This window comes from Gastrolobium bilobum, unplaced genomic scaffold, assembly GCF_033153095.1.
Source record: "Gastrolobium bilobum isolate Gb01-03AN ecotype WA unplaced genomic scaffold, APGP_CSIRO_Gbil_v1 utg15924, whole genome shotgun sequence".
In the NCBI taxonomy this organism is placed as follows: Eukaryota; Viridiplantae; Streptophyta; class Magnoliopsida; order Fabales; family Fabaceae; genus Gastrolobium; species Gastrolobium bilobum.
Window position 1 is genome coordinate 1 of NW_026898545.1, and position 115,981 is coordinate 115,981.

A 115,981-nucleotide genomic window follows, 5' to 3' on the forward strand; every position below is an offset into this window, starting at 1 on the left:
GTTATGTTTTGTTGCCTTAAACTAAGTTTGGTATTGCCTGCCCAAGTAGCAAACTGGATGAACTCGGTTTTTGGACTTGAAGCATCAGCTACCACATTGGCCTTGCCAGGATGATACCTTCCTGAAGTCGTAGTGCTGTATGAACTCAATCTAATCTCGTCTGTCCTTAATGTTGGATTAGCACCTATGGTCGAACAGGTACTTCAAACTCTTGTGGTCACCAAACCACAAACCTCAAGCCAAAAAGATAATGCCTCCAAATCTTGAAAGCAAACACAATAGCAGCCAACTCCAAGTCATGAGTGGGTAGTTCTCCCACGAGGTTTCAACTACCTCGAAGCATAGGCAATCACTTTGCCCAACTGTATCAACACACAACCTAGCCCCTTCCCGGAGGCGTCGGTGTAAAGCTCAATCTCAAGCGCAGGATCAGGAAGGACCAACACAGGAGCAGTAGTCAGTCTCTCCTTCAACTCCTTAAAACAGACCTCATACTCGTGAGTCCACACAAATGGAGTCTCCTTCCGAGTAAGGCGAGTCAATGGCAAAACCATGGTGGAGAATCCCTTGATGAACCTCCGATAGGAACCTGCCAAACCCAGAAAGCTCCTCACTTCCGTAACTGTCTTGGGTCTCTCCCAATCCAGTACGGCCTCAAACTTGTTCGGATCCACTGCAACTCCCTCAGCAGAAATGACATGCCCAAGAAACTTCACAGACTTGAGCCAAAACTCACACATTTGGAAGGCTTCGCATACAACTTCTTCTCCTTAGCACTTACAGAACAGTTCTCAAATGCCCCACATGCTCCTCCTCCGTCTTGGAGTAAATCAAAATATCGTCAATGAAGACGATCACAAACTGATCCAGGTACGGCTGGAAATCCGGTTCATGTAATCCATGAGAACACGTGGTGCATTGGTGAGACCGAACGGAATCACCAAGTACTCAAAATGACCATATCTCGACCCCTGAGCGAAATGCGGTCTTCGGGACATCCTCCGGCGGTCTTCACAAAGATAACCGGTGCTCCCCAAGGACACACACTCGGTCTAATGAAATCTTTCGCTGAAAGATCCTCAATATGCTTCTTCAGCTCTGCCAACTCCGGTGGCGACATCCGGTATGGAGCTAAAGAGATCGGCCCCACACAGGCAACAAATCTATGGAGAACTCTATCTCCCTCTGTGGCGGAAACTCAGGAATCTCCTCTGGAAACACCTCAAGGAACTCCCTCACCACAGGAATGTCGGTGATGTCCTCCTGTATACCACTCACCAAACCTCCCAACATGACATAACCAAATGCCCCTGCTCTCAAGGTTCTCCTAGCCTGCAGCAACGAAATGTACGGCGAGGAACTGGCTGTGGAATCACACGGAGACAACACTACATGCTTGGCACAACAATCAATCATCACACAATTTCAGGACAGCCAATCCATGCCAGGAATAACCTCCAAGTTGGCCATCGGCAACCCTATCAGATCTACCGAGAACTCACGGCCATCCCACTGAAACGCCACATCGCGATGAACAGTGGTAGCATCACATATTTCTCCGGTGGCGGTAGTCACCCGCATCAGTGGAGAAAGCACATCACTGGACAACTCAAGCCCCACAGCAATCGGGGTAGCAACAAAAGAATGCGTAGCCCCAGAGTCAAACAACACATCAACAGTTGATGAACCAATCGTAACAGTACCTCTAACAAGGTTCGGAGCTCGATCCGACTGCTGACGATCCAAAGTATACACTCTCCCAGAAGATGGTGGCACTGCCGGTGCCGAAGTAGGTGGAAGGGGAACCATCTGAAGTGGCACTGCCTGCACTGCAGTAGCCCTCGTCGTCGCCGACGGACAATCTCTGGAGAAGTGGCCCTCCTTGCCACACTGAAAGCAAATCAACTGGCCGGTAGAACACGGCCCAAAATGAGTCTTCCCGCATCCCGAACACCTGGGAGCAGGAGGTCTCGCTGCACTCCCCTGAGCAGAAGTCCTCTTGAACTGACTCGGCGCCTGCTGAGCTGCCAACGGTTTACCCTTGCCCTTGTTCCCAAACTTCCTGTCTCGCCAAGAAGTGGAACTACCAGCTGCAACCTTCGTCGCCTCAGACACCTTGGCCCTCTTGGCCTTACTCGAGCTGTAGTAATCTTCAATATCACGACACTGCTGAACCAGTGTTCCAAAATCTCTAGAAGCAGAACCAGCTAGGTAACCAGCAATATCCTCACTAAGCCCCCTGCGGAACTTAGCAGCCAGAAATGTAGGAGTAGGCCTCGCCATCCTGAAGTGTGCAAACTTCACCAACTGGTTGAACTTGGCCAGGTACTCGTCCACAGACAACGAGCCCTGAATCAATCTGTCAAACTCTCCATGCTGCCTCTCCTGAGCGTCATATGGAAAGTACTAACCCAAGAAGAAATCCTCGAACATAGGCCAAGTCATCACATGACCCTGCATCTCGTAGACATGAGAAAGGTTTGTCCACCACTCATGGGCATCGCCCTCCAGCATGTAAGTAGCGAACATCAACTTCTGCGGATCTGTGCACTGCATTATCCGAAAAATCTTGTCCAACGCCTGAAGCCAACGTGCAGCAGCAACAGGATCAAAGGATCCATCAAAGGCAGGTGGCTTATGCTTACGGAAAGCATTTAGCCGGCGATCGATCTCATCACGATCCTAAAACAAAAAAGGGACGGTCTGCATGGCCCCCGTAAGATGACTGCCATCTCCCATCTGACTCTGAGAGTCATCCTGCAGACTGGGTGGAGGTGGTGGTGGAGGTGGTGGCGGTGGAGCATGACCAACATCAGGGCCATTCCTCATCTCCTCCAACATGACTCTAAACATCGTTATGCTCGCCAGACGGTTGGCCTCCAACACGTCCTCCGTGGCCTTCCTGTTCGCCTCTCTGACGGCGTCCAGCATAGCGTGGTTTGCCTTTCTCATGGCCTCCTGGTCGGCTAGTCGGGCAGCCTGCATCTCAGCTAATGCAGCCAGGACAGGATCGGGCCGATCCTCCGAAGTCTCGCGGTTTCTCCCGGGTCTTACCATGATTCTGCACAAGTTACACAAATTATGAGTTGATCAGGCCCACGCAATGTGGTCACATATGCATTATCATAATAATACTCGACGGAGCAAACACACAAAACGGACACAACCACACATCCTAATCATTGCAATACATACAGGCTTTTCCCTTGAACCGTTGCTCTGATACCATAAAATGTAACACCCCGTGTATACCCGGAATATTAACATTACATCGTATTAAGCGGTGCTTAATTAAAAATGCAGAATATTCTTTTTCTTTTCAATTATGACGTCATTATCAATTACCAACTTGATTACTTAATCATTTTCATAAAATAACGCCTGTATGTAAATTGCAATAAGACATCTACTGAAATACCTCAATATATAGATAAAGTGTGTATCTAAATCACGGCATTACATCAAGTAATCCGGACAATATCCTGATACATTATTACAACTCCAAAAGACTCAAGACATAATAATACTATGTGTCATGTACAATCCCCATGCTCACCAAATAGACATAGTAAACAACAATCTCAACGTAAAACTCCAAAATCATAACTGAAGCTATAAGCATATAAACAACATGCAAATCCAGCACCCAATCATGGCAGCATAAAATAACAGCACTCTAACTCAGCTCCGGCCTCCTGCCGCCTGAGGTCTCAACATTACCTGATCCTGAAATAAGCATTCCCCAAACGTGGGGTGAGATCTCTAAATTAGAAATTTCAGTAAGACAAGGGGTCCTCAAGGATCTTCCACCCCAAGCTCACTTACATGTGCAATATAAGTTCAAAAGCATTTATATCATTATCAGTTCCAAAACTATGTAGTGCAACAGATATCTATGGCATGTATGTAATCACTATCTACTGGCCAGAGAAATGTAGGAATACGTCTATTCCGTACATGTAGTACAAGGAACACCGCTTGTACCTCACCCACAGCCTCACCCTCTTGCATGTTCTACATACTCAGGTTTACCGTATAAGTGGAATACCTCCATGCATATCAACAAGGCACTAACATACAATAGCTCAACAGCATTTCCAAAACATCAAAAGCATGTAACACAGCATGCATATACCATATCCCCATGGGACATGGTGGAACCACAACATGGCTAAACCGAGGACACGAAAGCTTACCTCTAAGCTAGCTATCCAATGCCACAAGCTCAAAGTCCAATCACAGCAGATCACAATCTGATATGGACCAAACATAAATCAATAACATGTACCACATGCATACAAATTAAAGACAACACCTTTTCAATACGCTTTCAAGTCTTAAAGCTTCTAACAAAGCCACAAGCCCTAAATCCCATGGTTCTGGCTTAATCAATTAAATACAGAAGTTCAACTTCATCAAACTAGGGTCCACAAACCCCCAATAGCCTACTGTACACACAGCACAACTGCTGTTCTGCGAAATTCCATAATATCCGGATATCTCACTGTCCATATCCGGATATGCAATATCTGGATAAACAGATTCACATATCCGGATATCCAATATCCGGATATCCCAAAACCACGTATCCGGATATCAGTTCGACAAATATCCGGATATCTCACGACAAAATGCAGTTTCTGCATTTTCGTGAAGATATCCCTTAAAGGTTCCCTTTTTACCGATTTTAAACACCTAATCATGCATTTCTAGATGTGTTAAGCCTCACCCAACAACAAGTTATCATCTTATAACCTTAACATGCATCGAACTACCATTTTTAAGCCTTAAAACTCAAGATCAAAGGTTGGTATACATACCAAAGGCCAAAACAGAGGTTCAACTGCTCAAGAAGCTCCCAAAACAGCTTCAACAGCTACTGGAAATATGGTGTACGAAAATGCTACACCAAGACTTGACCTTTCTACCCAAATGTTGCTTCTTTAAGCAACAAAATGCCCAAATCAAGCTTCCACAAACAAGCCAACCAAGTCAGCCCCAAAACTCTCACCAACAGCAGCTGGAGTACCTCTGAAGAACACCCTCACCCACCCACAATGATGTCTCTCACTCACACCAAGTGTTTAGGATGATGAAACAACCAAGAAAATGGGTTCAAGGTTGAGTTTTGGTCAATAACAAGAGAAGAAAGCAATGGAACAGTTCTCCCTCCCAAGCTGATCAGCTCACTCACGAAGGAAATAAAAGAGTCTAGGGTTTTGTGCCCATAATGGGAGTATTTATAGCCCAAACACACTTAAACACACAGTATTAACTTTAATTGCTACGCTTAGCATTTTAAACCCAAACTTTGGATTCTGAAACTACATAATTTTCTAAGAATTATCATATTTTTCTTATATTTTTCTCAGCACTTTTCCGGTACGCGCTTTTCAAAGCCAGTATCGATTTCTGGCACCAGTTCTCATTATTTGGACTTGAAACTCGTTCTACAAGTCCTACATGTTATTCTAGTAATTATCATGCACTTACTTTAATTTTCCGGGATACTTTTTCGGTACACATTTATACCGACTAGCAGAATCGGTATCTGCACTTTTCTTCCGAAAAGCGACTTTCAGCATTCTTAATCACTTATTATGATTATTAAGCATCATAAATAATTATTAAGGTCAATTACAGAATCATTTCTTATTTTTGCATGATTAATTAATTAAATACCTTAATTAACGGTGCAGGTTCTTACAACATCCAAGAGTATTTCATAATCATCAATCAACTACTCAATTCATACCACAACACAAGTATGAGCTTACCAATTCTAAGGAGCTAATCGAGCTCCATCGCTTGCTCCAATGGTTGGTCACTTAAGGTTGGTCCAAATGCCTCACTCCTAGGCATCATGTGGACACAATCAATATCCAACCAAACCAACCATTTATCACAATTGCAAGAAAACCCACAATCAAGTATATAATCCTACAATTTTTCCAAGTATAGTCATATAACTATCTAAGCTCATTTTCATTGATTAAATGTCATTCCTAGCATTTTTTTACTACATACATTAAGCATTAATCCTCCTAGGACATAGCCATTTGACTCACATTATCATTAAAACCCTAAAATTTCCAACTCAACAAAACCATGAAAGAGAGGAGGGTTTCTTACCACAATCACCACCACAATGGTCCAATGGAGATGTTCCAAACCACAACAATGGAAGACCTCACCTCAACTGTAAGAACCCGCATCGTTAATTAAGGAATTTTAATTAATAAATTATGAGAAAATACGAAATGATTCCATAATTGATCCTAATAATTATTATGAGGCTCTAATAATTATAATAAGTGAGCAAGAATGCTAAAAGGTGCTTTTCGGAAGAAAAGTGCAGATACCGGTTCTGCTAGTCGGTATAAATGCGTACCGAAAAAGTATCCCAGAAAATTAAAGTAAGTGCATGATAATTACTATAATGATTTATAGGACTTGTAAAACGAGTTTCAAGTCCAAATAAATGAGAACTGGTGCCAGAATCTGATACTGGCTATGAAAAGCGCGTACCGAAAAGGTACTCATAAAATTATAAGAAAAATATGATATTTCTTGTAAAATTGAGTAGGTTAAGAATCTAAAGTTTGGGATTAAAATGCTAAGCGTAGCAATTAAAGTTAATACTGTGTGTTTAAATGTTAAATCACTATAAATAGGCACACTTGGGCACAAAACCCTAAATAACTACTGCATGTACGTGGCTTGGTAGAGGTTGGCTGGCCGGAATAGTGTCCAAAGGCCTTCTTCTCCATTTCTTGGCCATGTAATCACCTTTTGCTTGGTTTCTTCACCTCCAAACACTTAAGCCTTGTGTGAGTGGCCTTGTGAGTGTGTAGAGAGCTTTTGTTCTGAGTTGAGAGGCTGTTGGAAGTCAGCTTTGTGGGCTGAGTTGGAGAGTTGAGTTGTGGGAACCTTGGAGTTGGCTTGTTAAGCTTCAAGGTGTGTTCTTTGTGGAGAAAGGACCAACCTTCAACTTATATTTTCGTTCTTGAAGGAGTCAGAACCTTGGAGTTGCCTTGTGAGCTCCAAGAGCACCTTTTGTTGGCTGGTTGAGCTTTGGGGTGAGTTACCTTACCTTGGTCTTGAGTTTTGATGAGTAAAAGAGGTGTCTTTGCATGTTTAATGAGTTAAACAAGTAACCAACTGTCATATGAACCTAAGTGGACCTAAAAATGCATGTTTAAGCTTCTGGAAATGTTAAAAATGGAACCTTGGAAGGATATCTTCACAAAATGCAGTTTCTGCATTCTGTCGTGAAATATCCGGATATCTGCCCGTGGAATATCCGGATATGGGATATCCGGATATGGGGATCTGGATATCCGGATATTGATATCCGGATATGCCCCGTGGAATATCCGAATATTCTGGGATTTCGTAGAACAGTAGCTGTGCTGTGTGTACAGTAGGCTATTGGGGGTTTGTGGACCCTAGATTAATGAAGTTGAACTTCTGTAATTAATGAACTAAGTCAGAATCAAGTGATTAAGGGCTTATGGCTTGGTATGGAGCCTTAAGACGTAAAACATAAAGGAAAGGCGTGGTCTTTAAGTTATATGCTTGTGGTGCATTATTATTGATATATTGTTGGTCCATAACAGATTGTGAATATGTTGTGTTTGGACTTTGAGCTGTGAACTCTTGGCTTTGGGTGTTAGCTTGCAAGGTAAGCTTTCATGTCCTCGGTTTAGCCATGTTGTGGTTCCACCATGTCCCATGGGGGTGTGGTTATATGCATGCTGTTAGGGGTGATAATAAGGCCAGGGGCCTTAGGCCCGACCCATTTCAGTTCGGCTCGGCTCGGCTTTTTTTATTATTAAGCCCAGACTTATACTCATGCAAAAACCTTTTTATTTAAAAGACCTCAGGCTTCCATAGCCAAGCCCGGCCTGGAATCCTTAGAGGCTGGCCCGTATACAATAAATTTATTTCTTTTTTATATTTTTATATTAATCATTTCAACATCTTTTTCTCAGTTTTTTGTCTCTGCTCTATCTCTTCTCCCCGATCTAAGTCATCGTCCCACCAACAGGTAAATGAAGTCATATTCATCATCTATTTTTATAAGCCATGCGGATTCCACGACTTATAATGATGCTTTTGGCGGCGACCGTGGAAGAAAATTTAATGTAAAATGTGGAAGAAAATTTATTGGTGGGGTTCAAATCTAGTGTAAAAAATCTAGAATATTAAGGAATGTGGAAGAAAATTTAATGTAAAAAATCTAGAATGTGGAAGAAAATTAAGGAAAAGCAACGTAAAATAAAGTAAAGGTGCTGTTGTTATTTTGGTTTTTTAATATTAATGTTTTTTATTATAAAAGAAACAACTATTATTTTCTTACAAAAAAATACATATCAGTGCATGATTAATGGGCTAAATACTGCTACAAATTGGAAGGTAAGGTTTTTATTTTTAATAAATAAACAGGCCACAGGCTTGAGACAGACTTTTATTTTTTGTAAACGAACCAGGCCACAGGCTAATATTATATTCGTAACAGCTAACAGGCTAAGGCCAGTCTGACACGTTTAAGATCAAAGCTCGGCTCGGCTCGGCCCGTTAACACCCCTACATGTTGTGTTACATGCTTTTGAATATTTGAAATGTTGTTGAGCTTTATGTGTAATGACTTTTAATATGCATGTGTTGTTTCATCTTGATGGTAAGCCTGAGTATGTGGCGTCATACGATATGGTGATCTGGGGTGAATGCAAGTGGCGTCTTGCACTAATAGTGGGTAATAGACGTATACTTATTCCTGCATTTCTCTGGCCAGTATAATAGAATTGACACACATGACATGATTATCTGCTGCATTGCACTGTTTTAGAAAAGATATTGATGAACTGCTTTTAAACTTATATTGCACATGTAAGTGAGCTTGGGGTGGAAGATCCTTGAGGACCCCTTGTCTTACTGAGATTTCTTGTTTAGAGATCTCACCCCACGTTTGGGGAATGCTTATTTCAGGTTCATGTAGTATGGTGACTAATGCCTCTTGCGGCAAGAGGCCAGAGCTTAGCTGATTATGATATTTATTTTGTATTGCTGCCATGACTGGATTTGGATGTTGTTTATGTTTTTCGCTATTTATGATTATGTTGTTGTTGAGACTGATGTTGGGCTTGTTGCCTTATTTGAGTGAGCATGGGGATTGTCCATGACACTTTATGTTAGTACTTTTAGATTGGAGTTATATAATCTGCTAGTTGGTCTGGCCTACTTGTGGTAGTCCCGCAATTTCTAGAGACACACTTATTTTATCTATGTTATGAGGTATTTCAGTTAGCTGTTTTATTGCAATTACATACAGGCGATGTTTTATTAATTGATTAATAAACAAGTTGGTAATGATAATGACATCATAATTGGAAAGAAAAAGATATTCCGCATTTTTAATTAAGCGCTGCTTAATACGATAGTATGGTAACATTACCGGATATATACGGGGTGTTACATTTATGGTATCAGAGCAATGGTTCGAGGGAAAAGCCTGTATGTATTGCAATAGCTAGGATGTTTGGTTGTGTCTGTCTTGTGTCTTTACTCCGTCGAATTTTATTATGATAATGCATATGTAATCGCATTGCGTGGGCCTGATCAACTCATAATTTGTGTAACTTGTGCAGAGTCATAGTAAGGTCCAGGAGAACACGAGAGACTTCTGAGGATCAATCCGATCCTATCCTGACTGCATTGGCTGAGATGCAGGCGGCTAGGTTAGCCGATCAGGAGGCCACTAGATTGGCCAACGCGGCAATGATGGATGTTGTTGGCGAGGCGAACCGGATAGCCGCAGAAGAGGTTCGTGAAGCGAACCGGAGGGCCACGGAGGATGTCCTCGAGGCGAACAGGATGGCGAACATGACGATGATGAGAGTCATGTTGGAGGAGATGAGGGCTGGTCCTGCTGCAGGCCAGTTACCACCGCCACCACCGCCGCCGCCTCCACCTAGTGTTCAGGATGAGAGCCTGAGTCACATTGGCAGTGCTGCTCATGTCGCTGAGACGAGGGAGACTCTTGTAGAGCCTGCTGAGGATCGTGATGTGATAGACCGCCGGCTGAATGCTTTCAGGAAGCATAAGCCACTTGTGTTTGAAGGGTCTGTGGATCCTATTGCTGCGGCGAGATGGCTGGAGTCGCTGGACAAGATATTTTGGGTCATGCAGTGTACAGACCCACAGAAGCTGATATTCTCGACTTACATGCTGGAGGGCAATGCCCATGAGTGGTGGACGAACACCTCTCGTGCTTATGAGATGCAGGGTCGTGTTTTGACATGGCCATTCTTCGAGGAGTGTTTCTTGGGCAGATACTTCCTTATGATGCGCAGGAGAGGAAGCAGGGGGAGTTTGATAGATTGGCTCAGGGCTCGATGACTGTTGACGAGTACCTGGCCAAGTTCAATGAGCTGGTGAAGTTTGTGCACTTCCGGATGGTTCCTCCTACTCCGATGTTTCTGGCTGCTAAGTTCCGCAGAGGACTTAGTGAGGTGATTGCTGAGCATATTGCTGGAGCTGCTTTGAGGGATTTTGGTACACTGGTTCAGCAGTGTAAGGACATTGAGGATGTCTGCATAGCGAGTAAGGCCAAGAGGGCCAAGGTCGACGAGACCAAGGGGACTGTTAGTTCCACTCCTGTTTCTACTTCTTGGAAGGACAGGAAGTTTGCTGGGAAGGGCAAAGGTAAACAGTTGGCGACTAGGCAGGCGCCTGGTCAGTTCAAGAGGACTGCTTCACAGCAGGAGAGTTTTGCTAGGCCTCCTTCCACTCCGAGATGTGCGGGGTGCGGAAAGGAGCATGCTGGTCGTTGTGCTTCAGGTCAGCTGATCTGTTTTTAGTGTGGCAAGGAGGGCCACTTCTCTAGAGACTGTCCGTCGTCGATGGCGAGAGCTGCAGCTGTTCAGGCAGTTCCTTTGCAGATGGTTTCGATGGCTTCTACTTCGGCACCTGCGGTGCCACCTTCTGTTGCGCGTGTTTACACCTTGGATAGGCAGCAGTCGGACCGCGCTCGGAACCTTGATAGAGGTACTGTGTCTATTGGTGGTATTGCTGTTGATGCATTGTTTGACTCCGGGGCTACGCATTCGTTTGTTGCTACCCCGATTGCTTTGGGGCTTGAGTTGCCCATGTCTGTGCTTTCTCCACCGTTGCGGGTGACTACCGCCACCAGAGAAATATTTTATTCTACCACTGTACATCGCGATGTAGCGTTTCAGTGGGGCGGCCGTGAGTTCTTGGTGGATCTGATAGGATTGTCGATGGCCAACTTGGAGATTATTCTGGGCATGGATTGGTTGTCTAGAAACTGTGCACTAATTGATTGTTGTGCAAAACGCGTGGTGATGTCTCCGTGTGATTCCACAGCTAGTTCCTCGCCATATATTTCATTGCTGCAGGCTAGGAAGGCCTTGAGAGCAGGGGCATTTGGTTATGTCATGTTGGGAGGTTTGGTGAGTGGGACACAGGAGGATATCACTGGCATTCCTGTGGTGGGGGAGTTCCTCGAGGTGCTTTCTGAGGAGATTCCTGAGTTTCCGCCACAGCGGGAGATAGAGTTCTCCATTGATTTGTTGCCTGGTGTGGGGCCGATTTCATTAGCTCCATATCGGATGTCGCCATCGGAGTTGGCTGAGCTGAAGAAGCATATTGAGGATCTTTCAGCTAAAGATTTCATCCGGCCGAGTGTGTCTCCTTAGGGAACACCGATCATCTTTGTGAAGAAGAAGGACGGGATAATGAGATTGTGCACCGACTACCGGCAGTTGAACAAGGTGACGATCAAGAACAAGTATCCCCTTCCTCGGATTGATGATCTGTTGGATCAGCTCAGGGGCGCTTGTGTGTATTACAAGATTGATCTCCGATCCGTATACCATCAGATTCGGGTGAAGCCGGAGGATGTCCCTAAGACCGCGTTTCGTTCGAGATACAGTCACTTTGAGTATTTGGTGATCCCGTTCGGACTCACCAATGCGCCGGCAGTGTTCATGGATTACATGAACAGGATTTTCCAGCCGTATCTGGATCAGTTTGTGATCGTCTTCATTGATGACATTCTGATTTACTCCAAGACTGAGGAGGAGCATGCGGAGCATCTGAGGATTGTTCTGCAAGTGCTGAAGGAGAAAAAGCTTTATGCTAAGCCTTCTAAGTGTGAGTTTTGGCTCAAATCAGTCAAGTTTCTGGGGCATGTGATTTCAGCAGATGGAGTTGCAGTGGATCCCAACAAGATTGAGGCCGTGTTGGATTGGGAGAGACCCAAGACAGTTACGGAGGTGAGGAGCTTCTTAGGTTTGGCAGGTTACTATCGGAGGTTCATCAAGGGTTTCTCCACAATGGTTCTCCCTTTGACTCGCCTTACCCGAAAGGAGACTCCATTTGTGTGGACTCACGAGTGTGAGGCGTGCTTTCAGGAGTTGAAGGAGAGATTGACTTCTTCACCTGTGTTGATCCTTCCTGATCCTGAGGAGCAGTTTGAGCTTTACTGTGATGCTTCTGGAAAGGGCCTGGGCTGTGTGTTGGTGCAGTCTGGTAGGGCTGTTGCTTTTGCTTCGAGGCAGTTGAAGCCTCATAAGGAGAATTACCCGACTCATGATTTGGAGTTAGCTGCGATTGTGTTTGCTTTCAAGATTTGGAGGCATTACCTGTTTGGTATGCAGTTTGCGGTGTTCAGTGATCACAAGAGCTTGAAGTATCTGTTTGATCAGAAAGAGCTGAACATGAGGCAGAGGAGATGGATGGAGTTTCTGAAGGACTACGACTTTGAGTTGAAGTACCATCCTGGCAAGGCCAATGTGGTAGCTGATGCTTTGAGTCAGAAATCCGTGAGTCTATCCAGTTTGACGATGGGTGACTTCGACCTCATAGAGAAGTTTTGAGATCTGAAGGTGACCACTTTGTTTGGGGGTTCACTTCTCGAGATAGAGACTGTGAGAGTCAGGAATGAGCTTATGGAGAAGATCCACGAGGCGCAAGTGCAGAGAGAGTGTCTCGACTACGTGAAGAACCAAGACGGTGTGTCTTGGAATGAGGATGGACTTCTATTGTTTCAGAAGCGTGTTGTGATTCCTCGAGGTCCCTTGACCAAAGAGGTTATGGCGGAGGCCCATAAGGGACAGTTTACTGTTCATCCTGGTGCTACGAAGATGTACCAAGACCTGAAGAAAAATTTCTGGTGGCCAGGAATGAAGAAGAACATAGTTGTGTATGTGTCCAAGTGTTTGATCTGCCAAAAGGCGAAGATTGAAAACCAGAAGCCGTCTGGTAAGCTTCAACCTCTTGAGATTCTGGAGTGGAAATGGGAGCGCATTTCCATGGACTTCGTTGTGGGTTTGCCGAAGACTCAGGTTGGCTGTGACCCGATATGGGTCACTGTGGACAGACTGACGAAGTCTGCCCATTTTCTTCCAGTGAAGGTGAGCTTCACTACAGAGTAGTTGGCCAAACTGTATGTTCGCGAGATCGTGAGGCTTCACTGGGTGCCCGAGAGTATCATCAGTGATAGAGATCCGAAGTTCACATCTCGGTTCTGGGAGGCGCTGCAGGGAGCTTTTGGTACGCAGTTGAGACTGAGTACAACCTATCATCCTCAGACTGATGGACAGACTGAGCGGACTATCCAGACCTTGGAGGACATGTTGCGGGCTTGCACGTTGGAGCAGGGCTCGGCATGGGATAGGTACCTTTCATTGGTGGAGTTTTCGTATAACAACAGTTTCCATGCTAGCCTGGGCATGGCACCATATGAGGCGCTCTACGATAGGAGGTGTCGTACACCTACCTACTGGTCTGAGGTTGGGGATCGTGAGTTGTTTGGCTTGGACTTTGTCCAAGATACCACCCTGCAGATCCAGATGATCAGGGAAAAGCTGAAGCAGGCGCAGAATCGCCAGAAGAGTTACTACGATATCAAGCATCGTCCACTGGAGTTCAGTGAGGGTGAGCACGTGTTTGTGAGACTTTCACCTGTCACCGGTGTTGGACGGGCACTCGGAGCGAGGAAGCTGAGCCTGCGGTTTATTAGGCCATACCAGATTCTTGGTAGAGTAGGACCTGTTGCCTACCGGCTTGCCTTGCCTCTGAACCTGGCTAACATCCACGACGTGTTTCACGTGTCTCAGCTTCGGAAGTACATAGCAGATCCTTCGCACGTGATGCAACCGGATGATGTGGAGGTTCAGGAGAACCTAAAGACTCCCGTCGGACCACTAAAGATTCTCGATCGTGGCGAGAAGCAGCTGAGGAGCAAGATCATTCCGATGGTCAAAGTGCAGTGGACCGGAAGAACTCCTGAGGAGTGTACTTGGGAGCATGAGGATGAGCTTCTCCGGCAGTACCCCGAGTTTCGATCAGGTATGTTTCTGATGTTGAGGTCAAAATCCTAAAAAGGTGGGGTTAATGTAAGAACCCGCACCTAGAGCTGGCAAAATGGGCCGCGCCCGCCGGCCCGGCCCGCCCCGCCCGCCAAACGGGGCTGGGCGGGCTGAGTTTTCTAAACTCGCTGCCCGCCAAGCCCGCCCCGCCAAGCCTGCCAGCCCGCCCGAGCTGATTTTTTTTTTTTTTTTAATTTTTAGTGTAAAATGTGACGGGCTTGGCGGGGCGGGCCAGCCCGCTTTTTGGCGGGGCGGGGCGGGGCGGGGCGGGGCGGGGCGGGCAGCCCGCTTTGCCACCTCTACCTGCACCGTTAATTAAGGTATTTAATTAATAAATTACATGAATATAGGAAATGATTCCATAATTGGCCCTAATAATTATTATGAGGCTCTGATAATTATAATAAGTGAGTAAGAATGCTGAAAGGCGCTCTTCGGAAGAAAAGTGCAGATACCGGTTCTGCTAGTCGGTATAAATGCGTACCGAAAAAGTATCCCGGAAAATTAAAGTAAGTGTATGATAATTACTAAAATAATATGTAGGACTTGTAAAATGAGTTTCAAGTCCAAATAATGAGAACTGGTGCCAGAAACTGGTACTGGCTGTGAAAAGCGCGTACCGGAAAGGTGCTCCGAAAATTATAAGAAAAATATGATAATTCATGTAAAATTGAGTAGGTTAAGAATCCAAAATTTGGGATTAAAATGCTAAGCGTAGAAATTAAAGTTAATACTGTGTGTTTAAATGTTAAATCACTATAAATAGGCACACTTGGGCACAAAACCCTAAATAACTACTGCATGTACGTGGCTTGGGAGAGGGTGGCTGACCAGAATAGTGTCCAAAGGCCTTCTTCTCCATTTCTTGGCCAAATAATCACCTTTTTCTTGGTTTCTTCACCTCCAAACACTTGAGCCTTGTGTGAGTGGCCTTGTGTGAGTGGCCTTGTGAGTGTGTAGAGAGCTTTTGTTCTAAGTTGAGAGGCTGTTGGAAGTCAGCTTTGAGGGCTGAGTTGGAGAGTTGAGTGGTGGGAACCTTGGAGTTGGCTTGTTAAGCTTCAAGGTGTGTTCTTTGTGGAGAAAGGACCAACCTTCAACTTACATTTTTGTTCTTGAAAGAGTCAGAACCTTGGAGTTGCCTTGTGAGCTCCAAGAGAACCTTTTGTTGGCTGGTTGAGCTTTGGGGTGAGTTACCTTACCTTGGTCTTGAGTTTTGATGAGTAAAAGAGGTGTCTTTGCATGTTTAATGAGTTAAACAAGTAACCAACTGTCTTATGAACCTAAGTGGACCTAAAGATGCGTGTTTAAGCTTCTGGAAATGTTAAAAATAGAACCTTGGAATGATATCTTCACGAAATGCAGTTTCTGCATTCTGTCATGAAATATCCGGATATTGGATATCTGGATATGATATCCGGATATCCCATCTGGATATCCGGATACTGATATCCGGATATGCACCTGAGGAATATTCGGATATTCAGGGATTTCGTAGAACAGTAGCGTTGCTGTGTGTACAGTAGGCTATTGGGGGTTTGTGGACCCTAGATTGATGAACTTGAACTTCTGTAATTCATGAACTAAGTCAGAATCAAGTGATTAAGGGCTTATGGCTTGGTATGGAGCCTTAAGACGTAAAACGTAAAGGAAAGACGTCGTCTTTAAGTTATATGCTTGTGGTGCATTATTATTGATATATTGTTGGTCCATAACAGATTGTGAATCTGCTGTGTTTGGACTTTGAGCTGTGGACTCTTCGCTTTGGGTGTTATCTTGCAAGGTAAGCTTTCGTGTCCTCGGTTTAGCCATGTTGTGGTTCCACTATGTCCTATGGGGTGTGGTTATATGCATGCTGTGTTACATGCTTTGAATATTTGAAATGCTGTTGAGCTTTATGTGTAATGGCTTTTAATATGCATGTGTTGTTTCATCTTGACGGTAAGCCTGAGTATGTGGCGTCATACGATATGGTGATCCGGGGTGAATGCAAGTGGCGTCTTGCACTAATTGTGGGTAATAGACGTATACTTATTCCTGCATTTCTCTGGCCAGTAGAATAGAATTGACACACATGACATGATTATCTGCTGCATTGCACTATTTTAGAAATGATATTGATGAACTTCTTTTAAACTTATATTGCACATGTAAGTGAGCTTGGGGCGGAAGATCCTTGAGGACCCCTTGTCTTACTGAGATTTCTTGTTTAGAGATCTCACCCCACGTTTGGGGAATGCTTATTTCAGGTTCAGGTAGTATGGTGACTGATGCCTTTGGCGGCAGGAGGTCAGAGCTTAGCTGATTATGATATTTACGCTGTATTGCTGCCATGACTGGATTTGGATGTTGTTTATGTTTTCCGCTATTTATGATTATGTTGTTGTTGAGACTGATGTTGGGTTTGTTTCCTTATTTGAGTGAGCATGGGGATTGTCCATGACACTTTGTGTTAGTACTTTTAGATTGGAGTTGTATAATCTGCTAGTTGGTCCGTTCTACTTGTGGTAGTCCCGCGATTTCTAGAGACACTTATTTTATCTATGTTATGAGGTATTTCAGTTAGCTGTTTTATTGCAATTACATACAGGCGATGTTTTATTAATTGATTAATAAACAAGTTGGTAATGATAATGACATCATAATTGGAAAGAAAAAGATATTCCGCATTTTTAAATAAGCGCTGCTTAATACGATAGTATGGTAACATTACCGGATATATACGGAGTGTTACACAAAGCATCAGCTACCACATTAGCCTTGCCAGGATGATACCTCAGCTCGAAGTCGTATTCCTTTATGAACTCCATCCATCTCCTCTACCTCATGTTCCACTCCTTCTGGTCGAACAGGTACTTCAAACTCTTGTGGTCACTGAACACCACAAACTTCAAACCAAAAAGATAATGCCTCCAAATCTTGAAAGCAAACACAATAGCAGCCAACTCCAAGTCATGAGTAGGGTAGTTCTCCTCATGAGGTTTCAACTGCCTTGAAGCATAGGCAATCACTCCTCCCAACTGCATCAGCACACAACCTAGCCCCTTCCCGGATGCGTCGGTGTAAAGCTCAATCTCAAGCGCAGGATCAGAAAGGACCAACACAGGTGCAGTAGTCAGTCTCTCCTTCAACTCCTGAAAACAGACCTCACACTCGTGAATCCACACAAATGGAGTCTCCTTCCGGGTAAGGCGAGACAATGGCAAAACCATGGTGGAGAATCCCTTGATGAACCTCCGGTAGTAACCTGCCAAACCCAGAAAGCTCCTCACTTCTGTAACTGTCTTGGGTCTATCCCAATCCAGTACGGCCTCGATCTTGTTCGGATCCACTACAACTCCTTCAGCAGAAATAACATGCCCAAGGAACTTCACAGACTTGAGCCAAAACTCACACTTTGAAGGCTTCGCATACAACTTCTTCTCGTTCAGCACTTGCAGAACAATCCTCAGATGCTCCACATGCTCCTTCTCCGTCTTGGAGTAAATCAAAATATTGTCAATGAAGATGATCACAAACTGATCCAGGTACGGCTAGAAAATCTTGTTCATGTAATCCATGAACACAGCAGGTGCATTGGTGAGTCCAAACGGAATCACCAAATACTCAAAATGACCGTATCTCGAACGAAATGCGGTCTTCGTGACATCCTCCGGCTTCACCTGAATCTGATGGTATCCGGACCGGAGATCAATCTTGGAATACACGCAAGCACCCTGAGCTGATCCAACAGATCATCAATCCAAGGAAGGGGATACCTGTTCTTGATTGTCACCTTGTTCAGCTGCCTGTAGTCGGTGCACAATTGCATTGTCCCGTCCTTCTTCTTCACAAAAATGACCGGTGCTCCCCAAGGAGATACACTCGGTCTAATGAAGTCTTTCGCTGAAAGATCCTCAATATGCTTCTTCTGCTCTGCCAGCTCCGGTGGCGACATTCGGTATGGAGCTAATGAAATAGGCCCCACACCAGGAAACAGATCAATGGAGAACTCTATCTCCCTCTGTGGCGGAAACTCAGGAATCTCCTCAGGAAACACCTCGAGGAATTCCCTCACCACAGGAATGCCAGTGATGTCCTCCTGTGTTCCACTCACCAAACCTCCCAACATGACATATCCATATGCCCCTGCTCTCAAGGCTCTCCTAGCCTGCAGCAACGAAATGTACGACGAGGAACTAACTGTGGAATCACACAGAGACAACACCACACGCTTGGCACAACAGTCAATCAACACACAATTTCTGGACAACCAATCCATGCCCAGTATAACCTCCAAGTTGGCCATCGCCAATCCTATCAGATCTACCGAGAACTCACGGTCATCCCACTGAAATGCTACATCGCGATGAACAGTGGTCGCATCACACTTTTCTCCGGTGGCGGTGGTAACCTGCAACGGTGGAGAAAGCACATCAATAGGCAACTCAAGCCTCACAGCAATCGGGGTTGCAACAAAAGAATGCGTAGCCCCAGAGTCAAACAAGACATCAATAGGTGAACCACCAATGGTAACAATACCTCTAACAAGGTTCAGAGCTCAATCCGACTGCTGACGATCCAGAGTATAAACTCTCCCAGAAGATGGTGGCACTGCCGGTGCCGAAGTAGGTGGAAGGGGGACCATCTGAAGTGGCACTGCCTGCACTGCAGTAGCCCTCGTCGTCGCCGTATATATCTGGTAGTGTTATACTTCTTTCAGGAGAGTTCTTCTAAAGGAAATTGGCAAAAGATGTTCCATCAGAATGTGTGAATCATGACTCTTTAATATCAATGCATCTTGAAATGTTTGATGAATAACTATCTGGAAAAATCACATTTTTAAGAACTTTTAGGAAGATATTTTTCTCTAGATTTTTCATTTTGAAGCATGATTGAGGAAACTTAGAGGAATTAGGATATGGATGAAGCTTTTCTCTAATTCCCATCTCCTGTAAGTCTCTACGAGCTTGAAAATTATCTTTTGTTCTATTTTTGTCATCAAGAACTATAAACAATACATTGTCACAAACATTTTTCTCTATATGCATCATATCAAGGCAATGACGGATGATATTATGCTCCCAATAAGGTAGATCCCGAAAGATACTTTTTTTCTTCCAATGTTAAGGAGGTGAACTGTAACACCCCGTATATATCCAGTAGTGTTATCATTACATCGTATTAAGCTACGCTTAATTAAAAATGCGGAATATTCTTTTTCTTTTCAATTATGACGTCATTATCAATTACCAACTTGATTACTTAATCAATTTCATAAAATATCGCCTGTATGTAAATTGCAATAAGACATATACTGAAATACCTCAACATATATATAAAGTGAGTATCTAAATCACAATCTACATCACGTAGTCCGGACAATATCCTGATACATTATTACAACTCCAAAAAAAAACTAAGACATAAACCAGTCTATGTGTCATGGACAATCCCCATGCTCACCAAACAAACAGCATCTCAACAAGATAAAATAAATCCCCATTCTCTGAAGCAAAGTCTGGATACAATAAATCAAACTCTTTCCAAGCTTTACTACCTCTTGGATGCCTTAACAACCCATCTGGGTTTGCCCCCATAGCATGCCATTTCAACAACTCTGCAGTTTTAAAGCACATGTATAGCCTTTTCAACCTAGGTATAAGAGGAAAATATCGCAATACGTTTTCTGGTTGAGGTTTCTTTTTCTTTTTTCCTTCCGTCAAATCATTTTCACCACCACCGTTTTCATTTGTTTTCAACCTAGATGTATTGCACTTCTTACATATATCTTTCTTGTCATCCTCTAATGATCCCTAATACAACATGTAATTTTTTGGACATGTATGAATCTTATCATAACTTAGATCTAACCTCTTGATCATCTTTTTTCCCTCATAAAAAGATGTTGGTAGTTTAGCATACGGATAAGCATCATATAATAGCTCAATAATCATTGAAAATGTCTTATCAGGTGCACCACATAAGACTTTTACATGATACAATCTAACAATGAATGACAATTTGTTATATTTTGTGCATCCATTATAGAGATCTTGATTCTCATCCCGTAGCAACTCTTTAATTTTTTCTAGCTCTTCTTTACTTGCATCTTCTGTACCCCTAGAGTGGTCACTGTTAGGTATGTTTGAGGGACTAGAATCTTGAATTCCATTATCAACAAAGACACCAAAAACATCATTTAACATATCTTGCATTGGATATTGTCTAACTGGTTCTTCTTGTACTTGGGATACAGATTTAATATATTTTTCCCCATGCATATACCAAGAAGTGTACTTCCTTGGAAATCCTTGTTGAAGTAGATGACTAAACATTTCATTTCTATCAAGCATACGATGAAATCCACATATAATGCAAGGACACAATATCTGTCCATTTATAGATGCATTTGAAAAGGCAAAGTCCAAAAATTGGACTACCTCATCTAAGAACTCTTTCAAGTTAATTGGTTTCTCAATCCAACTCTTATCAATCATAGTTAGATAAGATTAATTGCTTGTACATCTTAAAAATGCTTGCACTGTAAAATTATAGATATAATATAAAAAAGGTGAAGAATTAAACAGAGCGAAGTAAGGTTGTACCTGATAAAAGCTTTTGAAGAGTTGCACAAGCTTCCTTCACGCTGGCCTTCCAATTGATACAAACTTATTTAGATTAGGCTGTTATAAACATTACATTGGAAGCAATTAATACAGAGGTGCTCAAGGTGCTGGTGTGCGAGGGAAGAGTAAAGCAACTCAGCACATCAAAACTTCAGAAGGAAATTCCTCTGCAAACTATTTAAAAAATATAATTAAATTTAAGAAGACACAACACGGGCAGAACAAATTTATAAATCTAGCCCCCTATTCATTGCTCAAGGTGCTGGTGTGCGAGGGAACAATGCAATTGACATACGAAAGGACCAACAATACTAATTATGTTAGTCATTATTATTTCATAATTTAATTATAAAATAATAAAATTTGGTTTATATAAAATTTGTGAACATTAAAATTAAAATGAAACAACAAAAATATTGGATTTTACTTAATAAAATTTGGTTTATATAAAATTTGTGAACATTAAAATTAAAATAAAACAGTAAAAATATTGGATTTTACTTAATAAAATTTGGTTTAGATTTAAAGTTGGGTGGTGTTTCTTTAAGAGGTGACACTCACTTATCCCTCTCCTCTCCCGGCCTTTATATAAATCACCTACCCCTTCCCCCTACTCTCACTCTCATCTTTATTTTCTTTAAATAATTAAAACATGTAATAGATATTATTCTTTATATAAAAGCTACTATTTCAAAACAATTTATGCAGACAACATCAATTTGACTTCACAACAATACTGTAAATTCCACCCTTTGGCTTAATTTATGTCATCAAGGAACTACAACCAGTAAAACTGGTATTTGAATAAATTTATTAAATAGATGTATAATTTATTTAATAATAAATGATACATTAAATGTAATTTTTTAAAACAATCTGGCGCAAACTCGAAGGAGGGGAATGCCAAACAATCCTATGATGTAGCATATATTTGAAAGTAAAAGTTACGGGAGTATAGAAAGGAATTTAATCACAACCCGTGTATGACAAAGTGGAAAAAGGAAATCAAATGTATAATCACAGTTTTAAATTACATGTTTAAAACACGAAGTTCTTTATTTCATTAATTGAAAAGGAGGGAAAATGTCATATAGTGAAAGTTTCTACCAAGATTCAGGGAAAGTTATACCTGTAAATATCTACCAAGGGGAGGCGTTGTTGGTCTTGAATCGAAAGTTATAAGAGTGGTGCCTGAAAAGACTTAAGAAGTTAATTAGTAGGCAGTGGAATCTTGGTTTTACTAATTTGGGGGTTGCCCTGTACATATAGTTGATGAATTAAAGTCCTTATAGGAGGTGTTAGGGTTGGTGGTAAACTTTAACAGAAGGTTTATCCCCTTAGATTATGTTTATCGATCTTATATTCTAGATGCCTGTTGTCGAAATTTAGCAAGTGCACTAGTCAAACAAGTAATAAAATGATGAGTAAAGATCGTTCCCATGAGGATTTGTGTTCAAGCACTGACTAACCATATATACTTAAGTTGAATCAACCAAAAGATCATTGATTGCATTAATTTCTTGTCACCAGAAACTAAGTTGAATTGTATTAAAACTTAATAAGAAAATAAAATGTGAATTATAATGTAAACAAGTATTCAGATGTCAATTTCCCTCAAGCATGAATTTATGGATGAACCAATTTCCATAATGAATTACCTACTATGTGATGTTGATCAACTTTTTTCTTATCATCTCAAGATGTAATGTCTTACTACCCTGATAGATACATTAATCAGAAACCCCAATGTCTTGGTGATTCCTTTCTTAATACATGCATTAATCACTAAAGTCTTAAGACCACATCAGACTCCTAGCATCAATGTCTTGACTACTAGAACACTAATGATGAAGTTGTCAAAAATAGAGAAACAATGTAAACATGTATGTTCTACACTATTTATCAACATGAAGAATTAATCAAGACAACTTAATACAAATCACATAATAGATAAACAAGACATCTAATTAACTATTCATAAATTCAAACTTGAGTTCCATTGAATCAGACTACAAAGGACTCTACTCAGACATAATTGAAATACAAACAAAGGAAGAAGAAAGATCAAACTCTATTGTCATGATAGTTGAGTCTTCAATCTTCAATTACAATTACATAAAGAAGTACTAACTATTACATAAACTAATCCTAAGGAATTTGGAAGTTCAGAGAGAATGAGGAGTCAGATCAGATCTATGAAAGATCTGATTTGATCTCCCCTCTCCTAGTGTGATGGGCCAGGTCAGATTAGAATCTGAGAGAGAGAGAGAGAATAGGATGTGTCTAAATGTGAAGGCCCTTGCCTTATATAGAGTTACAAAATACAACTGAATAACAACCAGAAACTGATATAGGCGCTAAAACGCTCATTCTTGGATGTTTTAGCGCTCAACTTGGACGGATGAGCAACCACTTTTAACTGTCTTGGGCGCTAAAACATTCGATTTAGGCGTTTTAGCGCTCAGCACCAGAACCTTTTCGCATAGCAGGGCGCTAAAATGTTCGATTTGGGCGTTTTAGCGCTCAGCACCAGCATCTTTTTGAACAGCATGGCGCTAAAACTCTTGACTTTGGGCGTTTTAGCGCCCAACACTTAGAATTTTTCCATTCTTCAGAATTTTCTTCCTTCTCTCTTTTGCTTCATTGAGCTTCATTTCCCTACAAGAACAATGTAAATTTTCAACATAAGCTTCAGAACTTGTATTTGAGAGATTTCCAGGATATTAACCTCTTTTTCATCCATTTAATCACACAAATTGATATTAATTCATGCTTAAAAACCTGATGAACCAAGGGTTTATCAATGCCCTAGTGGCTAAGAGTTTTACCGATTACCTTTGAATGTGGATTCAGGGTAATAGTTATGTGCACACGAATTTGGCTCTCGTGGCCATACCAGGCCTGGGCTATTGTCACAATATTAAATATTGTCTCTAGCTTGGTGCTTGTCTAACGAAGTGTCAAGTGCCTAGCTTTAACTAGTAATAGAGATGTTCATCAACTGATCCAAATCGATTCAAATCGCAGTGATCGAACCGAAAAATCAATAACCGAATTAATTGAAAATCAAAAAATCGAAAACCGAAAAAAAACCTGCAAATTTTAATTGGATTGGATTGGTTTTCGGTTTGATTGGTAAAATCGATCCAATCCAAACCAAACTGATCCAATATATTAATTCTTTTCTACTTACTTGGACCTGTGCCCAATCATAGTCCCAAAAAATTCTAAACCCAAGACCCATTAACCCATAAGATAAACCCAAGAAAAAATCTAGCCACACCCCATCAGTAAAATTTCATTTGTCTAGAGCTACGTATCTCTTTGCTAAAAAAAATAGATTATTGTTTATTGATACTTCTGTATTTCTAAAAAAAAAACTTTACAAAGTCAATATATACAAAAGATATGTAATTTATACAATAATCATCGAACAAATTTTATATTTTTAAAAAAACCAAAAATTGATCCAATCCAAACCAAAAAAAATAGGATTGGATTGGATCGGATCGGATCAGATTTGAAAAAAATACAAACCGAATAGATGATTATATGAATAAAGCAAAGAAATTGGATTAAATAATTTTTACTTTCAAAAACCGATCTAATCTGGACCACAAACGAGTTTTGATTGGTATTTAAAGCTTTTTTTTTAATATTAAGAAGGGGCTATCGCCCAGAACCCAAAAACAAACTACTCAGAGCTCACATCTGCCTCCAAGAGGGGGCCAAGCCCGAGAGGGGCAGAGATCAATACAGCAAATAAGACATCGTAGTGAAAAGTCGATTTGGCAATCCAATCGGCGCAAAAATTTCCTTCCCTGTGGACACGAGCAAAACTAATATTCCACTCTTTGTTCGCCCATCTTTTAATGTCATTCGCATGGGACTGATAAGAGTTATCTCCCCCTTGTTCATTGATCATTTGGATTGCCTGAAGAGAGTCACTCTCGACAATAAGATTCTGAACACTCAGGTCCCAAGCGAACTGGACCCCTTTGAGAATTGCCCAAAGCTCAGCAGTAAGAGGATCACAGTTTCCAATTTTATATACAAAACCAGAAATCCACATCCCTGACTCGTCCCTCACAAGTCCTCCACACGCAGCCAAGTTAATGTTTCTATTAATGGCAGCATCAACATTGACCTTCCAGTAGGAATGAGGGGGAGGTGTCCATCGAACAAGAGCCATATCCACGTAAACATTGGGGGCTAATACCTGGTTGTTAAAGGCTTGCTTGATCTCACCTATATAGTTTAGAATACACATCCTCGGTTTGGTGGGTCTGATGAAGAGAGGATCATGCACTTCCTTATTCCTCCAAGACCAGAGGTGCCAAATGGTCACTATAAAAATATCCAGCCACTCACAATGCTGGGAGTGAGACCAACCCTTGGTTATACAACCATTAATCCACTCCTCCTGACTTGACCTAAGAAACTGATGTGGTATTCCTCTAGGGAACCAGTTATTCCAGATCTGCATTTCCTTCTTGCAATCCCTTAAAACATGGATAACATTCTCAGTATTGTCCTCACAGACATGACAGAAGGGAGACCCTCTCCAAGAAGCAGTAGTGTCTTTAGTAAGGATTCGCCTATGAAGGATAAGCCAAGTGAATTGTCTCAAATGGTATGGGCCATGCCAATTCCAGATTGTATTCCAGATTGGGTTGTGGGGTAGTGTCTCAAAGTGCATAATCGAATGATAAGCATGCTTGACATAACCCCTTGAATGTAATTTCTTTCTCCAAGTCAGCGCATCCGCTCCGCCGTCTACAGTAGGGGGAATGAAGGATCTAATATGTTGTATTACCCTTTCAGGCACGACCCTATTGAGATATTCCCAATGCCAATCACCGGTATTAACATCAAACAGGTTAGCAACATTGGCTTCAAGGTTAATGGGGGAGGAGCTATCAACAGAGAGCTCACAAAGAAGGCCATCCAGCAAGGTCCAAGAGTCTTTCCAAAAATTTGTATCCTTACCATTGCCTAGTTTCCAATGAAGACGGCCAAGGAGATCCTCCCAAATACGGCACAACCCTATCCAAAGGTTGGAATCATACTGTTGACAAGAAGCAGCCTGCCTTTTGAGATTTAGTCCCCTCTTGTACTTACCTGCCAGCACCTGAGTGCAAAGGGCATCTTCGTTAGTTAACATCTTCCAGGCAACTTTGAAGAGGAACGCTTCATTGTGGGCCCTGAGGCTATGAAATCCCAGACCACTAGCCGACCTGGGCATACAGATCTTCTCCCAAGCAACCAGGTGAACTTTCCTTTTATCCGCAAGGTCTCCCCAGACAAAAGCCCTTTGGATTTTTTCAATCTCACTGCAAATCGTGATAGGGATCGAACCATGCTGCATGTGGTAAGTAGGAATGGAGCTGAGGATAGATTTGGCTAGAGTCGAATGCCCCGCAAAGGATAAGAGGTTACTCTTCCATCCTGAAAGTCTAGACTTCACCCTCTGGATGACTGATGAGTAATTCCGTAATCTGCCACGGCCATGGTAAAGAGTAGCTCCAAGATATTTTCCTAGAGACTCAGCTTGCCTGAAACCACTGGCATGGGTAATAGCCTCCTTAGAATGTAGCGGAGTGTTCCTGGAGAAGTATATCACCGTCTTCTCAATGCTAACAAGCTGACCTGACATGGTGCAAAAGGTATTAAGGAAGTCCAGCATCACTTCTAGCTGTTCTAGACTAGCTTCCCCAAAAAGGACTAAGTCATCTGCGAACATAAGATGAGAGATAAGAGGGCATCATCTCCCAGCTTTTATAGGCTTCCAATGCTTAGACTTCACTGCTTCAACTATCAAGTGAGACAGTTTTTCCATACACAAAACAAATAAATAAGGTGACAATGGATCTCCCTGACGAATCCCCCTTGTCAGAATGAACTTATCTGATTTGCTACTGTTCCATAGCACCTGAAAATTGGTCGAAGATATGCAAGCTCTGATAACGATAGTCAACTCCAGGGGGATACCAGCTTCCACTAACACTTTTACAATGAACTCCCAATTCAATCTATCATAAGCTTTGGCAAGATCTATCTTGATTGACATGAAGGCTTTTCTCCCAGTCATCTTATTCATCGAGTGCGTCATCTCCTGGGAAATAATGACATTATCATGAATATTCCTTCCAGAAACAAAGCTGGTTTGAAAAGGTGAGATAAGTTTATCCATGACAGTCTTCAGCCTATTAACAATGATCTTGGTGATGACTTTATAAAGGACATTTCAAAGAGAAATGGGCCGGAGTTGCTCTATTTTTTCAGGGTTTTCCACCTTGGGGATGAGAACTAAGAGCGTGTCATTAATCCTACAAATATCTTCAGGTTTAGAGAAAAACCCCTTTATGTCTCGACACACCATATCCGCCAAGAAGTCCCAGTTTCTTTGCTCGAAAGCAGCCTGGTACCCATCATTACCCGGGACTTTGTGAGCTCCCATTTGGAACACATCAGATTTTATCTCCTCCGAAGATATAGTTTTGCAAAGATTCTGCTTGGTGGTGAGCTCGATATGGGGGCCAGCTATTTATGGTGGAAACCCACTCTCTATGGGGGACCTCCTCAGCTATTTAGATTGGGCTTATCCCGTGTTTGTAGGAGATGAAGCTAATGCTTAGTCATTTTCTAAACGCCCTAATGACTAGGAGTTTTACCGACAGCTCAGAATGTGGGTCTGGGGTAATCGTCATTGCAGGTCATTTATATAAATTAGTACACTATGTACGATCATACATAGTGTACTAATTTATGGGTTTTATAATTCTCATTTAATATGAGAATTCAAATTTTCCTACACACCTTTTGATTTCCGTGCTGACATGGGTCCTACATATAATTTTTTCTAACATCTGAGTCCCACATGCTTTTTATCTCTACAACATGAGAATTAAATTTTCATTTAACATGATAAAATCAATCCCCCTAATTTATATATATTATTAGAAGTAACAGAAAAGGATATAAAGAAAGCAAGTATTCTGATTCTAATGATGCTGACTCATATTTAAAAAAGTTGCAGGTGTAACATATCAATTATTGAAGATTATGATTTCTTTGCAAAATAAAAGTAAGTTTTATTATTCTATTCATGAGACGTATTAAAAAAATTACGACGGTTAAGACAAACTTTTAATTAAAAATCACCTAAACTAAGTTTTGTGTATATTAAGATAAAGCACAAAATCACAAATAACTATAAAAAAGAAGATAAAGGACAAATTAAAAAAATACAAGCAATGAACCGATTGAAATATTTTAAAAAATAAATAAAAATTCCAAGTGGTTGAGTTAATAAGTGGTCAAGTTATATAATAAGTTTTGTGTTATTAGCTGTTTAATTACTAATGTACAAGAATAAATATGGGTTATGTGTTGGGCAATCGGAGAGTCCATGGTAGAAGATAATTATTATTAATGGGTTAAGTTACACTTCATCACAATAAATTGATGGATCCCCTCATTTAATTTTATTTCTAACTAATATAAAACTTTATTACTCATATCTTAATTCCCAATATTTTTCTATTCAAGTATGAGTTTTAAGCCCAATTCACTAAAGTGGAAACTTTTTTGAGTATTCATGAAATTTACATCAAGGCTTACAACACTCATCAAGTCATTGACTAATATGTGTTTGGAAGCCTTACAAATCCAAACGCGAATTATCATCTTCAATTACTTAGTTCTCATGTTGGGCAACCGATGGACCTTATGGTAGGGGAGATCTACTATTAATGAGCTAAGTGAAACTCCATCACAATAAATGAATTCTACACCACGTTTTAACAGAAAACCTTAAGACATTATGTTTATGAGTTTTTTCACTTATACTGTAATCAATTTATTTAAGTACTCAAATTCTCAACATTATCCATAATTTAATAGGTGTAAGCACTCGATTGAGTAATATAAAATCTATTATAATACATAAAGGAGGTTAGTTCAAGTGGTACATGTTTAAATTCTCCATCACATGCATGTTCTTGACTTGAACATAATTGCTTCTAAGGAGGATAATTGTAGTTTATCAGAAATAAAATAAAATATTATAATACCTATTTCAACTACAATGAAATTAAACAAAAATTCCTTAGTTATTGGTATTTGTTTATCTTTATATGATATAGAGAAAGTTTTGTTAGATTACTTGTTGCCTTTTTAGTAAATAATATAATTTATTTTGTATTTTGTTATTTCTTATTCTTTTATTAAATCAAAACGACTCCCAAATTCATTATAAGTTCTTTCAAGATTATTGAAGATTAAATTTTATTATAGCATTTATTAAAAAAAAATATAGTCGGTCATGTTCGTATTTCATCTGATTAGAAATGATAAGTCAACTGCTTCTACCTTTAGGTTTCAACTAAAAGATAAAAGAGTAACTAAATAGCATGATTATATAAATTGGTATTTTAATGCAGTGTAGGGAGGGTTCACAATGCCAAACGTTCCTCTCTTTGAATAATGCAAACTGTGAAAGAAGGCTACCAGTTGGAGGAGTTCTCTTTGTTCGAAGGTAATCATTTGGATTTGCATGTCAAATAAAGAGAGGTTGCCTGGTTAATTAAACCATAATTGATCTATTTTTTCAAGTTGATTATGTGTACCGTGATTAATCCACTATGTGGATTAATAATTTAATATTCAAGCTTCATGGTCATCGACACGTAAAAGGAACTCCCATGTAATTTCCCCTCCTTATTTTATTAGCATTTTAAGTGTACTTTTATCAACAAGATGCTTCACCTCATATGTAGAGGTGGCAAAGTGGACGTCTCGCCTCATTCCGTCATTAATCCGTCAAAAAAGAGCCAATCCATTTTGTTTTGTTTTTGAAAGTGAGTTAAAAAACTCAGTCCACCCTGTTCAGTTTGACGGATTGGCCCGTCAGCCAGAGCCTATTTTACACTGACCCGCCTCGGCCCGTCTATGCCCACTATCAACCCGCCAAAAAAGAGCCCATCCCATTTTTGAGATAGGTTAAAAAACACAGCCCTTCCCATTCCATTTAGCAGTGGAGTAGATTGGTCTGCCGAGCCAAGCTCGTTTTCTAGAGTCTACTAGTATAAGGGATCTTAGCAAATCTCATAGAGTTTGATAATTAAAGAAAGAGTAAATATCATTTTCGGTCCTTAGCAAATTTTATGATATTCACTTTAGTCCCTAGCAAATAAAAAGGATATTCGTGGTTCCTAAGAAATTCAAAGTGGATCCATTTTAATCTTTTTGAGATATTAATATGGGTCTTTTTTGAATTAGTGAGAGACCATAATTTCAACTAAATGAGTTCATTTTAAATTTTTAAGGGACCACGAATAACTTTTTTATTTACTAAGGACTAAAACGGATATCGTAAAATTTACCGAATATAAAAAAGATATTTACTGTTAAAAGAATCTGACACCCTAATAATAATTCAAGTCTATGCACTTTTAGTTTTTTATATAATAAACCATTTAGATAAAGTAGTATGGTGGGGTAACGAATGCGGAAAAGAAAGACGCATTAATTATGTCTTAAAATATAGGGGTTTGTATTTATTTATTATATGTTACATGACACAAAAAAAATTTTTACACACATAATATTTTGTGGAACTTGCACTTTTTGAAGCAAAGAAATAAAATAAAAATCAGACACGCAAAATGAATCTTTATAATATTAGATAATCACTTTTCCTATAACATAACTCTTATAAAATCCTAAAATGTAATACTTTCACTTAATTGATAAACAATAATGCAATACGCATAACAATTCTGAAAAAGGAAGAAAAAAAATCCTAAAGGATCTTCAGAGAAAATACTATACAAACATAAAGAACATGAACAGAAGATCGGAATAGAATTTATGCGTCATGGAGGAATACTAATTAAGGTGTAAGCATAGGCAACATCTACATCCTTCAACCAAAGTTTATATTTCTCTTGTTCATGCGAAACAAAATAGTGATACAGTATTTCTTGACACTAACAGCTTTGTTTGCATTGACAAGACTACTGTAGTACTAGTACTATTGTATGATTTGCTCCTAATCTGGTATGTTTGCTGTAACCTTTTTTTTTTGAGTTGCAAATTAAAGATAGGAAAAAAGTTGTGTCATTTTATTTCACAAAGAGACAAGATCCATTAAAAAAAAAAGAAAAAAAAAGTGAGGAACTCACATCTTTCTATAAGAGTGAAATGACATGTCATTTAAAATGATACGTTTTTTTCCCTTAAATAAATGGGTAGAAACAAGACGTAAGTTTCATTGTTAATTGAATTAATTTTTGATGGCATATTGTCGTTGTCACCCACACTCTCTTTTTCATGATTTGTCCATCTTTTGTTTCATCGATAACTTCCTTTCAATTTTTATTTTTTACTTTTTTTTGTTTGCAATTTTTTCATGATTTGTTCATCTTTTATTCATGGGTAGCATCCTTTTAAAAAAAACTTGCACTTGTTCAAATGTTGCACGTCACGTTGTTTCATAATTGGCATCTTACTTTACTGCACTTGCCTCTTTCATGGTTTGTTTTTTTCTCTTGTTCATGACATAACACTTTTTAATTTATTTATTTAACTTTCTAGCACTTAACAATAACATTACTTGCACACGCACCAACACTATTCCAACACTATTAATTCACTACTTTCTCGCTCCTCTTAACCACTCATATGTCTCAACCTTTTAATTTCTTTTCACTACTTATTTACCCATACATCTCGCACCCCTTTCACGGGCCTTTCGACCTTTTGATGCAAAATTCAAAGCATATTATTGGTTATTTTTTTATATAAATTATTTATCAATTTAATACGAAATAAAATACACACAAGTATATTTATTGAAATTGTGCATCACCTTTATATGCACGCGACTTGAACAAATATCACTATAATGCAAGATACGAATTTTGACTCTGCACAATCAAATCGCACGTACACTCCATGCACGTCTTACAAAGCATGACACATGATAGACGCATTTTGATTTTTACTCTAGTCATGTATATATAGAGTAATGCATTATATAATAACCCTCACTAGTAATTGGGGATTTAATATTGAAGAATAATTAGAAGTAAAAGAAATAAAGTCACCCTTAGTGAAAAATGAGTTAAAATGACAGTTAAGGGATAAAAATGAGGGTAAACAAAGTTACCCGAAAAGTGAAAGTAAAGTTAAAAATATGACTAGAAAAATATTCTAGTCCATTAGGTAAAATTTGGTAATTGGAGGTGTGTAGATAGATAAACCTTTACCAAGTTAAAGTAACTTAAATTTTACACACGGTGAAATCCTTATTTCTCCTTCTTTCTGCGCGCTGTTTCCTTTCTTTTTCGTCTCTCTCACTGATGCTCGACGCTTCCATGGAGAAAGGGACCTAGGTTAGTTTTTTTTATTTCCTCTCATTTCCACTCAAATTCTCACCAAAAGCCATGATGCCATACATGAATCTTTAAGGAAAAAGGCTAGTGAATCCATTCCACCACTCCATTTGGGCTGATTTGGCTTGTGGAGAGAGTTATTCATCAAACCCAATTCGTGACACTATTCATGCTTGTAGAAAAATGGGGCTTTTGAGTGAGCAAAGCTTGGGGTTTGTTCCTTGGAGCTTGGAATAGCTACTATAGGTGAGAAACCTCTAATCCTATAGTTTTATTTTTGTGATTTATGTCTTGGAATTTATGAGCATGTTTTGAGTGAGATATAAATTAGTTTAAAATTTGAATTGATGATGGATTGTTGATGTGTTGGGTGTAGGAAGGTGGAATAAGCATGTGAACATGTATAAAATTGGAAAAAAATCCCATGGTGAGATGCCCTAGATTTCGGCCTTGATAGGGTAATTAGGGGATGATGTACAAAATTTATTGTATGTATTGGGAAGGTTTAATATGTTGGAATAAGTGGAAATTTGGTGCATTAGTGAGAATGCCAAAGTGGGAAAAAATCCTATGTAGTATGCTCCTATGTTTCGACCTTGATGTATATTGGAGGAGTTTAATGTTTAAAATTTAATTAGACATTGTGGATATGTATATATATAAATATATACATGTGTGTGTAAGTTACTAACTAAGTGAAGAAAGAATAAGTAAAAAGAAAAGAACCCTTTTGCCTATTGTCATTGTGGAATTCGACCTATAGGGTGGCTTAGGGATATATTTTGTACATTTTATTTTAAATAAAATGTGTTGTAATAAATTGTATAAAAGTGATGAGTTTTGAAGAAAAATAGCATGATTTATGTTGAAAATTCCTAAGGGAATAGGTGATTAAATTAAAGAACACCAACGGTTATAAAGAGGTCTAGACTTGTGTATTGGCATAGGATTGGCAAAAACGCAAAGAAATGAAAAGAAGCGATAAAATGTATGCCTTATGTGAAAACTAGGCATGATGGCATTTTATTAATTGGTATTTGTGGATTCTTGCTCTAGGTGTACCTAGGGACTAAAAAGGAATCAGAATCTCTTGAAGATATAAAAGTAACTTGTGCAACAAGTAAGGGTATTGGTAAAGCTTCAAGAGGTAAGCTCTATGTTTAAGGAGTTTTTTCCTGCTTGAGTGCTCCACCATGGTTAGTGAACTATGGTTGGACTGTATGATTGTGATTTAGATGCTTTGTATAGATGCATTCATATAGAGTTATTTGATAACATGATATGTTTTGCTTTGATATGACTTCTGTAATATGATTTCTGTAACAATCTCTGGCCATTGATTGTATAGTACCCAGATGTCTGCTTTGGGGTCCTCCCTCGGGACTGATGGTGTACGCCTCTGATATGTCTGGTTCCGCTTTGGGGTCCTCCCTCGGGAACACGTGCGTTGATTTCCGCTTGGGGTCCTCCCTTGGGAATGACGGTGCACATCTCTGATATGATATGGATATATGCTCTGTTCTGTTATGATATCTGTTATATGTTGTATTTGTATACTCTGTATCTGATTTCATGCAGGAGTGAGCCAGGGGTATGGAGAATTCTCTATAAACCTGGAGCTTATTGAGATTTGTAATCTCACCCCTCGTTGGGGACATATTTTCAGGTGCCCAGATTCCCGGTGAGTCCTCACTAGGCAGGGACGCGACACGTGGCTGAGGCAGTTGACGGATTGGATTTTGAGTGGCCGTAGGCTACTACTTTTTGGAAGTATATTAATGTCATTTTGTATTTCCGCCTTTGATGGATCATGACATTGATCCTTTATTTTGTATATGGCCTGTATATGTTTTGTACATGTATGTCAGTTTGATGCATGTACATTTGAGTATTCAGGAACGTTATATGATGATGTAGTATTCAGATAGGTTTACGTTTTGCTGGCATGTTGTTAGATATAGTGGCACGGAGCCATGTTATGCATGCGCCCATGTATGGGTATTTGATTATATTTGGATATCTGGTATTTCTGAATTGATATGTTGTATAAACTGTTTATCAGGAAATGCTTCTGAGTGGGATTGGAAAATCCCCAGTTGTCCGATTTATAGAGGAAACTCTGCCCGATTTTCGTTTACGCCGAGTAAGAATTAAGTTAGAAAAAGAAAAAGTTAGCTCATATTTTCGTAAGTTAAGTCTTCCGCTGTTTCTGTTTATATCATGTGTATGTTAATTGAACCGGCTCGAGACGGGGATGTTACACATTACTTAATCGACCCCACTTCCTATATATATTTCATTCGGATTAAATTGATAAATAATTTGTCAAAAAAACTAAACATATAATATTTTTTAGATTCTACATTCACATTGCACACACCTCTTTTCACATTTAATTATTTATTTACTTGTGTCTTGCATGACATGCTGCATACATGTTGGGTAGTATTTTTCTCAAAAGAAAGAGTTATCGTTTTCAGGGAACAGGTTGTTTAGTTTTCCTTTTTAATTCCAATCTCTAATTTCTTGAATTTAAGTAATCAATCTTTTAAAACTAAGAAAATTCTAAATGAAACAAGGTATTTATCAGACTTGCATTAAACAAAATTTAACAGAGGAATATCTAATCACAAATGTATCAATTATAAGGTTCTGGAATTCTTTGAATCATGGATGAAGGAAAAATTTCGCATTCCTGCGTTTTATAACTGCTACGGCACTTTAGTATCAGAATTTGAATTACTATGGCTATTTTATCTGAAACTTCGCAGTTCCAGATTTTATTCTTTAGAAGGATCTCTTCCCAAAGTCTTCTAAATCTTCAAAAATTATATCAAAGACCTCCTTGGGTTATCCCTAACCTCAAGGGTTCAATTAACAAGGGACATAACCTGATTTCCCAATCACAATTATGCAAAAATACTCCAAGATTCATTCCCATGGTGTTCTTGAACTTAAAATCAAAATCTTGCTAATCAAATGAAACTAAAGCAAGCCATCACAGTATTCAGAGAAATAAAAGATCACTCAATCATCGTGAATCCCAGAAAGGAAAAGATCAGAAACCCATATTCAAAAATATTACAAATCTAAAAGTAAAGAAACATGCATCACAAACATTCATGAAAGAAAACTCAAGGTAAAGTTACAAACCGGTTCTTAAAGAGTCAAAGTTCCTAAACTAGAGCTAGGAAGAAAAATATCAGAAATGTGAAAACAGTAGCTCGTATGCAGATCCGTGGTTCCTTTCCTTGAAGTTGCGTTGTCAATGCTCTTCGAGATCAAGAATTGAAGAACAAGCACCAGCTTTCAAGACAATTTCTCAACACTCAGATTCGAAGAGAGAAAATACAAAGATTTTAAACGTAAAACTGAAACTAACAAGTACGGTATCTGACCCTAATGACTCAGACTCCTATTTAACTAAAAACTAAAAAGCTGCCTCAAAATGCTTTGCTGTCCATCCATCTCTTTGTCCATCCAATGGTTCAGATTTGATCTTGCTTTCAAAGAGTTGATCTTGCTTTCAAACTGCAGTAAAAATAATAAAAGAGAGTAGTAAATCATTAGTTTATCTCTTTATCTCTTTTTTTACCTTTGGGCTGATTGGCACTCATTTGGCCCATTACCATGCACTAATATCCAGCCTTCACCTCAAATATTATAAAAGCTAAGCCATTAAAAATAGTCATAATTTATAGTAACAATATATAAGTCACTCTTTTATGTTCTGCCTCCATATACATGTCACTGCTTGATCGGCACATTCACTTCACCACATTCTCTCTTTTCATTCATATTACAATCTCAAGCACAACACTCTCATGCGTGCATTGTTCATACACACGTGGGTACGTATTTGGGCTCATTAAGTTGATTTGTGGTTAAGTAAATTGAAAATGTTTGTAGATTTTGCGTTTGTTTATTGTTAATTTGAGTTGCGGATTATCTAAGACTAAGACATGATTTAATGATTATTAGAGAAAACTTTCATAAATTGGTCTTTAATTTGGTAGTTAAGTGGTCTTGTTCCCTTGGCAATTTTTTATTATCATTTTTTAATTTTTGGCTAGGTTTAAATCATCAAATAATTATTTGGGTTATGAAAAAAGAGTTTGAATCCTTTTCTTGACGAGAATAAAATTTGAACCTATGAACTTTAGACATGCAGTGGTTCGATATAGAGAGAGACAAGAAATTGGGCTGGTTTTGAATGGAGATTTTGTTTTATGTAGTTGTCCCTTTTTATCTTTGATATGCTTCTCCGATAAAAGAAAAAAAGGGAAATGAAGAGAAATAAAAAAAATCATACATTTTGACAAAAGGGAATATTTAAAAGGTTTATCATTTCTCTTTCCATGAGATAAAGTTATTTCCCTAAGCTCACAATTACGTCATTTCGAGGGTTGAGAAAAAGTAATAAAAGATATTTTACTAAAATTTATAAAACAAAGAAATAAATAAAATTCATAAAACATCCTTAATTAATTCCTGCAACCCTCAAAAACGATAATTTTGGGGATCGTAGTAGATAACTTTATCTTCTTCTCCATATTTAAAATTAATTTTTACTTTTCATAATTAAGGAGAGTTATATTTATAAATTTTTTGTTTACAAACTATACTATGTATTTTCAGAAGTACACTAGGTTACAATATATACTTTCGAAAATACATAATATAATTTGTAAAAATTTATAAAAATTTTTGTAAATCGATGCTTTCTCTCATAATTAATATAAAATAATGTTATATGATAGTTGTTTTGTGGTGTTATGAGTTGTAGTATCTATCATTCATTGTGCACAGTAAATACTGTTTTCATATTATTATTTTTTGCTTTTGAGAGAGATTATTACGAGTACAAGTTTCACTTCCTTAAGTAGAACCTTCACAATTTTTTAGTTATTATTAAATTAATACCAAATGAGAATTATTAATTTGATTTTAATCTAATGATAATAAAGTAATTATAAGGGACTATAAAATTAAATTATATATATTATTTTTTAAATAATCAAATGGGGAAAAACACCTTTTTAACATATTTTTTTATTGTTTTTTTTAATAAGTGTAAGGGGCCAAGGAAAAAACAAACTAAAAAAAAGCACACTAAATTACAGAGAGTTATTTTCACGGGATCTAGCTACACCCGTGTTATATCCTCCCTATATTTTTTTTATTGTTTTAAAAAGTAAAAATATGAAAATGATCGAAAGAAAATGACATGCAAATGTATTAATTAGTTGGATATGTATTACGTGAGCCATGACGAAATCATCGATTTTACAGTTCCCATGTATGTTGCTCTCTGCTCTATTTTTTTCTTCTGCCAACTCTTCACTCTCGTTTTCACACCCCACAACGTTGTCTTCCACAAACACCACTTTCTGCGATTAAAATAAAAACAACAACAAGAAGAAAAAAACATAACACTCAACTTTTTGTTTTTTCGAACGTGGAACATGAGAGAACCACACCTTAAGTAACAAGTGAGTCCGCATTCCACTTTTGACCACCCATCATTCATTCATTTCGGGTTTGGAATGAAACTGCTTTTATTTTATTTTATTTTTTAATCATTATTACTTGTTTATTCCATTTTTGTAGTTTTAAGTGCTTCCACCGTTTTATCTTTTTTCTAATGAGTTCAATCCATAACGATTAGTTCTTTTTCTTCCCTCAATCACCCTTTAATTTCAAGTGTCCCAATAGAATTTAACTATATACAAGGGCCTTTTGCTCCCTCTATATAATAATAATTTCAGGTTACAAGAGCTGGTCCTTATTCTGGTATCAAACCTTTTATGTCTAAGAGGTTATAAGTTTGATACTTGTCACTTTCATTCTTTTGAGTTAGAATTTTAATACCAGGTAGCTTGGTCTGACCATTTCTTTTTAAGCTCAAAATGTTCTTAAATGAGGTAAGTGTAACCTTCACCTAACAACTTTTAAGTCTTTGGAAGAGGTGGCCCTTAGTAGCTAGTTATGTTGCTTATTCTATTTATTGCTGACCCTTTATTATATTCAATGTTTTTCACGTTTTAGGACATAAGCTTTCTCAGCAAAGACGAGATTTTGTAGCCCTTTATGTCACAGTTTGTTTGAGCAGCAAAGAGAAGCTACAAAGAAGATGGAGGATTTTTGGAGCATCATTTGTGGGGATTCTGGATGTTCTGTTACTGGAGGAAAGCCTTTCTGTTATGATTTCAAGCTTTTGAAAGATCCTTCCACTTGCATCAACCATTTGTTGATCATTGGCTTTGATGTGTCACTGCTGATCATGCTGTCATTCACTATGATCCAGAAATCTTCTTCGAGACCATTTTGGGATCTAATCAAGTTGGGAAGATATTCAAACTTGCAACTAGTTTCAGCCATAACCAGTGGCTCTCTTGGGTTGCTGCATTTGTGCTTAGGCATTTGGGTTTTAGAGGAGAAGTTAAGGGAAATGCACACTGCCTTTCCTCTTAATTGGTGGTTGCTAGAATTCTTTCAAGGATTCACATGGTTGTTAGTAGGTTTAACTGTAAGCCTTCAGCTGAAACAACTTCCAAGAGCATGGTTGTGGCTGTTTTCTATTCTTATATTCTTTGTTTCTGGTATTCTCTGTGCTTTATCCATGTCTTATGCCATTAGCAGCAGAGAATTGTCCCTCAAGGAAGCTTTAGATGTTCTATCTTTTCCGGGAGCAATTTTACTGCTCTTATGCACACATAAAGTACGTAAGTGTGAAGACAATGATAGAGAAATTGATGAAAGCCTTTATGCTCCTTTGAATGGCCAGTTGAATGAAGTTGATCCTATTAACTATGTAACCCCATTTGCCAAAGCTGGATTCTTCAGTAAGATGTCATTTTGGTGGTTGAATCCATTGATGAAAAGGGGTCAAGAGAAAACACTTGAGGATGAGGATATCCCAAAGTTGCGGGATTCAGATAGAGCAGAAAGTTGCTATTTGATGTTTGTAGAACGATTGAACAGAAAGAAACAGAAAGAACCACCATCACAGTCGTTGGTTTTGTGGACAATAGTTTTGTGCCACTGGAGGGAGATTTTGATATCAGGATTCTTTGCATTGCTCAAAGTAATAACTCAGTCTTCTGGTCCTGTACTTTTGAATTCCTTTATATTGGTTGCTGAGGGTAATGAAAGATTCAAATATGAAGGTTATGTATTGGCTATATCACTTTTCTTTATAAAGATCATAGAATCCTTATCACAAAGGCAGTGGTATTTCCGCACTAGACTTGTTGGGATGAAAGTCAGGTCACAGCTTACAGCCGCCATTTATAAAAAACAATTGAGGTTATCCAATGCTGCTAGATTGACTCACTCTGGTGGTGAGATAATGAATTATGTGACTGTGGATGCTTATAGAATTGGAGAATTTCCATTTTGGTTTCACCAGACATGGACAACAAGCTTTCAACTATGTATTGCATTAGTAATTCTTTTCCGTGCTGTTGGGTTGGCAACAATTGCCTCAATGGTGGTCATAGTTCTCACTGTTCTTTGCAATGCTCCACTAGCAAAGTTACAGCACAAGTTTCAGAGCAAACTTATGGTGGCACAAGATGAGAGATTGAAGGCTAGTTCTGAGGCTTTGGTGAATATGAAAGTGCTGAAGCTATATGCATGGGAAACACATTTTAAAAATGCTACAGAAAGCCTAAGAAATGTAGAACTCAAATTGTTAGCGGCAGTGCAATTAAGAAGGGCATACTTAGTCTTTCTCTTTTGGACCTCCCCTATGTTGGTCTCTGCTGCTACTTTTGTGGCATGTTACTTCCTGGAAGTTCCTTTACATGCAAATAATGTTTTCACTTTTATAGCAACTTTACGCCTTGTGCAAGAACCAATTACTGCCATCCCAGATGTTATTGGGGTGGTAATTCAAGCAAAAGTTGCATTTGCTCGGATTGTTAAATTCCTTGAGGCACCTGAACTGCAGAGTGAAAATTTCAGGAACAAGAGTTCTAATGACAATCTCAGAGGCTCAATTTCAATCAAATCTGCTGACTTTTCATGGGAAGGTAATGTATCAAAGCCAACACTAAGGAACATGAATTTGGAAGTTAGATATGGGCAAAAGGTGGCTATTTGTGGAGAAGTTGGGTCAGGAAAATCAACCCTCTTAGCAACAATTCTTGGAGAAGTTCCTAATACAAAGGGAACTGTAAGCTTTTCTTTCTTTTATGCCTCATAGATTGCACTCTTAAATCTTTTGATACTCTAGTTGGTTATAACTTGGATTACATTCCTACTTTTCTGTCAGCAATTATATTAGCACATAAACTCAACTGAGGTGAATTTTCACATCCTCCTTCATTTTAACTGTAATATTAATAGGTGTTTGATTCTCTTTTCTAAATAACAGATTGAAGTTTATGGAAAGTTTGCATATGTTTCTCAAACTGCATGGATACAGACGGGTACAATAAGGGAAAATATTTTGTTTGGATCTGATTTGGATGCTCAAAGATATCAAGAAACACTTCATAGATCTTCACTACTGAAGGACCTTGAGTTGTTTCCCCATGGGGACCTCACTGAAATAGGTGAGAGAGGAGTTAACCTGAGTGGAGGACAGAAGCAGCGAGTTCAACTTGCCCGTGCTCTTTATCAGAATGCTGATGTATATCTCTTGGATGATCCATTCAGTGCAGTTGATGCACATACTGCTACAAATTTGTTTAATGTAATGGAATTTTTCTTTCTTCACATACTGCATTTATATCTTCAGTGTCATTGTTTACTGAAAGATGGCAACAAAACTTGGCAGGAATACATCATGGATGGGCTTAAAGGAAAGACTGTCTTGCTCGTGACTCATCAAGTTGACTTCCTCCCAGCGTTTGATTCTGTTTTGGTAAATTTCATTCATCTTTAAGCATTGGTTATATCTATTGGGAAAAACAGTACAAATTTCCCCTTTGATTAAACCTGTTAGAAATTGATTGAATCTAAGAAGTATCAACTAGGATCAATTTATATCAGTTTAAAAATAATGTCCGAGACCGAACCTTAACTGTTGAATTATATGCATTTGACAATAATAATTTATTGAAAATTAATAATTAATATATAATTGTAAGTGAAGGCGAGTCTTGGAGTAATAGTAAGGTTGCTTCTTGTGACCCGAAAATCACAGGTTCGAGTCTAGAAAATAGCCTTATTGCAAATATACAAGGGTAAAACTATGTACAATTGACCCTCACACGTACCCTTGCAAGTTGAGGAGCCTTGTGCACTGAGATTTGCCCTTTTAATTTATAATTATAACTCAATAAATTACAACCATTAAATACATGTATCAACTGTTAAGATTTGATGAAAACTTATTATTTTCACATCCGTATAAGTTGATCCTATCCCATATCAATATTCCAAAAACAAATATTGAAGAATTACACATCAGGAACACAAAGCAATTTTAAAGCATAAAAGTTAAAAACCATACAACCAGTTTCGGAGTCCACCCAAAACTATTTCTCACTCAATCGTGAGTAATAATTCAGTTGCATTTTCATATTCCACAACATTACATATGTGCTTGGAAATTTTAGCTTTGCAGCAAATATAAGGAAGATTCCTTCTTACCTCTAGCCTTAACCAATGAGCCTCTGGTGAGTTTCCAATCTCCATCATCAAAAGTGCTACAAAACCCTTCATCATCTAATCTTAATAAAAATACAAACAGATATCTGGTACATTTCTAACATCTGAAAGAACAAGCTTAGATCCATTACTAGCTTCCAAGTGTACATCCGCAATGCCTAAAACCTCTAACAAGCCATCATTGCCCATCTTTCAAGGTGATGTGAAAAGATGCTCCACTATAAATAACCCAGCTAATCTCAGTGCTTGCAAAATTTAAATTATGATCATCACACAAAATGTCCTCGATCATACCCTTTTCTGTCATTACTGTTGTCATCATTTTTCTTCTCCCTTTTCAACTGAAAACAGTTCTTCTTGATATGACCTTTTTTGTCACAATAATAACATTCAACATTCTTGTACCCTGTTGATCTTGACTTGCTCCAACTTTGGTTTCTAGCTTGTGAACCTCTATCTCTAATCCTCCCTCTACTTTCAGTGACTAAATCACCAGAATGTGATGAAGAATATGAAGCTTGACTTTTCCTTCTCTTCTTCTCATTTAAAACAGCACCCTTAACAAAATCAAGTCTCATTTTACCCTCAAGAGCCAAATTACTCATTGACATACAAAATCTCTCCCGTGAATCTGGTAAGGTAGCAAGTAGCAAAAGTCCCAACACCTCATCATCAAAAGTAATTTTTTGTGACCGCAAGTTGATCTAACACTCCTTGAAACTCATTCAAGTGATCAGAAATTGATTTGCCATCCCTATATTGCAAACGCATGAGTTGATTTATCAGAAACATCTTGTTGTTGCTTTTATTTCGAGCATACAATAACTCGAGTTTAGACCATAAAGTTCGGGCATTTGATTCTTCACTAATGTGATTGAGCACAGTATCATCTACAAATTGTCGGATGAATCCACATGTAACTTTGTGATTTAGAGTCCACTTTTCATCACTAGTTGCAATTGGTTTCTCTTTAACAAACACTGGCTCATGCCAACCCTTTACATAAAGAAGATCTTCCATTTTGCCTATCCATAAATGATAGTTTCGTTCATTCAAACTAATCATTCTGTTCATATTCGATTCCATAGCTCAAATAAATCAACAATCTCTCTCTCTCTCTCTCTCTCTCTCTCTCTCAGCGCTTTTTGGGAAAAAATTTCACAAACCTTAGGAACCCTTCACAAGTTTGCTACTTCCTAAATCTTCTCTTACTGTAGCTGCCTCTGTTGTTGCCGCATCTTTTTTTCGTCTTTAAATTTTCTGATGCCACTCCTCACATAAGTAAACCCTAATTCTTTATTGAGCTGGACAAGGTTTCAAAGTTGGTTTGGATGGAATTTTTTTTTTCTTCCAAAAGTTATTTTTTTTAAGAAAAAAAAAAAAAAAACACTTCTCGTCTCCTTTGTTCGGATATTTGTTTTAAAAAACAGAAATTATAAAAAAAAAGTTAAAAAGATATTTTTTTTTTTTTTTTTTTTTTATAAGTTAAAATTTTTAACTTCTAAAAAAAACAGAAATCAAAAGTCAAATATTTATTTTCAAAATTAAATATTTTTAAAAAATATAAATAATTTTAACTTTTATAAAAAATACTTTTAAAATAAAAAAGAGATAAAAACTATTTTTTTTTTCTAAAAGCACAAACAAAACTGCTTGGAAGAAGCCCAACAATGTCATTATTCGTCTTTCTTTTCATTATGGTTAGTGTTCAAAAAAGCTATTGGAAGATGAAAGGAACCTCCCGGAGAGGAAATATTAATTTTTCCACTTTTAGGGTGTGCATGACAATCATTCTCTTTTTCATGCACTGCTTTTGAAAAGAAACAATTTTTTTCTATTTTTGTTCCTTGTAACAGTTTTTGACAAAAAAAAATGTGTTTGATAACATGTTTTATTTTTATTCTGAGAATGAGAATTGTGTTTGATAACACAACAAATAATAGAATAAAAAATCATTTCTATTAAGCATAAAAAAATTTCGGGTCATCACTTTCCTTTTCATATGGTGTGGTGGTAGCGGCGGTGGTGGTAATGATGGTGGTTGTAGTAATGGCGTCGTGGTGATAATGGTGGTGGTTGTAGTAATGGCGTCGGTGGTTGTAGTAATGGCGTCGTGGTGATAATGGTGGTGGTTGTAGTAATGGCGTCGTGGTGATAATGGTGGTGGTTATAGTAGTGGCATCGTGGTGGAGGTGATGGTATGGTGGTGGCAGCGATGACAGTAGTGGTGGCAATGGTAGCGGCGGTGGTGGTAGTGATGGTGGTGGTGGTGACGGTAGTGGCTACGGCGATGGTGCTAGTGATGATGACGGTGGTGTAGAGGTGGCGGTTGTGATAGCAATAATGATGGTGGTGATAATGGTGGCGAGGGTGGTGGTGGTGATAACATGGTGGTGGCGATGGTGTAGTGGTGGTAACAGTGGCATAGTGGCGATGGCGACGTCGATAGTGGTGGTGGTGGTGGAGACGATAGTGGCGGCCACAATGGTGATGATGACGACATGGTGCGGTGGCGGTCATAATGGAGGTGGTGGCGGCGGCGATGGTAGTGATGGTGGTGACAACAGTAGCTACAACGATGGTGATGACATGGTGGCGGCGGAGGCGATGGTGGTAATAGTAGTGGCAATGGTGATGGCATGGAAGCGGTGGCGGTGGCGGTGGTAGTGGTGACAACGGTGGTGGTGGTGATGGTAGTGGCTACGGCGATGGTGGTGGTGATGGTAGTGACAGTGATGGTAGTGGTGGTGGTGGTTATGATGGTGGCGGTGACGTATAGGTGGCAGTGGTAATAGCAATGGCCGCAACAATGGTGTTGATAATGGTGGCGAGGGTGGTGGTGGTGATGGTGATGACATAGCGGTGGCGGTGGCTATGGTGTAATGGTGGTAACGGTGGCATAGTGGCGGCAGCGACGGCGATAGTGGTGGTGACGACAGTGACTGCCACAATGGTGATGATGATGACATGGTGACAGTGGTGGTAATGGTGATGGCGGCGATGGTAGTGGTGGTGGTGATAGTAGTGGCTGCGACGTTGATGATGGTGATGACATGGTGGTGGTGGTGGCGGCGGTGGCGGCGATAGTAGTGATGATGTCGTGGTGGTGGTGGCAGTGGCTACAATGATGGTGATGGTGGTTGGTGATGGTGGTAGTGATAATAGTGGTATCGGTGATGGTAGGGATGGTGGTGGTGGTGACGTGGAGGTGGTGGTGGTGATACGACGATAGTGGCAGTGGTCGTATCGTGTTGGTGGTGGCGGTGATGATGATGGTAATGGTAGAGAGTAATTAAGAGATATAAGCGTTTCTCATTTTGTGCACGGGAACAAAAAAACAAAAAAAAATTATTCTTTTTTATGTTCCCCAGCACAAAAATCAAACCGGTTCATCCCGGGAACAAAAATATAAACTGATTTTACCAAACGAGTTTTCTACCCATTTTTGTTCCCTGGAGCATTGTCATGCGTACCCTTATAATTACAAAGGTTCTCAAATTCATAAATGAAGGATTTGTTTTTGAAGGAATAATTGGATCCATGGAAGTCTTGCAGGACGAATGTGATTTGAGATGCTAACGAGTTATAGTTCATTAATACTAAGGGTATACTTTTTTTTTAGTACATTAATTAATACTAAGGGTATGCTTTTGATGAGATGTATAAAGTTTGATAGTATAATAAGTTTATACTATATGTTATGATATTTTTAATTGTTTGGTGTCACAATCATATAGTATAAGCTTATACAATAGAGTCCCTTAATACATCAAAATGATGTATAACTTAATCAAGCCTAATGAGGTGTGATTAGGTCTGATAAGGGATTAATATATTAACATCGCTAACTAATACAATTCTCAAGAATTAATATATTAAAATAAAAATTAATTTTTGAACATATTAATTTTTAAAATATCAGATAATCTTATTTTTATAAAAACTAATATATTTTTTAGACACGCTGATCAATAGTTTTTTACAAAAATTAATATCATATACATATTTGGAAGCATTATATGAATTATTTATCAAATGATATTTTTATCAAAGGATACTTTTATAAAAAATATTTATTATCCTATCTAATATTAAACAGTGTATTACCAAACACTAGATGATATTATTTTATACAATATCATGTCAAACGCTAGATATTATTAAAATTTAATCAGGTCTTATACTAATAGACTTTATACTATCAGGCCTTATCTTATATACTGCAACAAACATGCCTTAGGGCTATATTACTATCATGTTACTTGAAGAAACAGTCTGCTGATACAATGAAGAAGTGTGGTTCACAAGTTTTTTTTTCTATTTTCTCATCTGACTTTCTCTCTCCTCTTCATTATACTTTTATGGCATAAACCGTGGCGGAGCCACGTTATTCCGACCTAGGGCCAAGGCCCTAGCTAATTTTTAAAAGTTAGCACGTTTTAGATATGGGTAACTACCCGTGGCAAAGTTGAAGGGATAAAATATAATGATTGGCACTAGCTAAAATTTCTTGGCCCAAGCTCATTATTTTATTTTTGCTGGCTCCGCCATTTGGGCATAAACATGCGAAATATCATTTCCTGGCATTGAATTTTCTTGCTTTCAACAACTATGGATGAATCTTATGGAGTGTGTACTATCTTTTACATTAGAAAGTATGACTAAAGTGAGTATATATAAATATCAAACATCACCAAACACGTCGATTAATCGGTAAGAGGTTGTTCAAATTTAATCAGTTAGTTTTGAATTCGAGTCCTTGGAAACGCGGTTGTGTTAAAATTTGATATAGAGAACTTTTCCTTTGCCACCATGTTGTTTTACCCGATGTTGTATTGACATCGACATGGGACACGAAACACGACATGACCCTCTGACACATTAATTTTAAAAATTAGATTTCGACACGTTAGGATACGTTTTGATATTAAATAATACTTTTAATTTATGTAGTGTATATTATATTTAATATTCAATAATCTACCAAAAAATAAAGCTAAACATATAATACCTATAATTTTTGCAAAGAAATATAAGAAATCCCAAATATTTATATTAATTTCAATAAAATGGTAATCGTAATTCAATAAATTTAATAGGTGGAACTAAAAATGTAATGTAACACAACATTTGAATCGTTTTTTGAGTCTCTGCAACGCGTGTTAGAGTGTTGGGGAGTATCAAAGTGTCAAGGAGTGTCGGGAAGTGTCGGATACATCACGTCAAGGCTTTTGAAGCGTCGGTGCTTCGTAGGTTTTACCCGACTCAAATTGGATTAATCGAATATTCAATAAACCTATAGATAATATCTAAAAAAAGAAAAAAAAGATCAAACATAACCTAGTTCTCTTTGGCCTCTTTTCATGCACTAAAGCAAAAGGCTTTTGAGTAACAGAGTATATCCCAACAGTTTTGACCATAAAAGTTGATATTTGACCTCTTGATTCTGTTTTATTCATTTGTGTTGTGCAGCATTTATGTTAATGTGGTTGAGTGAGCACTAAACTATTGTTGTTCAATTATTATTTGCGTCATTAATTCCTATTTGGACTTCCTAATTCAATTTCTTTTTTTCAGTTGATGTCAGATGGGGAAATCCTACAAGCTGCTCCATATCACCATCTGTTGAACTCAAGCAAAGAATTCCAGGACCTTGTCAATGCTCACAAGGAAACTGGTGGTTCTGACCAGCTTGTGAATGTTACTTCTGCACAGAGACAGACAAATTCTGTTAAAGAGATTACACAAACTTTCTTGGAGAAAAATTTTAAAGCAGCAGATGGAAATAAATTAATTAAGCAAGAAGAGAGAGAGATAGGAGACAAAGGGTTGAAGCCTTACTTACAGTATCTGAATCAGATGAAAGGCTATATATACTTCATTGTGGCTTCCCTTTGTCACCTTTCTTTTGTCATTTGCCAGATATTGCAAAACTCATGGATGGCTGCTAATGTTGACAATCCCCATGTCAGCACTTTGAGATTGATTCTAGTTTACTTCATGATTGGAGCTATTTCAACAGTTTTCTTGTTGATCAGAGGTCTACTTGTGGTTGCTTTAGGTCTTCAATCATCAAAAAATTTATTTTTGAAGTTAATGAACTCCCTTTTTCGTGCACCCATGTCTTTTTATGACTCTACACCTTTGGGAAGGATACTTAGTAGGGTAAGCATGTTAAACAATTTTATGTTTATTTTTTTTCCTTGCAATGAAAATGTAATGGAAGTAATAGTGTTCTGATTCTCATTTTCCCTTGTTTAGGTCTCATCAGATCTGAGCATTGTGGATCTTGATGTCCCATTTACCCTCACTTTTACTGTGGCAGGTACTATAAATTGTTATTCCAATCTTACAGTTTTAGCAGTTGTCACTTGGCAAGTGTTGGTTGTCTCTATACCAATGATTTACATTGCAATTCGCTTGCAGGTAATGAACAAATTCTTCTTTGAGTTATATTGCAATAGTAAAATGTTGTCTTCTTTTTTAATTAACATTGAGAAAACCATCAAATTTAACTACATAATGCTCATTCTTCTTTGAAAGGGTGCTTCAGCTTTTATCTTTTTGTAACTTATTAATAATTTATTTATGGAATATAAAATGTTCTTGCTTGGAAAGTAAACATGGTATTTTTATTTTTTTTTTAAATAGAGATACTACTTTGCCTCTGCAAAAGAAGTGATGCGGATGAATGGCACAACAAAATCCTTTTTGGCTAATCATTTAGCTGAAACTGTTGCTGGGGCTGTGACAATAAGGGCTTTTGAGGAGGAAGATCGTTTTTTTAAGAAGAATCTTGATCTAATTGATACCAATGCTAATCCTTTCTTCCATAGTTTTGCCTCAAATGAGTGGTTGATCCAAAGGTTAGAAACAGTTTGTGCATTTGTTCTTGCCTCCGCGGCTCTTTGCATGGTTATGCTTCCTCCTGGGACTTTAGCCTCTGGTGAGACTTCAATTATTGTCATCATATATATGTCATTGTTAGAGTCTTCTAATAATCTTGCCAATCATATGCTTTTATCCTCAAACGATAGCATTATTTCTCAGATGCAAGTTTCTTATTTTCAATATCCATTATTCCAGGATTTATTGGCATGGCCCTTTCTTATGGCCTTTCACTAAACGCTTCCTTGGTATTTTCCATTCAATTTCAATGCACTCTAGCAAATTATATAATATCTGTGGAGAGGCTAAATCAGTATATGCATATACCAAGTGAGGCCCCAGAAATGATAGAAGGAAATCGTCCTCCTAAGAATTGGCCACTTGCAGGAAAAATAGAAATAAATGACTTGCAGGTAATTGGTACTTAAAAAGCATAATGTTCATAAAAATCTTTTCTTACTTTTTATTTGGGTTTATTTACTGCAGATCTCAAACTAGACCCCAACTAGTTTGGGATAAAGGTGATGTTGATATTAATTTTGTTAATGAAGTGAGCTGCATAATTTGCTTGATCATACCAAAACAGATACGATACAGGCCTAATGGACCACTTGTACTCCATGGAATCACATGCACATTTAAAGCAGGACACAAGATTGGTATTGTTGGTAGGACAGGTAGTGGGAAGTCCACTCTTATAGGAGCTTTATTTCGTCTTGTGGAGCCAGCAGGAGGAAAAATTGTAGTTGATGGCATAGATATCTCATCTATTGGCCTTCATGATTTGAGGTCACGTTTTGGTGTTATACCTCAGGATCCTACCCTTTTTAATGGGACAGTTAGATATAATTTGGACCCTTTATCTCAACATTCTGATCTAGAGATATGGGAGGTAAAACATGCTACATTCTGTTTATCTTTGCTTTGCATAGAAAATGTGGACTAACTCTTGCTTGATATGAAGGTTCTTGGTAAGTGTCAGTTGCGAGAAGCTGTCCAAGAGAAAGAAGAGGGCTTAAACTCCTCAGGTACACATCAGAGTTTCATTTTTGTAACTATGTAGTAAGCATTTTGTTAAAGAAATATAAAAATCATGAGTCATCACTTATCATGGTATTAGAGCAAAGATGATTACGAGGTCACGAGTTTGATCTTCACCGCCTTACTTTCTAGTGAAAATAAGTAAGCACAAAATAGAATAAAAAAATTGAACTAGTATAATATCCACACTTTAAGCCTAAAGGACTATTGTGTGAGGGGGTGTATTAAAGAAATATAATATAAAAATCATTGAAACTCCATCACTTACGAGCTTAAACTTTTGGGATGAGATGGTTCTTTACATATCTCTTTCATAGTTAGTAGTAATTACTAGTAACAAATTTTTACACAGTTGTTGAAGATGGATTAAACTGGAGCATGGGACAAAGGCAGTTATTCTGTTTGGGGCGTGCTCTTTTGAGGAGAAGTAGGATATTGGTGCTGGATGAAGCAACTGCATCAATTGATAATGCAACCGATTTGATTCTGCAGAAAACTATTAGGACTGAGTTTGCAGATTGTACAGTGATCACAGTGGCACACAGGATTCCAACCGTTATGGATTGCACTATGGTTCTTTCAATAAGTGATGGTATGTTTAATATTGACTGTCTCTTTTATCTCAATTAACAAATACTTTTTCAGACTAGTCAGTCTATAACTCCATTGGCATTTTCTTGTGTTGAGATTAAACAATCCTTTGCTAATATGTGGACTAGGTAATGCACATAATGTAGTTTATCTGTTCGTCACTAAAAATTTAACTATACCACTTGATTTGGCACACACCAAACATAGGTTTGTTGTTGAGGGTAATTAACAATGAGGTAGTTGATCTAACATTTGGACTTCTATGGCGCATTGATCCAAGGTAAAATATGGGGTACTTGATTTTCACACTTGAACTTTTATTAGAAGAAAGAAAAGTAAATAAAATGTTTGATCATTTACTTGTTTACTTCAAAGAAAAGGAAATTTATGACGATTGTGTGTACAGGAAAATTGGCTGAGTATGATGAACCAATGAACTTGATGAAGAGAGAAGGATCACTGTTCAGGCAGCTTGTCAAGGAATACTGGTCTCATTTTCAGTCTGCAGAATCACATTGATGCTGACAATTAATTATCTTTTTTTATGCAGCACTGTTCAAGAAAATTTGATCAGATATATGATGTAAAATGTGTTTTGTTAGGATAAGTATGAGGCCTGAGAGGTAGGAAAGGAATGTGGGGAATGAAAAGAAAGGTGCAAGAGGATTCAAATGCACTACTTCGAGGATGGTGTATGAGCCTTATTGAAAGATTTTGTTTTTGAAGGCGAAGTCCTTGCTAACGAAGTTAGTCTATAATCGAAAGACTAGTTTCATATTATAATATTCTATATTGTGCATGCGTGATTAATGTAACTATGAACTATATAATTAGAGAAATTATTTTCTCATATAGTAAGAAAGAATTATCTTATGCTATAAATACATCAATAAATGTGTCTTGTTATTTATTTATTTTATTTTTTTAACATATGATGGAACTCACCATATATTGTGTCTATCAAATAACAGCAGCATCTCATACAATATGAGATTAAATGTTGCAAATAATTATTATTGCTCAGCTTTAAAATGTACTAGTTCAGGAAAGATAACCACAATATACTTGCTCGACTTTTTTTTATTACTTGTTACGACTCAATGTACTTGCAAAAATAATATAAGTACAGAAGTATATTTTAACCTCATAAAAAGCATGGAGCTACATTGTTAACTTGGAGTGGGTGAGTGTTATTGACCCTTAATATTTTTAAATAAATTTAAAATGGCAAATTGATTGAAACAAATCAATTTTTTATTTTTCATTTTGGTAAGAACAAAACAATTTTTTTTTTTTGATTACAGAACAAAACAATTTTTAAAGACAACCAAAATTGATTCATTTGATTAACTTTTCGCTCATGACAACTGTATAACTTGAATTTAAAATCCAAACATTTTCTTAATGGTGATTCACATTGAAATTGATAATTTGCAACTTTATCTAAGAAATATAAATAGCTTTCCCGATTTTTCAAATTAAAAATCTATAGTATTACTCGATACAACATTTTTGTTTTGCTGTGACCTTATACAGTTAAGTACATGAGGGGAAAAAACAAAGAAAAGTACTAATTTTACGGGGATAAGTTATCTTACCTACTATTTTTTTTGTCTACCAGCCTCCAACACCATTAGATCAAAATCTTAACTAACATTTATCTTTCTTTCTCTTCTTGAGATTCTAATCTAATGGTGTTGGAGGATGGTAGGCAAAGATAAGCAAAAAAAGTGATAGGTAGAATAACATATCCCATTTTACGGTGGTAATGTCTTTCCATCGAAAATGGACGGTGCCTCGTGCCCTGCACGTGGAGATGACAATCAAATCAAAACCACCTGCAAAATTACCTGAAACACTTATGCAGGATAACGATCTACTAATCTTACTCTTAACTCTTTATTTTGTTATATTATTATTATAGATAGGATATTGTAACAATTGATTAATGTTATTATCAATTAATTTTATTATTAGATCGATTATATTGATCCAATAAATAATTATATTTATTTTTATCTTTGTATGGTTATGATTCCCTATATTTAATGCGAAAGAATTAATAATGAAAAATCATAACTATACAAAAATGAAAATAAATATAAAGTATTAAACATGAAGAACCATAATCATACAAAGATAGAAATAAATATAGTCGTTAGATCAACATAATCAATCTAACAATAAATGATTGTTGTAATATTATTATTATTATTATTATTGTTATTGTTTCATTTATCTTCCAAATTCATCACTCAAATAACCAAACTAGCACAAAATAGAGTCAGCAACAAAACATGTCCACCATGTCATCCTCAACATTCACAAACTCCAATGCCTCACTCCCACCTTCTCCAATCTCTGCATTCCTTTCAGGCTCTTCCCAAGTTCCAATCTTTCACCCTACCCTTTTCCCCAAACCCCTCCACTGTCCCTACCCACTTTCCATTTCATCCAGAAAACCCATGACCACCCCAGTTTTCTGCAAGTCCCCTGAAGCAGAAGAAGAGCTCTCACTCCCACCAGAAGATGAGTGGCTTCAGAAGCTTCCAGAAAAGAACAAACCCCTCTATTCACACAGCTTGCCTTGCATTGAGGCATGGCTGAAGAGCCTTGGGTTTTACCAGAGCAAGGATGACAGGGCTGTGTGGCTTGTACACAAGCCTGATTGGCATGCTCAGCTATCTTTGGATGTCACTGATCTCTACATAAGGTGGGTTTTCTTTTCTTATTCTTAAGGTTATTTTTGTGTTTTTCTGTTGTGGGTTCTTGTGCTTATGCTGTTTGAGTTTATGGGTGTGTGTGTGTGTGTTTCATTTAAGTGTATGAATGTGTACACAAGGTGCTATCCACATTTGTGTGGTTTACAATTGCTAATTGGATTTTTTTTGAATGGCTTGACTTCCATTGAATTTTCTAAGCAACATTTGCTTTGTCTATTGAATAATTGACCGAATTGCTAGAAGATAAGTGTGCTATTGCATGCTCACAATTCATTTTCTCATATTTGTTGTTGTTATTGTTGTTGTTTCTCCCCCTGCATAGACGTGTCCTCGGTCAAATATAATATCACAGCTGTAAACTTGCCTAAGATATTGCTTTATATATGTGTTCTTGATTGAATATAGAATGAAGAACAGTGAACACTCTTACTGTCCTAATTAAGAACTAGGGTATTGGAACTTGAAAGTAAACTCATTTATTTGGTTCCTGATATTTTCTACTATCATTGATAATTGTCCATTGTTTTTTCTACTGCTCTATTGATCAACCCAAAAACACACAAACTTAGATATTTTTCATCTCATCATGCCTTGTTATTTTGACCGAATAAAAAAGCAAAGGGAAATTCCTGCACAAGGCTCCCCAGCTTTGCAAGGGAGTGGGTGATGGTCAACTATACACCATCTTATACTTGCATTTTTGCAAAGAGTTTGTTTCTAAAACTCAAACCTGTGACCAGACCATACAACTGCTCCAAGGCTCACCCTTGTTATTTTGAATAAATATTCATTTTTTTGGGGGTAACGACATTAACTATCTTTTACAATATTCAATGTTAAATTCAAATGTGCATGGAACAAAATCTTAAAATATGAACTTTACAATCAAGAATTTGGATGAAACTCCAATGCTGCTAATCATAGTTATGGTTACAGTCCACAGAATATTGAATGTACAGTAGAATGGTTAAAATTTGACCATTAGCTTTTTTTTGGTGGTTGCTAGTTCATTGTTTTGTTAATTGTAGCATTTTAGCTTTTTGATATTCACTGGTAGGTTGAATCAAACATGATACAACTGAACTTAATAGATTTGTTTTATTTTGTAATAAGAACCTTAGGATGCACCATCCCAAAAGCTATCTTTTACAATATTTAATGTTAAATTCAAATGTGCATGGAACAAAATCTTAAAATATGAACTTTACAATCAAGAATTTAGATGAAACTCCAATGCTGCTAATCATAGTTATGGTTACAGTCCACAGAATATTGAAAGTACAGTAGAATGGTTAAAATTTGACCATTAGCTTTTTTTTGGTGGTTGCTAGTTCATTGTTTTGTTAATTGTAGCATTTTAGCTTTTTGATATTCACTGGTAGGTTGAATCAAACATGATGCAACTGAACTTAATCGATTTGTTTTATTTTCTAATAAGAACCTTGGGATGCACCATCTCAAAAGCTAGCTCAAAGAGTGAGAGTGCCCAAGGCCTTATAAACCCCACATTAGTTGCTCATACAACCAATGTGGGACTTCAAGTCCCATACCTTGAAAATGGGTCCGAACATTTTCCCTTCCTTTTGTTAAACAAGAGAGATCTAGGAACAATGTGTATATTAGTAACTGTGGTGCATAAAAGTAAACTGTAACAAACCCTTTTTCTTTTATGTTTTTAATATAAAAATATATCAAGTAGTTGTCAATTACATATATCTGCAAAAGGACTAAAAACAATCGGCAAGCTAAATGGTGTACTTGAAAGAAAAGGGTATTTGAAATATTATTGAATTGTGTAAATAATCTGTACAAAGAGGTCTCTATTTATAGAGAATGAAAACCCTAATACTTGACCTAATGGGCTTGGCCCAATACAACAAATACTAATAATAATAAAATAACAAATATTTACAACACTCCCCCTCAAGCTGAGGAATAGATATTTATCATTCCCAGCTTGCTAATAAGTTCTTGAAATCTGTCTGAAGGAAGTCCCTTTGTCAATAGATCAGCTAATTGACGCCCAGTGGGAATGTATGAAGTGGTAATCAACCCGCTATCAAGTTTCTCTTTGATGAAATGGCGGTCGACCTCAATATGTTTAGTCCGATCATGTTGAACCGGATTATGAGCTATACAAATAGCGGACTTATTGTCACATAGCAGCTTCATAGGTCCCTCACATTTTATTTTGAGATCATCAAGTATATTTTTCAGCCATTGTAACTCACAAATGCCTTGAGCCATAGCTCGAAATTCAGCTTCTGCACTTGATCTGGCGACCACATTTTGTTTCTTATTTCTCCATGTCACCAAGTTACCGCAAAGAAACATGCAGTAACCAGTGGTAGAAAGGATAGCCCAATAAATAGAGATAAATGAAGACTAAATTTTTTAAGTGAAATCATTAAAAAATAGATTTAAAATTGAATGGTCTTTGTAAAGACATAATATATATTACATAGAACACAATGGCATTGTTTTATTTATATATATGGCTGACCCATGTAGGAAAATGCATTTGTTCTTGTTGGTTTCAGTCTAAGTATGAGTCCACATATAATATCAACCATTTCAAAATAGGTTTAATACTTTGGCTGGCATTTATGTTAAGTTTTCCTGTATAGAAACGAGCTGCCATCTAAGGTTTTGTTTCTAAGAACTCGTGAATTTGAGTAGATAGTAATGCTTGAGTTTGATGAGAAAAAAAGTACCAGATAATGAATGTGATTCGAATCTTGAAATATTCCTCTTTGAATGTCTTATGCTTTGTCTGCCTGTTATTCTTCTTTTCAAACTGTGCTTTCTAAAAGATAAAGAAAGCAGCTAGATAAATAGCATGGAAAACATTATACATGGAACCAAGACAAAACTTTTACCAGGAAAGTTAAAATTTAATTCCAAATATATAAGATGGCTGATGCATGAAATTTGCACTTATTGACTTGAAGTCACAAAAATAAAAGGCAAAAAAGAAAGTGCACTCTCTCAAAAGAAAAGTATATGCTCGTGTTTCGAGCTAAGTTTTAATACCATTTATCTCTTGAGGGCCACGTCTCATAATATTGGGCCTCATTGTTAGTGATTCTTTTGTATGGACCATATGGTAGACTCGACCTCATGAATTTATCATCACTTCACCGTGATTTTTGAATGGACAACATATTAGTTTCTTCTGCACAAATTTCTTACAGTTTCTCTGTAGCATTGATGGTTGTATACAATTGTGGCAGTGAATAGATGTTGCAAATCAGGCCCTTTTGACTCATTTAATTTAAAAAGGAAATATTTTATTTCTGGATTAGATTGAAAATTCAAATATTTTATCAAAATAATATTGTGAGATGTCCACGGATAAATGCACACTACAAGTCACACACTATTTTTGTGCAAGACTTCAATGCGCACTGCACTGAAGTGGCGCATAGGAATTGTGTACAACTTGCAGTGTCGGCCACATGACTGATGCACCTTTGCCAATGCACAAGTCTTTCATCACTTCATACAAGACTTGAACACGTAAATATCATGTGAATCTCGCGACATTATTTTGGTAAAATGTTTGGATTTTGAATGAATCCGGTAAAATATTTTCCCTTAATTATGGTCAAAACACATGCAAATCAGTTAGTAAAATACTTTTTTGCGTCCTCAAAGAGTTGGTAGCATGCTGCCATATAGATCCAGTCCAAGCCATATTGGAGCATTGGAAGTACCATACAAGTATTAGTTACCACCTAATGCTAAGATGTAACTAGCAATTATGATGCTAACAATGAGAATTATTATAGATGACAATCATAATGGAGAATGCTAGGTCACCCCAAAAGACAGACAACTTCTAGAGATACCAACATGTCAGTGTCTAACTTGTCCGGAGGTAGATGCTGCTTCTTTGAAATACATATAGAGAAACTGTTAAAAAAAAATCATTGTTCCTGATATAGTAGTAGCTCCTTAGTCAAAAAGGTTATATAGTTTATGTGAATGCTTTTGGATGGCTGCAAGTAGAACTTTAGTGTTCTACAAGCTGATGACATTGGAAAGGTCTAAGTTGTAGGTGGATCTTTTTGTTTAACTTCACATTAAAGGTTCATTCTTATGCCTGTAAAAAGACATGATTAAAACATAAAAATGGTCCCAAAAGCTAATGGGTCCTACTTGTGATGGGTCTTGAAGCTCAAGTGCAAGTCATTCCCATATGGAATCTAACCCAAAGTTTAGCTGGCCCAATGTTAGCCAGCTAAAAGAGTGGACATCACACACTTGAGAAGAAAGCATTTAAAAAGGTTTTGATACTATGTAAAGAACTTTGAGGTCACCACCCCAAAAGCTAGCTCAAAGGGTGGGAGTGCCCAAGGCCTTATAAAGGCCACATTAGTTGCTCATACAACCAATGTGAGACTATATATCTCAACACGCCCCCTCACACGAGAGCCCACTGGGCTTGAAGAGTGGAATGCAACAGGCCCAACCTACCCGTGCTAAGAAATTCCACAAGAGAAAGTGGGGGACGGCGAGGCTCTGATACCAACTTGAAAGAAAAGGGTATTTGAAATATTATTGAATTGTGTAAATAATCTGTACAAAGAGGTCTCTTTTATAGAGAATGAAAACCCTAATACTTGACCTAATGGGCTTGGCCCAATACAACAAATACTAATAATAATAAAATAACAAATATTTACAACAGATGTTTACCGGGAACTAAGATAACCATTGTTAAAATTTCAAGTGCTATTGGTGGTCACGTTCTATTCTAGAATGGACATATCAATACATTCATGTATTGCTTCCAAAATTTCAAAACGTTTACTATAGATTTTAAAATATGTGTTTTACGGTTAAAGACAGGTTTCTCTTTGATTAAAAGGGAGGAGAAGAGTAATGTGCATTTTGAAGAAGAAAGAGGAGTAACTATAGTGATGAAATTAGAAAGATGTGGAGGTTGCTCCTTTCCAATTTTATGTTTCTCATATCACCTATCAGATGTAGTTGCTTTCTTCTAAAAGAGTGAGGAGGATGTGTCAGTCAGAAAGTTTGCAAACCCAAAATATGAATGCTTTCTGTTTCAATTGAGAAAAGTTGAATTAGTAGATAATTGGATCTTAAAAAATAATTTGGTGTCACTATTTGAATATGAATAAGAAGAAGACGGAAATTACTTTGTTGTCTATTCATTTTTGAAAAACTGGTGATTTAATTTTTCCTAGAGATTCTGCTGATTTTTGGAAAGTCTCTGAAGAGAATGTCCAGGGACTATCAAATGTAAACTTGCATTTTTGTGATTAACTTCTTGTCGATATCTGATTTCTCTGCTGGGGATAAAAGAGGGGTGAGGCTGCACTTTCTCTCTTTGATGCTTTACATCCTTCACTAAGTCATATACGATACAGATTGTAAATTAAGTTTTATTACTGAATAAATTGCTGGTCTTCTAACAAATTGGATGTGAAATACTTGGTAACTATATATTCAGGAATTCCACTGTGTAAGCCCATGATGGATTTTCCCTATTAAGTTAATGTCAATGTTAAATATAAAGGGTGAGTTTTAGTGCTCTTCTTGTAGACATTGAAGAGTTTTAATTTGGTGCAGGTATTTGAAGAGTGGACCTGGGAATCTTGAGAAAGATGTGGAGAGGAGGTTTAGTTATGCTTTGAGTAGAGAAGACATTGAGAATGCTGTACTTGGAGGACCATAGTCATTTTGCTTTCTAGCTGGCAAATATACAATGGCTTTATTCCTTGTTTGAAATAGTTAATCAATTCATATTTTAAATGTTTATAACTTTCATGTCAGAATGCCGTTCTAATGGAAGTACTAAAGAAATGTTTTACAATGGAATGAGGTGTTGATAAAACTAAAGAATGAGAATCTGTGTGATGACTGTTGCTACTACTTTCTAGTATTACCTGGAGGTTCGGTGCTGTAAATTGACTCAAGCTTTACAGCATTTACTTGTAGTACTACTCTATAACCAAAAGCATTAATTTTCACATATTGATTATAATTTTCAATATTTGATAGATAGTGGAAACTTAATGTTACGTTGCCAATTACCATGATGTTCCCCTTGTTTCCCCTTAACAACATTAATACTTTTAAAAGTGGTGTTTTGTATCAGGAATGTTTCAAGATTCACGGAAAATTGAAATGGGAATAAAAGATTTTTGACATAAGAGATAAATTTTTTTTATTCCCAAGTGTAAATGATAACTATTAATTAAAATTTGAGAATGAGAAGGAAAATTTTCATTCCGACATTCATACGTGAAAATAAAACTTTCCTTTGAAAATGAAAAAATAAAATAAAAATTGAACTAGAAATTATTAAATTACCCCTCGAATTTGTTTACCAATTTTTACTCGATTCTGTCTGCTAATCTGCTATGCTTTGCTTCCATAGACCTTAGAATTTAGGTATCAGTATAATTTCCTATGCCTTATAATTGTTTTTTTTTTTTTTGAATTTAAATATTGGCTAAATTACAATTTGAAATATTTTACTGAAAATAAAAAAAATCTAATATTAAACTTTAATTGATGATAATAAATTTGTTACCATCAATTATAAATTTGATAATGGACTTATTTTTCATTTTGGGCCAAAATAATTTGAAATATTGAGTTAAAATGAGAAAAAATATTAACTATCAAATTATGATTGTTGGTAATAAATTTAGTATTTTTAAATTTAAAAAAAGTAATCATTTCGCCAAATAGGGTCCCAACTCCCAATTCATCTCTTGTTGTATTATCCCAAATGGAGTTTCTTCTTTCTTTTTTTTCACTCAATCTTAATTGTTCTACTAATACAAAGGAAAAGAAGAAGAAAAAATTGAAACTCAGATTTTGCTTAACAAAGCAATGCTGTCAGACTTAACCAAAGTAACAGCTTCACATTCATGAAAACTTTTACCACGCTGTCTGGCCACTTTCCCGAGTTACAAGCCTTGGTTTCTTCAATCCGAAAATCATTGTTATCGCCACAAAGCCCAGTTCTTGCTGTAGAACTTCTGGGCAAAGCATTAGACCTATACCCAGATATCAAAACCTTGAAAAATGTCCACTCTAAGATTTTTTATCTCAATTTTCATGAAAACCCATCTCTGGGAATCAAACTCATGAGGGCCTATGCTGCCTGTGGAGAACCCAGGTTGGCACGTAAGGTGTTTGATGAAATTCCTGACAGGAATGTTGTTTTCTATAATGTCATGATCAGGAGCTATGTGAATAATCATTTGTACAATGATGCATTGCTTGTTTTCAGGGTTATGGTTAATGGTGGGTTTAGACCTGATAATTATACCTACCCTTGTGTTCTGAAGGCTTGCTCTTGCTCTGACAATTTGAGGTTTGGGTTGCAGCTTCATGGAGGTCTGTTGAAGGTTAGGTTGGATTCAAATTTGTTTATTGGGAATGGCCTCATTGCCATGTATGGCAAATGCGGTTGCTTGCTGGAAGCGCGGCATGCTCTTGATGAAATGCAGAGCAAGGATGTTGTTTCGTGGAACTCAATGGTTGCAGGGTATGCACAGAATATGCGGTTTGATGATGCATTGGAGATTTGCCGGGAAATGGAGGATTTGAGACAGAAACCAGATGCGGGTACAATGGCTAGTCTCTTGCCAGCAGTAACTAACACTTCATCTGAAAATGTTTTGTATGTTGAGGAGATTTTTGTGAATCTGGAGAAGAAGAGTTTGGTCTCATGGAATGTGATGATAACTGTATATATGAAAAACTCAATGCCCGTAAAAGCTGTTGATTTGTATTTACAAATGGAGAAATGTGGTCTGGAACCAGATGCAATCACTTGTGCTAGTGTTCTTCCAGCATGTGGGGATCTTTCGGCTTTGTTGTTAGGAAGAAGGATTCATGAGTATGTTGAGAGGAAGAAACTACGTCCAAATTTGCTACTGGAGAATTCATTAATAGACATGTATGCTAGGTGTGGATGTCTAGAAGATGCACAAAAGGTTTTTGACAGAATGAAGTTTTGCGATGTTGCATCATGGACTTCATTGATATCTGCCTGTAGTATGACTGGACAAGGCTGCAAAGCTGTCACACTCTTCACAGAAATGCAAAATTCAGGTCTAAGTCCAGATTCTATCGCCTTTGTTGCAATTCTCTCAGCTTGTAGCCATTCAGGATTACTGGATGAAGGGAAATTTTACTTTAAACAGATGACAGATGATTACAGAATAACACCAAAAATTGAACACTTTACTTGTATGGTGGATCTTTTAGGACGCGCTGGGCGAGTCGATGAGGCCTACAATTTCATCAGACAGATGCCAATGGAGCCTAATGAAAGAGTTTGGGGGGCACTGCTTAGTTCTTGTCGGGTGTACTCTAACATGGATATTGGACTTTTAGCAGCTGACAACCTACTTCAGTTGGATCCTGAGCAATCTGGTTACTATGTGTTGTTATCTAATATTTATGCAAAGGCTGGTAGATGGAAAGAAGTAACATCTATTCGATCATTAATGAGGAGAAGAAGAATTCGAAAAATGCCAGGCATCAGCAATGTAGAGCTGAACAATCAGGTCCACACTTTCCTCGCGGGTGACACTTCACATCCACAGTCAAAGGAGATATACGAAGAGCTAGGTGTGCTGGTGGGGAAGATGAAAGAGTTAGGTTATGTACCTGAGACTGATTCTGCACTTCATGATGTGGAGGAGGAGGATAAGGAATGCCATTTAGCTGTTCACAGTGAGAAGTTAGCTATCGTGTTTGCTATTTTGAATACCCAAGAGTCTCCAATTAGAATTACGAAAAACCTTCGTGTTTGTGGAGATTGCCATATTGCAGCCAAACTTATCTCTAAGATAGTTGAACGTGAAATTGTTGTTAGGGACACCAATCGATTCCACCATTTTAAGGATGGTATATGCTCTTGTGGTGATTATTGGTGAGGTTCCTGTTGAAAATTTAACTGGAACCTACCACTGTAGTTGAGGCTGGTTTAGGCCTTCTGAAGCAAACCGCAATTTGGCAACTTACATGATCCTGTATGTGATGGCAGAGAATTCTTTTATTTTTTAATTTTTTGGTACAATGAAACAATAAGGGGGCGAGCTTTAGAGCAGCGATAAGGTTGTTTCTTTTTGATCGGAAGATACAGGTTCGAGATTAAAAAACGGTTTCTTTGCATTTGTAATGCTAAAATTGCAAACAATCGACCCTGACCCTGACAATGTTAGGAAGCCTTGTGCACGGTTTTCTCCTTTTGGAACAATGGATAACAAGATCTGGAATAGAAGGGAATAAATGATCTATTGGAGGATCAATCCTCCAACATCATCACACTCCAGTCTTATAGGCTCAAACCGGTGTTAGTTGATCTTCATGTTCGATTACAAAGATTTCCTTTTTGATGCACGAAATGAGTGTTATTATCTTGCCTTCTCTTAGCATTTGTGCTGTTACTATGTTATTTTAAGGTAGCTATTTACATTGGCTATGGCTTTTGGCTGGAACATGACTCTTTTCAAGTGAGCAACTAAGGCTCTTCTTTTCTTGATCTAATTTAAAATAATTTTGATATTTACCCATTAAATTTTAAGAATAAGTACACTTTTCAATCTAGAGGAGTTTTTTCTGATTGACACTGGTAATTTCAATTCTAGTTAGGGTATCTCAGGACTATTTGGATTTTGGACCGCAGGTTGAGCAAAATAAAGGATTAAAGTAGGGAGAGACTGAATCTATGACATTTTACTTGTCACTTTTGAGGAGTTTCTGGATCGGGCTTTTTGACCCTTATGCCCCTTAATTAATAATTAATTACCAAATTGCCCCTCATTCAAAACTATTTCGAAAATTTACCCTCCCCAACAAACATAACACCAATCTGCCCCTGTTTGAAACCCCAAGGGTACCCGGGCACATTTTATCTACCCGGGTAAATTTTGAAACTTTTTATCTACCCGAGTATGTAGGGGTGTACAGATTCAATTCTTATCTGGGAAAATGTTTGAATTATTTACCCGGGTAGAGGTGACCCGGGTAAATCGCGTCCAGAAACCCCAATATGTATGGGTTTCGGCCATTGTTGCGAGGTATAGGGTTTTTGAAACCCCAAAATCTTTCTCTCTTACCATACCCATTTACCCCTTCCCCGAGTCAGTTAAGGTTATTGTATTACACATCAATTACCAAGATGCTAACAAAATGGATTGAACAGCACCTGCTGCTGCATCTGCAACTGGTCTACCCGGGTAACTCGTAATGATATACCCGAGTACATCTTACCCGGGTAGGTGGTACCCGGGTAGACCAGTTGCAGATGCTGTTGCAGATGCTGTTTTGGCAATTTTTGTTGCATTTTGGTAATTGTTGTGCAATACCTACATAAAGTGGGGGTGGATTGATTTCGTAGAAATAGGATGCAGTAATCAAGATGTGCGCCAATCAAAGTTGAAAATGAATAATAAACTACTTTGGGTTGAATTGATTTCCAAATTAATTATGACAATATTAATGCAAGGTCCCATACTAATGCATAGAACCAACAAGTTAACGTGCGCAAAACGAAAATTTCATTCATTCAAATTTTGAACATCCAGTACAAAAACATCCAAGCAATGTAGGTAAAGTTCCTAAATGTACCAAAATGACTACATTACATCAAACTAAATCAATGATATGAAACCCTATGGACACACTAATCCGATGTCGTGTCCTCCCCATTCTCTTCATCCGATTGTGTGTCATCCCCATTGTCATCATCCTCCTCCTCCTCCTCCTCCTGAGTATGGGCACCCTCGCCAATTAAACCCTCCAAGCGTGAAACCCTTGTGTCCAACCGTGCAACCCTTGTGTCCATCTGGTTTCGCCACTTGCTCGTGCTCTGTCTATATCCTCTAAAGTCAGTAGTCAGATCATATAAGTATGCAATGACATGATCAAGTGTCCATCCACCCTCAGGATTTTTGGTGGTCGCCGACTAATGGGACGTGTCGGTCTGACATCAACCTCAGCAACGCCATCATCATCGTCATCATCATCAAGGCCTACATCATAAACCATGAAAAACAAACTTCAATACCACATTAAAAATTAAACAACACATTATTGCATAAACTCATAAAGACCAACACATCACCTGCAGGTGCATCCTCCATCTCAGCATCGTGGTATGGGAAGATAAATTTGCCTTCTTCCACGTCCAGATAAAAGTCTATGAGATTAATGTTTTCACCAAATTTTCCAGCCTCTGGCGGTCTTCAAGGTCTCTGTTGCCATAGGCACTCCAAATATATTCTTATGCACCAGAAATGCAAAAGGCAATTCAGCCTTCTTTGACTTGGCTGCCTTCCACATCAGTATGAGTAATGCCTCCAGTTCACCTGCTGACTGTTTAGGGCCCACATGATAATAATCATTCCAGCACCTTTGAGTGATAATTGATAATTGTGTCACCACATAATTTTTGCGAGCAGAAACACAAGTTGCTAACAGGATAATGAGCAAAATTTTTATTTTTTTAATTTTTTTTTCCCGGTTATAATCCCAAATATATATGTTTATGATATAGATTTTCCTGAGACACCATCATATCGAACCCCAGTAGTCCGTCCAGATAGGAGCCAGTGAGGCAATGGATATCAATCCCGCATACACGGGAAGTCAGTCGCCTTGCAGTCAAGGTTCTGGTAGAAGGCTCTTACCATAACCTCCGAGTATGGGCACCGCATCTCCGCCAGGTGAAGTAAATGTGTCTGCTCAAGAAGCGGCACGATGTCAAAACGCTCTAGGTTGAAGAATGCCGAATCCAGTGATGCAATATTCCGGGTCATGAAAAACTTCACGAACTTCTCGTGTGAAGGAATGTCATCCTCAAACAAATATCCGAACGTCAAGTCCGGAGCCTGACTCGAAGCAGCCTGGGGCTGAGAGGATGACGACCCATCGTGACGACTCTTGGTTCTTCTCTCGGAATGGGTCACTGGCAGCTTTGAAACGCGTCGAGAGGTCATTGTGTCACACTATTAAACTGAAAAAATAACCAAAATCAGAAATTAGATACATGTTAGGGTTAGGGTTAGGGTTAGGGTTAGGGTTAGGGTTAGATTCAGGGTTAGGGTAAGCGTATGACATACAAATTGATAAAATAATTCGGACAGAATCAAATGATATAAACGAAAACAATGAATCAGAACAGAAATCATAACATAATTGAAAAAACTGAAAAAAAAATGCACCTTTGATCGATTTCAATCGGTAGAAGGCAGAGAGGTTGCAAGGTCCGCGAATGATGATCACAAACAAGACGAATTAGTGCAAGATTATGCCTGAAATCGCTCAAGATGACACTCCTCCAGCAGCTCTACTCGGGTACCCCTTTTGTGGGTTTTCGAATGGGGCTGCTGGGGTATTTTAAAACCCTACCGTCGCGATTTACCCGGGTACACTGCTCCGTACCCGGGTAAATAATTCAAACATTTTCCCAGATTCAAGAACTCTACCCGGGTACACCCCTACATACTCGGGTAGATAAAAAGTTTCAAAATTTACCCGGGTAGATAATGGTGTACCCGGGTAGGCTTCGTGGTCAACGGTCAAACAGGGGCAGATTGGTGTTATGTTTGTTGGGGAGGGTAAATTTTCGAAATAGTTTTGAATGAGGGGCAATTTGGTAATTAATTATTAATTAAGGGGCATAAGGGTCAAAAAGCCTTCTGGATCGACATATATGTGAATGACTAACAACCCCAAACCTTAAATGGATTGGCAGGCAGAATTCTTCTTTGAAACCCCAAGGGTGGCACATTTGTTAGCAGTGGGAGCCTCAAGAATTCGGTAGCAGATTCAATTCTTAGGAAGATTCTTTGGGCGTAGAGGTGAAAAGTTTGCACTCCTTTTTTTTTTTTTTTTTAAGTTAACTCAATCATAATTATTTCTTTGAGGCGAATTGACTTCCTCTAGATTCTTCATAAGATTCGACTCTTTGAGCCGGCTATGAGATTAATTTAGGGTGGAGGGTGATCAGATATGAAGATATACCATTTGAAAAAAGTTTGCACTCCTGAATCCTGATAGAAGATTAGTCTCACCATATCTTGATTTAATATACTCAATATTCCAAGGAGGAACTAACTTTAGGATTGTACTCCAAGCGCAAGATAATTAAGTGGAAATATCTTTTAAATTTATAAAAAAATATAATAAAATAAGAAGATCCCGAAATTAAGTTCAATTTGCACATTTATTTCACATGGAAAATGACACGTGTATGTTTTATTAAATTTACTATATTTTAAGAAGGGCTCGACTTTTAAAAATCCAGAAAATATTATTTGTATGCATATTCGATACATAAGTTAGTAAATAATATATGGCTATATATTAATTGAATAGTTGAAATATTTTTTTTTGGATAATTGTCTTCTTTACAAAAGTCCTTATATCTCTTCTATTTTACTCTCTCTTTATCTTCTCTTATCACATTTCATTATATTTTTAATACGAGTTTAATGTCTCTTATGTTTATAGAAGATAAATTTATTTCTTACTACATATAAAAGTATATGAGATTAATGTTTTTTTTCCTCTTCTCTTCACGACTTATATGGGCTCCATATATTTTTATGTGTGCGTATGAGATAATTTTATCTCTTATAATATGAGAATTATCAAATCTTTTTAGCATGTAATAATCATTTATTTGAATAATTGATAATTATGCTATTTTTTTTACACACTCTTCAATAATTGTGCAATTTTTATTTTTTTAATTTTTTTTTTCAGATGATAAACCCAACTATTATATGTTTATGACATGAGATTTTCCTTCTCATATTACGTGTTAATAGATAAGCCCAATAATATAATAATCATTTAATGTTAACAGACCCTATCGGTTAGAAACTAATTAATGAACTAGCTGTTGAGATAAAATGGACAGACATGTCAAATTAGAGAGTTTAAAGGAAAATGAAAATATTGTAGTTGTTTATTTGAAATAATTCTGCCAACTTCAGTAAACCTATTGTGTCAACTTCTGTTAAGCTCCACAAGAGAAAAATAACTCTTTAGCGTGCTCAACTTGTTAATTCATTGTACCCCTTCAGCAACGAAGAAAGACTATGGGATAACGAAACATCAGATTGGCGTATACGTTTGTAAAATCATCATTACTTATTTATTTCGTTCAAAGGAGGACCCTTCAGTGGGGTTGTTATCGCAGAAGTTAATACGAAGTTTCACAGGAAAAGAGAGAGCGAGAAAAGATGATAAAAGAAGGTGAATTGGTTGTTGTCCAAAAAGTTAATACGAAGTTTCACAGGAAAAGAGAGAGAGAAGATGATAAAAGAAGGTGAATTGATGTTGTAGAATTTAAGCACGTATCCTTATTGTACGTCTTATATCAATAAATAGTGTTGTAGAAATTAGGGATATTGGTCGTCTTGATCAATTTTGAAAGTAAAATTATCCGATTCAATTCCTTTGGTTTGATTATATAATATCCATTCAATTTAGATTTTTTTTTCAAATCCATTCCAATACAATTTTATTCAGTTTGGATTGGATTATTTTTTAATTTTTTGAAAAGCTTAAAATTTGTATTATGATTATTATGCAAATTATATATCTTTTGTATGTATTGGCTTTATAAAGTTTGTATAATGATTATTATACAATCTAGAAGTATCAGTAAATAATAATCTAATCTTTGATATAGCACAACAAAAAGTTAAAACTGGCTAAACTCGATTTCAAGTATCTATCACCTACTGGATAAGAAGAAAAATTATACAATAACAAAGTAAGATTTGACTAGGCATTTGACCCAATATGAAATCTTTGATATATCTTTTGTATTTTATTCAGTTTGTATCAATTGATGAACAAGAATAACAGAAATTGACCAGGAGGTTCAACCAATTAACTCGTAAATCGAATTCTCAATCGGTCCATTTTAGATATTTGACTAGGCATTTGACCCAATATGAAACTGGTGAATTATTTCTGAACCGGATACAATCGGCGTTAAACCCGGACACTGATATTTTTTAAAAATAGATTTTGTGAAATTTTTGACAAAATATTTAAAAAAACTGTTAATGAGATTCGAACATAAACCTATAGATTATAACTTATAGGACTTATTACTAATCTAACTCTAATTATTAGCTAAATACCTCTAATTTTATATTTATTATATATATTTAATTCACGCAATTAAATCAATAATCTACTAATTAAATCAATGATCAATTAATCCAATACTCGAGTCGAGTCAATCATGGTTCAAATTTAATAACAATCGCAATAAGACTTTAGTAAGCAAAAAGTGATAATAATGTGATCCTATTGCAATTTTAATTTCTTATTTTTTTTGGGAAATTTTTTTTGACTGATGTTATATATATATATGAACGTACTTTCTATCATTTTTAATTTGTACAATTAGTTTCTCAGACAAACTGTCATAGCATAGACTGATTACTCGCGTATTTGTGACTTTGTGTCATAATTATTAGTTTTTGACTTGACATATTTAGTTAATATGTCAGTTAACTTTTCAAGTCAATACAAGTTTTTTTAAGAGTAAATCACCTTTGGCTTCTATTTATGCTTTCTAAATCATCATATTTTGGGAGTGAATTTTCTTATGTGCTAATTAACATGATCATGTCATGTGGGTAATCATAACTATATATGGATGAGTTAATGGTGATAAGGAAGGAGAGAGAAAAATATAAGGATAGGAAGTTACACAATCATCACATGACATGATTATATTAAATTACATATGAGAGGATTCATTTCTTTTTTTGGAAACTGATACTAATTACCTCTTTGAGGCAAATAAGAACGCCCTAGTATTTCCACGAGTTCGACTCTTTGAGACGCCTATGAGACTAATCCAGAGTTCGAGTGCCAGTACAAGGATTACGATACTTATGTCCCTCCCCATGTAGTGTTGGTGTTGGTGGGATTCGAACCGAGGTCCTCTCCCACCATTCAATTCTTATGCTACTAACTAAGCCACCACACTTGAGGAGGATCCATTTATAATGTATAAGGTTGTAGTTTTTGTTTATATAAATAATTCTTTATGTACCACGAATAATTTTGGGGAGTTAAATTATATCTCAACTCAAACGTCACTCGTTGAATTGGTCTTGGTCTAGGTCAAATTTTCTCCTGTTAGAAAAGTTAATGCACTGCACACCGTAGGACACGTTCAACTTTGAGATCAAAATTAAAGGCTACAAACTACAGCAAATCCATGGAAAATTTTAGGCGAACAAACTGCTTAACATTTAAAACAATATCCACAAAGGATATTGGTGATTTGGTGCATATATTCAACTTCATTTGACCAGCAAGGATAACATAATTAAACAGGTTATACAGTTGTTGGCTCGTTTCTGTTAATCTGTTCACTTCTCTGCTTGATTTGATAATGCTATTTCAATGAGCTAACAGGGTGTTGGGCTAGAATATGGGAAATTGCATATTTTCCAGACCCAAAAGACACGCATCATAGACTTTTCTTCCCCCCAACTTTTGCTTTCACATATCCTCCAACACCTATAAAATGGTACCCCTGTCCACCATCTTGTCCAACTCAAGAAACAAACACAACATATCGTCTGAGTCACAGAAACATGGAAGTCCTCAAAAAAGCTTCACTCCTATTAGTCCCTCTATTACTCATTTCCCTATTCAAGAATTCCCATGCTGCAGGTATTGCTATCTACTGGGGCCAAAACACCCAAGAAGGCACCTTAGCAGACACTTGCAATACTGGGAACTACCAATTTGTGAACATAGCTTTCTTATCCACTTTTGGCAATGGCCAAACCCCACAACTAAATCTTGCTGGCCATTGTGATCCCCGTACTAATGGCTGCACTGGCTTAAGCAGTGACATAAAATCTTGCCAAGACCATGGCATCAAAGTATTCCTCTCCCTTGGAGGTGGTGCTGGAAGCTACTCTCTGAACTCAGCTGATGAAGCCACACAAATTGCAAATTACCTCTGGAACAACTACCTTGGAGGACAATCTAGTAATTCGAGACCATTAGGTGATGCTGTGTTGGATGGCATTGATTTTGACATTGAATCTGCAGGTGGAGGCCAACACTGGGATGAACTTGCTAAGGCACTTAACGATTTTAGCCAACAAACTAAGGTGTATTTGGCTGCAGCACCGCAATGCATATTCCCTGATGCTCAATTGGATTCAGCTATCAAAACTGGCCTATTTGATTATGTGTGGATTCAGTTCTACAACAACCCTTCATGCCAATACTCTAGTGGAGACACTAGCAATTTGATTAATTCATGGAACCAGTGGATCACAGTTCCAGCTAAACAAGTGTTCATGGGGCTTCCAGCAGCTGAGGCAGCTGCAAGTGGTGGTTTTGTTCCTGCAGATGTTCTAACTTCTCAGGTTCTTCCTGCTATCAAGGGTTCTTCAAACTACGGTGGAGTCATGCTCTGGAATAGATTCAATGACATCCAAAATGGTTATAGTAATGCTATTATTAGTAGTGTTTAATTATTTTGAAGAATAGTATTCTATATCAATGGAATAATAATCAGCACTTCTAGTTGTTGATTGCTTTATAAACATTTTATATGTAATAGTAATAGATGGCTTCCAGATAATACGACTTACACAAATTTAATAGAAAGTTCCCAATGAAGTGTCATTTTCATTCTCAACAAGTTGTGAAAAATCCATGCTTGTTCAACTCTAGAGAAATTCTTGTACGATGAAGGAGTGATATGTAGGACCGGTAAACAAGAGTTCTCCTGCTAAACCCAGAGTGATTATATAGGGGAGAATGTTCTTCCCACTCGACCTTCGTATGTTCTCTAAGTAAAGAAAATATCAATTATATGTTAAGCAAAATTGTCAATTACATAAAACACCTAAGGGTGTGTTTGGTACAAGAGAAATTTTTTGGTGACCGGGAATCATGATTAAAGGGAATTCAGTAGAAATTGAGTTTACTTGGAATCTTACGAAAGATGTGTTTGGTTCGCCAAAATATTACCGGGAATATTGGGTAAAAATTACTGATTCCATATTTGGTTTAGAACGAAATATGACTTGGAATATGAGGTTATTTTACAAAAATAACCCCAAACTATTTTTACTTTTGTAATTGATAGATTGGGTCTAGATTTTTATGTGTATTGGGGTATTTTTGTCTCAAAATTTATTGTTGTGCTTTCCTTTTACTTGGTATTCTGATTGGTATTCCGAATTACCATATTATTTTTGGTAATCTGAATAGTGATTTTTCTTTATAAATCAAATTACCAGTAATCCTTGGATATCAGGGAATCGTAAGTTATTCCTTCTACCAAACGTGGTAATTACATTTACCAAAGAAGGATTACCGGTAATCCTCACCAAAAACTTGAACCAAACACCCCCTAAAGGTATTTATAACCGGATAATAAAAATCTTAAATAAATCCTAATAATAATCTTAATAAAATACAAATATCCTTAAGCAAAATTGTCAATTACATAAAAACACCTAAAGGTATTTATAACCGGATAATAAAAATCTCAAATAAATCCTAATTATATACATAATCTTAATAAAATACAAATATCCCTAAATTACATATCTTATCAAAGATTAAATCGCTCAAAAGTATGAAACATATTAATATGTTAAGTTAATATCTTAAATAACATATTTATTGTCAAATTTAAATTATTTTTGTGGTGGAAATGAGTATATTTTCCTTTAAGGATAAATCAAAATAACAATGATTTAGTAAGTGTTACGGACCAGCCCATTAATAGGCCCAGAAGGATTGTTAAGAAGTCCAGCTATTTGGATCAGTACAGTTGCTCATAAGGAACTGAATAAACCTTTTAGATTTTGTTGTTTTGTGATAGTCTATGATTTGTAATAGGGTGAACACTCAGGCAATATTAGCCTTGAGTTAGTTACAGAATTGTTACGTGATATTAGAGCTCTTGAGAGCAAAGAAAAGGCATGAAAAGTTTGACAACCTTCCCTCTCAACTCTCTCTTCTCTCTCTTTTCTGTTACCCTTTCATTTCCCTCTGAAATTTCTGAATATTCCTAACGTTCTGGTGCTTTCATTACTTAACCTTCCTCCCTATACATCATGGCCGAAGCACTCGCTTGAAAGATGTGACTAACCGTATGGATAACCTTCAAATCGAGGTTCATCAACGCCTTGATGGCTTACAACATCATTTTGACGTTTCTGAATAATTACACAAACAACAGTACCTAAAAATTCAAGAATCCCACTCCCAGATGCAAGAGACACTAACCAGGCTACTAGCTCTGCAGCAACACAACTCTGCGGGTCACTCTGGCAGTTCTGGTATTCTAGGAGGAGGCCCACACGTTGGCTCTCAGCTTTCGAGCTCAGAAACAAACCGTTTTCGTCAAGTTAAGCTTGAATTTCCCAAATTCTCATCAGGAGATCCATCCTCTTGGATCACAACAGCTGAAAGGTATTTTCATTTTTATAATATTCCAGATACTGAACGCGTGCTTTTAGCTTCCATTTATTTCGGAGATCCAGTAGCTTGTTGGTTTAACGGATCATTTGATGATGGTTGTTTCCCTACTTGGAATGTATTTTGTGTTGCTTTACAATACCGCTTTGGCCCTTCTGAATTTGAAGACCAAGCTGGTGCATTAGTTAAACTACAGCAAACAGGATCCGTCGGGGAGTATCAATCCTTTTTTGAACGCTTGGCAAGCAAAGTTCCAGGGGTTTCCATCCCTATGCTGCGCAGCATCTTCATCTCCGGGCTCAAACCGAAGATTCATAGACTGGTGCTTAGACACAGACCTCATGATTTCCATGAAGCCTTCGCTCTTGCTCGAGTTTATGAGGATCAGTTTTCTGAAGAACGTTCACAGAAACCATGGTTCAATTTACCAAAACCTTCCACCGCTACACTCACACCCACTGACCCTAAAATAACCACCATACCAACAAAAACATCCCAACCAATATCCATCACTAATCTTCCTATTCGCAGATTATCACCAGAAGAAATGCAAGTCAAGAGGGATAAAAACCTATGTTATAATTGTGACGAGCGATATGTCTTTGGCCATAAATGCAAAGGTCATTCCACACTCCTCTATTTAGAAGGTATGGAGGAAGAACCGGATCCTCCTGATGATACAGTTGCAGTGACTTATATACCCGAAGTGGTAGTGACACCAGAAATAAGCCTTAATGCTTTATTTGGTACATCCTCCACCAGATCGTTTCGTTTACAAGGGTTGATTGATGGCCATGTAACTCATATCTTAGTAGACGGAGGGAGTACTCACAACTTTATTACACCACACATGGCCCGTTTCCTTAATTTGTTTTTGTTGTGTAATCCACCCTTCAAGGTGCAGGTGGGCAATGGTGACTATCTCATCTGCTCTGCCAAATGTTCGAAGACTCCAATTTGGATTCAGGATCATTTATTCCTCGTGGATCTCTTTGTTCTAGAATTAAAGGGAGCTGACATCGTGCTTGGAGTGCAATGGCTGGCCACCTTGGGTCCGGTTGTCACGGACTATCAAGCCCTTACCATGTCTTTCACTCACCAGGCAGCAACTATTACCCTCCAGGGGGATAATCCATTTCAAGCGAACCCAATTTCAACGGCCCAACTCCACAAGTTAATCACACAGGACTCCATAACAGCTTGTTTAATGTGTTTCCAGCCAGAGAACCACCTCTATTCGCCCCCACCCGAGACCATCTATGCAACAGAAACCCGAACCTTACTCTCTCAATTTTCAGAAGTATTTACTGAACCATCAACACTGCCTCCAGATCGCAGCCACAATCACCACATTGTATTGGAACCTGACACCAAGCCCATACAAGTTAGATCATATCGTTATCCCCATTACCAGAAAAATGAATTTGAAAAATTAGTGAAGGAAATGTTACTTACAAGAGTCATTCGATCCAGCCACTCGGCTTTCAGCTCCCCTGTCCTTTTGGTGAAGAAGAAGGACGACACGTGGCGTTTCTGTATGGACTATAGAGCATTCAATGCAGTCACAGTCAAGGATAAGTTTCCCATTCCCACCATAGACGAGCTTCTTGATGAATTACATGGTGCCGTAATTGTTTCCAAACTGGACCTCCGCTCTGGCTATCACCAAATCAGAATGGCCACTGCAGATATTCATAAAACTGCGTTCCAAACTCACCATGGACATTACGAATTTTTGGTGATGCCATTTGGCCTCTCCAATGCTTCGTCCACCTTCCAAGCAACCATAAATGAGGAGCATATTCAACACTTAGTTGTTGTTCTCACCACTTTACAAAAGCACTCCTTGTATGCCAAATTATCCAAGTGCTTGTTTTTCCAGCATACCATCCAATTCTTGGGTCATCTCATTTCGGGACAGGGTGTATCACCAGACCCACAGAAGCTACAAGCCATTGCAGATTGTCCTCCACCAAAGTCAGTCACACAAGTCCGCACGTTTTTGGGCCTTTCTAGATACTACAGAAGATTCATAAAAAATTATGCCCAAATTGCAAGCCCTTTGACTGATTTACTTACGAAGGATGGATTTCATTGGTCGGTATATGCCACCACATCATTTCAGGAACTCAAAAATAAGCTCACATAAGCCCCCATTCTGGTTCTTCCCAACTTTAAGGAACCCTTCATCATTGAAACTGATGCTTCCGGTGTAGACATAGGTGTTGTCTTACTACAAAGAGGCCACCCCATAGCCTTTTACAGCCGTAAACTGTCACCAACGATGCGCGGCAAATCCACCTACTTAAGGGAGATGTCTTCCATTACATCAGCAGTGGCTAAGTGGCATCAGTATCTTCTCGGAGTTTCTTTCACCATTTGCACGGATCATCAGAGCTTACATAACATGATGAACCAGGTGATCCAGACGCCTGAGCAACAACAGTTTTTTTCCAAACTGTTGGGTTTTAATTACACCATCATTCACAAGTCCGGTCGTTCCAACACAGTGGCGGATGCCTTATCACGACTCCTTGATACTCAACAGGGAGGAGCTCCAGCCTTATGTGCACTCACTGGTCCAACAAGCCAATATAGTTCAGCTTTACAGACAGAGCTAACTAGTGACCTTTATGCCTCAGCCATTATCCAAACACTCCATCATAATCCTTCAGCGCTTCCACATTGGCGTTTTAAAGACAACTTGCTCTTTCATCGTCAGAGACTTTTTTTGCCGGAAAACTCTCAGTTAATTCTCCACTTGTTGCAGGATTTACACTCCTCGGTCCAAGGGGGCCATTCGGGTATCAGGAGTACTCTGCTACGCATACATCAAAATTTCACTTGGAGATCTCTCAGAAAAGATGTCACAAAATTTGTGCAAAATTGTGAAATTTGCCAAAAGATTAAACCACCGAATCACTGCCATTAGGGCTGCTTCAGCCTATTTCCCCTCCTGATCATATTTGGACTGATTTGGCGATGGATTTCATCACTCACCTTCCCAGCTCTTCGGGATTCACTGTCATCCTAGAAGGGTGCTCATTTCGCACCTCTGCCACCTCATTATACAGCCTCCAAAGTAGCATAAGTCTTTTGGAACACAGTTGGTAAGCTACATTGTATCCCCAACTCGATAATATATCGGGATCCCCTTTTCTTGAGTAACTTCTGGCAAACAATTTTTCACCTGCAAGGAACAAGTCTCAGGTTCAGCTCTGCATACCACCCTCAAACAGATGGGGTCACAGAGAGACTCAACAGAAGTTTACAACTTTACCTTCGAGCCTTTGCACATGATTATCCTTCTTCGTGGGTAAAACACTTGGCTTGGGCGGAGTATCACTACAATACCACCACCTACAGTTCTACAGGCATGTCACCTTATCATATAATTTTTGGCAAGCCTCCACCGAACATGTTGGCATACACCTTGGGCTCGGCCGCAAAGGAAGCAGTTGACTCAGAAATGACAGCACAGACAGATATCCTCGCACGAGTAAAGTCCAATTTGATCAGAGCACAACAACATATGAAGGTGGTAGCTGATAAAAAGCGGAAAGACATTACCTTTACAGTGGGTGATAAGGTGTTGCTGCGGCTACAACCTTATAGGCAACTGTCGGTGCAAAGGAGATCTTCCCACAAGCTCAGCCTCCGGTACTATGGTCCTTTCACCATAACAGAACGCATAGGTCCAGTAGCTTACCGGTTGGAACTACCTGCCACTTCCCGTATCCACCCGGTGTTCCATGTGGCTTTGCTCCGACCCTTTCACTCCGACCAACAGCATCAGATCCACCAGCTCCCATTTTCTCCAACCGAGTTTCCACCCCTTCATAAACCTAAGGCAGTGGTCGCCACTCGAACTATTTGGCGTAACAACACCCAGATCCCACAAGTGTTGATCCAGTGGGACGGTCTACCACTAGAAGATTCGATGCGGGAGGATGAAAAAGAGGTCCGTGAAAACCCATCCCTGCTACTGGTGCTTCCTCCCAAGCCTCTAAGCTCGCACATTTCGGCATCACAGGATAAAAAGCTGTTGTCCGAGCAGCCCCCACACCACCAGAACCCTCCCTTGTTAGTTTCTCCTTCGATTGACTCGATTTCTTCAGTGTCCTCTGTTTTGGACAACCAGGTGGCACATTCCTCAACCCTCCAGCCCTATCAGACCACAAATATCTCACCCACCAATTTCAATCCCATCCACCCTTTTTAATATGACGCCACCTTATCCTACAACTGTCACCCTTTTAATCCCTGAGTCGGACAACTACACTCCTACTCACATCGTGGACGATGTGGTGTTTCAACCCGTGGGGGATGTTACGGACCAGCCCATTAATAGGCCCAGAAGGATTGTTAAGAAGCCCAATGTAAGAACCTGCACCGTTAATTAAGGAAGTTAATTAATTAAATATGTGAAATTAGGAAATAATTCCATTATTGACCCTAATAATTATTATGAGGCTTAAATAATTATAGAAAGTGGTTAAGAATGTTGAAAGTCATTTTTCGGAAGAAAAGTGCAGATACCGGTTCTGCTAGTCGGTATAAATGCGTACTGAAAAAGTATCCCGAAAAATTATAATAAGTGCATGATAATTCCTAGAATAATATATAGGACTTGTAAAACGAGTTTCAAGTTAAAATTATGAGAACTGGTGCTAGAAACTGATACTGGCTATGAAAAGCGCGTACCGGAAAGGTGCTCCGAAAAATATAAGAAAAATATGAAAATTCTTTTAAAATTGAGTAGGTTAGGAATCCTAAGTTTGGGATTAAAATGCTAAGCGTAGCAATTAAATTTAATACTGTGTGTTAAATGCTTAAGTGACTATATATAGGCTTATTAAGGCACAAAATCCTAGACATTCAGAACTGCTACGTGACCTTGTGGCTGATCAGCCCTCTCCCTTCTGCTCCATTTCCATCTCCTCATTGTTCTTGGTAAACCTTAACTAAGTGACCACTTTTCTTGGTGGTTTCTTCATCAAGACACTTTGTGGTTGTGAGGAGTAGCCTTGTGAGTGAGTGAGACTCCTTTTTCTGAGTATCCAGCTGCTGTGAGGGAGTGTGGTTAGGTTGTGTTCCTTGTTGGTGAGGTAAGGGTCTTTACCTTGACTTTGTGGAGCTTCATGAAGCTTTCTTTGTGAAGAAAGGAACCACCTTGGTGTGTTATTTTCGTTTTGTGTCAAAGTCAGAATCTTGAGGAGCTGTTGGTGAGCTCCAAGAGCACTCTTTCCTCTGTTCTTAAGCTTGGGTAAGTGTCACCAACCTTGATCATGTGTTTTTGTCCTCTAAAGATGAAGTCTTGGTATGTTAATGGGTTAAACAAGTAACTAACCTTAACATGAACCTAAAAACGTATAAAGATGCATGCTTGGACGTTGGAATGGCTTAAAAATGGAACCTTGGAAGTGATACTTTGCGAAATGCAGAAACTGCATTCTGTCGCGAAATATCCGGATATGGGATATACAGATATGATATCCGGATCTGGATATCCGGATATTGATATCCGGATATGCCCCCGACATATATCCGGATATTTTGGGAATTCGAAGAACAGTAGCTGCACTGTTCATACAGTAGGCTATTGGGGGTTTGTGGACCCTAGATTGATGAAGTTGAACTTCTGTTTTAATTGAACTAAGACAGAATCAAGTGGTTAAGGGCTTATGGCTTTGTGTGAAGTCTTAAGACATAAATTGTAAGAGGAAAACATAGTCTTTATGTTTATGCTTATGAGCTATGAATGTTGATATGCTTGCTGGTCCTAATCAGATTGTGATCTGCTGTGTGTTGAAGTTGAGCTGTGTGGACTCTTGGCATTGGATAGTGAGCTTGCAAGGTAATCTTTCGTGTCTTCGGTTTAGCCATGTTGTGGTTCCACCATGTCCCATGGGGGTATGGTTATATGCATGTTGTTTACATGCTTTTGATGATTTGGAAATGCTATTGAGCTGTTATATGCTAGTGCCTTTATGATATGCATGTGGTGTTCCACCTATACAGTAAGCCTGAGTATGTGGTACATATGATATGGTGAGGCTGTGGGTGAGGTGCAAACGGTGTTCCATGTACTATCTAGGTAATAGACGTATTCCTGCGTCTTTCTGGCCAGTAGAATAGTTAAACACACATGGCATGAATATCTGTTGCACTGCATAGTTTTGGAACTTATACTGAGTTACTGCTTTTTGAACTTATATTGCACATGTAAGTGAGCTTGGGGTGGAAGATCCTTGAGGACCCCCTGTCTTACTGAGATTTCTGGTTTAGAGATCTCACCCCACGTTTGGGGAATGCTTATTTCAGGTTCAGGTAATGCAGGGGTTGAGACCTCTAGTGGCAGGAGGCCACAACTTAGCTGATAGATGTTACATGTTTATGCTGCTTATGATGATATGCTGTTATGATTGGATGTTGGATCATATTTACTGCCTTATGCTTTTAGATTCAGTTTATGGATTCCTCTGTTGAGACTGTGGTTATGCTGTTGATTTGGTGAGCATGGGGATTGTCCATGCCACCTAGACTTGATTATTGTCTTGTTTTATTTGGAGTTGTAATAATGTATCAGGATCCGGACTACGTGTTGTAGATCCGTGATCTTAGATACTCACTTTATCTATGTTACGAGGTATTTCAGTTAGATGTTTATTTGCAATTTACATACAGGCGATATTTTATGAAATTGATTAAGTAATCAACTTGGCTAAGTATAATGACGTCATAATTGAAAAGTAAAAGATATTCCGTATTTTTAATTAAGCACAACTTAATACAATGATATGTTAACAAACCGGGTATACACGGGGTGTTAAATTTTATGGTATCAGAGCGACGGTTCTAGGGAAAAACCTGTATGTATTGCAATGTTTAGGATGCTTGGTTGTGTTTGTCTTGTGTGTTTGCTGCGTTGGGTTTTATTATAATGATGCATATGTAATAACACTGCGTGGGCCTGATCAACTCATAATTGTGTAACTTGTGCAGAGTCATGGTAGGATCCAGGAGAACATGAGAGACTGATGAGGGTCAACCCGACCCGGTCTTGGCTGCATTGTCTGAGATGTAGGCGGCCCGACAAGCTGACCAGGAGGCCATGAGAATGGCAAACCAGGCCATGCTGGACGCCGTCAGAAAGGCGAACAGGAAGGCCACTGAGGATGTGTTAGAGGCCAACCGTTTGGCGAACATGACGATGATGAGAGTCATGTTAGAGAAGTTGAGGGATGGTGCTGCTATTGGCCAGTTTCCTCCGCCACCACCTCCACCGCCACCGCCTCCGCCTCCACCCAGTCTGCAGGACGACAGTCAGAGTCAGATGGGTGATGGCAGTCACCTTACGGGGGCCATGCAGACCGTCCCTGTTTTTGTTGAGGATCGAGATGAGATCGATCGCCGACTGAATGCTTTTCGTAAGCATGAGCCACCTACCTTTGATGGATCTTATGATCCTATTGCTACGGCGCGTTGGCTATAGGCGTTGGACAAGATCTTTCGGATCATGCAGTGTACGGATCCGCAGAATTTGATGTTCGCTACTTATATGCTGGAGGGCAATGCCCATGAGTGGTGGACGAACACTTCTCTTGTTTTCGAGATGCAGGGCCATGTGATGACGTCGCCATTCTTCGAGGATTGTTTTCTGGGTCACTACTTCCCTTATGACGCACAAGAGAAGCAGGGGGAGTTTGACAGGTTGGTTCAGGGCTCGTTGTCTGTTGACGAGTACCTAGCCCAGTTTAATCAGCTCGTGAAGTTTGCACACTTCCGGATGACGAGGCCTACTCCGACATACTTGGCTGCTAAGTTTCGCAGGGGACTTAGTGAGGATATTGCTGGTTACCTTGCTGGTTCTGCTTCGCGAGACTTTGGGACACTGGTGCAGTAGTGTCGAGATATCGAGGACTTCTACAACTCGAGTAAGGCCAAGAGAGCCAAGGTTGCTGAGACGACGAAGGTAGCTGGTAGTTCCACTTCTTGGAGGGACATAAAGTTTGGGAACAAGGGCAAGGGAAAGTAGATGGCGGTTCGACAAACGCCAAATCAGTTTAAGAAGACTTCTGCTCAGGGGAGTGCAGCAAGACCTCCTGCTCCCAAGTGTTTGGGATGCGGGAAGACTTATTTTGGGCCGTGTTCTACCGGCCAGTTGATTTGTTTCCAGTGTGGCAAGGAGGGCCACTTCTCCAGGGATTGTCCGTCGTCGACGGCGAGAGCTACTGCAGTGCAGGTAGTGCCACTTCAGATGGTTCCCCTTCCACCTACTTCGGCACCGGAAGTGCCACCGTCTACTGGGCGTGTTTATACCCTGGATCGTCAGTAGTTGGATCGAGCTCCTAACCTAGTCAGAGGTACTGTTACTATTGGTGCATCATCTGTTGATGTCTTGTTTGACTCTGGGGCTACACATTCTTTTGTTGCAACCCTGATTGCTGTGGGGCTTGAGTTGCCCATGTCTTTGCTTTCTCCACCGTTGCAGGTGACCACCGCCACCGGAGAAAAGTGTTATTCTACAATGTACATCGAGATGTCGTGTTTTAGTGGGATGGCCGGGAGTATTCGGTAGATCTGATAGGATTGCCGATGGCTAACTTGGAGGTTATTCTGGGCATGGATTGGTTGTTCAGGAACTGTGCATTGATTGACTGTTGTGCCAAGTGTGTGGTAATGTCTCCGTGTGATTCCACAGTTAGTTCCTCGTCGTACATTTCTTTACTGCAGGCTAGGAGAGCCTTGAAAGCTGGGGCATTTGGATATGTCTTGTTGGGAGGTTTGGTGAGTGGGACACAGAAGGATATCACTGGCATTCCTGCGGTGAGGAAATTCCTCGAGGTTTTTCCTGAGGAGATTTCTAAGTTTCCACCACAGAGGGAGATAGAGTTCTCCATAGATCTGTTGCCTGGTGTGTGGCCTATTTCATTAGCTCCATACCGGATGTCGCCACCGGAGCTGGAAGAGCTGAAGAAGCATATTGAGGATCTTTCAGCGAAAGATTTCATTCGACCGAGTGTGTCTCCTTGGGGAGCACGATCATCTTTGTGAAGAAGAAGGACATGACAAGGCGATTGTGCACCGACTACAGGCAGCTGAACAAGGTGACGATCAAGAACAAGTATCCCCTTCCTCGGATTGATGATCTGTTGGATCAGCTCAGGGGTACTTGCGTGTATTCAAAGATTGATCTCCGGTCCAGATACCATCAGATTTGGGTGAAGCCGGAGGATATCCCTAAGACCGTATTTCGTTCGAGATACGGTCATTTTGAGTATTTGGTGATTCCGTTTGGACTCACCAATGCACCTGCAGTGTTCATGGATTACATGAACCAGATTTTCCAGCCGTACCTGGATCAGTTTGTGATCGTCTTCATTGATGATATTTTGATTTACTCCAAGACGGAGGAGGAGCATGTGGAGCATCTGAGAATTGTTCTGCAAGTGCTGAAGGAGAAGAAGCTGTATACGAAGCCTTCCAAGTGCGAGTTTTGGCGCAAGTCTGTGAAGTTCCTTGGGCATGTGATTTAAGCGGAAGGAGTTGCAGTGGATCCGAACAAGATCGAGGCCGTGCTGGATTGGAAGAGGCCCAAGACAGTTACGGAAGTGAGGAGCTTTCTGGGTTTGGCAGGTTACTATCGGAGGTTCATCAAGGGTTTCTCCACGATGGTTCTCCTTTTGACTCGTCTTACCCGGAAGGAGACTCCATTTGTCTGGACTCACGAGTGTGAGGTTTTTTTTTCAGGAGTTGAAGGAGAGACTGACTACTGCCCCTGTGTTGGTCCTTCCTGATCCTGCACTTGAGATTGAGCTTTATACCGACGCCTCCGGGAAGGGGCTAGGTTGTGTGTTGATGCAGTTGGGCAAGGTGATTGCCTATGCTTTGAGGCAGCTGAAGCCTCATGAGGAGAACTACCCTACTCATGATTTGGAGTTGGCTGCTATTGTGTTTGCCTTCAAGATTTGGAGGCATTATTTCTTTGGTTTGAAGTTTGTGGTGTTCAGTGACCACAAGAGTTTGAAGTACCTTTTCGACTAGAAGGAGCTGAACATGAGGCAGAGGAGATGGATGGAGTTCCTAAAGGATTACGACTTCGAGTTGAAGTACCATGCCAATGTGGTAGCTGATGCTTTGAGCCGGAAACCTGGGAGCTCATCCAGTTTGTTACTTGGTAATTTTGATGTGGTTGAGAAGTTCTGAAACCTGGTAGTGACCTTTCCGTGTGAGGGTGCACTTCTTGAGATGGAAGAATCAGACGTTGTGAATGAGCTGTTAGAAAAGATCAAAGAAGCACAAGTTCGGAGAGAGTGTCTGGATTATGTGAAGAACTAAGACGGTGTGTCTTGGAATGAAGATGAACTTCTTTTGTTTTAGAAGAGGATTGTGGTTCCTCGAGGTCCATTGACCGAAGAGATTATGGCAGAAGCCCATAAGGGCCAATTTTCTATCCACCCTGGTGCTACTAAAATGTATTAAGACCTGAAGAAGAACTTCTGGTGGCCGGGCATGAAGAAAGATGTTGCTGTTTTTGTGTCTAAGTGTTTGGTTTGCCAGAAGGTGAAGATTGAGCATCAGAGACCGTCCGGTGAGCTTCAACCTCTTGAAGTACCACAGTGGAAGTGCGAAGGTATTTCCATGGATTTCGTGGTGGGATTGCCTAAGACTCAGGCGGGTTGTGATTCTACCTGGGTCATTGTGGACAGATTGACGAAGTCTACCCTTTTTCTTCTAGTAAAGGTGAGCTTCACTACAGAGCAGTTGGCCAAGCTTTATGTTCGCGAGATTGTGAGGCTTCACGGGGATCCCGAGAGTATCATCAGTGATAGGGACCCGAAGTTCACATCTCGGTTCTAGGAGGCGCTGCACGAGACTTTTGGTACGCAGGTGAGATTGAGTACCGCCTATCACCCTCAGACTGATGGACAGACTGAGCGGACCATCCAGACCTTGGAGGACATGCTGCGGGCTTGCACGTTGGAGCAGGGCTCGACATGAGATAGGTACCTTCCGTTGGTTGAGTTTTCGTACAACAACAGCTTTCATGCTAGCCTGGGCATGGCGCCCTACGAAGCACTGTATGGTAGGAAGTGTCGGACTCCTACCTGTTGGTCTGAGGTTGGAGACAAGGAGCTTTTTGGCTTGGACTTTGTCCAAGATACCATCCAGCAGATCCAGATGTTAAGAGAAAAGTTGAAGCAGGCACAGAATCGCCAGAAGAGCTACTATGATGTCAAGCAACATCCACTGGAGTTCAGTGAGGGTGAGCACGTATTTGTGAGACTTTCACCTGTCACCGGTGTTGGACGGGCACTCGGAGTGAGGAACCTGAGCCAGCGATATATTGGGCCGTACCAGATCCTTGGTAGAGTAGGGCCTGTTGCCTACCGGCTTGCCTTGCCTCCGAACTTGGCCAACATCCACGACGTGTTTCACGTGTCTCAGCTTCGGAAGTACATAGCAGATCCTTCGCACGTGGTGCAACCTGATGATGTGGAAGTTTGGGAGAACATGAAAACTCCCGTCGGACCACTCAAGATTCTCGATCATGGCGAGAAGCAGCTGAGGAGCAAGATCATTCCGATGGTCAAAGTGCAGTGGACTAGAAGAACTCCTGAGGAGTGTACTTAGGAGCGTGAGGACGAGCTTCTCCGGAAGTACCCCGAGTCTCGAGACATGTATGTTTATGATTTGAGGACAAAATCCTAAAGAGGTGGAGTGAATGTAAGAACCCGCACCGTTAATTAAGGAAGTTAATTAATTAAATATATGAAATTAGGAAATAATTTCATAATTGACCTTAATAATTATTATGAGGCTTAAATAATTATAGAAAGTGGTTAAGAATGCTGAAAGTCTCTTTTCGGAAGAAAAGTGCAAATACCGGTTCTGCTAGTCGTATAAATGCGCACCGAAAAAGTATCTAAGAAAATTATAATAAGTGCATGATAATTCCTAGAATAATATATAGGACTTGTAAAACGAGTTTCAAGTTAAAATAATGAGAACTGGTGCCAGAAACTGATACTGACTATGAGAAGCACGTACCGGAAAGGTGCTCCGAAAAATATAAGAAAAATATGATAATTCTTGTAAAATTGAGTAGGTTAAGAATCCTAAGGTTGGGATTAAAATACTAAGCGTAGAAATTAAAGTTAATACTGTGTGTTAAATGCTTAAGTGACTATATACAGGCTTATTAAGGCACAAAACCCTAGACACACAGAATTGCTACGTGACCTTGTGGCTGATCAGACCTCTCCCTTCTGCTCCATTGCCATCTCGTCCTTGTTCTTGGTAAACCTTATCCAAGTGACCACTTTTCTTGGTGGTTTCTTCATCAAGACACCTTGTGGTTGTGGGGAGTAGCCTTGTGAGTGAGTGAGACTCTTTTTTCTGAGTATCCAGCTGCTGTGAGGGAGTGTGGTTGGGCTGTGTTCCTTGTTGGTGAGGTAGGGGCCTTTACCTTAGCTTTGTGGAGCTTCATGGAGATTTCTTTGTGAAGAAATGAACCACCTTGGTGTGTTATTTTCGTTTTGTGTCAAAGTCAGAATCTTGAGGAGCTGTTGGTGAGCTCCAAGAGCACTCTTTCCTCTGTTCTTAAGCTTGGGTAAGTGTCACCAACCTTGATCATGTGTTTTTGTGCTCTAAAGATGAAGTCTTGGTATGTTAATGGGTTAAACAAGTAACTAACCTTAACATGAACCTAAAAACGTATAAAGATGCATGCTTGGACGTTGGAATGGCTTAAAAATGGAACCTTGGAAGTGATACTTCGCGAAATGCAGAAACTGCATTCTGTCACGAAATATCTGGATATGATATCCGGATATTGATATCCGGATATGCCCCCGACATATATCTGAATATTCTGGGAATTCGAAGAACAGTAGCTGCACTGTTCATACAGTAGGCTATTGGGGGTTTGTGGACCTTAGATTGATGAAGTTGAACTTCTGTTTTAATTGAACTAAGTCAGAATCAAGTGGTTAATGGCTTATGGCTTTGTGTGAAGCCTTAAGACATAAACCGTAAGAGGAAAACGTAGTCTTTATGTTTATGCTTATGAGCTTTGAATGTTGATATGCTTGCTGGTCCTAATCAGATTGTGATCTGTTGTGTGTTGGACTTGAGCTGTGTGGACTCTTGGCATTGGATAGTGAGCTTGCAAGGTAAGCTTTCGTGTCATCGGTTTAGCCATGTTGTGGTTTCATCATGTCCCATGGGGGTATGGTTATATGCATGCTGTGTTACATGCTTTTGATGTTTTGGAAATGCTGTTGAGCTGTTATATGCTAGTGCCTTTATGATATGCATGTGGTGTTCCACCTATACAGTAAGCCTGAGTATGTGGTACATACGATATGGTGAGGCTGTGGGTAAGGTGCAAGCGGTGTTCCTTGTACTATCTGTAGGTAATAAACGTATTCCTGCATTTCTCTGGCCAGTAGAATAGTTAAACACACATGGCATGAATATCTGTTGCACTGCATAGTTTTGGAACTTATACTGAGTTACTGCTTTTTGAACTTATATTGCACATGTAAGTGAGCTTGGGGTGGAAGATCCTTGAGGACCCCTTGTCTTACTGAGATTTCTGGTTTAGAGATATCACCCCACGTTTGGAGAATGCTTATTTCAGGTTCAGGTAATGCGGGGGTTGAGACCTCCAGTGACAGGAGGCCAGAGCTTAGCTGATAGATGTTACATGTTTATGCTGCTTATGCTGATATGCTGTTATGATTGGATGTTGGATTCTATTTACTGTCTTATGCTTTTAGATTCAGTTTATGGATTCCTCTGTTGAGACTCTGTGGTTATGCTGATGATTTGGTGAGCATGGGGATTGTCCATGCCACCTAGACTTGATTATTGTCTTGTTTTATTTGGAGTTGGAATAATGTATCAGGATATTGTCCGGACTACGTGTTGTAGATCCGTGATCTTAGATACTAACTTTATCTATGTTACGAGGTATTTCAGTTAGATGTTTATTTGCAATTTACATATAGGCGATATTTTATGAAATTGATTAAGTAATCAACTTGGCTAAGTATAATGACGTCATAATTGAAAAGAAAAAGATATTCCGCATTTTTAATTAAGCGTAGCTTAAGACGATGATATGTTAACAAACCGGGTATACACGAGGTGTTACACCCAACTATTTGGATCAATACAGTTGCTCATAAGGAACTGAATAAACCTTTTAGATTTTGTTGTTTTGTGATAGTCTATGATTTGTAATAGGGTGAACACTTAGGCAATATTAGCCTTGAGTTAGTTACAAAATTGTTACGTGATATTAGAGCTCTTGAGAGCAAAGAAAAGGCATGAAAAGTTTGATAATCTTCCTTCTCAATTCTCTCTTCTCTCTCTTTTCTGTTACCCCTTCATTTTCCTTTGACCTTCTTGAATATTCCTAACAGTAAGGCAGAGAACCTAATCTCAACAGGTCTCAGGTGAAGGTTGAGAATCAAGGGGAAGTGTAGAGTACGGTGCTTCCTGAGACTGTATTTCAGCATAGTAACAATAAGGTAAGTATTGCAATAGGTGCCTCTTCAATGGCAGAAAATTAGTATATATAGGTGGAGAAGATTCTCCAATAATAAATGAAAGAGGGAACACTTGTGGACGACACTAGGTATATATAGTATATGTTCTCCAAAAAATCAAATAACAACTTTTGAATTTAGAATTCCAGATGGATATTAATTACATGCTAAAACTAAAGTCAAGATAAGTTAGAGCTTTCCTTTGACCCTACTAGACCAAATACTTGAGTTGTGCAATCATTACTTTTATAAGCTCTCAAGAGCATATCTGAAAAGCCTCTCCTACAGGGATCCCCTAAAAAAATCCTAAAAGATCCAATACCCTCTTGCCAAGTGTGTAGATTAAAGCAGAAGGGTTATTGCCTACTAGCTTCATTTTATCTATTCAGATGCTTTAAATTAAATGAACTGATATGACTAAGAAAAAGTATCCCTACTTCATATCAAGATCATAGCACAATTAACTAGGTAGATGAATATGTCACCTACTATAACTCAATGCCATGCAGGACATCACTGTTCATAACATTAATATAACATGGTTTATTCAACCCTGTTTAATTTTGTGCTAAACATGAAAAAGTAGCAAGTGACTGAGACTATCAGTAAAGGAAAGGATGGGTTGGGGGAGGGGAGACAAATAAGTTCATGCATAAGTTAAATAAAAATAAAGTTTCAAGAACATAATCAATGCAGTGAAATAAGATGATGCCTGGGAAAAGGAAAACAGGAACACAACTATTACAAGTTTGAAACATATGTGAGTCCTATTTCCATGAAAGTTAGATTAGCTTTGTTAAATATTCAATATAAAGAATGCCTTACTTTGCCTTGTGAGCTTACCTCGTGCAAAAACAATATAATAGCTATTGCTGATAAGCTTCAAGATCGAGAAACAAACCAATAAACATAATTGAATAAGATAAATAAAAACCAATAAATTAGATTTTGAAAAAAAAAAAGTTAGATGTTGTGTAGATTATTAAACAATCTTTTCTTGCTTTTTATTTGTGTTTATTGTCTAAACTAGTTTGTGATAAAGATGATGTTGACGTTGATGTTGATGTTGTGTTAAATGTTAAAGATGAAAATATCATCTCGAATAGTACATTGTTTGTCTCATTAAAATGTAAATAATGCTTTGTTAATTATAATATATTTGACTCCAATTGTTAATGATAAGAGATTACATTCACTTAAATGTAGAACATAAACATTATAGTATGAATATACCACAACATATTTCATATATGTTGCACATAGAACATAGTTCGTAACAAATTTTATCCACAAGTTAAATCATTGAAAAGAAAGGAAGAAAGAAACTCTACCCAAATCTCGTGTACTGAATTATTTGTGCCTTGTAAATGCTACTATTTGCTATGATTTTAAGCAGAACAATAATTTTAAAGCCAAAGAAGCAAATTAGGAAACAAACCCCAATTCATTTTCAACATACATCCTCAGATTAAATGTCTGTGCTTATACCTGAATGAGTCGGAGATCCCGCTTTCCACCAGTACTGCAGAGCACTATCCGGGACAAATTTCAAGCCTATTTATACTAGATTTAAGTTGGGCGAACCTTCGATTAGCAGTAAGGTTGCTCCTAATGACTAGAAAATCATGGGTTGAAGTATGAGAAATTGTCTCTTTGTTGCAATATTCAAGTGTGATGAGTCCCACATTGGTTGGTAATGGGCTAAGTGAAGAGTATATAAGTGAAAAGACCCATGGACCCAATGCCTTAAGATTTTGGGTTGTGACATGGTGTCGGATCCACTTGCTACGGTTAGTGTAGCTTAGCCCATTGGTGGTGTCCCCCGCCACGGGCTTCTCCCTGGACCCGCCTGACATTGGTATCAGAGCCGAGTTGTGCTCGAGCTAGTCTGATGATTGGCTAGGAGGCGGGTCGAGTACTTGGGCCAGGAGTACTCAGTTGAGGGGGAGCAAATCAATGGTGGGTTTCACACTTGATGGGGAGATTGTTGAGATATTCAAGTGTGATGAGTCCCACATTGGTTGGTAATGAGCTAAGAGAAGAGTATATAAGTGGAATGACCCATGAACCCAATGTCTTAAGGTTTTGGGTTGAGACATGGTGTCGAATCCACTTGCTATGGTTGGTGTAGCCTTAGCCCATTGGTGGTGGTCCCCCGCCACGGGCTTCCCCCTGGACCCGCCTGACATTGGTATCAGAGCAGGGTTGTGCTCGAGCTAGCCTGATGATTGGCTAGGAGGCGGGTTAAGTACTTGGGCCAGGAGTACTCAGTTGAGGGGGAGCATCCCAATGGTGGGTTTCACACTTGAGGGGGAGATTGTTGGGATATTCAAGTGTGATGAGTCCCACATTGGTTGGTAATGGGCTAAGTGAAGAGTGTATAAGTGAAAGGGACCCATGGACCCAAAGCCTTAAGGTTTTGGGTTGTGACATGGTGTCGGATCCACTTGCTACGGTTAGTGTAGCTTAGCCCATTGGTAGTGTCCCCCGTCACTGTACGAACCCGCACCGTTAATTAAGGAAATTAATCAGTTAATTATGAGTTTAATGAGATAACTCTATAATTGACCCTAATAATTATTATGAGGCTCTAATAATTATAGTAAGTGAGTAATAATGCTGAAAGTCGCTTTTCTGACGAAAAATGCAGATAACCGTTCTGCTAGTCGGTATAAATGCGTACCGAAAAAGTATACCGAAAAATTATAATAGGTGCATGATAATTCCTAGAATAATATATAGGACTTGTAAAATGAGTTTCAAGTTAAAATAATGAGAACTGTTGCCAGAAACTGATACTGGCTATGAAAAGCGCGTACTGGAAAGGTGCTGCGAAAAATATGATAATTCTTGTAAAATTGAGTAGTTTAAGAATCCTGAGTTTGGGATTAAAATGCTAAGCGTAGCAATTAAAGTTAATACTTTGTGTTTAATTGTTAAGTGACTATATATACAACTTATGCACACAACCCTAGGTTGATTTATCAGTTTTTGTGCGTGAGTGGCTGCTGAGTGTGGGTCTCTTTGCTGACTTGGTGTCTCCTTCCCTTGCCTTCACCATTTCTTCATGGGAAACCACCAAATGATCATCTTTTCTCTTGGTTCTTCCTTGTAAACACCTTGTGGTTGTGTTGTGTTGAGTGAGAAGCTTGTTTTTCTGAGTTGGTGGGTTGTTCTTGGGTCTTTTTGGTGCTGACTTTGGGGGTTGGTGTTGTTGGAGCCATTGTGGTGGCATTTTGATCTTCAAGAAGCTTCCTTTGTGTTGAAAGGTCCAAGCTTGTGTTGTCATTTCGTATACCTTGGTATTCTGAACCTTGGAGGCAATTTGGAGAGCTCCAAGAGCCTTTGCTTTTCTATTTTGAGCTTTGGTAAGTTGTACCAACCTTGATGATGAGTTTTAATGGTTTAAAAGTGATGTCTTTGCATGTAAATGGGTTAAGCAAGAAACCAACTGGTATGTGGACCTAAAACAGATTTAAAATGCATGCTTTGACGTTTTAAAGTGTTAAAAATGGTACCTTGGATGGATATCTTCGCGAATGCAGAAGCTGTTGTCTGTCACGAAATATCCGGATACGTGTATCCGAATATGGGGTCTTTGATTCCGAATATGGATATCCGGATATGATATCCGGATATGCATATCCGGATATTGATATCCGGATATGTCCCCGACGAATATCCAGATATTCTGGGATTTCGAAGAACAGTAGCTGTACTGTTCATGCAGTAGGCTATTGGGGGTTTGTGGACCCTAGATTGAGGAAGTTGAACTTCTGTAATTATTGAACTAAGTCAGAATCAATGGACTAAGGGCTTATGTCTGTGTGAAGCCTCAAGACGTAAAACGTATAAGAAAGGCGTTGTCTTTATGATGTATGCTTGTAGTGCATGTTTATTGATTTATTATTGGTCCATATCAGATTGTGATTCTACTGTGTTTGGACTTCGAGGATTGGTTGGAATCTTGGCTTGGAGTGTTAGCTTGCAAGATAAGCTTTCGTGTCCTCAGTTTAGCCATGTTGTGGTTCCACCATGTCCCATGGGGGTATGGTTATATGCATGATGTGTTACATGCTTTGGATATTTTGAAATGCTTTTGAGCTGGTATGTGCAATGGCTTATAATATGTATGTGTTGTTTCCACTTAGTTGGTAAGCCTGAGTATGTAGCGTCATACAAGATGGTGAGTCCGTGGGTGGGTGCAAGTAGCGTCTTGCATATTGTGTGGGTAATAGACGTATTCTTGCATTTCTCTGATCGGTAGAATAGTATTGACACACATGACATGATTATCTGCTACATTGCACTATTTTAGAAATGATATTGATGAACTGTTTTTGAACTTATATTGCACATGTGAGTGAGCTTGGAGTGGAAGATCCTTGAGGACCCCTTGTCTTACTGAGATTTCTTTTTTAGAGATCTCACCCCACGTTTGGGGAATGCTTATTTCAGGTTCAGATAATTTGGGTGCTGATGTCTCTGGCGGCAGAAGGCCAGAGCTTAGTTGATGATATTGCTGTTATTTATGCTGACATGTTGGATGCTGGTTATATCTGTTGATTTGATGTATTAGCTTACTTTTATTATGTTACTGTTGTTGAGACGATGTGGGCTTTGTTGTCTTATGTGTGTGAGCATGGGGATTGTCCATGTCACTGAGGTTAGTACTTATAGTTGGAGTTGTATAAACTGCTAGTTGGACCGGTCTACGTGTTGTAGTTCCGTGTCTAGAGACATACTTATGTTATTTAATTAATGAGGTATTTCAGTTAGCTGTTTATTGCAATGTACATACAGGCGATGTTTTGAAAAAGGTTAAGTAATCAAGTTGGTAATGATTAATGACATCATAATTGAAAAGAAAAAGACATTCCGCAATTTTTAATTAAGCGCAGCTTAATACGATAGTATGATAACATTACCGGATATATACGGGGTGTTACAGCCACGGGCTTCCCCCTGGACCCGCCTGACATTGGTATCAGAGCCGGGTTGTGCTCGAGCTAGCCTAATGATTATCTAGGAGGTGGGTCGAGTACTTGGGCCAGGAGTACTCAATTGAGGGGGAGCAAATCAATGGTGGGTTTCACACTTGAGTGGGGAGATTGTTGAGATATTCAAGTGTGATGAGTTCCACATTGGTTGGTAATGAGCTAAGTGAAGAGTATATAAGTGGAATGACCCATGAACCCAACGCCTTAAGGTTTTGGGTTGAGACATGGTGTCAGATCCACTTGCTATGGTTGGTGTAGCCTTAGCCCATTGGTGGTGGTCCCCCGCCACAGACTTCCCCCTGGACCCGCCTGACACTCTTTACAAAAAAAAAAAAAAAGGCTTAGTACAACCGACTCTCGTTGGTTTCTTTACAAAAAGTAAGGCCGCATATAACCAATTCTCATTCCTACCCTGACAAGTGGGAGAGCATTATGTACCGAAATTTGCCATTTTATATTGAATTTAAGTTTAAGATAAAACACAGAAACGGTTGGTATAGAAATAACCTCAAAGCCTGTATTCCTGTAAATGATAAACCCACAACCATAATTTAGCTTGAAAATGAAACAAAATGGCAAATTCATGTATCCCTCTTAATATCTCAATATTCTCTTTAACTCTCTCTCCTCAATCTCAAATCTTTTATCTATCATTCTATGGTCCCTTTATAGAGTCAATCTTCATTTGAAAGTAGCAAGTAATGAGTACACAACAAATGAGCTTAACAAAGTCTCCAGTCAATAAAGTCTGAAGCAGATACAGAGACATACCCCACCAACACACACATTTGGGACGAACAGAGAGAAACAAAACGAGTGAGAGTGCATTGAGAGCAAGAGAGCAGGGGATTTAAACAAAGAACGGTAAAGAAAATCGGGTAGTTAGTATTACATTTTAGTAAAGAAATCAGCTATGAGATATGATTCATCGTGACCTGTTCGTCGTTATTTCTGTCATTGTCAACGAATTACGAACCATTTGCGACGGAATGTGATCCACATAAGTAAAGCGATGAAATTAGAGACAATTATTTACTACGGACATATTCATTCCAGCGCGAAACTGTGTTAACAAAGGTGTATATTTTGTCTGTGCCGATTCCTAATTTTTTTTTCAAGGTAGAAACTATTTATAAGCACAAGTTAGGACAAATAAATTTTGGAAAAAACTCTTATAATGAAAAGTTCTTTTTTTTATAAAAAAAAAAATTGAAAGTTAAAAGCTCCTAGTAGGAGCATTTTTTTAAGCTGCTTTTTTTGAATTATGTGCTTTACTTCAAAATGAAAAGTTATAAAAATTTGAGAGAGGGATAATTTTCTTGAAATATATGCTTTTAAATAACTTTTAAGCTAAAATTTTTAAGTAATTAACAAACAACTTTTAACTTTTTTTTAAGCTCTTTTTTTAGCTTTATGTTATAAGTAGCTTCTAGCTTAAAGAAGAGAGGATCCAAACAGACTCTAAATGAGATCACAAATTTGCGTTTCTATGAAAGACAAACTTATTTATTTTTATTATTAATTTTTATCTCTAATGCTTGCTATTTTAGTGGCGAAGAGGGAATGTTGACACCACACTTCTCATAGGGAAGAAAAAGAATGACATTTTTGTTACCAAATATGTTAATGATATAGTATGTGGTGCTTCTTACATTTTATTTTGTAAACAAATTTTTAATTAATTTCATGTCCATAATGGATGGACACAACTTATTTATTGTTCTCCAAATCAAACAAAATAAAGAATGACTTATCAATTAAGGCAAATATTGCAATAATTGCTCAAAAAGTTTGGGATGAAGCACTCAAAATCTATATACGCTCATATGAACACCTCTTACATTTTGGAAAAGGATAAAGGAGATAAGTAAGTGAAAATTACAAAGTCTCAATGTATGATTGACTCTCTTTTATACTTAATTGCAAAGAGGCTAGATATCATATTTAACGTGTTTATGTCCGCAAGATTTCAAGCATATCCTAAAAATCACAATTAAGTGTCATAAAAGAGTTATGAGATATCTGGTAGACACTTCACAAATGAGCTCTAAGTATCCCAAGAGTACTTTAAGTAATTTGATTGGATATTCTGATTCCGATTTTACATACGCAAATTGGATAGCAAAAAGTGCTGATGGAACTTGTCACTTCTTAGGTTGCCCTTTTGTATAGGTATATCTAGAAGCAAAATAGTGTGACATTGTTCATGGCCAAAACTAAGTATGTGGTGACGAAAAGATAAAGCCAATTTTCGATGGCTTATGTTTCATGCGAAACAATTGCTTGCCATTATTCTTTTTGCAACTTTGGATGGTGCACACTTCCACTATTGAAATGGAGCCAACAATTTTTTTTCCACATTTTGCAAGTGTTGAAATGGAAATCAATTGAGAGATCAAATTGTGCAGAACCATATGTCGATAAATAAAGTGCTTGCTAATTATTTTCATCATCCCACAATTTAGAGAGAAATCAATAGTATCTCCTGATTGTTATTTAGAGTAAGGTGTATTATGCTAATATAAGATAAAGTGATATTGTTCTCTCCTTATATTTTAGAGAGATTTTAATTTCTTCCACTTAGTGAAATTTTTCTTTGATCTTGCCCGAGATTTTTCCCAATTGGGATTTTCAAATAAATCTTGTGTGTCACTTCGATTGACGTATTTGTTGATGTCTTGATTGATGGAATTAAGTAAAATGTTAATTACTCCATTGGTATCTAAGAAAGTGGTTAAAAGATATAGCCTTAAATTTTGTGGTCATTTAATTAGTCATCATTGCAATTTCCTGGAAAAATGACACTTACACTTACCTAGCCAATTGGTGTGGTTAACAGTATTTTGAAATTGCAATATCTTTCAACTCTATTTTAACTGTATGATACTTGTAAGAACCCGCATCGCTAAATTAGGAATTTTAATGATTTAATTGCAATTTTAGGAAGTAATTTCATAATTAACATAGGATAATTTTAGAGAAATTATAATAATTAATATTAAGTAACTTTTCGAAAGAAAAGTGCAAATACTGTATATTTCGCGGTATGAATATGTACCGGCAAAGTGAACCAGAAAATATAAATTAAAATATGAATATTCCTAGAAAATATACGAAGTTTGTATTTTAAAGTTTGAAAGAAAAATAATTAACAGAGGTGTTATAACTGATACCGATAATTTTAGCGAATAGAGTCTTAAATGACTAAGACTCACTTATTCCATTATTTCTTCATGTCACCTACGTAGACACTTTCTAAACCTAGTGCACTCTCCTCCTTCCTCCCCAAGTCACCTAAGCTTTCTTCCATGAAAAATCACTAAAGGTTTCACTTTTCATCACTTTTCTCCCGTTGAATCACCCCAAACACTTGAAATCTAGCATCTTCAAAGCAAAAGAACCATTCTTGGAGTGCCATTGTTGCTGTCTAGGGAGGTTAGTGGGCTGTTCTTCCTTGTTGTATGAGTATGGGCCATTTCTACACACTTTAGAGCACCAAGGAGTCACCTTGGTAAAAAAAGACCTAGTTTGAATGCTTAAATTCGTGCACCTTCTTTGACAGTAGCTTAGAGTAGCATCAAAGTCTTCAAAGCCTCTTCTTTTTCTATTTTGAAGCCTTGAGTATGAGTCTCCATCTCTTTCCTTTGAAGTTCTATGAAATGATTGAGTCTTGAGCATATATAATGAGTAAACATGATAACCTAATGGACTACTAGCATGAACACACATACAAACGTGTACTTGGACCTCTGTTAACAAGAAAAATGGGATGCTTGTTGGATATCAATATCCGGATATGGGTTTGGGAATATCCGGATATGTCCCCAACAATATTCAGATATTCTGTAGTTTTTCGTATTTTTCATTGTTTTGTCAAAATAGATATTAATGATCTAAGACCCTTAAATGATTAAGATGAACCTCTATACAAATTACCCAAGTCAGAGTCTAAGTGTTTGAGTGCTTAAGGCTTTGGAAGAAACCTGCAGTACACAAAACAAAAAGGAAATAAAGTCCTTTTTGATATGAAAAGATAAGATGTGTTTATTAATGTTATTTATGTTATAAAAACAGATTGTGATCTTGCTGAGTACTATGATTATTATTGATCTCTTGGGCACTGATTGTTGTGGGATGATTTAACTACCACAGGTAAGCTTTCGGTCTTCGGATTAATCTATTGTTTGTTCCATTAAACTCCCTGGGAGGTTGGTTTATGTGTTTGCTATGTTTATGAAAATGATATCTATCTATATTATGATTGTTGAGATATATTGTTGAATGAAAGTTGTTTAGTGCAAGTGCTATATGTATATGCATGTGGGGCTACCACACCAGGTGTAAGAATTCGCACTGTTAAATTAAGAATTTAAAATGATTTAATTATAAATTTAAGAAATAATTCCATAATTGACTTTGGATAAATATAGAAAGATTAGAATAATTATCGAAAAGGTCAAATAACGCTTAAATCGTTTTTCTAATTAAAAGTGCAAATACCGATTCTGCTTCACGGTATGAATGTGTACTGGCTAAGTATTCCAAAAAATTGTAATAAAAATACAAATATTCATAGAAAAATATCTAGGTCAAGAATATCAATTTTGAAGTAAAGATAATGAGCGATGATGTCCGAACTAATATCGGCTACATATAAAATGCGTATCGGTAAAGTATTTCAAAAAATTATAAAAAAATATAATAATTCCTAGAAAAAAAATCTAGGTTCAGAATATAAATTTTGGTAGAAAAATGATTAGTGGAGCTATTATAACTAATATTGTTGATTAGTAGGCATACTAATATAAATAGCCACTTACATTAAACCCTAGGTCAATTTTTCTGATCCCAAGGTTGATCCCATAGATGCCACCTTCTTCTTCCATTATAGCTTGAGTCCTTTGCATGGAACTTGATCAAAAAAGTCCACTTTTCTGTATACTTCCTCACTTTTATACTATTGAACCATCATTAAACCTTGTAAAACTTGAGTCTTGTGAGGGAAAGGCTAGGTCTTGAGGGTTTTAGTTTATGTATTCAGGGAGTAAGGGCTGACCTTTTGTGTTCATAGTGTGCGAGCCTTGGATACCCTTTAGAAAGCTCCAAGAACAACCTTTGTGAGTAAAGAACCTACCTTGGAGTGAGATTTTTGTGCACCATCAAATCAGTGGCTTGGAGCACCTTCAAAGTCCTTAAAGCTTTCCCATTTTTCTGATTTCAAAGGTTCATAGGTAACTAAAAGCCATTTCCTTTGTAGTTTCTTGAAATTAGTTAGTTTGTGAAGTAAAAAGTGAAAACCTTATTAATGCATGTAAAATATGGTATATTGATGTTTAAGTATGTGAGTTGAACTGTTGTTTTGATAAAAATTTGACCTTGGACCCTTGGAAGCCATGAAACCCGCAGATTATGCAGAAAATTCTACAGTTTTCGTGTTCTGTCTGTGAGGTAATCGATTACCCTGTGCATGGTAATCGATTACAATGTGGAGTAATCGATTACCCTGTTTATGGTAATCAATTACCCTGAGGAGTAATCGATTACCCCCTGTCAGAATGACTAGAAACCAGTTTTGATGTGTGGAAAAGTTCCAATTTGAGTATGGTACCCTTGGGAGTCAGTGTTACTGCTGGGAAATATTAATACCAATAATAGTGAGGGTTAATATGCGATAATTATGATTTAGAAAGGATGTAAGTCACTATTCGAAAAAGAAAACATTGCTCAATGGATATGAAATTTGGGATTTCTGAATATTAACTATTTTTTCGTACCAAACGATTTCAACTGTAGGATTGTGTGACTGTTGGTGTGTCTGTGTATACCGAGCCTTTGGATACGGATTTTGGCACTATAGGTAAGCTTTTGTGTCCTCGATTTTACCCATTGATGGTTTCACCATATCTCATGGGAAGATGATTTATATGCATGATGTATTTTTCTGAAAATATGTCTGTTGATGTTATGAGTATTGGATATGTTGTTGAGTTGGATTATTGTTATAGTGCATTTTCCATATGTATATATATGTAAGGTATTCCACACGAGACGGTAACTCCGTGTGTGAGGTATATGGTGGACTCTTTGTACTGTGGATTGTAGACATATATAATCCCTACCTTTTATTCTTTGGCCAGTAGGATGCATACACACATGACATGGACATATCCTGCATTGCACAAATTTTGATATTATACTACTGTTATCATTTTTGAACTTATATTGCACATGTAAGTGAGCTTGGAGTGGAAAGATCTTTGAGGACCCCTTGTCTTATTGAGATTTCTGGTTAGAGATCTCACCCCGTGTGGGAAATATTTTCAGGTACAAGTACTTCTGGGGTTGAGACCTCTAGTGGCAGGAGGTCGGAGTTGACTTGAGATGATGCATGCACCTTGCCTTATTATTATGATTTATGCCTTGTGGTTATGTCTTTATCATTATTGTATTTGAGACATGATTTGACTTGTGTTTCATTTGGTGAGCATGTGGGTTGTCCATGCCACATTGGTATAAGCTGTGTTATTTCAGACTAAGTTGTATTATTGTATCAGGACATGTCTGGTCTACGTGTTGTAGTTCCATGACTAGATACATTATTTATATTATGAGGTTATTCAGTGTAGTTATTTAGTGCAATTTACATACAGCCGGTTTTTGAAAAAGAATAAGTAAATTTACTTGGTTAATATGATAAGGTTCATAATTGGAAATTTTAGCTTCCGCATTTAATGAGCTGCGCTTATTACCATTTCTATGTTTAATACACCGGGTGCACACATGGTGTTACACCAGGCGACAATCCCTGAGTATGGCAGAGGCTATATAAGATGGTAAATCTGCGTATGGGGGTATAAGGTGAGGTACTTATACTTTGTGTAGGTTGTAGACGTATGTAATACGTACTTTGTTTTCTGGCCAGTAGGATGTTGTATACACATATTACACGAACATGTACTGCATTTACTGCTTATGTTTTTTTTGAACTTATATTATATCAGTAAGTGAGCTTGGGGTAGAGGAATCCTTGAGGACCCTTTGTCTTACTGAGATTTGTCAAAATCTCATCCCGTGCTGGGCATATTTTTCAGGTATAGATATCCATAAGATGGATGCTTCTAGAGGCAAGAGGCCGGAGTAGACATTTTATATTGGCATGCATGGACTTTATCTGCTATATGTTTATATTCTCTGAGACTTGAGTATTGTGGTGCTATTTATCAGACTATGTATGTTTCTATTCGATGTGAGTATGGGGGTTGTCCATGCCACATTTACATAACTTGATATTATGGTTGAGAACTTGTATTTGCATACACTATGTATCTTCTAATAGCTACTGAATATTCTAAGTGATTAATTAGCTTAATATTTATAAAACCCTTGCTGAGAATTTTTTTTGCAAAAATTTAAGAAGAAAAGTTGGTTTGATTGATGTATCATCGACCCTCTTTGTTGCCCAACTCTACAGTTTCGATTTTCAGCCAAAAAATGAAATAAGGCAATGAACCTCATCCTTTAAAGCCGATTACAATAAGTATTTTCTCGACTGACGCTCAGACTAGTGGAATTTTGAAGTACTTTTTTCAAGGAATATAGAAACCAAACATTTCAATTCTTAATTCAAAGAAATAAAGATTTGATTTGTGGGTTATTAGATCTTGGAAATTAGAAAGGATTTTCTCAATTAAATAATAAGCATATGGAAAATATGATAAGAGCTTTCGACAAGAACTTAACTTTTATAGGAATACTCTAGCTTATGAGGTTAAAGGAAAAGCCATACATATTTTAGTCCATTATAGGACTGGTCTAATTGGCGCCTATGCATTTGATGGATGTAAGTTTAATGAAGATAATTTTAAGGACTTTATTTATTATAATAGGTATGATTAGGTGGTCGTTACTTTGCCTAAGCCTTCTAAAATGAAAATTCAATGCCAATCTTCTCTTGAGGAATTCAAGAGAGAGAGTGAAGTCTTATATTAGCTAAGAATGGATTAAGTGAGCGCTATACAAGTGGAAGGACCCATTTAGGTTTGATTGTGGTATCTAAGTCCACTTAATATTGTTGATAATTTAGCCCGTAGATGGCGGTATCCCCCTACCATGAGCTCCCCCGGCCCAACAGTGGTAACAGAGCTCTTAGATCAAGGGCTATGTGAAGTTAGATATGGAGGGTGTCATAACGCATAATGGTGATATGTTCAAACTCACTACAGAGAACTACTTATACTAGAAACCTATAATGGAGGATCATCTTTATTGCAAAGATTTGTACGAATCCATTCTCAGCGCAGATAAGGAAGAAGGGAAGAACGATAAAGAGTGAGATCTCCTAAATCTGAAGGCAGTCACTATGATCCACAAGTATATTGACAAGAGCTTGTTCGAGCATGTGTTGACCTACACAAACGCTCACAAGCTATGGACAGAGCTGGAATCCTTATTTCAGAAGAAGACATCATGCAACAAAGCATAATTGGTGCGCCGGAGTTTGTTACTTGAGAGTTGGGATGCTTTGGTGGTGACACTTAGCAACTTGGCCCCAGAAGGAAAAATGACCACAGACTCGGTTGCAGATAACTTGCTGAATGAAGAGGCTAGGAGGAAAGAATGGGTTATAAGCCATTAGTATGAAGCGAATGTCATCGAAAACTATAGAAGAATGGCATTCTGAGGTAGAAGTAAAAGTCGAGGTCCAGACAAGTCTAGAGATCGATCAAAGCTGAGGCCAGACCTCACATGCTTTTATTGTGGAAGATCGGGTTATTGGAAATCTAAATGCCGACCTCAGAATAAATATTAGAGGACTAGAAATGTCAAGCCAAATATGATATATACGATGAAGAAAGAAGAACAGATCACCACGACCATAACGGCCAATGCCGAGATCGATGTCTTCTTAATTGGTGAAGACAACTATCTAAATGTAGCCTATGATGACTGTTCATTGGTTACAGACTTCGAAGCATCTTTCCATGTCACCCGTCACAAGGAGTTATTCTCATTATATCAAGACATCGATCTTGGTATAGTGAAAATGGGTAACCAGGTTACTAGCAAGATAGTGGGATTTGGAGAAATCACGATGATTACTGACATAAGCTGTAAACGAGTTCTGAAAGGAGGCCAGACATGTTCCTGAGGTAATGAAGTTGGGTCGGTAAACTACTTTGGCAGAGGAAGATGGAAAGTAACCAAAGTTAGCTTGGTGGTAGCCCGAGATAAGAAAGAAATCTCTCTCTAGGTTATGCAAGGGAAGGTAGGCAATCGAGAGACTAATGTTGTCCAAGATGAATCAAGTTTGGAGCTCTTGCATAGATGACTCTGACACATAAGGGAGAAGGGTCTGCAAATTCCCACTGTGAAGGAATTTGTAACACCCTATTATAGAACCGATTTTTTATCATTACGTATGATATTAAGCACAGTTACAATCACAGTAGTTGATTAAAACACGGATAAATTTTCTTCTTTTTAACAATTATCTTTTACTCCTTAAAACACTATCCATATTTATAAACAATTCAAACTGTAATTATAACTCATACAAATTGCGGAAACATCTAATCTCGCTTAAACATATCGTACCACCATGAAGTTCCCATAAACAACATGGCTTCACGTGACAATGAAGATAGTTAATCACACAAGGTGATAATCTCCTTCCAACATCGGCCAAATAAAACGGACAAAGCTCCGTTTATTTTTCGGACATCTAGGGATAATTCCCACATGATATCTCAACCTGATAACAGTTCAATAATTACTGACATAATCTCAGTCTATCCAATAGTCGTACAAGCCCTTCCATCATAATTGTATCGAAATACATAAATATCCACAGACTACATAAATAGGAACTTGACTAATATAAAACATATGATCAAAGTCCTTTACATGCATCAACAACATGAAAGATATCCAATAACTATGATCATAGGCTAAGTCCTTCATCCATGCATCGGCAGTACATATGCTCAAATAAGACTACATAAACATATGATGCTATAGTCATCCAATATAATATGCCTTATGCAAGTCCATAATATGCAAAATGTAACACCCCGTGTATACCCAGTTTGTTAACATGTCATCGTATTAAGCCACGCTTAAATAAATATGCGGAAAATCTTTTTCTTTTCAATTATGACGTCATTAAACTTAGCCAAGTTGATTACTTAATCAATTTCATAAAAACATCGCCTGTATGTAAATTGCAAAAGACAGCTAATTGAAATACCTCAATAGATAAATAAGTGAGTATCTAAGTAATGGATCTACAACACGTAGTCTGGACAATATCCTGATACATTAATACAACACAAAACTAAAATCAGAAAGTCAGGTCAATGTGGCATGGACAATCCCCATGCTCACCGAATAAAAGACATAGCCAACAGAGTCTCACAATAACATCAAATGAAGCTATAAGCATGATATCAACAGACATAACTAGCATCCAAGCATAGTCAGCATAAGCAGATAAACATCAATCAACTAATCTACTGGCCAGAGAATCAACTAATCCAAGCATAGTCAGCATAAGCAGATAAACATCAATCAACTAATCTTCCACCCCAAGCTCACTTACATGTGCAATATAAGTTCCAAAAGCAATTCAACAGTATAAGTTCTAAAACAGTGCAATGCAGCAGATAATCATGTCATGTGTGTTATAACTAATCTACTGGCCAGAGAAATGCAGAAATACGTCTATTACCCACACTAGTGCAAGACGCCACTTGCACCCACCCACAGTGTCACCGTCTTGTATGACGCCATATACTCAAGCTTACCGTCTAAGTGGAACAACATATACATATTAAAAGTCATTACACATAAAGTTCAACAACATTTTCAATTATCAAAGCATGTAAACACATCATGCATATAAACCATTCCCCCATGGGGTATCGTGGAACCACACAATGGCTAAACAGAGGACACGAAAGCTTACCTTGCAAGCTAGCTATCCAAGCCAAGAGTGCACACAAGCTCAAAGTCCACACACAGCAGAATCACAATCTGTTTTGGACCAGTAATCATATTAATATTCAAACATACAAGCATATGAAGTTGTCTTTACGTTACGTTTCTTGTCTTTAGGCTTCTCACAAAGCCACAAGCCCTTAATCACTTAGATTCTGACTTAGATTAATTATTACAAAAGTCCACATAAGCTAACCATGGGTCCACAAACCCAAAATGACATTCGGTTTGAACAGTACCGCTACTGTTCTGAAATTCCCAGAATATGCGGATATTTGTCGGGGACATATCCGGATATCCCATATCCGGATATGCATATCCGAATATCACAAGACCCCATATTCGGAAATCAAAATCTGGATATCATATCCGGATATCAATATCCGGATATTTCGCGACAGAATGCAGTTCTGCATTTCGCTAGATATCCTTCCCAAAGGTAGTTCTTTTCACAATTACAGAGGCTTAAACATGCATTTCTAGGTGTGTTTAACCTTACCCAACCTCAAGTTATTAACTTTAGTTCATTACATGCATCGAGGTTCCATTTTTAACCATTAAACTCATGATCAAAGGTGGTAAAGCTTACCCAAGCTCAAAACAGAGGTACAATGGCTCTTGGAGCTCACCAAACAGCTCCTCAAGCTTTGACTTCTCAAAGGTACGAAAATGGCACACCAAAGGTTGGTTCTTTCTTCTCAAAGGTCACTCCTTGGACCTCAAAATGCCATGACAATGGCCTCTACCTCACAACTCAGAAACACAGCCCCTAAAATGACTTCACACAGCCACCACACTCAGAAAAGGTGTTCCTTTCACACTCCTAATGATCCCTCTCACTCACACAAGGTATTTAGTGAAGAGAAATGGAAGAAAAGAGGTCACAATGCTCACAAAATGGATGAGAAAGCAATGGAACAGTGACAAGCAGACCAGCCTCTCAAGTTGGCACGTAGAAACTGATATGGCCTAGGGTTTTAGGCCAAGAATGAGTATTTATAGTGGTTTAAGTCTTAAACACACAGTATTAGTACTAATAGCTACGATTAGTATTTTATTCCCAAACTTGGAATTCTGAACCTACTCATTTTTCTAAGATTTGTCATATTTTTATTTTATTTTTCGCAGAACCTTTCCGGTACGCGCTTTTACATAGCCAATATCAGTTCTGGCACCAGTTCTCATTATTTTAACTTGAAACTTGAAATCGCAGTCCTATATAATATTCTAGGAATATTCATGCACTTATTATAATTTTCTGAGATACTTCATCGGTACGCATTTATATCGAGGAGCAGAACCGGTATCTGCACTTTTCGTCAGAAAAGCGACTTTCAACATTATTAATCACTTACCATAATATTTAATCCTTCTCATAATTATTAGGGTCAATTATGAAATTATTTCCTAATTTCTCATAATTAAATAATTAACTTCCTTAATTAATGTGCAGGTTCTTACATTCACCCCACCTTTTTAGGATTTTGTCCTCAAAATCAGAATATACCTGTCTCGGAAGTCGGGATACTGCTGGAGAAGCTCGTCCTCTCGCTCCCAAGTACACTCCTCAGGAGTTCTTCCTGGCCACTAAACTTTGACCATCGGAATAATCTTGCTTCTCAGCTTCTTCTCGCCACGATCGAGAATCTTAAGTGGTCCGACGGGAGTCTTCAAGTTCTCCCGAACTTCCACATCATCCGGTTGCGCCACGTGCGAGGGATCTATTATGTACTTTCGAAGCTGAGACACGTGAAACACGTCGTAGATGTTGGCCAAGTTCGGAGGTAAGGCAAGCCGGTAGGCAACAGGTCCTACTCTTCTAAGGATCTGGTATGGCCCAATGAATCGCGGGCTCAGCTTACTCACTCTGAGAGCCCGACCAACACCGGTGACAGGTGAAAGTCTCACAAACACATCCTTACCCTCACTGAACTCCAGTGGACGATGCTTGACATCGTAGTAGCTCTTTTGGCGATTCTGCGCCTGCTTCAGTTTTTCTCTGATCAACTGGATCTGCTGGGTAGTATCTTAGATAAAGTCCAAGCCAAACAACTCATTATCTCTAACCTCAGACCAGCAGGTAGGAATCTGACACTTCGTACCATACAACGCCTCGTAGGGTGCCATGCCAAGGCTAGCATGGAAACTGTTGTTGTACGAAAACTCCACCAATGACAGGTACCTATCCCATGCTGAACCCTGCTCCAAAGTGCAAGCCTTCAACATGTCCTCCAAGGTCTGGATGGTCCGCTCAGTCTGTCCGTCAGTCTGAGGGTGATAGGCGGTACTCAATCTCAACTGTGTACCGAAAGCTTCTTGCAGCGCTTCCCAAAACCGAGATGTGAACTTTGGGTCCCTATCACTGATGATACTCTCGGGCACCCCGTGAAGCCTCATAATCTCGCGAACATACAGTCTGGCCAACTGCTCAGTAGTGAAGCTCACCTTCACTGGAAGAAAAATGGGAAGACTTCGTCAGTCTGTCCACAATGACCCAGATAGAGTCACAGCCAACCTAAGTCTTCGGCAAACCCACCACGAAGTCTATGGAAATGCTCTCCCATTTTCATTTTGGAATCTCTAGAGGTTGAAGCTTACCAGATGACTTCTGGTGTCCAATATTCACCTTCTGGCAAATCAAACACTTGGACACATACACAACTATATCCTTCTTCATGCCCGGCCACTAGAAATTCCTCTTCAAGTCCTGATACATCTTTGTAGCATTATGGTGTACAGTGAACTGGCCCTTATGGGCCTCAACCATAACCTCTTTGGTCAAAGGAGCTCGAGGTACCGCAATCCTCTTCTGGAACAACAAAAGTCCATCCTCATTCCAAGACACACCGTCTTGGTTCTTCACGTAGTCGAGGCACTCTCTCTGAACTTGCGCAACTTGGATCTTCTCCATAAGCTCATTCTTGACTCTCACAGTCTCCATCTCGAGAAGTGCACCCCCAAACAAGGAAGTCACCGTCAGATCTCGAAACTTCTCAATAACATCAAAGTCACCTATCGTCCAACTGGATAGACTCACGGATTTCTGACTCAGAGTATCAGCTACCACATTGGCCTTGCCAGGATGGTACTTCAACTCAAAGTCGTAGTCCTTCAGAAACTCCATCCATCTCCTTTTCCTCATGTTCAGCTCCTTCTGATCAAACAAATACTTCAAACTCTTGTGGTTACTGAACACAGCAAACTGCATACCAAACAGATAATGCCTCCAAATATTGAAAGCAAACACAATCGCAACTAACTCCAAATCATGAGTTGGGCAGTTCTCCTCATGAGGCTTCAACTGCCTCGAAGCATAGGCAACAACTCTACCGGTCTGCATCAAAACACAGCCCAGCCCCTTTCCAGAAGAATCACAGTAAAGCTCAAACTGCTCATCAGGATCCGGAAGGATCAACACAGGAGCGATAGTCAATCTCTCCTTCAACTCCTGAAGGCATTCCTCACACTCGTGAGTCCACACAAACTGAGTCTCCTTCTGGGTAAGGCGAGTCAGTGGTAGAATCATCGTGGAGAATCCCTTGATGAACCTCCGGTAGTAACCTGCCAAACCCAAGAAACTCCTCACCTCAGTAACTGTCTTGGGCCTCTCCCAATCCGACACAACTTCAATCTTGTTGGGATCTGATGGGACGTAAATTCGTTCCCATCCAAGCCCATTTTGATGGCAAAATACTATATGTTCCCTCATCTGATGAGCAATTTCAGCATGAAAATCACTTGTTTTACACATTTGTGACAAAAACACAGTGGGGGAACAGATTGCAACGTATTCCTTTAAAATATATTAAAAGGGGAACGGACTGAGACACATTTAATGCACCTCCTCCATTCATTTAATGCTTCTGTACACTTTGCAGGTAACGTAGAGTTAAAGACTTCTAAAAGCAAGGCGGTGCACCAACTCAGCAGCTGGAAACGTGAAGAGCAGAGAATCAAGAGTTCTCATTGGCTGAAAACAGAAGCAAAACATGGGAAGGTCTGCAAGCAACGGCTAATCATCACCAAAACCTGTTCCATTTAGCAATTCACGCAAGCTTCACACTCTGTTGCCACAGTCCCGTCCCTTCATTCAAGCAACTAGCTCCAAAGGAATTACAGTCTTGCCACTCCTCTTCCAGCTATAAATTGGACCACCCTCACACAAAAACATCATCGAATCCTGGAGGGTTTGCAGTCCGAAAGGAAGAGATCACTTAGTAGTAGTTAGTAACTTAGTTTAATTTTAAGTTGTAGCTGTAGTTAAGTGACAACCCCTCTTCTCTTCTCTGTAAACAACCATCAAGACTCCTCACGAGCAAAAATCCATTTTTCTGTTTCTTTTTGTAAACTGTCTTTTAAATTAATATAAGTGTTTTTTTTCTCTTCGTTCCAATCGATATCTCTTGACTGAATCTCGGGTCTATGTGATCTCAGTTGAGAATAATTATGTTTAATTTACCAGCTATGAGCTGAACTATCTGTGGAACAGGTAAACTGTGAAACTCTTAAAGAACTGTTTTCAAAACTCTTGACTGAAGCTTTTTGTATTTCTTTGGCTAAGTAAGCTATATTCATTGTGCGCCAATGCAAATTGGGTACATACTGAGAAAGGAACTTCCATAAGGAAGGGATTTCAGACAGCTTAGCCTTTGGGGGAAGGTAGATGTCATGGCAAAAACGCTACTGGTCACCTTAGGAATAAGGGGCCAACTCGTCCATTTTAAGGTTCTAACCTAAGTACCTGTTGGAGTCAAGGGAGCCGTAGGAATATGGAAACTTGTGAGCCATCTAGACCATGAGCTGAGGAATCAGAGTTGGCAGGCAAAGAAACCGGGACAAAGCCAAAAGGTGCTAAGTCTTGAGCAGAGAAAACAACCCCTTTAAGAGTGAAGCAGTGAATCCGTTCTTTCTGTTAAACTGTTTTAACCACCACCCTGTTGTCTCTTGATTATAGTTATTTCTGTTTTAGTAGTTTTATTTTATTTTATTTAGTACTTATAAAAACTCCAATGATTATTATCTCACCTTCTTCTAAACAGGAAGGATCACATACATAACGCAGCGAGCAACTGTTTGCCATCAGATTGAACCTACTGTTCCTGAGGAACATTGTCAAGACCGTAGGGAACGTTTGACCAGACATTCACTTACTAACTTTTCTTCTTATTTTCACTCTTTATAAACAGTGATAAAACAATAATTAGCATTCTATCCTCGTGGGAACGATAATTTGGGCATTAATACTCCCTTTATTACTTGATGTGTGCACTTGCGCACTTGGGTTGGAACTAAGGGAAGAATCTGTGTTCTGCAAGAACAGAGGAACGTCCCCTATCAGAACTTATATTTTTCCACCATCAGCAAACCACCCAACAAGTTTTTGGCGTCGTTGCCGGGGATAGAAACATTAACTGTTGTTCTTATCATTGTTTTCTAACACATATACTGTATATCTGACTTTACTTTTATACTTTTTTTCTCTTTATCACTGAATCTGCTGTGCATATATATACCCTGTGCTATTGGTTTATGAGTGAAGAGTTTAAAACAGATTCTAACCACTCCATTGAAGTACCTGAGTTTCTCTTTGATCCTGAGCCAGAACGTACACTCCATAGGAGAAGAAGGAACCTCAGGGAAGAATTTCCTGAAAACATGGCTGATCACAATAATAACAATGAAGAGGTTCCCCCTGAAAACATGGCTTCTTTCAGGAACAGACCAGATAGGGGAGTAATCCTTCCCCCTGTAGCACTAAATTTTGAACTAAAACCTATCATGTTCCACATGATTAGGGAAGCAGGGGTCTTCAAAGGACTCTCTGCAGAAGATCCTTACACACACCTCACAACATTCTAAGATATTTGTGATAGTTTTCAAGCTGAGGGTGTAACAGAGGAGAGCATGAGAATGAGGTTGTTCCCTCACTCCTTGGGCTTAAAAGCTAAAACATGGATGAAAACTCTCACCCCTGGATCAATCCACACATAGGACGAACTCTCTAACAAGTTCATAGAGAGGTTTCTCCCAATGTCTCGACAAGCTGATGTTAGAGCTGCAATCTCTAACTTCAGAATGTTTCATGGAGAAAATCTCTATGAAGCATGGGAGAGATACAAGGACATCATAAGAAAATGTCCAAACCATGGGGTAGAGAGTTGGGGAGTGTTACAATCTTTCTATAAAGGACTTGACCATACTTCTCAATCTCACCTAGATTTTGCTGCAGGAGGATATTTCTTTACAGGAACTCTTAAATCAAGATACGAAATCATAGAAGGGACTGCTGAAAGATGTCTCCAATGGCCAATAGACAGAGTGAGCCCAGTGAGGAAGCCAGGCATGCTAGAACTGGATAAACAAATAGCCATGGAAGCCCAGCTGGCATCACTCATGAATGAAGTGAAGAACCTGAGAGCTGACCAAGCAGCACCAAGGATGGAAGTCTTACAACTCATAGCATCTGAAGCATAACCATGCTCAGCCTTTGGTGACCTTCGTGTCTAAACAGACTGCCCATCCACTGCATTGGTGTGTTATGCAGAAAATTTTGGCAATAGGAACTTCTCCAGAGAAAATCAACAAGCAGGACGAAATACACATTCAAGCCCTGGAGGAGCTATCATTAAGGATCAGAACCACATCACCCAATGGAGGCCACCCATTAACCAGAGACCATTCAACAACAATCAGCAGCAGTATCAGCAAGGTAGCAGCAGTGGAACGTTTGAACAAAGGAGAAACAACTACGTTCCGTTCCACAGAGATGACCAACGCATCAACACCCTGGAAAATTATGTCAAGGAATATGTCACCAGGAATGATGCAGTGGTCAGGAACATTGAGCCCCATCTGGGGCAGATTGCTGCCAACCTTCAAACCAGAACACCAGGATCACTACCAGGGGACACTGAGGTCCCCTCAACCATTTCTGAAACTCCTTGAGAGGTAAGTACCATGTCTAGCTAAAGACATTAAACTAAGCGCTGACTAGGAGACAACCCAGTAGATACATTTGCTCTCTGACAAAGAGCAAAGTTTTAGGGTGGTTATCTATAACCACATAGCTCCCAAAAAGGAGGGAACATCTGATGTTCCTCTCCAAAAAGTCCATATAAAGTACGTTCCGTTCCAGGAACGTAGTTTTGGGGTGGTCCCTGACCACACAATCCCAATATAAAAATATATATATATATAGATATAATTATATGTTTTGTTACATGTTCATTTAGATTTATTAAATAATAGGTGATAGGTTAGTACGTTCCCTTTTCCTTATTTAGTACTCACTGCTGCATGTTTTCTTATTATTTATTTTAGTAAGTTATTTATTTATTAGTTAGGAAAAAAAACAAAAGGAACATTCCCTGGGTTAGGAGATAAGAGTGACTGAGACACCTGTCCCTGCTGAGTCACTTAAAAAGATACGCAGCCATATCTATTTGCATTCATTGCAGATCTTGGAAACGCGCGCAGAAAAAGCAACCGTCTTCTCAACCATTAAGACAACTGCACCCTTTCCTTTTTTCCCTCTCCCACGTCCTGACCTAAACTGTTCCATCTTCTCACACTCATCCCATCAGTAACTGGTCACCTACTGCTGACCACTCGTTTTGTAACGTCCCTATTCCACTACCTCTTCAACCTCCTCTCCTTAACCTCCACGTCCCAGAAACCTTTCATTTTCTCCCCCACAGTCTATTTAAACTCGGTTTCTGATTTCTTCGAGTTCTACTACTTCCATTCAACTCAGAACCCTTTTATCCCTCCTGCATTTGTGTCCTAATTCCCTTTCTGAACAAAATGACTAAGCTTTCATTTAAAGTGACCCATATAGCCAACCGCGGTGAAGAACCAGAGATCACTGAACCCACCATCATTCTGTACCCAGAAAGGAACATTTCTCTGAATCAGGACAAAGTGGTTCTGCCTCCATTTGTGAAGAAATCACTGGACAAACTTCGGTGGTTGCTTTTCGCCACTGATGACCGTGAGTTGAACTTGAACTGGGTGGGAGAATTCCTATACCAAACGAGGAGGCTGCCCGAAGAAGAGGCACCTGATGTGGTCATAGTGAGGGGAAAACAAGTATCATTTTCCCCCGCTGATGTCCAGGAAGTACTCCACCTTCCCTCCGTCACCAACTGTCCATACCAAGAGTATTTGGATAGTAGGGAGGTGTACATATTTCAGAAGGATCTGAAGCAGACAGTAACCTTGGACAATCCCAACTACTACAAAGGGTCCCTCTGCAAGGGGAGCATGAAGAACATAGCCAGGTTCTGGGCACTGTTTGCCAACTCCAACATCACCCCCACCTCTCATGAAGCCTCTGCTAGCTGGGGACTTCAAGTTCAAATTTACTGTATCATTAAGCACATCCATTTTGATGCAGTAACCCTCATCTACAACAACTTGCAGAGGGACATAAGGAAGACTAAGGTCTTCCTCCCCTACCTCATCACCAAACTCTGCAGAAGAGCTGGTGTAGAGGAACACCCAGATGACACCACGAAGGTGGCATCTATCCTTGATGCTAAGACCTGGAATGGTCTTAAAAGCACCTACATTGACACCACCCAACCTATTCGTGCCAATCTCAGACGTTCCCCCACCAGAGATAGTGACGAGGAAACACCTGTGGCCTCACTGAAGAAGACCACCAAGACCACTCCTACAAAATCCTCCTCCTTTGGCCACGTTCCGGCCAGAAGAACCATCCCTCCTCTTACCAAGGTGAAGAAGGATGCCCTTGTTGCTACTGATGGCAAACAAGGCAAGAAGAAATCTCCTGCCAAACCTCCCCCAAGAAAGGGGGAACGTTCAAGTCAGAGGATAAAGAGGGTCCTCAACAGCAATAGGCCAGAGGGAGCATCCTCTGCAAAGCCTATCACCCTCTCTGACCAGGAGGAGGAGAGAGAGCTTTTAGCAAAAAGGCTGAAGATTGGAAGGAAGTCAGCACCAAAAACAGCTGCAAAGGAGACGTCCCCAAGCAGCTCAGACTCTACATTTTCTGACATTCCATCCCCACCACCTGCTCACTCTCCACCACAACAAATCGCACCACAACCCTCTCCTAGGCAACAACAAGGAGATGGATAGAAAGACAAAGAAGCAGCATCTGTTGCAGAGACATCAGTGGCTGAGCAAGAGGCTCAGCCACAGAAGAAAAATGACAAAGGAAAGGGGATTCTCATAGAACCCCCTAAGAAGAAAGCAGAGACAATAGGCCCCAGACAGATCAATCTGGGAGGTCCTCTGTCATTTCCTGTCATCCGTCCCGATATATCTGGGGACGAAGCTCTTGCCAGAGCTTTGGCAGAAGAAGAAGGGATGGCAATTCCTCCACTGATAGAGGAACAAGCTCTGACCATGCCCTCATCATCCAGACCACCAGTGGATGAACCCAGCACAGCACCCGTTGTGCCTTCTGCTGTTGGCAATAGCCAGCAGAAGAGGCAACCTACTTCGTCCCCTACTGCAGTAATCCCCATCGCAGCTAGAAGAAAATCCCAAATTAGGATTGCTGAGATCTTTGAAATGTTGGGGGAGAAATTAGAAAAATGGTTGCCAACCAAGAAGTCCGTTCCCCAACCTGATATGACAAGCACTAATGAAGAGCTGAAAGCTCTAAGGGACGGACTGGCACAACTCTCCTCTGCCTTCAACACCTTTCAGGAATGGCAGAAGGAGGAGAGAGAACAATAGCTCAGCACCATAAAAGCAGCCATCAAGGAAGCCAGTGTTGCATCCTATAAATCAACACTCCAAGCAGTCCAAGGAAAAATTGATAAAGCAGCTAACTCCCTAATCCTTTCTAACTCTCTGCGCAACCACACAGCAGAGCTCTTACTCAACAGGCTCATCTCCAAACAAGCTGCAGAACGTAAGGAAACCAAAGAAGCCATCAGGGCCTTTGGAACATATCTGGAGAGGAGAATTTATGAGTTGGAAACGAGACTGCTGGATGTTGAAAAACAAGTCATCCATTTTCGAACTGGCAGAACCATGATGAGGTCCACCATCAACTCCCTGGTTGCAATCATCAGCGATCTACTGAAGGATGCTAAAAAATGGCTCCCTGTAAATGAAGTCCGCAGATTGTAAGACCTGCTCAGGAGGAGACCATTAACCCAAGAGGAGATTGATGAAGCCAAGGAAGCTGAAGCTGCAAAGAGGAACCCTTAGGACAGGAGACCTCCACAATGAAAAGGAGAAACCCTCTTATTTATCTTAGCTTAGTTGTTTTCAATTCTGTTTTTAATTTAGTTCCTTTCTGTTCCCTTGTAATTAATCTTTTTTGCAATGAAAAAGTCTTTTTTTGATCAAACTGTTTGGTATATGCATGCATTCCAGTTATAGTATTAAGACTGCCCAATTCTTTTGGATTAACTAACATACATGAAACACAAAGTCACTGACTAATCATGCTTGTTCTTTCTCTGAGTACTTGAAAATAGAAATAGTGCAGGGAATTTAATCCTCAGATTTTTGAAAGAAGCTGATCTGTGTGAACTCAAACTGGTAAGGAATAGAAAATGCCAAACACCTACTTCTGAGAGCGTTCCTGAGGTGTAACCACAATGAAACTTCTCAGCTTGCCTTAATGCTATAAGTACTGCTGAAGACAGATGAATTCTGCTGTCAAGAGGATCAAAACAGAATCACACACTCACCTAACCTCCGTCATACACCATCTGGTCAATCAGAAAGAACAAGGAACGTACTCAACAATGAACAAAAAAAAGGGACAGAAGAAAAACAAAGAAAAAAGGGAGCAACCATTCAAAAGAATTCAAGAAAAACCAGAAAACCTTCCTGCAAAGGTGGAAAAAGGTTCAAGAAAAGGTGTTCCCTCAAAACAGAAAAACTCCAAGTTTAAAGGCACAAAAGCTAAAGGTTCCTTGATCCCATAAATCAGACCACCACTTCTTCCACATTTCCATACACTTACCCATCAAAGAATACTTGGAACGAAAGACAGCTGTGCTTCATAGGAACGCAGCAGAAAGGCAAGTTCTGAAGAATCACATCCAGGAATGGACAGAGCAAACACCAACCCATGAGTGACAGTGAGACAAAAGATCAGCAACCTTCTCTTATCTGGGGACATAATCCTCTTACTGTTTACTATGGAGAGTAGTTCATTTTCTAAAAAGTTCATGGTTGCTCACTGGCACAAGTTCCTTTCTGTTATGCTATTCTTTTAAATTGGGCAGACCAATACAATATTTCCGAGTTGTTTGAGGACAACCAACAGTTTAGTTTTGGGGTGTTTGATGGGATCTAAATTCGTTCCCATCTAAGCCCATTTTGATGGCAAAATACTATACGTTCCCTCATCTGATGAGCAACTTCAGCATGAAAATCACTTGTTTTACACATTTGTGACAAAAACACAGTGGGAGAACGGATGGTAACGTATTCCTTTAAAATATATTAAAAGGGGAACGGACTGAGACGCATTTAATGCACCTGCTCCATTTATTTAATGCTTCTGTACACTTTGCAGGTAACGTAGAGTTAAAGACTTCTAAAAAGCAAGGCGGTGCACCAACTGAGCAGCTGGAAACGTGAAGAGCAGAGAATCAAGAGTTCTCATTGGCTGAAAACAGAAGCAAAACATGGGAAGGTCTGCAAGCAACGGCTAATCATCACCAAAACCTGTTCCATTCAGCAATTTACGCAAGCTTCACACTTTGCTGCCACAGTCCTGTCCCCTCATTCAAGCAACTAGCTCCAAAGGAATTACAGTCTTGCCACTCCTCTTCCAGCTATAAATTGGACCACCCTCACACAAAAACATCATCGAATCCTGGAGGGTTTGCAGTCCGAAAGGAAGAGATCACTTAGTAGTAGTTAGTAAATTAGTTTAATTTATAAGTTGTAACTGTAGTTAAGTGACAACCCTTCTTCTCTTCTCTGTAAACAACCATCAAGACTCCTCACGAGCAAAAACCCATCTTTCTCCATTTTTCTGTTTCTTTTTGTAAACTGTCTTTTAAATTAATATAAGTGTTTTTTTTCTCTTCGTTCCAGTCATTATCTCTTGACTGAATCTCGGGTCTATGTGATCTCAGTTGAGAATAATTATGTTTAAACTATCAGCCATGAGCTGAACTATCTGTGGAACGGGTAAACTGTGAAACTCTTAAAGAACTGTTTTCAAAACTCTTGACCGAAGCTTTTTGTATTTCTTTGGCTAAGTAAGCTATATTCATTGTGCGCCAATGGAAATTGGGTACATACTGAGCAAGGAACTTCCATACGGAAGGGATTTCAGACAGCTTAGCCATTGGGGGAAGGTAGATGTCATGGCAAAAATGCTACTGGTCACCTTAGGAATAAGGGGCCAACTCGTCCATTTTAAGGTTCTAAACTAAGTACCTGTTGGAGTCAAGGGAGCCGAAGGAATATGGAAACTTGTGAGACATCTAGACCATGAGTTGAGGAATCAGAGTTGGCAGGCAAAGAAACTGGGACAAAGCCAAAAGGTGCTAAGTCTTGAGCAGAGAAAACAGCCCCTTTAAGAGTGAAGCAGTGAATCCGTTCCTTCTATTAAACTGTTTTAACCACCACCCTGTTGTCTCTTGATTATAGTTATTTCTGTTTTAGTAGTTTATTTTATTTTATTTAGTACTTATAAAAACTCCAATGATTATTA

At 38.7% G+C, this 115,981-nt stretch overlaps 6 protein-coding genes and 1 non-coding gene across 8 annotated transcripts; 5 read left to right on the forward strand and 2 right to left on the reverse strand.

Moving 5' to 3' along the window:
• Positions 1 to 19,834: 19,834 nt before the first annotated feature.
• Positions 19,835 to 20,872, reverse strand: LOC133317320 (uncharacterized). Its single transcript, XM_061519184.1, has 2 exons — positions 20,247 to 20,872; positions 19,835 to 20,135 (listed from the first exon to the last, which is right to left on the reverse strand). The coding sequence occupies exons 1-2, from the start codon at positions 20,870 to 20,872 to the stop codon at positions 19,835 to 19,837; spliced, it is 927 nt and encodes a 308-aa protein (XP_061375168.1).
• Positions 20,873 to 38,366: 17,494 nt separating this feature from the next.
• LOC133317321 (ABC transporter C family member 10-like) lies at positions 38,367 to 51,356 on the forward strand. Of its 2 annotated transcripts, XM_061519185.1 has the most exons (11): positions 38,367 to 40,579; positions 40,781 to 41,101; positions 41,186 to 41,272; positions 47,599 to 48,186; positions 48,283 to 48,447; positions 48,673 to 48,967; positions 49,108 to 49,322; positions 49,496 to 49,801; positions 49,874 to 49,937; positions 50,303 to 50,542; positions 50,948 to 51,356. In XM_061519185.1, the coding sequence occupies exons 1-11, from the start codon at positions 38,534 to 38,536 to the stop codon at positions 51,058 to 51,060; spliced, it is 4,440 nt and encodes a 1,479-aa protein (XP_061375169.1). In that variant the 5' UTR covers positions 38,367 to 38,533; the 3' UTR covers positions 51,061 to 51,356. The 2 variants fall into 2 exon arrangements, with proteins under 2 accessions (XP_061375169.1, XP_061375170.1); XM_061519186.1 differs by lacking the exons at positions 49,496 to 49,801; positions 49,874 to 49,937; positions 50,303 to 50,542; positions 50,948 to 51,356 and adding an exon at positions 49,396 to 49,465.
• Positions 51,357 to 52,815: 1,459 nt separating this feature from the next.
• On the forward strand, positions 52,816 to 59,187 carry LOC133317325 (uncharacterized). The gene is made up of 2 exons (XM_061519190.1): positions 52,816 to 53,254; positions 58,863 to 59,187. Exons 1-2 carry the CDS (start codon positions 52,839 to 52,841, stop codon positions 58,966 to 58,968), a joined length of 522 nt encoding a protein of 173 aa, XP_061375174.1. The 5' UTR covers positions 52,816 to 52,838; the 3' UTR covers positions 58,969 to 59,187.
• Positions 59,188 to 60,172: 985 nt separating this feature from the next.
• On the forward strand, positions 60,173 to 62,194 carry LOC133317323 (putative pentatricopeptide repeat-containing protein At3g49142). The gene has a single exon (XM_061519188.1). The coding sequence runs from the start codon at positions 60,173 to 60,175 to the stop codon at positions 62,192 to 62,194; it is 2,022 nt and encodes a 673-aa protein (XP_061375172.1).
• A 7,678-nt stretch (positions 62,195 to 69,872) lies between these two features.
• Positions 69,873 to 70,981, forward strand: LOC133317322 (acidic endochitinase-like). The gene has a single exon (XM_061519187.1). It carries the CDS (start codon positions 69,902 to 69,904, stop codon positions 70,796 to 70,798), a length of 897 nt encoding a protein of 298 aa, XP_061375171.1. The 5' UTR covers positions 69,873 to 69,901; the 3' UTR covers positions 70,799 to 70,981.
• A 1,571-nt stretch (positions 70,982 to 72,552) lies between these two features.
• LOC133317324 (uncharacterized) lies at positions 72,553 to 74,910 on the forward strand. The gene has a single exon (XM_061519189.1). It carries the CDS (start codon positions 72,553 to 72,555, stop codon positions 74,908 to 74,910), a length of 2,358 nt encoding a protein of 785 aa, XP_061375173.1.
• A 34,452-nt stretch (positions 74,911 to 109,362) lies between these two features.
• LOC133317327 (small nucleolar RNA R71) lies at positions 109,363 to 109,469 on the reverse strand. Its single transcript, XR_009752295.1, has one exon. It is a non-coding gene; the product is annotated as a small nucleolar RNA R71 (small nucleolar RNA).
• Positions 109,470 to 115,981: the final 6,512 nt, after the last annotated feature.

Coding starts and splice junctions, on each gene's coding strand:
- LOC133317320 (XM_061519184.1), bottom strand. CDS start 20,872: ATGATTGATAAGAGTTGGATTGAGAAACCAATTAACTTGAAAGAGTTC. Junction 20,136..20,246: donor GGAAAAAAGATGATCAAGAG/GTTAGATCTAAG, acceptor CAATACATCTAG/GTTGAAAACAAATGAAAACG.
- LOC133317321 (XM_061519185.1), top strand. CDS start 38,534: ATGGAGGATTTTTGGAGCATCATTTGTGGGGATTCTGGATGTTCTGTT. Junction 41,102..41,185: donor CTGCTACAAATTTGTTTAAT/GTAATGGAATTT, acceptor AAAACTTGGCAG/GAATACATCATGGATGGGCT. Junction 41,273..47,598: donor CAGCGTTTGATTCTGTTTTG/GTAAATTTCATT, acceptor TCTTTTTTTCAG/TTGATGTCAGATGGGGAAAT.
- LOC133317325 (XM_061519190.1), top strand. CDS start 52,839: ATGTCCACCATGTCATCCTCAACATTCACAAACTCCAATGCCTCACTC. Junction 53,255..58,862: donor GTCACTGATCTCTACATAAG/GTGGGTTTTCTT, acceptor AATTTGGTGCAG/GTATTTGAAGAGTGGACCTG.
- LOC133317323 (XM_061519188.1), top strand. CDS start 60,173: ATGAAAACTTTTACCACGCTGTCTGGCCACTTTCCCGAGTTACAAGCC.
- LOC133317322 (XM_061519187.1), top strand. CDS start 69,902: ATGGAAGTCCTCAAAAAAGCTTCACTCCTATTAGTCCCTCTATTACTC.
- LOC133317324 (XM_061519189.1), top strand. CDS start 72,553: ATGCAAGAGACACTAACCAGGCTACTAGCTCTGCAGCAACACAACTCT.